The sequence below is a fragment of the Zea mays genome, chromosome 8 (genome assembly GCF_902167145.1).
Source record: "Zea mays cultivar B73 chromosome 8, Zm-B73-REFERENCE-NAM-5.0, whole genome shotgun sequence".
NCBI lineage: Eukaryota > Viridiplantae > Streptophyta > Magnoliopsida > Poales > Poaceae > Zea > Zea mays.
This window is the reverse complement of record NC_050103.1, coordinates 157,515,514-157,659,692: the sequence shown is the minus strand read 5'-3', so window position 1 is coordinate 157,659,692 and position 144,179 is coordinate 157,515,514. Positions and strand designations below refer to the sequence as shown.

At 49.0% G+C, this 144,179-nt stretch overlaps 3 protein-coding genes and 1 long non-coding RNA gene across 7 annotated transcripts; 1 reads left to right on the top strand and 3 right to left on the bottom strand.

Annotated features, from left to right (window-relative positions):
• The first annotated feature begins 38,704 nt into the window (after positions 1 to 38,704).
• On the top strand, positions 38,705 to 41,357 carry LOC103636216 (Anther-specific protein). Of its 3 annotated transcripts, none has more exons than XM_008658571.2 (3): positions 38,751 to 39,027; positions 39,163 to 39,625; positions 39,775 to 41,357. In XM_008658571.2, exons 1-2 carry the CDS (start codon positions 38,839 to 38,841, stop codon positions 39,589 to 39,591), a joined length of 618 nt encoding a protein of 205 aa, XP_008656793.1. In that variant the 5' UTR covers positions 38,751 to 38,838; the 3' UTR covers positions 39,592 to 39,625; positions 39,775 to 41,357. The 3 variants fall into 3 exon arrangements, with proteins under 3 accessions (XP_035817763.1, XP_008656793.1, XP_008656791.1); XM_008658569.2 differs by having other exon boundaries at positions 39,163 to 39,635; XM_035961870.1 differs by having other exon boundaries at positions 38,705 to 39,027; positions 39,163 to 41,357.
• A 15,090-nt stretch (positions 41,358 to 56,447) lies between these two features.
• Positions 56,448 to 61,032, bottom strand: LOC100272707 (AP-1 complex subunit mu-2). Of its 2 annotated transcripts, none has more exons than XR_004851750.1 (11): positions 60,539 to 61,032; positions 60,300 to 60,449; positions 60,153 to 60,215; positions 59,894 to 60,070; positions 59,694 to 59,797; positions 57,903 to 58,010; positions 57,728 to 57,824; positions 57,533 to 57,630; positions 57,304 to 57,445; positions 57,082 to 57,219; positions 56,448 to 56,969 (listed from the first exon to the last, which is right to left on the bottom strand). XR_004851750.1 is itself a non-coding variant. In NM_001147160.1 (11 exons), exons 1-11 carry the CDS (start codon positions 60,665 to 60,667, stop codon positions 56,871 to 56,873), a joined length of 1,290 nt encoding a protein of 429 aa, NP_001140632.1. In that variant the 5' UTR covers positions 60,668 to 60,949; the 3' UTR covers positions 56,545 to 56,870. The 2 variants fall into 2 exon arrangements, 1 of the variants encoding a protein (NP_001140632.1); NM_001147160.1 differs by having other exon boundaries at positions 56,545 to 56,969; positions 57,082 to 57,204; positions 60,539 to 60,949.
• A 31,819-nt stretch (positions 61,033 to 92,851) lies between these two features.
• On the bottom strand, positions 92,852 to 93,995 carry LOC111589947 (uncharacterized). Its single transcript, XR_002749044.2, has 2 exons — positions 93,906 to 93,995; positions 92,852 to 92,986 (listed from the first exon to the last, which is right to left on the bottom strand). It is a non-coding gene; the product is annotated as an uncharacterized lncRNA (long non-coding RNA).
• A 2,337-nt stretch (positions 93,996 to 96,332) lies between these two features.
• LOC100192004 (uncharacterized) lies at positions 96,333 to 100,241 on the bottom strand. The gene is given in 11 exon segments (NM_001137428.1): positions 96,333 to 96,621; positions 96,999 to 97,070; positions 97,154 to 97,243; positions 97,360 to 97,404; positions 97,486 to 97,581; positions 97,675 to 97,726; positions 97,894 to 97,982; positions 98,073 to 98,189; positions 98,512 to 98,598; positions 98,698 to 98,838; positions 99,991 to 100,241. Coding segments are annotated over 11 exon segments (1,068 nt in total). The 5' UTR covers positions 100,141 to 100,241; the 3' UTR covers positions 96,333 to 96,492.
• Between the last annotated feature and the right edge of the window lie 43,938 nt (positions 100,242 to 144,179).

Below are 144,179 nucleotides of genomic sequence, written 5' to 3'. Positions count from 1 at the left end.
GGCTTGTTAAGTTCTTGGCTTCCCTCTTGAAGCCAAGTCCATCCTTAATTGAGGGGTGTCTACCAACCGTGTAGGCATCCCTAGCAAATTTTAGTTTTTCAAAATCACTTTTGCTAGTCTTAAGTTGAGCATTAAGACTAGCCACTTCATCATTTAGTTTTGAAATTGAAACTAAGTGTTCACTACAAGCATTAACATCAAAATCCTTACACCTAGTGCAAATTGTAATATTTTCAACACAAGAGTTACTTGCTACTTCTAGTTTAGCAGTTAAAACATTAATTTCACCTTTTAAAGAGGAAATGGTTTCATTACAAGTAGAAAGTTCACCAGAAAGTATTCCATTTCTTTTAACTTCTAGAGCAAGTGAATTTTGAGCACTAACAAATTTATCATGCTCTTCATATAAAAGGTCTTCTTGTTTCTCTAAGATTCTATCCTTTTCATTTAAGGCATCAATCAGCTCATTAATCTTAGCTATCTTAGTTCTATCCAATCCCTTGAATAAACTAGAGTAATCAATTTCATCCTCACTAGATTCATCATCACTAGAAGAATCATAAGTATTAGCATTACGAGTGATTACCTTCTTTTCCCTTGCCATGAGGCAAGTGTGATGCTCGTTGGGGAAGAGAGCCGATTTGTTGAAGGCAGTGGCGGTGAGTCCCTCATTGTCGGAGTCGGAGGAGGAGCAATCCGAATCCCACTCCTTGCCGAGATGCGCCTCGCCCTTGGCCTTCTTGTAATTCTTCTTCTTTTCCCTCTTGTTTCCCTGTTCCTGGTCACTGTCGTTATCGGGGCAGTTAGCGATAAAATGACCAATCTTACCGCACTTGAAGCATGAGCGCTTCCCCTTTGTCTTGTTCTTGCTTGGCTGCCCCTTGTGACCCTTCAGCACCGTCTTGAACCTTTTAATGATAAGAGCCATCTCTTCATCATTGAGCCCGGCCGCCTCAACTTGCGCCACCTTGCTAGATAGCGACTCCTTGCTCCTTGTTGCCTTTAGAGCAATGGGTTGAGACTCGTGGAGTGGACCGTTCAACGCGTCGTCGACGTATCTTGCCTCCTTGATCATCATCCGCCCGCTCACGAATTTTCCAAGTACTTCTTCGGGCGTCATCATCGTGTACCTGGGATTCTCACGAATATTGTTCACGAGATGAGGATCAAGAACGGTAAATGACCTGAGCATTAGGCGGACGACGTCGTGATCCGTCCAACGCGTGCTTCCGTAGCTCCTTATCTTGTTGATAAGGGTCTTGAGCCGGTTGTAAGTTTGAGTTGGCTCTTCTCCCCTTATCATGGCGAATCGTCCAAGCTCGCCCTCCACCAACTCCATCTTGGTGAGCATGGTGATGTCGTTCCCCTCGTGAGAGATCTTGAGGGTGTCCCATATCTGCTTGGCATTGTCCAAGCCGCTCACCTTATTGTACTCTTCCCTGCACAAGGATGCTAAGAGAACAGTAGTAGCTTGTGCATTTTTATGAATTTGTTCATTGATAAACATAGGGCTATCCGAGCTATCAAATTTCATTCCATTCTCTACAATCTCCCATATGCTTGGATGGAGAGAGAATAAATGACTACGCATTTTGTGACTCCAAAATCCGTAGTCCTCCCCATCAAAGTGTGGAGGTTTACCAAGAGGAATGGAAAGCAAATGCGAATTCGAACTATGTGGAATACGAGAATAATCAAATGAAAAGTTCGAATTGACCGTCTTCCTGTAGTCGTTGTCGTCGTCCTTTTGGGAAGAAGAGGACTCATCGCTGTCGTAGTAGACGATCTCCTTGATGCGTCTTGTCTTCTTCTTCTTCCCATCTTTTCGCTTGTGACCCGAGCCCGAGTTGTTGGACTTGTCATCCCTTGGCTCGTTGACGAAAGACTCCTTCTCCTTGTCGTTGATCACAATTCCCTTCCCCTTAGGATCCATCTCTTCGGGCGGTTAGTCCTTTTCTTGAAGAGAACGGCTCTGATACCAATTGAGAGCACCTAGAGGGGGGGTGAATAGGTGATCCTGTAAAAACTTAAACTTATAGCCACAAAACTTGATTAGGTGTTAGCACAGTTTATGCCAAGTGGCTAGAGAGGAGTCAAAACACAATAACCACAAGAATCCAATCACAGAGATGACACAGTGGTTATCCCGTGGTTCGGCCAAGTACAAAACTTGCCTACTCCACGTTGTGGCGTCCCAACGGACGAGAGTTGCACTCAACTCCTCTCAAGTGATCCAATGATCAACTTGAATACCACGGTGTTCTTGCTTTTCTTTTCTCAATCCCGTTTGCGAGGAATCTCCACAACTTGGAGCCTCTCGCCCTTACAAAAGATGTTCACAGAGAATCACAGAGCAAGGGAGGGATTAGCAACTCACACACGACACAAAGATCACAGCGAATACGCACACACAAGACCCAGACTTGAGCTCAAAAGACTAGCACACTAGAACGGAGCTCAAATCACTAGAATGTCGAACAAGTGCGCGAGATTGATGTGTGAGTGATCAAGAGTGCTCAAGGAATGCTTGGTTGTCTCCTCCATGCGCCTAGGGGCCCCTTTTATAGCCCCAAGGCAGCTAGGAGCCGTTGAGAACAATTCTGGAAGGTCATCATTGCCTTCTGTCGTCGGGCGCACCGGACAGTCCGGTGCACACCGGACACTGTCCGGTGCCCGATTTCTTTCCTTAACAGGCGCAGCCGACCGTTGCCGACCACTGCAGATCTGGCGCACCGGACAGTCCGGTGCACACCGGACAGTCCGGTGCTTCCTTCCGACCGTTGGCTCGGCCACGTGTCGCGCGGCGATCGTGCGGCCGACCGTTGGCCCGGCCGACCGTTGGCTCACCGGACAGTCCGGTGAATTTTAGCCGAAGTCGCCGGAGAAAAAACCCGAGAGCGGCTGGTTTGCTCCGCGCTGGTCTGGCGCACCGGACACTGTCCGGTGCACACCGGACAGTCCGGTGCCCCAGCCCGAAGCAGCCTTTGGCTGCACACAGCCACTCTCCACTTCTTTTCTTCTTCCTGTTTCTAACACTTAGACAAGAATATTAGTACACAAACCAATGTACTAAGGCTTAAAAACATACCTTAACTTGTGATTTGCACTTTGTTCATCCTTGGGCATATTTTCACATTTAAGCACTTGTGTTTGCACTCAATCACCAAAATACTTAGAAATGGCCCAAAGGCACATTTCCCTTTCAGATACCACTTGTAGGATCTAGGACACCGGCTAGAGGGGGGGTGAATAGACGGTTTTGACTAAAATCAACAATACTAAATAAATTTAATCAATACAACAAGAGGAATAAATTATCTAGTGTCAATAAGTAAACAATGTATGAAAAACAACTACGGAGATTGAATACTTGAAGAACAATAAGCAAATCACTAATCAATTGCAAAGCAATAAGTAATGCTAGAAGGAATAGACACCGAAATTTATCCCGTGGTATCGGTGATTTGCCAATCACCCCTAATCCACGTTGAGGTGGACTTCAAGCTCTCACTTGCTCCTCTATCAAGACACAACTTGATCTTTGAGCCAAGTGGACAAGAAATCACTCAATACCTCGATTCCACTAATGTCACCTTTGCCGCTCCGGCGAGGTAGGCGCGAACCCCTCACAATCCACACCGCGGCTTCTCCACAATCTTCTTGGAGAGCTCGACGGAGACAATCACCCGAGCCGTCTAGGAGGCGGCAACCTCCAAGAGTAACAAGCCAACGACGCTTGCTCGATGTACCACCTAGTGCCTCAAGAATCACCAAATTATGCAAATGCACTAGGAACCCTCAATCTCTCACTAGAATGCAATCTCAAGCAAAGAGTGTGAGAGAGTGAGTTGGAGGATCACAAATGAGCTCAATGTGTGCAAGGAATGGCCAAGAGAACTCTCTCACACGAGCTACCATTCTATTTATAGCCCCCCATCTAAAACCAACCGTTATGTGCAAAAGGGGGCAATTCTGCACACACGCGGACCGTCCGCGCCCTAGGCCCGGACGGTCCGCCGTACATCATAACGGCTATAATGACCGTTGAAACATGTCAGAGCTGACTCAAAAGGTGGGTCCGGACAGTCCGCCCTTCAAGGCCGGACCGTCCGCGACCTGGCAAGTTCAAACACCCGAGCCTCGGATCAAACAAAGTTAACACACGCGGACCGTCCGGCTATAAATCCCGGACGGTCCGGGACCTGAGACTGTACTGTCCGGACTGGTCCCCCGGACAGTCCGTAGTACAAATCCATAAAAACACACAGTCCCTGTCCAAAACGATTTTGACACATGCGGACCGTCCGCCCCTCACAGGCGGACCGTCCGCCTATAATTCAGGGACTGGCCCGAAGCCACCCTTCTTTGGACATGACTGCGGACGGTCCGACCCTAAGGCCCGGACGGTCCACAGTGCCATAGAACACAATGTCAATACAGAAGGTCAGACTTCGGACCCCTCTGGAGGATCGCGGACGATCCGCCCCCAAGGGCCGGACAGTCCGCGCGACCAAGACTTCGCACTTTTCAAACATGCTTTTGAATGAACTTTCAACTCACAAAATGAGAAGCGCTGTTAGTCCTCATGCAAATGCAACTACTTGATGCTCTATGAGGCACTAAGTTTTACACAGATCTGAGTCATTGACCCCTCTTAATAGTACGGCTATCTAGCCTACCAATCCGGTCAGGTATCTTCTCTAAACTCCTCAAGACCGGCAAAAGTAAAACCTATATTATACCTTTTCCTTCATCTGATCCACAACCAATGCGTATGACTTTTCAACATTTCCTGTTCTATGTGGTCCAACCCTGCATTTTTATTTCTCCAAGAATCGTTAGTCCACAAGTAGCTGTCATTAATTACCAAAACATTACCAAAGGGGCCTAGATGATTCACACTTTGTGAACATCAAAGTGTAAGGGCGAGAGGCTCCAAGTTGTGGAGATTCCTCGCGAGCGGGATAAAGTAAACAAAGCAAAACACTGTGGTATTCAAGTGGGTCTTTGGACTGATTGAGAGGGGTTGATTGCAACCCTCGTCCGTTGGGACACCACAACGTGGAGTAGGCAAGTGTTGAACTTGGCCGAACCACGGGATAAACCACTGTGTCTATTTGTGATTGATCTTCTTGTGGTTATCGTGTCTTGCAAGAACTCCTCTCTAGCCACTTGGCTTTATTGTGCTAACTCCTAATCAAGTTTTTTGTGGCATTAAGTTTCAAGTTTAACAGGATCACCTATTCACCCCGTCTAGGTGCTCTCAATTGGTATCAGAGCCGTTCTCTTCAAGAAAGGGACTAACCGCCCGAAGAGATGGATCCTAAGGGCAAGGGGATGGTGGTCAATGATAAGGAGAAGGAGTCCTTCATCAATGATCCAAAGGATGACAAGCCTACTGACTCAGGCTCGGGCCACAAAAGAAAAGACGGGAGGAAGAAGAAAACAAGGCGCATCAAGGAGATAGTCTACTACGACAGCGACGAATCTTCCTCTTCCCAAAAGGATGACGACAACGACTACGAGAAAAAGAAGACGGTTAATTCAAACTTTTCCTTTGATTATTCTCGTATTCCGCAAAGTTCCAATGCTCATTTGCTTTCCATTCCCCTCGGTAAACCTCCCCACTTTGATGCAGAGGACTACGGATTTTGGAGTCACAAAATGCGTAGCCACTTGTTCTCTCTCCATCCAAGTATATGGGAGATAGTAGAAAATGGAATGCACTTTGATAGTACGGATAGTCCCATGTTCATTAATGAGCAAATTCATAAAAATGCACAAGCTACTACTGTTCTTCTAGCTTCATTGTGCAGGGATGAATACCACAAGGTGAGCGGCTTGGATAACGCCAAGCAGATTTGGGACACCCTCAAAATCTCACATGAGGGGAACGACGTCACCATGCTCACCAAGATGGAGTTGGTGGAGGGCGAACTTGGGAGATTCGCAATGATCAGGGGCGAGGAGCCAACCCAAACGTACAACCGGCTCAAGACCCTCGTCAACAAAATAAGGAGCTATGGAAGCACGCGATGGACGGACCACGACATCGTCCGCCTAATGCTAAGGTCTTTTACTGTCCTTGATCCACATCTTGTGAACAATATTCATGAGAATCCTAGGTACACCAAGATGACGCCCGAGGAGATACTTGGAAAGTTCGTAAGCGGGCGGATGATGATCAAGGAGGCTAGATACGTTGATGATGCGTTGAATGGCCCAATCCAAGAGCCTCAAACCATTGCTCTCAAAGCAACAAGGAGCAAGGAGGCGCTACCTAGCAAGGTGGCACAAGTTGAGGCGGCCGGGCTTAATGATGAAGAAATGGCCCTCATCATCAAGCGTTTCAAGATGGCGCTAAGGGGTCGCAAGGAGCATCCCAACAAGACCAAGACGAAGGGGAAGCGCTCATGCTTCAAATGTGGTAAGATTGGTCATTTTATCGCTAATTGTCCCGATAATGATAGTGACCAGGAACAAGGGAACAAGAGGGAAAAGAAGAAGACTTACAAGAAGGCTAAGGGCGAGGCACACCTTGGAAAGGAGTGGGACTCGGATTGTTCATCGTCCGACTCCGACAACGAAAGACTCGCCGCCACCGCCTTCAACAAGTCGGTCCTCTTCCCCAACGAGCATCACACCTGCCTCATGGCAAGGGAAAAGAAGGTAAGCACTCGTGATACTAGTACTTACGCTTCCTCAAGTGATGAAGAATCTAGCGATGATGAAATAGACTATTCATGTTTATTCAAGGGCCTAGATAGAACTAAGGTTGATAAGATTAATGAATTAATTGACGCATTGAATGATAAGAATAGGTTATTAGAAAAGCAAGAAGATCTTTTGTATGAAGAACATGATAAGTTTGTAGAGGCACAAAAATCCCTTGCTTTAGAAATTAAAAGGAATGAAATGCTTTCTTGTGAATTGTCTACATGCCATGACTCTATTTCTAACTTAAAGAGCATAAATGATGATTTGAATGCTAAGTTAGAAATAGCTAATAAATCAACATCTTGTGTAGAACATGTTGCAATTTGCAATAGGTGTAAAGATTTTAATGCTTGTAGTGAACACCTAGTTTCAATTTCTAAATTGAATGATGAAGTGGCTAGTCTTAATGCCCAACTTAAGACTAGCAAGAGTGAATTTGAAAAACTAAAATTTGCAAGAGATGCCTACACGATTGGTAGACACCCCTCAATTAAGGATGGTCTTGGCTTCAAAAGGGAAGTCAAGAACTTAACAAGTCATAAGGCTTCCATCTCCGCAAAGGAGAAAGGGAAGACCCCTATGGCTAGTAGTACTCGAAAGAACCATGCTTTCATGTATCATGATAGCAGAAATTCTAGGAATGTTTATAGAAGTTATGATGCTTTTGATTCTCATGCCATAATTGCTTCTAGTTCTTCTATTATGTATGATAGAAATTTGGCTAGGAAAAATGTTGTTCATCATATGCCTAGAAGAAATATTGTTCATGTTCCTTGGAAAGTAATGAATGAACCTTCTACAATTTATTATGCTTGCAATGCTTCCTTTGCTATTTGTAGAAAGGATAAGAAGGTAATTGCTAGGAAATTAGGGGCCAAATGTAAGGGAGACAAGACTTGCATTTGGGTCCCTAAGACTATTGTAACTAACCTTGTAGGACCCAACACGAGTTGGGTACTTAAGACCCAAGCCTAAATTTGCCTTGCAGGTTTATGCATCCGGGGGCTCAAGCTGGATTATCGACAGCGGATGCACAAACCACATGATGGGGGAAAAGAGGATGTTCTCTTCCTACGTCAAGAACAAGGATCCCCAAGATTCAATCATATTCGGTGATGGGAACCAAGGCAAGGTGAAAGGATTAGGAAATATTGCTATTTCATCCGAGCACTCTATTTCTAATGTGTTCTTAGTTGAGTCGCTTGGATATAACTTGTTGTCTGTTAGTCAACTTTGTAATATGGGATATAACTGTCTATTCACAAATGTAGATGTGTCTGTCTTTAGAAGAAGTGATGGTTCATTAGCTTTTAAGGGTGTACTAGATGACAAACTATATTTAGTTGAGTTTGCAAAAGAGGAGGCCGGTCTAGATGCATGCTTAATTGCTAAGACTAGCATGGGCTGCCTGTGGCATCGCCGTTTAGCACATGTGGGGATGAAGAACCTTCACAAGCTTCTAAAGGGAGAACACGTGATAGGTCTAACTAATGTAACTTTCGAAAAAGAGAGACCTTGTGCAGCTTGTCAAGCAGGTAAATAGGTGGGAAGCTCTCATCATGCCAAAAATGTGATGACAACATCAAGACACCTGGAGTTACTTCATATGGACCTCTTTGGACCCATCACCTATCTAAGCATAGGAGGAAGTAAGTATGGTCTTGTTATAGTTGATGATTTTTCCCGCTTCACTTGGGTATTCTTTTTGCAGGATAAATCTGAAACCCAAGGGACCCTCAAGCGCTTCCTAAGGAGAGCCCAAAACGAGTTTGAGCTCAAAGTGAAGAAGATAAGGAGCGACAATGGGTCCGAGTTCAAGAACCTTCAAGTGGAGGAGTATCTTGAGGAGGAAGGAATCAAGCACGAGTTCTCCGCTCCCTACACACCACAACAAAATGGTGTGGTAGAAAGGAAGAACAGAACGCTACTAGACATGGCAAGGACGATGCTTGGTGAATTCAAGACGCCCGAACGGTTTTGGACGGAAGCCGTGAGCACGGCTTGCCACGCCATAAACCGGGTCTACCTTCATCGCCTCCTCAAGAAGACTTCATATGAGCTTCTAACCGGTAACAAACCCAATGTGTCTTACTTTCGTGTATTTGGGAGCAAATGTTACATTCTAGTGAAGAAAGGTAGGAATTCTAAGTTTGCTCCCAAAGCTGTAGAAGGGTTTTTGTTAGGTTATGACTCAAATACAAAGGCGTATAGGGTCTTCAACAAATCATCAGGTTTGGTTGAAGTCTCTAGCGACGTTGTATTTGATGAGACTAATGGCTCTCCAAGAGAGCAAGTTGTTGATCTTGATGATGTAGATGAAGAAGACATTCCAACGGCCGCAATACGCACCATGGCGATTGGAGATGTGCGGCCACAGGAACAAAAGGAGCAAGATCAACCTTCTTCCTCAACAATGGTGCATCCCCCAACTCAAGACGATGAACAGGTTCATCAAGAGGAGACGTGTGATCAAGGGGGAGCACAAGATGATCATTTAATGGAGGAAGAAGCACAACCGACACCTCCAACCCAAGTTCGAGCGACGATTCAAAGGAATCATCCCGTCGACCAAATATTGGGTGACATAAGCAGGGGAGTAACTACTCGTTCTAGATTAGTTAATTTTTGTGAGCATTACTCCTTTGTCTCTTCTATTGAGCCTTTCAGGGTAGAAGAGGCCTTGCTAGATCCGGACTGGGTGTTGGCCATGCAAGAGTGAAAGGGAAATGTGCCCTTGGGCCATTTCTAAGTATTTTGGTGATTGAGTGCCAACACAAGTACTTAAATGTGAATCTATGCCCATGAATGGACAAAGTGCAAATCAAGAGCAAAGGTATGTTTCTAAGTTTTAGTACATTGGTTTTGTGTACTAATATACTTGTCTAAGTATCAGAAACAGGAAGAAGAAGAAAACAGGAGAGTTGGTTGTGTACAGCCAAGAGGCTGTTTCGGTCTGGGGCACCGGACAGTGTCCGGTGGTGCACCGGACAGTGTCCGGTGCGCCAGGTTGCCTCGGGCGAAGTAGCCGTTCTCGGGAATTCGCCGACGGCATACGGCTAAAATTCACCGGACTGTCCGGTGTGCACCGGACTGTCCGGTGAGCCAACGGTCGGCCGGGCCAACGGTCGGCCGCGGAATCTGCGCGCGACACGTGGCCGGGCCAACGGTCGGAAGGGGGCACCGGACTGTCCAGTGTGCACCGGACATGTCCGGTGCGCCAACGGCTCCCAGATCTGCAACGGTCGACTGCGCTGTTTAAGGAAGGAAATCGGGCACCGGACAGTGTCTGGTGTGCACCGGACTGTCCGGTGCGCCCGACGACAGAAGGCAAGGACAGCCTTCCTGGTTTGTTCTCAACGGCTCCTAGCTGCCTTGGGGCTATAAAAGGGACCCCTAGGCGCATGGAGGAGAACACCAAGCATTCCTACAACATTCCTAAGCACCAAGACATCGATCTCGCGCATTCGTTTCATTGTGATAGCATATAGAGCTCTTGTGGAGTTGTGAGCTCTTTGAGTTGTGTTGCGAGCTCTTGTTGCGACTTGTGTGCGTGTTGTTGCTCTGATCTTTTGAAGTCTTGTGTGTGTTGCTCATTCCCCCTTGCTCTGTGTTTCTTGGTGAACTTCAATTGTAAGGGCGAGAGGCTCCAAGTTGTGGAGATTCCTCGCAAACGGGATTGAGAAAAAGCAAGCAAAACACTCTGGTATTCAAGTGGGTCTTTGGACCGCTTGAGAGGGGTTGATTGCAACCCTCGTCCGTTGGGACGCCACAACGTGGAGTAGGCAAGCGTTGGTCTTGGCCGAACCACGGGATAAACCACTGTGTCATCTCTGTATTGTGTTTTGTTGAGACTCCTCTCTAGCCACTTGGAAATTGTTGTGCTAACACTTAACAAGTTTTTGTGGCTATAAGTTTAAGTTTTCACAGGATCACCTATTCACCCCCCCCCCTCTAGGTGCTCTCAATTGGTATCAGAGCCGTTCTCTTCAAGAAGGGACTAATCGCCCGAAGAGATGGATCCTAAGGGGAAAGGAATCGTGATCAACGACAAGGAGAAGGAGTCCTTCGTCAACGAGCCAAGGGATGACAAGTCCAACGACTCGGGCTTGGGCCACAGACGCAAAGATGGGAAGAAGAAGAAGACAAGACGCATCAAGGAAATTGTCTACTACGACAGCGATGAGTCTACTTCCTCCCAAAAGGACGACGACAACGACTACAGGAAGACGGTCAATTCGAACTTTTCATTTGATTATTCTCGTATTCCACATAGTTCGAATTCGCATTTGCTCTCCATTCCTCTTGGCAAACCTCCACACTTCGATGGGGAAGACTACGGATTTTGGAGTCACAAAATGCGTAGTCACTTATTCTCTCTCCATCCAAGCATATGGGAGATTGTAGAGAATGGAATGAAATTTGATAGCTCGGATAGCCCTATGCTTATAAATGAACAAATCCATAGAAATGCACAAGCTACTACTGTTCTATTAGCATCTTTGTGCAGGGAAGAATACAATAAGGTGAGCGGCTTGGACAACGCCAAGCAGATATGGGACACCCTCAAGATCTCTCACGAGGGGAACGACATCACCATGCTCACTAAAATGGAGTTGGTGGAGGGCGAGCTTGGACGGTTCGCGATGATAAGGGGAGAGGAGCCGACGCAAACATACAACCGGCTCAAGACCCTTATCAACAAAATAAGGAGCTACGGGAGCACGCGATGGACGGACCACGACGTCGTCCGCCTAATGCTAAGGTCATTTACCGTTCTTGATCCTCATTTGGTGAACAATATACGTGAAAATTCCAGGTACACCAAGATGTCGCCCGAAGAAGTTCTTGGGAAATTCGTTAGTGGGCGAATGATGATCAAGGAGGCAAAGTACGTGGACGACGCCTTGAATGGTCCGATCAACGAGCCTCAACCCATTGCTCTCAAGGCAACAAGGAGCAAGGAGGCGCTACCCAGCAAGGTGGCACAAATTGAGGCTGCCGGTCTTAATGATGAAGAGATGGCCCTCATCATCAAAAGATTCAAGACGGCGCTAAAAGGTCGAAAGGGACAGCCAAGCAAGACTAAGACCAAGGGAAAGCGATCATGCTTCAAATGCGGTAAGCTTGGTCATTTTATTGCTAACTGTCCCGACAATGATAGTGATCAGGATCAAGGGAACAAGAGGGAGAAGAAGAAGAACTATAAGAAGGCAAAGGGCGAGGCGCATCTAGGCAAGGAGTGGGACTCGGACTACTCCTCTTCCGACTCCGACAATGAAGGACTCGCCGCCACCGCCTTCAACAAGTCATCCCTCTTCCCCAACGAGCGTCACACATGCCTTATGGCAAGGGAGAAGAAGGTGAGTACTCGAGACTCCACTTATGCTTCTTCTAGTGATAATGAGTCTAGTGATGATGATGACATAGACTATTCATGCTTATTCAAGGGTTTAGATAGATCTAAAATAGATAAGATTAATGAGTTGATTGATGCTTTGAATGACAAGAATAGATTACTAGAAAAACAAGAAGATCTTTTATATGAGGAGCATGATAAATTTGTTAGTGCACAAAATTCTCTTGCTCTAGAAATTAAAAGGAATGAAATACTCTCTGGTGAAGTATCTACTTGTCATAAAACCATTTCTACCTTAGAAGGTGTCAACAATGATTTAAATGCTAAATTAGAAGTAGCAAATAAATCTAATTCTTGTGTAGAACATGTTGTAATTTGTACTAGGTGTAAAGATTTTGACATTGATGCTTGTAGTGAACACCTAGTTTCAATTTCCAAGCTTAATGATGAATTGGCTAGTCTTAATGCTCAACTTAAGACTAGCAAGAATGATTTCGATAAGCTAAAATTTGCAAGGGATGCCTACACGATTGGTAGACACCCCTCAATTAAGGATGGACTTGGCTTCAAGAGGGAAGCCAAGAACTTAACAAGCCATAAGGCTCCCATTCCCGCTAAGGAGAAAGGGAAGGCCCCTATGGCTACTAGTGTGCAAAAGAACCATGCCTTTATGTACTATGATAGAAGACAACCTAGAAATGCTTATAGGAGTTGTAATGCATATAATGCCTTTGATTCTCATGCCATGGTTGCTTCTAGCTCTGCTTATGTGCATGATAGAAATGTTGGTAGAAGAAATGCTGTTCTTAATGTTCCTAGGAAAGTAAATGAACCTTCTACAATATATCATGCTTTGAATGCTTCCTTTGAAATTTGTAGAAAGGATAGAAAGGTGATTGCTAGGAAATTAGGGGCAAAATGCAAGGGTGATAAAACTTGCATTTGGGTCCCTAAGACAATTGTGACTAACCTTGTAGGACCCAACAAGAGTTGGGTACCTAAGTCCCAAGCCTAAATTTGCCTTGCAGGTTTATGCATCCGGGGGTTCAAGCTGGATTATCGACAGCGGATGCACAAACCATATGACGGGGGAGAAGAAGATGTTCACCTCCTACGTCAAGAATAAGGATTCCCAAGATTCAATTATATTCGGTGATGGGAATCAAGGCAAGGTAAAAGGGTTAGGTAAAATTGCAATTTCTAATGAGCACTCTATCTCTAATGTGTTTTAGTAGAGTCTCTTGGATATAATTTGCTATCTGTTAGTCAATTATGCAACATGGGGTATAACTGTCTATTTACAAATATAGATGTGTCTGTCTTTAGAAGATGTGATGGTTCACTAGCTTTTAAGGGTGTATTAGACGGCAAACTTTACCTAGTTGATTTTGCAAAAGAAGAGGCTGGTCTAGATGCATGCTTAATGGCTAAGACTTGCATGGGCTGGCTGTGGCATCACCGCTTAGCACATGTGGGGATGAAGAACCTCCACAAGCTTCTAAAGGGAGAACATGTGATAGGTCTAACCAATGTTCATTTCGAAAAAGATAGACCTTGTGCAGCTTGTCAAGCAGGGAAACAGGTGGGAGGAGCGCATCACAGCAAGAATGTGATGACCACTTCAAGACCCCTGGAGCTGCTGCATATGGACCTCTTCGGACCCGTCACCTATCTGAGCATAGGGGGAAGTAAGTATGGTTTAGTTATTGTTGATGACTTTTCCCGCTTCACTTGGGTGTTCTTTTTGCAGGATAAGTCTGAAACCCAAGGGACCCTCAAGCGCTTCCTCAGGAGAGCTCAAAATGAGTTTGAGCTCAAGGTGAAGAAGATAAGGAGCGACAACGGGTCCGAGTTCAAGAACCTTCAAGTGGAGGAATTCCTTGAGGAGGAAGGGATCAAGCACGAGTTCTCCGCTCCCTACACACCACAGCAAAATGGTGTGGTAGAGAGGAAGAACAGGACGCTAATCGATATGGCGAGGACGATGCTTGGAGAATTCAACACCCCTGAGTGTTTCTGGTCGGTAAGCCGTGAACACGGCTTGCCACGCCATCAACAGGGTCTACCTTCATCGTCTCCTCAAGAAAACTTCGTATGAGCTACTAACCGGTAACAAACCCAATGTATCTTACTTTCGTGTATTTGGGAGCAAGTGTTACATTCTAGTGAAGAAGGGTAGAAATTCTAAATTTGCTCCCAAAGCTGTAGAAGGGTTTTTGTTAGGTTATGACTCAAATACAAAGGCGTATAGAGTCTTCAACAAATCATCGGGTTTGGTTGAAGTCTCTAGCGACGTTGTATTTGATGAAACTAATGGCTCTCCAAGAGAGCAAGTTGTTGATTGTGATGATGTAGATGAAGAAGATGTTCCAACGGCCGCTATACGAACCATGGCGATTGGAGAAGTGCGGCCACAGGAACAAGATGAACGAGATCAACCTTCTTCCTCAACAACGGTGCATCCCCCAACTCAAGACGATGAACAGGTTCATCAAAAGGAGACGTGTGATCAAGGGGGAGCACAAGATAATCATGTGATGGAGGAAGAAGCGCAACCGGCACCTCCAACCCAAGTTCGAGCGATGATTCAAAGGGATCATCCCGTCGACCAAATTCTGGGTGATATTAGCAAGGGAGTAACTACTCGATCTCGATTAGTTAATTTTTGTGAGCATTACTCCTTTGTCTCTTCTATTGAGCCTTTCAGGGTAGAGGAGGCCTTGCTAGATCCGGACTGGGTGTTGGCCATGCAGGAGGAGCTCAACAACTTCAAGCGCAATGAAGTTTGGACACTGGTGCCTCGTCCGAAGCAAAATGTTGTGGGAACCAAGTGGGTGTTCCGCAACAAACAGGACGAGCACGGGGTGGTGACGAGGAACAAGGCTCGACTTGTGGCAAAAGGTTATGCCCAAGTCGCAGGTTTGGACTTTGAGGAGACTTTTGCTCCTGTGGCTAGGCTAGAATCAATTCGTATCTTGCTAGCATATGCCGCTCACCATTCTTTCAGGTTGTTCCAAATGGATGTGAAGAGCGCTTTCCTCAACGGGCCAATCAAGGAGGAGGTGTACGTGGAGCAACCCCCTAGCTTCGAGGATGAACGGTACCCCGACCACGTGTGTAAGCTCTCTAAGGCGCTCTATGGACTTAAGCAAGCCCCAAGAGCATGGTATGAATGCCTTAGAGACTTTTTACTTGCTAATGCTTTCAAGGTTGGGAAAGCCGATCCAACTCTGTTCACTAAGACATGTGATGGTGATTTGTTTGTGTGCCAAATTTATGTCGATGACATAATATTTGGTTCTACTAACCAAAAGTCTTGTGAAGAGTTTAGCAGGGTGATGACGCAGAAATTCGAGATGTCGATGATGGGCGAGTTGAACTACTTCCTTGGGTTCCAAGTGAAGCAACTCAAGGACGACACCTTCATCTCCCAAACGAAGTACACGCAAGACTTGCTGAAGCGGTTTGGGATGAAGGACGCCAAGCCCGCAAAGACTCCGATGGGGACCAACGGACACACCGACCTCAACAAAGGAGGAGGATTGAAAGGGAAAAGGTGGACTTGGACCGTGAAAGTCTTCCACTGCACTCCGATGAGAGGGTAACTTATTCCAAGTTCATCTTTAAACTCTTAATGCCTATTTGCTCTTAATTGAAAATTTTGGTGAGGCAATGGGGTTAAAGGGCCAAGATTGATCCCGTTTTGGTGCTTGATGCCAAAGGGGGAGAAAATAAAGGCCAAAGCGATAAATGGATCAGCTACCACTTGAGAGATTTTGAAAATAGTAGGATAGAGCTTTTGGTGTGTCAAAACTCTTGCATTGTCTCTTTTGTCAAAAGTTGGCCTCTTGTGGGGAGAAGTGTTGATTATGAGAAAAAGGGGGAGTTTTTGGAATCTTGAATCAATTTTCTATGGAAAACCTCTCTTTATGTCTCTACAAGTGGATTTGACTTAGAGATAGGATTTTGAGTTTGATTTGCAAAAACAAACCAAGTGGTGGCAAAGGATGATCCATATATGCCAAATTGAATCAAAATGAATTTGAGTTTTTATTTGAAGTGATATTGCACTTGTTCTAGTTGCTTTATGTTGTGTTGGCATAAATCACCAAAAAGGGGGAGATTGAAAGGGAAATGTGCCCTTGGGCCATTTCTAAGTATTTTGGTGATTGAGTGCCAACACAAGTACTTAAATGTGAATCTATGCCCATGAATGGACAAATTGCAAATCAAGAGCAAAGGTATGTTTCTAAGTTTTAGTACATTGGTTTTGTGTACTAATATACTTGTCTAAGTATCAGAAACAGGAAGAAGAAGAAAACAGGAGAGTTGGCTGTGTACAGCCAAGAGGCTGTTTCGGTCTGGGGCACCGGACTGTCCGGTGCGCCAGGTTGCCTCGGGCGAAGTAGCCGTTCTCGGGAATTCGCCAACGGCATACGGCTAAAATTCACTGGACTGTCCGGTGTGCACCGGACTGTCCGGTGAGCCAACGGTCGGCCGGGCCAACGGTCGGAAGGGGGCACCGGACTGTCCGGTGTGCACCGGACATGTCCGGTGCGCCAACGGCTCCCAGATCTGCAACGGTCGACTGCGCTGTTTAAGGAAGGAAATCGGGCACCGGACAGTGTCCGGTGTGCACCGGACTGTCCGGTGCGCCCGACGACAGAAGGCAAGGACAGCCTTCCTGGTTTGTTCTCAACGGCTCCTATCTGCCTTGGGGCTATAAAAGGGACCCCTAGGCGCATGGAGGAGAACACCAAGCATTCCTACAACATTCCTAAGCACCAAGACATCGATCTCGCGCATTCGTTTCATTGTGATAGCATATAGAGCTCTTGTGGAGTTGTGAGCTCTTTGAGTTGTGTTGCGAGCTCTTGTTGCGACTTGTGTGCGTGTTGTTGCTCTGATCTTTTGAAGTCTTGTGTGCGTTGCTCATTCCCCCTTGCTTTGTGTTTCTTGGTGAACTTCAATTGTAAGGGCGAGAGGCTCCAAGTTGTGGAGATTCCTCGCAAACGGGATTGAGAAAAAGCAAGCAAAACACCGTGGTATTCAAGTGGGTCTTTGGACCGCTTGAGAGGGGTTGATTGCAACCCTCGTCCGATGGGACGCCACAACGTGGAGTAGGCAAGCGTTGGTCTTGGCCGAACCACGGGATAAACCACTGTGTCATCTCTGTATTGTGTTTTGTTGAGACTCCTCTCTAGCCACTTGGAAATTGTTGTGCTAACACTTAACAAGTTTTTGTGGCTATAAGTTTAAGTTTTCACAGGATCACCTATTCACCCCCCCCCTCTAGGTGCTCTGAAAGAGGAGCTCAACAACTTCAAGAGAAATGAAGTTTGGACACTGGTGCCTCGTCCCAAGCAAAACATTGTGGTAACCAAGTGGGTGTTCCGAAACAAACAAGATGAGCACGGGGTGGTGACAAGGAACAAGGCACGACTTGTGGCAAAAGGTTATGCCCAAGTCGCAGGTTTGGACTTTGAGGAGACTTTTGCTCCTGTGGCTAGGCTAGAATCAATTCGCATATTGTTAGCCTATGCTACTCACCATTCTTTTAGGTTGTTCCAAATGGATGTGAAGAGCGCTTTCCTCAACGGGCCAATCAAGGAGGAGGTGTACGTGGAGCAACCCCCTGGCTTTGAGGATGAACGGTACCCCAATCACGTGTGTAAGCTCTCTAAGGCGCTCTATGGACTTAAGCAAGCCCCAAGAGCATGGTATGAATGCCTTAGAGACTTTTTAATTGCTAATGCTTTCAAGGTTGGGAAAGCCGATCCAACTCTTTTTACTAAGACTTGTGATGGTGATCTTTTTGTGTGCCAAATTTATGTCGATGACATAATATTTGGTTCTACTAACCAAAAGTCTTGTGAAGAGTTTAGCAGGGTGATGACTCAAAAGTTTGAGATGTCGATGATGGGCGAGTTAAGCTATTTCCTTGGGTTCCAAGTGAAGCAACTCAAGGATGGCACCTTCATCTCCCAAACGAAGTACACGCAAGACTTGATCAAGCGGTTTGGGATGAAGGACGCCAAGCCCGCAAAAACTCCAATGGGAACCGACGGACACACCGACCTCAACAAAGGAGGTAAGTCCGTTGATCAAAAGGCATACCGGTCTATGATAGGGTCCTTACTTTACTTATGTGCTAGTAGACCGGATATTATGCTAAGCGTATGCATGTGTGCTAGATTTCAATCCGATCCAAGGGAGTGTCACTTAGTGGCTGTGAAGCGAATTCTTAGATATTTAGTCGCTACGCCTTGCTTCGGGATCTGGTATCCAAAGGGGTCTACCTTTGACTTAATTGGATATTCAGACTCCGACTATGCTGGACGTAAGGTCGATAGGAAGAGTACATCGGGGATGTGCCAATTCTTAGGAAGGTCCCTGGTGTCGTGGAGCTCTAAGAAACAAACTTCCGTTGCCCTATCCACCGCTGAGGTCGAGTATGTTGCCGTAGGACAGTGCTGCGCGCAACTACTTTGGATGAGGCAAACCCTCAGAGACTTTGGCTACAATCTGAGCAAAGTCCCACTCCTATGTGATAATGAGAGTGCTATCCGCATGGCGGATAATCCTGTTGAGCACAGCCGCACAAAGCACATAGTCATCCGGCATCACTTTTTGAGAGACCACCAGCAAAAGGGAGATATCGAAGTGTTTCATGTTAGCACCGAGAACCAGCTAGCCGATATCTTTACCAAGCCTCTAGATGAGTCGACCTTTTGCAAGCTGCGTAGTGAGCTAAATGTCTTAGATTCGTGGAACCTGGATTGATTTATAGCATACATGTGTTTTATGGCTTGATCATGTTCCTTAATGCATTTTGTTGTCTATTTATGGTGCTCAAGTTGTACAAGCACTCCCCGGACCTCACGAGTCCATTTGCAAGTGATGCACATATTTAGGGGGAGATGTGCTACAACTTGACCCTTTGAGACTAACGGTGTGCTTAAGTTTGCTTAATTTAGTCTAAAAGGAGGTTTGAAAGGGAAAAGGTGGACTTGGACCATGCAAGACTTCCACTGCACTCCGATGAAAGAGTAACTGATTCCAAGTTCATCTCTGTACTCTTATTGCCTTTTTACTCTGAGTTGAAGATTTTGGTGAGGCAATGGGGTTAAGAGGCCAAAATTGATCCCGTTTTGGTGCTTGATGCCAAAGGGGGAGAAAATAAGGCCAAAGCAAGAAATGGATCAGCTACCACTTGAGAATTTTGAAAAAGTAGAGTTAGAGTTTTTGGTTGTCAAAATAATCTTGTTTGTCTCTTATTGTCAATAGTTGGTCTCTTGTGGGGAGAATGGTTGATGATGGGAAAAAGGGGGAATTTTTGAAATCTTTGATCAATTTCTCTTGGAACAACTCTCTTTATGTCTCAACAAGTGTGTTTGACTTAGAGATAGGAAATTGAATTTGATTTGCAAAAACAAACCAAGTGGTGGCAAAGAATGATCCATATATGCCAAATTTGAATCAAAACAATTTTGAGTTCTCATTTGTATTGATGTTGCACTTCCTTTAGTTGCTTTTTATTGTGTTAGCATAAATCACCAAAAAGGGGGAGATTGAAAGGGAAATGTGCCCTTGGGCCATTTCTAAGTATTTTGGTGATTGAGTGCCAACACAAGTGGACTCATGTTAATCTATGCAAAGTGATGGATAAAGTGCAAATCAAGTAAAAAGGTATGTTTCTAAGACTTAGTACATTGTTTTGGAGACTAATGTATTGTGTCTAAGTGCTGGAAACAGGAGAAATCAAGTTGGAAAAGAGATGACTTTGTTCAGCCAAAGACAGCTCGGTCTGGGTGCACCGGACAGTGTCCGGTGCGCCAGGCCGGCGTCTATCAACTGGCTGCTCTCGGGAAGCAATTAACAGCGTACGGCTATAAATCATCGGACTGTCTGGTGGTGCACCGGACTGTCCGGTGAGCCAACAGTCGACCGGGCCAACGGTCGGCCGCATAATCCGCGCGCGACGCGTGGCAAGTGCCAACGGTCAGAAGGGGCACCGGACTGTCCGGTGAGCCAACAGTCGGCCGGGCCAACGGTCGGCCGCATAATCCGCGCGCGACGCGTGGCAAGTGCCAACGGTCAGAAGGGGCACCGGACTGTCTGGTGTGCACCGGACAGTGTCCGGTGTGCCAACGGCTCTGAACCGCCAACGGTCGGCTTCGCCAAAGAAGGAAAGAAATCCGCATCAGACTGTCCGGTGCGCCAGGCGACAGAAGGCAAGAATTGCCTTCCTGGAATGCTCTCAACGGCTCGTAGCTGTCTTAGGGCTATAAAAGGGACCCCTATGCGCATGGAGGAGCACACCAAGCATTCTCTAAGCATTCCTAAGCACCAAGACTTCAATTCCGCGCATTCGATTCTTTGTGATAGCAACTAGAGCTCCATTTGAGTAGAGAACTCTTTGAGTTGTGTTGAGAGCTCGTGTTGTGACTTGTGTGCGTATTGTGCTCTGATTTTGTGTCTTGTGTGCGTTGCTCATCCCTCCCTTACTTCCGTGCTTCTTTGTGAACATCAAAGTGTAAGGGCGAGAGGCTCCAAGTTGTGGAGATTCCTCGCGAGCGGGATAAAGTAAACAAAGCAAAACATCGTGGTATTCAAGTGGGTCTTTGGACCGCTTGAGAGGGGTTGATTGCAACCCTCGTCCGTTGGGACGCCACAACGTGGAGTAGGCAAGTGTTGAACTTGGCCGAACCACGGGTTAAACCACTGTGTCTATCTGTGATTGATCTTCTTGTAGTTATCGTGTCTTGCAAGAACTCCTCTCTAGCCACTTGGCTTTATTGTGCTAACTCCTAATCAAGTTTTTTATGGCATTAAGTTTCAAGTTTGACAGGATCACCTATTCACCCCCCTCTAGGTGCTCTCACTAACCAATGTTCATTTTGAGAAAGACAGGGTTTGTAGCGCATGTCAAGCAGGGAAGCAAGTTGGTACCCACCATCCACACAAGAGCATCATGACGACCGACAGGCCGCTTGAGCTACTCCACATTGATTTATTCAGCCCGGACGCTTACATAAGCATCGGCGGGAGTAAGTATTGTCATGTAATTGTAGATGATTATTCTCGCTACACTTGGGTATTCTTTTTGCAGGAAAAATCTCAAACCCAAGAAACTTTAAAGGGATTCTTGAGACGGGCTCAAAACGAGTTTGGATTGACACGGGCTCACAACGGGACGGAGTTCAAGAACTCTCAAATTGAAGGCTTTCTTGAGGAGGAGGGCATCAAGCATGAGTTCTCTTCTCCCTACACACCTCAGTAAAATGGTGTAGTGGAGAGGAAAAATCGAACTCTTCTGGACATGGCAAGGACCATGCTTGATGAGTACAAGACTCCGGACCGGTTTTGGGCTGAGGCAATTAACACCGCCTGCTACTCCATCAACCGGCTCTACCTTCACCGAATCCTCAAGAAGACATCTTATGAACTCCTCAGCGGTAAAAAGCCCAATGTTTCGTATTTTAGAGTCTTTGGTAGCAAATGCTTTATTCTTGTTAAAAGAGGTAGAAAATCTAAATTTGCTCCTAAGGTTGTAGAAGGCTTTTTACTTGGTTATGACTCAAACACAAGGGCATATAGAGTCTTCAACAAATCCACTGGATTAGTTGAGGTTTCTTGTGACATTGTGTTTGATGAGACTAATGGCTCTCAAGTAGAGCAAGTTGATATTGATGAGCTAGATGATGAAGAGGCTCCATGCGTCGCGCTAAGGAACATGTCCATTGGGGATGTGTGTCCTAAGGAATCCGAAGAGCCTCCACAAGCACAAGATCAACCGTCATCTTCCATGCAAGCATCTCCACCAACCCAAGATGAGGATCAAGCTCAAAGTGATGAAAATGAAGATCAAGAGGATGAGCCACCTCAAGAGGAGGACAATGATCAAGGGGGAGATGACAATAATCAAGACAAGGAAGATGATCAAAAAGAACAGGGTCAAACACCGCCACACCCAAGAGTCCACCAAGCGATACAACGAGATCACCCCGTGAACTCCATCCTCGGTGATATTCATAAGGGGGTAACAACTCGATCTCGTGTCGCTCATTTTTGTGAACATTACTCTTTTGTGTCTTCTATTGAGCCATATAGGGTGGAAGACGCATTAAGAGATTCGGATTGGGTGTTGGCAATGCAAGAGGAACTCAACAACTTCATAAGGAATAAGATATGGCATCTTGTTCCACGTCCTAATCAAAATGTTGTAGGAACCAAGTAGGTATTCTGCAACAAGCAAGACGAGCATGGTGTGGTGACAAGGAACAAAGCCCGACTTGTAGCCAAGGGATATTCACAAGTCAAAGGTTTGGATTTCGGTAAAACCTATGCACCCGTAGCTAGGCTTGAGTCAATTCGCATATTACTTGCCTATGCTACTTACCATGGCTTTAAGCTTTACCAAATGGACGTGAAAAGTGCCTTCCTCAATGGACCAATCAAGGAAGAGGTCTATGTTGAGCAACCTCCCGGCTTTGAAGATAGTGAGTACCCTAACCATGTGTATAAACTCTCTAAGGTGCTTTATGGGCTCAAGCAAGCCCCAAGAGCATGCTATGAATGCCTAAGAGATTTCCTTATCACTAATGGCTTCAAAGTCGGTAAAGCCGATCCTACACTCTTTACTAAAACCATTGCAAATGATTTGTTTGTATGCCAAATTTATGTTGATGATATCATATTTGGGTCTACTAACAAATCTACTTGTGAAGTGTTTAGTAGGATAATGATTCAAAAATTTGAGATGTCTATGATGGGGGAGTTGAAGTATTTCCTAGGATTTCAAGTAAAACAACTCCAAGAGGGCACCTTCATCAGCCAAACGAAGTACACTCAAGACATACTTACTAAGTTTGGAATGAAGGATGCTAAGCCCATCAAGACACCCATGGGAACTAATGGGCATCTCGACCTCGACACGGGAGGTAAATCCGTAGATCAAAAGGTATTCCGGTCGATGATAGGATCTCTACTCTACTTATGTGCATCTCGACCGAATATTATGCTTTCTGTATGCATGTGTGCAAGGTTCCAAGCCGATCCTAAGGAAGTTCACCTTAGGGCCGTGAAAAGAATCTTGAGATATTTAGTTCATACACCTAAGTTTGGTCTTTGGTACTGAAAGGGAATTAGGCTTACACCTAGTCCCTAATTAATTTTGGTGGTTGAATTGCCCAACACAAATATTTTGGACTAACTAGTTTACTCTAGTGCATAAGTTATACAGGTGCTAAAGGTTCACACTTAGCCAATAAAAAGACAAAGTATTGGGTTCAACCAAAGAGCAAAGGGACAACCGAAGGCACCTCTGGTCTGGCGCACCGGACTGTCCGGTGTGCCACCGGACATGTCCGGTGCACCAGAGGGCTCCGACTTCAAACTCGTCACCTTCGGGAAATTCCAGAGGCGACTCCGCTATAATTCACCGGACTGTCCGGTGTACACCGGACATGTCCGGTGCTCCAAGGAAGAGCGGCCTCCGGAACTCGCCAGCCTCGGGAATTCATCTCAGCTGCTCCGCTATAATTCACCGGACTGTCCGGTGTACACCGGACTGTCCGGTGTAACAGCGGGGCAACGGCTATTTCGGCGCCAACGGCTACCTGCGACGCATTAAATGCGCGCGCTGCGCGCGCAGAGGTCAGGCACGCCCATGCTGGCGCACCGGACAATCTACAGTGCATGTCCGGTGCGCCACCAGACATCAAGGCGGGCCCAGAAGTCAGAACTCCAACGGTCGGAACCCAACGGCTTTGGTGACGTGGCTGTCGCACCGGACATGTCCGGTGTGCACCGGACTGTCCGGTGCGCCATCGAACAGACAGCCTCACCAAACGGCTAGTTTGGTGGTTGGGGCTATAAATACCCCCAACCACCCACCATTCATTGCATCCAAGTTTTCCACTTTCCAACTACTTACAAGAGCTCTAGCATTCAATTCTAGACACACCAAAGAGATCAAATCCTCTCCAAATTCCACACAATGCCCTAGTGATTAGAGAGAGAGAGATTTGCTTGTGTTCTTTCGAGCTCTTGCGCTTGGATTGCTTTCTTCTTTCTTGATTCTTTCATTGCGATCAAACTCACTTGTAATTGAGGCAAGAGACACCAATCTTGTGGTGGTCCTTGTGGGAACTTTGTGTTCCAAGTGATTGAGAAGAGAAAGCTCACTCGGTCCGAGGGACCGTTTGAGAGAGGGTAAGGGTTGAAAGAGACCCGACCTTTGTGGCCTCCTCAACGGGGAGTAGGTTTGAGAGAACCGAACCTCGGTAAAACAAATCCGCGTGTCTCACTTCATTACTTGCTTGCGATTTGTTTTGCGCCCTCTCTCGCGGACTCGATTATATTTCTAACGCTAACCCGGCTTGTAGTTGTGATTATTTTTGAGAATTTCAGTTTCGCCCTATCCACCCCCCCCCCCTCTAGGCGACTTTCAATTGGTATCAGAGCCCGGTGCTTCATTAGAGCCTAACCGCTCGAAGTGATGTCGGGAGATCACACCAAGAGGGAGATGGAGACCGGCGACAAGCCCACTACGAGCCAAGGGAGCACTTCATCGGAAGAGTCCCGCACCAAGAGGAAGGAGAAGAAGAAGGACTCCTCCAAATGGAAGGAGAAAAGATCTTCCTCTTCTCACCACAAAGAGAAGAAGGAAAAATCTTCTTCTCACAAGTCGCATCGGAAAGGCGACAAGCACAAGAGGATGAGGAAAGTGGTCTACTACGAGACCGACACTTCATCAATATCGACCTCCGACTCCGATGCGCCGTCCGTAACTTCTAAGCGCCAAGAGCGCAAGAAGTTTAGTAAGATCCCCTTACACTATCCTCGTACATCTAGACCTACTCCATTACTTTCCGTTCCATTAGGCAAACCGCCAACCTTTGATGGCGAAGATTATGCTAGGTGGAGTGATTTAATGAAATTTCATCTAACCTCACTCCACAAAAGTATATGGAATGTTGTTGAGTTTGGAGCACAGGTACCATCCGTAGGGGATGAAGACTACGATACGGACGAAGTGGCCCAAATCGAACACTTCAACTCTCAAGCTACAACCATACTCCTCGCCTCTCTAAGCAAGGAGGAATACAACAAGGTGCAAGGGTTGAAGAATGCAAAGGAGATTTGGGACCTACTCAAGACCGAGCACGAGGGTGATGAACTCACCAAGATCACCAAGCGGGAAACGATCGAGGGGGAGCTCGGTCGTTTTCGTCTTCACCAAGGAGAGGAGCCACAAAATATGTACAACCGGCTCAAAACCTTGGTGAACCAAGTGCGCAACCTCGGGAGCAAGAAATGGGATGACCACGAGGTGGTTAAGGTTATTCTAAGATCTCTCATTTTCCTTAACCCCACTCAAGTTCAATTAATTCGTGGTAATCCTAGATACACACTAATGACCCCCGAGGAAGTAATCGGGAATTTTGTGAGCTTTGAATGTATGATTAAAGGCTCAAAGAAGATCAACGAGCTTGACGAACCCTCCACGTCCGAAGCACAACCGGTGGCATTTAAGGCGACGGAGGAGAAGGAGGAGTCTACACCGAGTAGACAACCAATTGACGCCTCCAAGCTCGACAATGAGGAAATGGCTTTAATCATCAAAAGCTTTCGCCAAATTCTCAAGCAACGGAAGGGGAAGGATTACAAATCCCGTTCCAAGAAAGTTTGCTACAAGTGTGGTAAGCCCGGTCATTTCATTGCAAAATGTCCTATATCTAGTGACAGTGACAGGGGCGACGACAAGAAGGGAAAGAGGAGAGAAAAGAAGAGGTACTACAAGAAGAAGGGCGGCGATGCCCATGTTTGCCGGGAGTGGGACTCGGACGAGAGCTCCACCGACTCCTCCGACGACGACGAGGACGCCGCCAACATCGCCGTCACCAAGGGACTCCTCTTCCCCAACGTCAGCCACAAGTGCCTCATGGCAAAGGACGGCAAAAGGAAGAAGGTTAAATCTAAATCCTCCACTAAATATGAATCCTCTAGTGATGATAATGCTAGTGATGAGGAAAATAATTTGCGTACCCTTTTTGCCGACCTAAACATGCAACAAAAAGAAAAATTAAATGAATTGATTAGTGCTATTCATGAGAAGGATGATCTCTTGGACTCTCAAGAGGACTTCCTTATTAAGGAAAACAAAAAGCATGTTAAGGTCAAAAATGCTTATGCTCTACAAGTTGAAAAATGTGAAAAATTGTCTAGTGAGCTAAGCACCTGCCGTGAGACTATTGACAACCTTAGAAATGAAAATGCTAGATTAATTGCTAAGGTTGATTCTCATGTTTGTGATGCTTCAATTCCCAATCTTAGAAATGATAATGATGATTTGCTTGCTAAGATTAAGGAATTGAATGATTCTCTTGCTAGCCTTAGAATAGAAAATGAAAATTTGATTGCTAAGGCTAAGGATATTGATGTTTGCAATACTACTATTTCCAACCTTAGAACTAAGAATGATGTGTTGCATGCTAAGGTTGTAGAACTAAAATCTTGCAAACCCTCTACATCTAATGTTGAGCATGTTTCTATTTGTACTAGATGTAGAGATGTTGATATCAATGCTATTCATGATCACATGGTATTAATTAAACAACAAAATGATCATATAGCAAAATTAGATGCTAAAATTGCCGAGCATAATTTAGAAAATGAAAAGTTTAAATTTGCTAGAAGTATGATCTATAATGGGAGACGCCCTGGCATCAAGGATGGCATTGGCTTCCAAAGGGGAGACAATGTCAAACTTAATGCCCCTTCTAAGAACTTGTCTAACTTTGTTAAGGGCAAGGCTCCCATGCCTCAGGATAATGAGGGTTACATTTTGTATCCTGCCGGCTATCCTGAGAGCAAAATTAGGAGAACTCATTCTAGGAAGTCTCACTCTGGCCCTAACTATGCTTTTATGTATAAGGGTGAGACATCGAGCTCTAGGCAACCAACCCGTGCCAAGTTGCCTAAGAAGAAAACTCCTAATGCATCAAATGAGCATGACATTTCATTCAAAACTTTTGATGCATCATATGTGCTTACTAACAAATACGACAAGGTAGTTGCCAAGTTTGTTGGGGGCAAACACAGGGGCTCCAAGACTTGTGTTTGGGTACCCAAAGTTCTTGTTTCTAATGCCAAAGGACCCAAAACCATTTGGGTACCTAAAGTCAAGAACTAAAATTGTTTTGTAGGTTTATGCATCCGGGGGCTCAAGTTGGATACTCGACAGCGGATGCACAAACCACATGACAGGGGAGAAGAAGATGTTCTCCTCATATGAGAAAAACCAAGATCCCCAACGAGCTATCACATTCGGGGATGGAAATCAAGGTTTGGTCAAAGGATTGGGTAAAATTGCTATATCACCTGACCATACTATTTCCAATGTTTTTCTTGTAGATTCTTTAGATTACAATTTGCTTTCTGTATCTCAATTATGTCAAATGGGCTACAACTGTCTCTTTACTGATGTAGGTGTCACTGTCTTTAGAAGAAATGATGATTCAATAGCATTTAAGGGTGTGTTAGAGGGTCAGCTATACTTGGTAGATTTTGATAGAGCTGAACTCGACACATGCTTAATTGCTAAGACTAACATGGGTTGGCTCTGGCATCGCCGACTAGCCCACGTTGGGATGAAGAATCTTCATAAGCTTCTAAAGGGAGAGCACATTTTGGGACTAACAAATGTTCATTTTGAGAAAGACAGGATTTGTAGTGCATGCCAAGCAGGAAAGCAAGTTGGATCTCATCATCCACACAAGAACATCATGACTAGTGACAGGCCACTAGAGCTCCTACACATGGACCTATTCGGCCCGATCGCTTACATAAGCATCGGCGGGAGTAAGTATTGTCTAGTTATTGTGGATGATTATTCTCGCTTCACTTGGGTATTCTTTTTGCAGGAAAAATCTCATACCCAAGAAACCTTAAAGGGATTCTTGAGATGGGCTCAAAATGAGTTCGGCTTAAGGATCAAGAAAATTAGAAGCGACAATGGGACGGAGTTCAAGAACTCTCAAATTGAAGGCTTTCTTGAGGAAGAGGGCATCAAGCATGAGTTCTCTTCTCCCTACACCCCACAACAAAATGGTGTAGTGGAGAGGAAGAATCGAACTCTTTTGGACATGGCAAGAACCATGCTTGATGAGTACAAGACACCGGATCGGTTTTGGGCCGAGGCGGTCAACACCGCTTGCTACGCCATCAACCGATTATATCTACACCGAATCCTCAAGAAGACATCCTATGAACTCCTAACCGGTAAAAAGCCCAATATTTCATATTTTAGAGTTTTTGGTAGCAAATGTTTTATTCTTGTCAAAAGAGGTAGAAAATCTAAATTTGCTCCTAAAACTATAGAAGGCTTTTTACTAGGATATGACTCAAACACAAGGGCATATAGAGTCTTTAACAAGTCCTCAGGACTTGTTGAAGTTTCTTGTGACGTTGTGTTTGATGAGACTAACGGCTCTCAAGTAGAGCAAGTTGATCTTGATGAGATAGGTGAAGAACAGGCTCCGTGTATCGCGCTAAGGAACATGTCCATTGGGGATGTGTGTCTTAAGGAATCCGAAGAGCCTCCACATGCACAAGATCAATCATCCTCCTCCACGCAAGCATCTCCACTAACCCAAAATGAGGACGAGGCTCAAGTTGATAAAGAGGTAGAACAAAATGATGAGCCTCCTCAAGATGACGGCAATGATCAAGGGGGAGATGCAAATGATCAAGACAAGGAGGATGAACAACCAAGGCCGCCACACCCAAGAGTCCACCAAGCAATCCAACGAGATCACCCCGTCGACACCATCCTCGGCGACATTCATAAGGGGGTAACCACTCGATCTCGTGTTGCCCATTTTTGTGAGCATTACTCTTTCGTTTCCTCTATTGAGCCACACAGGGTAGAGGAAGCACTCCAAGATTCGGATTGGGTGATGGCGATGCAAGAGGAGCTCAACAATTTCACGAGGAACGAGGTATGGCATTTAGTTCCACGTCCTAACCAAAATGTTGTAGGAACCAAGTGGGTCTTCCGCAACAAGCAAGACGAGCATGGTGTGGTGACAAGGAACAAAGCTCGACTCGTGGCCAAGGGGTATTCACAAGTCGAAGGTTTGGATTTTGGTGAAACCTATGCACCCGTAGCTAGGCTTGAGTCAATTCGTATATTATTGGCCTATGCTACTTACCATGGCTTCAAGCTCTACCAAATGGACGTGAAGAGTGCCTTCCTCAATGGACCAATCAAGGAGGAGGTCTATGTTGAGCAACCTCCCGGCTTTGAAGATAGTGAGTACCCTAACCATGTCTATAGGCTCTCTAAGGCGCTTTATGGGCTCAAGCAAGCCCCAAGAGCATGGTATGAATGCCTTAGAGATTTCCTTATTGCTAATGGATTCAAAGTCGGCAAGGCCGATCCTACTTTATTCACTAAAACTCTTGACAATGATTTGTTTGTATGCCAAATTTATGTTGATGATATCATATTTGGGTCTACTAACGAATCTACATGTGAAGAATTTAGTAGGATCATGACACAAAAATTCGAGATGTCGATGATGGGGGAGTTGAAGTATTTTCTAGGATACCAAGTCAAGCAACTCCAAGAGGGCACCTTCATTTGTCAAACAAAGTATACTCAAGATATTCTAACCAAGTTTGGAATGAAGGATGCCAAGCCCATCAAGACACCCATGGGAACCAATGGGTATCTCGACCTCGACACGGGAGGTAAGTCCGTGGATCAAAAGGTATACCGGTCGATGATTGGTTCATTGCTTTATTTATGTGCATCTCGATCGGACATTATGCTTTCGGTTTGCATGTGTGCAAGATTCCAAGCCAACCCTAAGGAATCACACCTTACGGCCGTAAAACGAATCTTGAGATATTTGGCTTATACTCCGAAGTTTGGGCTTTGGTACCCTCGGGGATCCACATTTGATTTGATTGGTTATTCGGATGCCGATTGGGCGGGGTGTAAGATTAATAGAAAGAGCACATCGGGGACTTGCCAGTTCTTGGGAAGATCCTTGGTGTCTTGGGCTTCAAAGAAGCAAAATTCGGTCGCTCTTTCCACCGCCGAAGCCGAGTATATTGCCGCAGGCCATTGTTGCGCGCAATTGCTTTGGATGAGGCAAACCCTGCGGGACTATGGTTATAAATTGACCAAAGTTCCTCTTCTATGTGATAATGAGAGTGCAATCCGCATGGCGGATAATCCCGTTGAGCATAGCCGCACTAAACACATAGCCATTCGGTATCATTTTCTTAGGGATCACCAACAAAAGGGGGATATCGAGATTTCATACATTAACACTAAAGATCAATTAGCCGATATCTTTACCAAGCCTCTTGATGAACAAACTTTTACCAAACTTAGGCATGAGCTCAATATTCTTGATTCCAGGAATTTCTTTTGCTAATTTGCACACATAGCACACAAGTATACCTTTGATCATGTCTCTTTTATATATGCTATGACTAATGTGTTTTCAAGTGTATTTCAAACCAAGTCATAGGTATATTGAAAGGGAATTGGAGTCTTCGGCGAAGACAAAGGCTTCCACTCCACTCTACTACTCATCCTTCGCCGTCACTCCGAGCATCTCTCCAACTTTGGTATAATCTTCACTCATTTATTTTATGACCAAAGGAGGAGAAAGTACCTCGTTGGGCTCTAATGATTCCGTTTTTGGCGATTCATGCCAAAGGGGGAGAAAATATGAGCCCAAAGCAAAAGGACCGCACCACCACCTAATTTTTAAAATTTGGAGATTTTCAATTGGTCAATTTCAAATTGGTATCTTATTATGTTCTAAAGGGGGAGGAAGTAGTATTTCAAAAATGATAAATCAAAACCCTCTTGAACACTAAGAGGAGGATCTCATTTAGGGGGAGTTTTATTTAGTCAAAGGAAAAGCATTTGAAACAAGGGGAGAAAATTTTTAAACTTGAAAATGCTTTGCAAAAATCTTATTCATCTACCTTTGAATATGTTGCAAAAGGACTTTGAAAAGGATTTACAAAAAGAATTTGCAAAAACAAAACATGTGGTGCAAGCGTGGTCCAAAATGTTAAAAATAAAGAAACAATCCATGCACATCTAGTAAGTAACATTTATTGGCTCAATTCCAAGCAACCTTTGCACTTACATTATGCAAACTAATTCAATTATGCACTTTTATATTTGCTTTGGTTTGTGTTGGCATCAATCACCAAAAATGGGGAGATTGAAAGGGAATTAGGCTTACACCTAGTCCCTAATTAATTTTGGTGGTTGAATTGCCCAACACAAATATTTGGACTAACTAGTTTACTCTAGTGCATAAGTTATACAGGTGCTAAAGGTTCACACTTAGCCAATAAAAAGACAAAGTATTGGGTTCAACCAAAGAGCAAAGGGACAACCGAAGGCACCTCTGGTCTGGCGCACCGGACTGTCCGGTGTGCCACCGGACATGTCCGGTGCACCAGAGGACTCCGACTTCAAACTCGTCACCTTCGGGAAATTCCAGAGGCGACTCCGCTATAATTCACCGGACTGTTCGGTGTACACCGGACATGTCCGGTGCTCCAAGGAAGAGCGGCCTCCGGAACTCGCCAGCCTCGGGAATTCATCTCAGCTGCTCCGCTATAATTCACCGGACTGTCCGGTGTACACCGGACTGTCCGGTGTACACCGGACTGTCCGGTGTAACAGCGGGGCAACGGCTATTTCGGCGCAAACGGCTACCTGCGACGCATTAAATGCGCGCGCTGCGCGCGCAGAGGTCAGGCACGCCCATGCTGGCGCACCGGACAATCTACAGTGCATGTCCGGTGCGCCACCGGACATCAAGGCAGGCCCAGAAGTCAGAACTCCAACGGTCGGAACCCAACGGCTTTGGTGACGTGGCTGTCGCACCGGACATGTCCGGTGCGCCATCGAACAGACAGCCTCACCAAACGGCTAGTTTGGTGGTTGGGGCTATAAATACCCCCAACCACCCACCATTCATTGCATCCAAGTTTTGCACTTCCCAACTACTTACAAGAGCTCTAGCATTCAATTCTAGACACATCAAAGAGATCAAATCCTCTCCAAATTCCACACAACGCCCTAGTGATTAGAGAGAGATTCGCTTGTGTTCTTTCGAGCTCTTGCGCTTGGATTGCTTTCTTCTTTCTTGATTCTTTCATTACGATCAAACTCACTTGTAATTAAGGCAAGAGACACCAATCTTGTGGTGGTCCTTGTGGAAACTTTGTGTTCCAAGTGATTGAGAAGAGAAAGCTCACTCGATCCGAGGGACCGTTTGAGAGAGGGTAAGGGTTGAAAGAGACCCGGCCTTTGTGGCCTCCTCAACGGGGAGTAGGTTTGAGAGAACCAAACCTCGGTAAAACAAATCCGCGTGTCTCACTTCATTACTTGCTTGCGATTTGTTTTGCGCCCTCTCTCGCGGACTCGATTATATTTCTAACGCTAACCCGGCTTGTAGTTGTGATTATTTTTGAGAATTTCAGTTTCGCCCTATTCACCCCCCCCCCCTCTAGGCGACTTTCAGGTACCCCAAGGGATCCACTTTTGATTTAGTAGGTTATTCAGATGCTGATTGGGCAGGGTGTAAAATTAATAGAAAGAGCACATCAGGGACTTGTCAGTTTCTAGAGAGATCCCTGGTGTCTTGGGCTTCAAAGAAACAAAACTCAGTAGCTCTTTCTACCGCCGAAGCCGAGTATATTGTTGTAGGTCATTGTTGCGCGCAATTGCTTTGGATGAGGCAAACCCTCAGGGACTATGGCTACAAATTAAGCAAAGTCCATGTCTTATGTGACAATGAGAGTGCAATCCGCATGGCGGATAATCCTGTTGAACACAGCCGCACTAAGCACATAGCCATTCGGTATCACTTTTTGAGGGATCACCAACAAAGGGGGGATATAGAGATTGCCTATGTTAGCACAAAAGAACAATTAACCGACATATTTACCAAACCTTTAGATTAGAAAACCTTTACCAAACTTAGGAATGAGCTAAACATTCTTGATTCTCGGAACTTTGATTGACACTTTGCACACATAGCTCATTCATTAACCTTTGATCATATCTCTTTCATTTTCTATGACTATTGTGTTTTCAAGTGTATTTTTATGCTAAGTCATAGATTGAAAGGGAAATGGAGTCTTCGGCGAAGACAAGGCTTCCACTCCACTCTATCGGTATTATTACCCTTCACCGTCACTCCGCACCGTTCTCCACTTTGGTATAATCTTCACTCATATTTACTTGTACCAATGGGAGAGAAAGTCAAAGGGCTCTCAAATGACTCTGTTTTTGGCGATTAATGCCAAAGGGAGAGAAATATAGCCCAAAGCAAAATGACCGCACCACCACCAATTTCAAAAGTTTTTTAAAAGAAGTTTTCAATTGGCATCTTATGATGAAATTTTTTAATAGAAATATTTCAAATTGATATATTTAGAGGAGAATTTTGCAATTGGTATCTAAAATAATTGATCCTCTTTCAATTGATAAAACCCTCTTGAACACTAAGAGGAGAATTTCATTCAGGGGGAGTTTTTGGTTAAGTCAAAGGAAAAAGCATTTGAAATAGGGGGAGAAAATTTCAAATCTTGAAAATGCTTCTCGAAATCTTATTCATATACCTTTGACTGTTTGCAAAAGACTTTGAAAAAGAATTTCGAAAAAGATTTGCAAAAATAAGACAAGTGGTGCAAATGTGGTCCAAAATGATAAATAAAAGAAAACAATCCACGCATATCTAGTGAAAGTAAAAATTGGTTTAATTCCAAGCAACCTTTGCACTTACCTTATGCAAACTAGTTCAATTCTGCACTTATATATTTACTTTGGTTTGTGTTGGCATCAATCACCAAAAAGGGGGAGATTGAAAGGGAAATTGGGTCAAACCTTTTCCTAAATGATTTTGGTGGTTGAAATGCCCAACACAAATAATTGAACTAACTAGTTTGCTCTAGATTATATATTATACAGGTGCCAAAGGTTCAACACAAACTAATAAAAAGATCTAAGTTAGGGTTCAAAAGAAAGGAGTGAAAGAAACCGAAGAGAACCCTGGTCTGGCGCACCAGACTGTCCGATGCCCCTGGGACCGTACAGACTGAACTCTTCACCTTCGGGTTTCTCAGGCGCCGCTCCGCTATAATTCACCGGACTGTCCGGTGCACCAAGCGGAGCAATGGCTCCCAGCGCAATGGTCGACTTCAACAGTCACTGCCAAACGCTACAGTGTGCAACAGTGCGCAACAGTGCGCGACAGAGTCAGAGCGCACCAGACACTGAATAGTAGTTGTCCGGTGCGGCACTAGACTGTCCGGTGCCCCAAGATGTCAGAGCTCCAACGGTCGAAACCGTCAGAACCCTAACGGTTGGGTGACATGGCTGGCGCACCGAACAATGTCTGGTGGCACACCGGACTGTCCGATGCGCCCATCGACAGACAGCCTCCCCAACGGTTGGTTTGGTGGTTGGGGCTATAAATACCCCCCAACCACCACCACTTCAAGCATCCAAGTTTCCAGCATATTGCATTCAATACAAGAGCTCTAGACTTTACTCCAAGACACAAACAAGAGATCAAATCCTCTCCAAGGTCCAAAACCACTCCAAACACTTAGTGACTTGTGTGAGAGAGATTTTCGCGTTCATTTGAGTTCTTGTCGCTTGGATCGCTTTTCTTCTTCCTCTTTCTTGTTCCCAAGACACTTGTAATCAAAGCAAGAGACACCAAGTTGTGCTGGTCCTTGTGAGGGGTCTAAGTGACCCGTTTGATTAAGGAGAAAGCTCACTCGGTCTAGGTGATAGTTTGAGAGAGGGAAAGGGTTGAAAGAGACCCGGTCTTTGTGACCACCTCAACGGGGACTAGGTTTACAAGAACCGAACCTCGGTAAAACAAATCACCATGTCACTCGCTTTATTTCTTAGTTGATTTGTTTTTGCCTCTCTTTTGGACTCGGTTTTATTTCTAACGCTAACCCCGGCTTGTAGTTGTGCTTAAAGTTTCTAAATTTCAGTTTCTACCTATTCACCCCCCTCTAGGCGACTTTGAGTTATTCTAAAAGATGTCCTTGGTCATATTTTATAACTAGCACATATATTAGTTGATGACTATGTTTCACAAGTCATGGACATGGAGATGTAAAACTAATAATGTGGTCGTATGTATGACATGAGGCTGGACCGACCCAACGTGAGCTTTGTAATATAGTTCTATTTTTACAACATGTATGCTATGTCCTTGGACCTGAGATTATCGCATGTTCTCAAGATGTGAATTGGACTACTTAGGGACTATCAAATGCTACTCCGTAACTAGGTAGTTATAAAGGTAGTTTTGGGTTTATTAGGAAGCATGTTGTGAGGCATGGTCAGTGAAGATGGAAATTGTCCCTATCGACTTGAGAGAGATATCTCTAGGCCCCTCAAGTGATTGGATCAAGAAATGCATGGTCGTGATAGGGTTAAGTGTTAACCTATGAAAGGATTTGATACCACAGTATCAAGAAAGAGAGGCCAGCTTAGAACTAGATCAGATATCGTGAGACAAAAGGAACAACATGTATGTAATGTTGTGATGGTTCGTCTAATATGATCTTTATGTATGCATTGGAGTTAACATGTCTTGTTAGAGACCGATACCAATTATTGGGCAAAGTAAGAGTACTCGGGCCATGTCTATGTATACATGAACCTATAGGGTCACAGATCTAGACTAGATTTAGGGTTGCTGATGGGCCTCGGAGTCAGAAGCCCATCAGGACACCTATATAATGAGGGGTGGAGGCACGGTTAGGGTTAATCTAATTCGCCCACTAGAACACCAGCAATCGCCCTCCTCTTGCCCTCGCCACGTTGTCGTCACGGACCTAACAGTCCAGTACGCGACGCTTGCTCCCTACACGTGTGGATTCCTCGGAGGTGTTGCATCTAGAGCACTAGGACGAATCGTACAAGTACATGAAGGACGTTGATGACTAACGACACTGCTCGGCGCGTTCATCTACATCGAGACAGTTTATGCTGCACTACGTGTCTAGTCATAATATCGTGACCTATAATAACAATTGATCTTGGTTTTGTGGTGTCGATTTTTTTTGCGCTAGTGTAGCCTCCACATAATCCTAGACTCAGGGGCTACATGAATGAGCTAGGGACTTAGCCATGGACAGATCGACACAGACATGATAATTCAAGACATTCTAGAACGTATACAAGAAGAGTCTCGTTTGCTTGAATCAATGACTTGGCAAAATGGGACTTAGTGGCTACTATGAATAATATGTACCATGAGTACCTAAATCAAGCTTCATGAAGAAGAAGAACCCATGGGCTCGGCTACTAGTCTAAGGACTCAACAATAAGACCAAGAGGGAATCCATGGTCAGGAGGATTGTAGAAGAGTATATATGACAAAGATCTCAACAAATAAATAGATAAGCTTATAAACATAGAGTTGGAATTATATACAACTCAGTACTGACTCAATTCCATCACAAACTTGGCAACCGACTTGATGCCTACCATGTAACTGTCGTCCCTCCTTAGGATATAAAAGGGGGGTGGGGAACCCCTTGATCATTAGAACATACAATAATAGATCCACAACATATAATGTGTAGGGTATTATCTTACATTAAGAGGTTGAACCTATATAAATCTTCATGTCTCTCGCGTCTTTACCTTCATCTTTCGATCTTGTGACCTACCCTATATAAACTACTGTTTAAATAACGAGATAAGAGGATTATCCCCCACACTTCTCAAAATTGTAGGATATATCAAGATATATCGAGCTAAATAGCATAACTTTTTACTGCTAAAAAGGTTATTTCGGGATATTTTGACAGCTATAACCGGATATTAAAAACCTTGATATAAACACAATCAAACAATCTTCGACAAGTAGATTGGAAAATAGAGGTCCCCGCTCCTTGGGCATTGGTGAAGTCGCCACATTAAAAAGAGAAGGGGGGCTGATGGTGGAGGGGCGAAAGGATCTTAGGGCAATGTATAGGAGGAGATACAATGGATGCTCTATGCTTTCCTCTTCTCCAATCATTTAGAATTGTTTTCACACTTTTTAAAGTATGGTTCTATATTGCCAAATTCTTTACACCCATGAACATCTCATAATATGATCTTTTGAATGTTTATGTCATTCCATTATTAAAAAGAAATTTTGTATGTCATGTTATTCAAGTATCTGAATTTATGCATAAAGCAAATTTCAAAGAAAATGTGCATACGAATGCCTTTGTTATTTGCTAGAATGCATTTATCTAGAATTTATTCTGATCCAAAAATGCAGAGTTTTGTAGTTTGCATGTGCCCAACAGTTATCCTTTTACTAAAGTTTTTCGTCAGACCACATCTATCTTATTTCTATAACAATCAATTAGATATGATGTTCTATAAAGAAATTCTATACCATGTAAATCCCAAGACAACAAGCATCAAACCACTTATTGGAATGTGCTATAATATACATTTACAATGGAAGTCAATGGATCTAATCTATTTGTAAGTTGTCACCTTTGCCATCATAAAAAAACAACAAAAGTATTCCACTACTTCAAAATTGTTCACCTATGATACTAAAAATAATAACTGAAAGTGACCATATATTATACCTCCTTCTAAATACTCTATATTCAACAACAAACCCAAAGAACTCAAATATGTCCCTTTGGATGATTCATTATTTCCATTATAACAAGAACAAGAGTTACTTAAAATATGGATGTCTTGCATATTCCATATTATATGTGTTTTCATCTTTTATTCCTTCCACTTTTTGTAACATGTAATATTACCTTTGTATCAAATCCAACATTTCTATGATCAAGGATTTCTAAAATATATTATATAGATTTATGACATGACATTATGTTTTTAGATTCACTATAAGAAATATTTTAGTAATATATAATTTATATGGTGTGAAATTATAAGAATTATTTTGAAATAGATGATCAAATATAGTAATATTTAACTTAGAATAAAGCTAACGTGCTATACATAAAAAGGAAGGAAGGGAAAGGGAATAGTTTAGGTCCTCTTGGTGCCCAAGCTAAGAAAGGAAATTACCACCATTTCTGATTGAACTAATATAGTAATATCATACTTGTGAAGGGAAGTCGATAAAAATAATTTTGTATCAGGCGGTTTTGACTCGGTAGAAAACATTACATGAGCAACCTCAAGAGTCTCTTTATTATATCCTTCCTAATTAATAGAAATAGATAATTTAGTGAAAAAAATATCCGCCAACAAAACTTTTGATTACGAGATATAGAAAAAATAACTTAAGTATGAAAACATATAAAGATCGATTTTTATCCAAATGACTCTTCGAATGACAACTTAAAGATTCAGTTTAAGAAAGATTTTTGGAGGCATTCAAACGTGGTTAACATTATTTCTGATTTTTTGTTTTTACGAACACAAAGTTTTGTTATCTATATGTTTTCTTAATTTTTGGTCGCTCATCATAACAAAATTGCAACGGTACAGGGGTATGCGGCCTACAATGAAGGCAAACCAACCAAAGCAACTAGAAAAACTTATGGCCAATTTTCACTTGCAGTCAATAGCCGACCTCTTTCGCAACAACACAATTTTTGGGACATGAATGACATCCATTTATAGTCTTTTCATGCCATTGTCTCTCTTGTTTATCTCAAGGTCATTCCAAATTTGAAAGGACCAAGCAATGTTCCAATACATTATTGCTCTGATTCTTGTCGCCATTTTGGTGGTGTCTATGAACAAGTCTGTTGATGCCCGCATGGTCCACCCCATTGTCACCCCTGAGGCCATCAGCCCCTCTCTCGCCTCCAACGATGGTCGTCGCCTGATCGGCACCACCGGCCACGATGAACTCGTAGCGTTATGCCAACAGGTAGCACATGTAGGCACAAATTTGATTTGTTTCGTAGTGCAGACGAATTGCAGCACGGTACGTAGGAGGGGCTGGATTTTTTCTTGAAGACTTACAGATGTGCATGCATGCACACGCAATGTATGACATGTGTAGATGCACTACAAGACATTATGCACCACGATGACGACGCTGCCCGGGGTGATGACACCAGAGCAGTTATTGGACGCATCTCTGCGGATTACAGCGGTGAAGGCGGCGATGACGGAGATGAAGCTAGACCAGGCAATAAAGTCAAGCAGTGCCCAGGGTAACGCGATGATGTCATCACTTGAGACGTGTAAGGAGAGCTATGCGTCGCTGGTGGACTCCATCAATACCACGCGGAACACGCTCAAGAGCGGCGGTAGCAATGCAGACATCATGTCGGAGCTATCCGCGGCGGCCACCTTCTCCACTGACTGCGAGGACACCTTCGATGAGCGGCCAGAGCTCAAATCGCCCATACCTGGGGCGCAGCGCCACGTTAGCCGCCTCGTCAGCAACTGCCTCGACCTAGCAGCCACCATCATGGACCAGCCCTAGACGCCTATGCGTGCATTGACGCGGTGCAAACATGGTACATACATGTATGTTTAATTAATTTATGTTTATCTTTGCTGTGTTCATTGCTCTATTGTACATTTGCCATGGGGATCTACAATGCGTTTATAATAGGCTTATATTTATGTTTACTATAATCACTTTCAACATGTTTGGTGTTTTTAGGTCTAAAATGCAATTGTAGCTGAAGATCATCTAGGTATGTATAGTTAACCCAGAGAGAATAGGATTTTTATAAGAATTAAAGTATCTTCAAGATTATTTCTTACTTCATTCTCTAAATTATTATTTAAATAGTCATTTAAATAAAAATTGATCTCTATATTTTTGCTTTTGAATAGATTTTATATGGCTCCTCTTTGGTTGGACTTTTCAACATGCTTTGGTTTCTAAAAAGTCAAAAGCCAATAAAAGGAATTTGTTCTCACTCAAAGCCAGAGCCAAAATCCATTTTTGAGTGGTTCAAATTTCATAACAGCCTCCTCCTGCTTTCACATGATGTGGAGTTAGGAAAGTCTACAAAATCAGTCACCTATCACTAGTTATGAAAGATACCAATTCATTTTTTCCACCGAGCGACTCAACTTCATCCTCCATCTTATGAATGAGAACATCACTAGCGGGAGGTCCATGCATGGACCTGCCCCAGCATGGGCATAACCCCAATGCATAGCCCTGCCCTGGTATAGGTGTGGCTCAGGTAGTGGCCCTGGTGCGGTCGTGGCACATGGCCCTTACCTAACCTCACAACCCTATGCAACCCCTCGGGCGAGTAGCTTTGACACAAGTGATAGAATCCAGATCTACAGAGGATACAAATAGACCATAAACATTCATTTCAATGTCATGAAATAACTAGAGCAATGTTAATTAGTATAAGAGGTGATGTAGAATCAGATACCTTCTCTAGCTCTATTTCACAACAAGCAATCCCCTTAAATAATTCTAGTAACTCTCAAGCACACAATTTAGCAACTATTAAATTTTACTAGACATATATTAAGAGGTCTAAATACAACTAGTAACAAAAAAACTCCTCGCAAACACAAGGTTGACTTGTCCCTTGTGGTTGGGGTTGATGATGAGTGATTGTCAACGGATAGCACTCTGGTTAGTCAGTGGACTGACCAGAGTGTGAGATTATGCTTGTGGAACCATGTTGGTCTGCTTGTGGTGTGCAGGGTGGAGCACCGAGACAATGGTCGACGGCTGAGGACAGAGGTGAAGGTCATACAGGCTCGTGTTGATCGACCAGGAGCGGTGAAGGGTGATTTTTTGGGTCTTGACTGATGGACCAGAGCAATCGGGTGACCAGTCATGGTGGGTGACACTTGAGACACGCACTCGTGCGAGGACATGGTGGAGTGGACTGTGTTGCCGGCATGGTCGAGGACTAGCGAGACACACGTCTTGTCGTGGTGGACGCACACGTGGTGCGGGACTCACAATGGGTTTGGTGGTTTGGGCCTCAAAACTACCTAGGGTATGGATGGCAGGTGTTGCTGAGTTTGGGCCTCAAAACTTGGTTGTAGCGATTCTGGAGGTAACCGGTGGTGGCACATGGCATCACAGTGAAAGGTGCGTCCAGGCGAAGCAACTTCGTGTGGAGAGCGTGGTCATCGGATCAAAAACCTAGGAGTTGTTTCATTTCGCCCCCGGTGGAGTGGGTAGGCTCTATGTAAATAGGGTGAGTTTAGGAAGTGTAAATAACCATCTATAAATAGAGAGGCATGTTGTTTAGTTCAGTATCACTTGGTTGTCATTTGTTTTGGTTTAGGGTTTTAGTACACATATTTCCTATCTCTAGACATCTCTAGCTTTTAGACAAGAATCCACAACAATTTTGTACTTCGACTGTGTTTGTGCTCTTCAAGTTTAATCCGAGGAAGGGTCGTCGGTACGGCCCACAGGTTTTGGTCACTTCTCAATCTCAGTTTTTGCACCCTTGCTGAAATTCTGAAGTTTTGTGTTCTTGGTTGCTCCCTTCCCCTTCTCTTGTGGTTTTGTGGAGAACATTTGAGTTCTTTTGATATGGGTGTTGTTGTGGATTGATTTGTGTGGAGATAGACTCTTTGGATCACTTCATATGCCCTCACGGTGCAGTTCTTGGTCGTGATCCGAGTTGAGTTCTCTTTGAGTTAGTTTTGAGAAAACCCCAACAAAACCCCATCACTCTCGGGATTTCTAATCTGCGATTTGATTTCTTGTTTGTTCTGGTTCATAATTCACTAGAGAACTTTTAGCCCACACAAACTGTCTGCAAAATTTGAGGAGATTCTGTGAAGTTTATCCAGTGTGGCACTGCCGCTCCCAAGCCTGGCACTGCCAGACTAGAAGTTTTCATCCTTTTCTGCTCAAACTTCACGGTTTACCTTTCTCCATCATATCTTGCTGCCTGCAAAATGTGAGAGCATTATGGAAAAAATTTGTAGTCTGGCACTGGCGCTCATACGCGCGGCCCTTCCGCTCGGTGTTTTTCTCGAATTTTGGCCCAGAGTTTTTACTAGAGCTTTGGGGTCTTCTTTGAATTTTTTTGTTAAAGTTTGGGTTCAAACCAAGTTTTTAGATCCCGTTGAGCTTAATCTCTTCTTTGAAATTTAGTAGGAGCAGTCAATCGATCCATGATGGATTTGTTCTTCTGCATATTGTTTTGCAGTCCCTGGAGGTTGGATTGGGTCAGGGAATCAAGTTACAAGTGTTGTTCTCCCAAGTTGAAGAATTTTTTAGTGGCTCCCATTCACCCTCCCTCTGGTTGCCTCACTGGACCTACACTTCTACAATGTTACTCGGACAACTATCACATGAGACAACAATATGAATGTAACTTTAAGTGTGATAATGATCAAACTGAATAGGACATGCGAATGAACACCATGACTTATCTCTAAAGTTTGGTTGTTCGGCAACAACCTACGTCATCGTTGTGGCAAGTCCAAGATAGGTGGTTCATGCGCTAATTGGTATCACATGCTAAATCCAATACTTGAGCACCATAAGAACCACACTAGAGAGGCACTCTAACTAACCATGATTCCGCTAGAGTTTCTCTTTACAAATCCCTCATGGGGAATAAGCACAAGAGCTCCTAACAATCAACAACCAGAGCCGACAATAATCAATAAGTCGCTTAACGATCCCCCAAAGGTCCAGGGCATCTAGGTGACGACAATCAACAAGAGCAGCAAGAAAAATAGCCCAAGCCACTCAACTAGTGCCACAAGATGTAAGAACTATATGTGATGTCATATGAGCTCTCCAATCTCACCCAAAATACGATCTAAAAAATGCAAGTAAGTGGAGTGTGTTTCTTAGCCCTCAAGAGGTGTACATAAGTGTATAGGATGCCAAGTGGCTGGTCTAAACCAGTGACAAGGTCTATTTATAGACCCCCAACAAAACCCAATTCTTACCCTTTTAAAGTGTAGATTTTAGGGGCACCAGACACGTCTAGTTTTTCCAATGGCTCTAAATGCGCCATTAATGTGTGTCAAGTATCCGGTGCACACATCAGACACAGGATCAAACATGTCTAGTGAACATTAGAGTTGATGAGCCAAAATACATGCTCTCTAAATTCCATGTCAGGTGTGGCTCTTAGTGAGTGTTATAGTTAGTTGACCATTTTACAAAGCTCTTTGAGTGTTTTGTCTGGTACACGTCTGATGCCAGCACCGGACATGTCCAATGGCCTATTGTGACTAGGAACTTGTTTATGGTGAGACTTGTATGATGCACACTAGACTACTTAGTGTTCAACTTAAAAACTATGTAGACTGTGTGAATTAGCCTCATGTCGGGTGCACCACCGGGCACGTTTGGTGCATGCAGAATTGCTACACCGAGAGCTTTTCTCGTCTTTTCTCAAGTGTGCTAACTCTAAAATGTTTTACCAAATATATTAGCATAGAGTTACCATTTTCAAAGTGTTTTCCATAAACATTTTCACTTGCTTCTTTGAATGTGTCACTTAGGCCTATATGTAATGCATATATCTCTAACACCTAGTGGCACTAGATGACTGAGTTGTCCAATTTATCATAAATCTAATCACGCACTCTGTTGTGTCTTGACCGATAAAATAAAATTCCTTGCTATACCTTTTTCTTGGACCCTTGCATTTTGTTTTTATCCTTCCTCTTCTCGTGGTGAGCACTTGATTATCATTTGCGTCCACCACCATCATTTCCATGGTTGCCACTATTGCTCAACCTTGGATGTTTACTTAGCTAACTCATCCACAACACTAGAGTAAAGGTTAGTCCAGTAGTTTTATCAATTAGCAAAGTCAAATGTGAGGTTTCAATCTCTCCAACATGGGACTCTCAATCTTCCCTACATAGAGCTTTCAGCCTTCCCATTTTTAGTAATTGATGGCAACCATACAAAGATAGCAATATTGTTTAAATCCCAAGCTAGTATTTCACACAAGTATGAGTGACTAACTTGGTATAGACTTGTATTGCTTGCCCAAACATTTTGCACACTAGAAAGGATTTGGACATGTTTCATAAACCTTATTTGGTAGTATTAGTTCCCCTATATATGTGCTAGTATGTTTGGATTAAAGCTTGCACATATGCTAGATATGAAGTTGTGAGAGACACAATGCTACCAAATGATGTTAAGGTATATTGATTATACCTTTCTAGCATGTGTGCTTCTTGGAATACCACATGGAAATATTAATTCATCACTTGATATCCAGCCTTAGCACTTGGGTAGCTATAATAGAATACATTGGAAACCTTTGTAAGATCAACATTATAGGATAGTGTTGGGGACTTGTTCTCAAATGCTATGAATTAAGAACAAGGCAACATAAAATGTTAAATATTAATGTCCTTCGTCCGCTGAAACATTATTTCCCCAAGGATTTAATGAACTTCGGACGAAGGTTATAATGACACAATTACGAAGGTTATATCTTCGTAATTGAACTCTCAAAGATAATATAAAATAACACGAGACATAAAGCATTAAAGACAAGTAAATTAGAAGTAAACAACATCATTTACATATTATATAAACTTAAGATATTCAAATATAATGTTTAGGTACATTTACACCTCTGCCTTGGCAAAGAATAATTTCCGAGTGATGTGATTGCAATTACAGGAATGCGTGAACAGTAAAGGAATACTGTTCACTATTTATAGGCACAGGACACAGCCTGTGAGCAATTACAATCATACCCCTCATAAAAGTTTACAACAACAACTCAAACTCTTATGGACTAAAAGGTCATTCTATCTTTAAGTCGGTTTGTAATTCCGAAGCTTCATGAACGGCACCCTTCGGCATCACGTATAGACAGCTTCAGCCGAAGCTGTTTCTTCCTGCAGGACCTTCGGCGACGAAGCATGGTCCCAACAGTAGCCCCTTCGCGGTGCTAGATCGTTTTTCGTAACGAGCTTGATCCGTGAAAAAAGTCTCTTAGGCTTCAGGAAGCCGAAGGTCCGAAAAACACCTTCCCTGAGCTCGTTGTCGAGAAACGATACAGTTTCCGAGCGCGTAGCGGTCCCACCATGCAGGTTCACTATTTTGGTCTTTGCGGCCCACCGCGCAGCGGGTGCGAGCAGCTGTTTGCCTGGTGTAAAAATCCTGACGATTCACCTTCTTACCTGCAGCACTATATAAACAGACAGGTAGGTGTGAAGTTACCACAGCATTCATTGCTATTGCACTGTTTTGCTGCCAAAAATTTTAACCATAGCCGAAGCTTAATTCTCGCATTCAGACGAAGCTCCAGTTTGGTGCCTACTTCGTCAGAAGAAAAGCTTCGAGAGAAAAGGTTATTTAATTCCCAAGAAATATTTCAAGAAATTCAAAATTAAATGGCCAGAGTGCGCTCTACTGCTAGAGTTGAGCGTGAGGGAGACGAAGCCGAAGGAGCGGAGACTATTCCTATCTCCGAAGCAATGCAGCGATCCAGACTGGTGACCTCGGAAAGAATCCCCACTGCCGAAACAGAACAAGCTGCTGCCGAAGCGGAACAAGGAGATATTGAGGAAGCTGATTCTGACGGTGATTACCATATCGCAGTACCGAGCAAGCCTAGCCATTTGGACTTCGGAAAGTCGACTATCTCCAAGGCTGATTTTTCCAAACTGGTGAAGTCGGGCTATTTCAGTGAAGATGAGAAGAAGCTGATTCGCTTCGGGGGAGAGGAAACTACCCCGAAGCCAGAAAAGGATGAAATAGTTATTTTCAAGAGTTTTCTAAAAGCTGGGTTGAGATTTCCTTTAAATAGAATGATTTATGATGTGCTGCAAAAGTTTGGGATCTATTTTCACCAACTGACTCCTAACGCCATTGTCAGGCTTAGCGTTTATATCTGGGCTCTCCGAAGCCAGGCGGTGGAGCTGTTTGCCGACAGCTTCTGTCGAGTACATGAGCTGCATTAACAGACTAAGGCCAGAAAGGATGGGTTGCATGAAAATTTTGGTTGTTATAATTTTGCCTATCGGAAAACCACAAAATTTCCTGTGATTAGCTACCGAAGCAAATGGCCGGCAGGCTGGAAGTCAGAATGGTTTTATGTCAAAGTTGACGATGACAAAGAGAAGCTGGTACAAAGCCCTCTTGAACTGATCTTCGGAGAAACCAGACCCCGATGCAATATGACAGCAGAAGGTCCAACTTGGACCGCACTGGCTGAATTCAAAATTATTGCAGAACACATTGGCACTAGAGATTTAGTGCAGGAATTTCTGGCCTTCAGAGTATTTCCAACTATGAAGGAGTGGACTATGCCGAAGCTTAAAGGAGAAAAGAAAGAGGGGGAGCTTGTCCGACTACCCTATTATTATAAGTTTAAGAAATATTTTAAAGCACCCTGCCAAGAATGGCTCGATACAATCAAAGTAATGAGTAATGAAATTCTTGGAAATTACTCCAAAAAAGAGGACCAGCTGATGACAGCAGCCTTCGGCACTCGGCCGAAGCGAAGGCTGAACAGGGTGCTTGATGCTATAGGATTTGAATATGCTGATTATGGTCGACTGGGCGGAGATGCTGGAGGCCCGAAGCGAAAAAGAATTGCCAGCGCTGCTGATGAAGAGGTCGCCAAGGTAGTCAAAAAGAAAAGGAAGATTCTGAAAAACTTAGCCCTGAAGAGTTAAACCCTGAGCCGAAGGTGGCTACTGCAAGAAAGAGGAAAACTACATCTCCAGAACCAAAAACGTTGGTTCGAGAAGAAGGTACTCCTGCAACGCCTTCTGCTGTTGAAGTAGAAGAGATTATGAAGGTAATGACTGAACCCTTGCCTATCAAGCTAAGTCCGCTGGCGCTGGAACTGACGAAGTTTTTTCAGAAGGACAAGGCAACTTCGGCAGAAGAAGGTCCTGCACTGCCGAAAAAACGAAGGATTATTCAAATAGCAGATGTAATTCATGGGACACCGTCACCGACACTGGCATCAAGAATTGCTATTGACCAGACTGCCGAAACCGCCGAAGCTAAAGGCGCCGCAGCCGAAGCCACCAGAGCGGAAACCTTCGAAGCTGAAACTGACGCAGCCGAAGCTGCCGGGGCTGAAACCGGGGCCACAGAAGATCCGAACCTGGAAGACACACTTGAAGTTATTGATAACATACTCCTAAAAATGACTGAGGAAGAATCTGTTGTGGCCGCGGCGAGCACAACTACTGAAAAGGGGAAAAAGCAAGCTGAAGACATTTTGGAGGAAGAAGATTTTGAATTTCAAGATTTACTTGGGCAAGAACTGACAGACGCTGAAAAAGCAGAGCTTAAAAAATGTGCCATAGCCTGCGGATATAAGCCAGGGGCTACACTGTTCGGTGGGGTTAACGAAGGAAAGCTGAGGTGCCTTCGAAACCGCAGCGAAGCTAAAATTGTTAGAAATCTCTGCAAAAACATTGGCTTACCGAAGCTAGAAGCGGACCTCTGCCGTTACCAACGACATCATATCGCCGGAAGCTTGCTTTATGCTAACTTCAAGGTAACAAATATTTTTGTTATTTTATTATTATTATTATTATCTTTTAGGTCGTTTTCTAACGAAGATCGTTTCGACAGAGCATATTATTAAGTAAGGTTCTAAAAATGCAACAAGATCTCGAGGAAGAGAAGAACAAAGCCGTCATCCAAGATTTGGCTGAAAAAGTTGAAAATTACGAAGCTAATCTGAAAAAGAAAGACTTCACCATCCAGGACCTTGAAATCATGGTTAAAGAGCACGAGGGTGCATTAGAAAAGAAAGATTTTGTTATTCAGACTATGGAGGGTTCTTTGGCTGAAGTCCAAACTGAGAATAACAGTTTAAAGAATGAATTGCTCCAACAGTCAGAAAAATTTGAGCAAGAAAAGAAATATCTTGAAGCAAGCCTGAAAACTGAGGTGGATAAAAATTCAAATTTGCAGAAATCCTTTAAAGAACTTCAAGAGAAATGCCTAAGCTTCGGCAGCCGATGCGTGCAGCGGCTGAAGGATGTGTTTCATTCTATCGGAGCTAGCTCTGAAAAGTTTACACCTTCAGCTGACAACCTGCCCAGTACATTAGAATATATTGAAGGCGAAGTTGATGCTCTTGACGAAGTTATTGGTGGGCACGCCGACTTCTGCTCCCTGGTAGCTTCTCGGGGCACAGCTACTACTTTTCTGAAGGCTGGCTGCACGCATGGAAATATTGTGAATAGACCAAACTTCAGCTTGTCAGCATCAAATCTGATAGACGTCCCAAGCCTGGCCCGAAGCATTGGAAATAGATTCATGACTCAAATCTGGGTAAATGGCGGGCGAAAAATGGCGGGTGACGAAGCTCGAAGTCATCTTAAACCGGTAAGAAGCTTATATTTGTTACTTTCACCTTCCCCTTGAAATTTGTACTTTTCTTATTCTGCTCTTTGATATTCGTAGGATGACGAAGCTGAAGAATGATGAAGCTGAAGTTTGACGAAGCCTAGCCTGAAGCTTGACAGTTGCTGTAATATAATTTCCTGCAAAAATTCTGAAGAAACTTTTGTAGTATAGTTATGGAACAACTCATGTAAATTTGTACATACCTTGTAATATATTTTGTTTCTGCTATACGTGCACAATCTGCTTTGTTGTGGACGAAACTTCTCTTCTGAGCCGGAGGCGAAAAACACCTTCCCTTCTTTTCGTTCATAACGAAGCATAAAAAAATTTTCCTTCGAGTTTTTCCTCATTGTCGAAGCATCTGTGTTTTTTGTGCGGTATAATGATGATTCTATATATGTCTAAATGCATGTTTATGAATGCAAATGACATGATGAAATGTATTGTGCAAATGAATATCAAAACACATATTCAAAAAACCATAATCATAGCCCTTCAGCGTTGACTTTTCGCTGTAAGCCTCCCTTAGGAGCTTCTTCGCCTTTTACTTTCAGCGGAATCAGCGCTTATTTTTTGCTGTAAGCCTCCCTTAGGAGCTTCTTCGCCTTTTACTTTCAGCGGAATCAGCGCTTATTTTTCGCTGTAAGCCTCCCTTAGGAGCTTCTTCGCCTTTTACTTTCAGCGGAATCAGCGCTTATTTTTCGCTGTAAGCCTCCCTTAGGAGCTTCTTCGCCTTTTACTTTCAGCGGAATCAGCGCTTATTTTTCGCTGTAAGCTCGCATTCCCTTAGGAATGACTTTTGAGCTTCTTCCTGTTTTCTTTTCTTTTTTTCCCTTAGCATTTACATTTACATTTTTGGGGGATATCACTCTCATAGGATTGAAATAAAGAAAATTACATGTTATGACCCCATTAAAAACCTTTCTCCCCCTTTGGAAAGGAAAAGGGTGCCACAAAAAAGAATAGAAAAAATTACATCAAGCTAAACATAATATCGCCGAAGCTCATCTGCATTCCATGATCTTGGAATGTCGTTGCCGTCCATATCCTTCAATCTGTAGGAACCGGGTCTTGACGAAGATACTACCAAAACGGGGCCTTCCCACTTCAGCTGTAATTTGCCTACTGTCTCAGGGTTGGCTACTCTTTGAAGCACCAAATGTCCTGGTTCAATGTTTTCAGCTTAACTTTTATGTCACGCCATTTTATTGTTTCGGCTTGATACTTATTAATGTTTTCCACGGCTTGAAGTCTGAACCCTTCAATAGCATCTTTTTCTACAGAGCAATCAGCTTCGTCTTCGCCTTCTGCCGAAGCTACTGTCCTTATTGATCCTGCTTTGGCCTCTTCCGGGGTTATTGCTTCGTCACCGAACAATAGTTTAAAGGGCGTAAAGCCTGTTGACCTTGACATGGTTGTGTTATGGCTCCACACCACTTTGATTAACTCGTCTGTCCACTTTCCCCTGGGCTGATTGAAGATTGACTTCATTATTCCTGTCATTATGATCCCATTAGCTCTTTCGACAAGTCCATTTGACTCTGGGTGTCGGACTGATGCAAAATGGATCTTCGTGCCAATTTGATCACAAAATTCTCTGAAGGCTTCAGAATCAAACTGTGTCCCATTGTCCACAGTAATAGCCTTCGGCACTCCGAAGCGACAAACAATGTTTTGCCAGAAAAACTTTTGAATAGTAAATGAAGTTATTGTGGCTAAGGGCTTTGCCTCAATCCACTTGGAAAAATATTCCACTGCCACTACTACATATCTTAGGTTCCCCTGTGCTGGTGGTAATGGGCCTAATAAATCGAGGCCCCACCTTTGCAACGGCCAAGTGGGTTGTATTAACTGGGTTAAAGACGAAGGTTGTTTTTTATCTTTTGCACATTTCTGACAACCTTCGCACTTTTGGACCAGATCCGCTGCATCCGAAGCTGCCTTTGGCCAATAAAACCCTTGGCGAAAAACTTTCCCAAGCAAGGGCCTAGATCCAATATGAGATCCACACAGGCCTGTATGTATTTCCTTCATTAATTCTATACCTTTGGATCTGGATAAATACTTGAGCAATGGGGAACAGACCCCACGCTTGTATAACTCCCCTTCTATTATGACATATGGTCGAGCTCTTGCTTCTATTCTCCTGTTATAAGCTTCGTCGTCTGAAAGAAAATTACCCTGAAGGAAAGAGATGATCTCAGTTCTCCAATCTTCGATATAAACAGGGGATATATTAAGGATTGCTCTTTCAAGAAGCTCGACCGAAGGTGCTTTTATTGTTTCGAAAAATACTTCCGAAGGTATAGGCAGCCCCTGGGCTGCTGACTTGGCCAATAGATCAGCATATCCATTTTCTCCACGAGGAATATTTTTGACAGAGAAACCTTCGAAGGAAGCCTCAATCCTTCGGACTGTATCTAGATATTTTTCAAGCTTCGGGTCTCTTGCTTTATAGCTCTTGTCAACATGACCAGAAATAACTTGGGAATCAGTTTTAAGAATGGCCCTTCTGATTCCCATTGCCTTTAACTTCCGAAGACCCAAGAGCAGAGCTTCGTACTCAGCAATATTATTTGTGCAACTGAAATTGAGTCTTGCCGCATAACAGGTTTTAACTTTAGAAGGTGAAACCAACACAGCAGCTGCTCCTGCTCTGAAGGTTCCCCAAGACCCATCGCAAAACACTGTCCATGTTTCGGCATCTTTATTCGTTTCTTCCTCCTGAGCCCCTGGCGTCCAGTCAGCAATGAAGTCTGCCAACGCTTGAGACTGAATCGAAGATCTATGAACATAATCAATACAAAATTCATTGAGCTCTGCAGCCCATTTTCCAATCCTTTCAGTAGCTTCTCGATTTCTCATAATATCCTTCAAAGGTTGTGAAGAAGGAACAATTATGTTATAAGCTTGAAAATAATGCTGAAGCTTCCTGGAGGCCATCAAAACAGCATACAGTACTTTCTCCAATTCTGTATAATTTTTCTTTGATAAACTAAGAACTTTGGATACGAAATATATTGGAGCCTGTTTCTTGACTTGGCCTTCAAGCTTCTCCTGGACAAGTGCTGCACTTACCGCTGAGTGCGAAGCTGCCACATATAATAACAAAGGAGCCCCTGGCGTTGGTGGACTTAATGTTGTTAGATCTATCAAATATTGCTTCAGCTCTTCGAAGGCTTTCTGCTGGATTGGTCCCCATTGAAAGACTTCGGCTGACTTCAGCACTTCGAAGAATGGTAAGTTTCTCTCTGCTGATCTGGATATGAATCTGTTGAGAGATGCCAGCCTTCCTGTCAATCTTTGAGCCCCCTTTTTTGTACTTGGTGGTTCCATTCGAAGTATAGCTTCGATTTTGCTTGGATTAGCCTCAATTCCCTTTGTTGAAACTAGGCAACCAAGAAATTTCCCCTTCTTTACACCGAAGATACATTTTTCTGGATTCAGCTTTAAACCAGCCTGTCTAAAATTAGCGAAGGTCTCCTGTAAATCAGCAATGTGATTATCTTGCTTCGTGCTTTTTACAATGATATCATCAACATAAGTTAGCACATTCCTGCCTATCTGAGAATGGAGGACCTTCGCTGTCATTCTGCTGAAACTTCCTCCATCATTCTTAAGCCCCTCAGGCATCCGGAGGTAACAATATGTTCCACTGGGGGTTATGAAGCTGGTTTTTGGTTCATCCTCCTTCTTCATCTAGATTTGATGGTAGCCTGAATAACAATCCAGCAGACTCATAAGCTCTGATGAAGCTGCTGCATCGACTAAGGAATCTATCCTTGGCAATGGAAACTCGTCCTTCGGACAGGCCTTGTTGAGATCAGTAAAATCGATACACATTCTCCATTTACCATTGGCCTTCTTTACCATAACAGTGTTAGCCAGCCATTCTGGATATTTTACCTCTCTGATAACTCCAGCACTGAGAAGTCTTTTCACTTCGTTGCGAGCCCCTTCGGCCTTGTCGTCAGACATCTTCCGAAGCCTTTGCTTTCTTGGTCTGAAGGATGGATCAACATTGAGCGAGTGCTCAATGACATCCCTGTTTACTCCGCAAAGATCATTAGCTGACCAAGCAAAAACATCTTTGTTGTTGAACAAAAACCTTATCAAGGTTTTCTCCTGCTCTTCGGACAGTTGAGATCCCAGTAGCACCTTCTGTTCTGCTATATCTTCACATAAGAGCATGGGCTTCGGCTGATCAGCCGAAGCAGCTTTTTCCCTTCTGAACTTGTATTGCTCACAAGCTTTAGCTCCATCTATGTTATGGATTGCTTTCGAGTCTGTCCAATTTCCTTCGGCCCTTCTGGCAGCTTCCTGACTTCCATGAATAGCAATGGGCCCTTGGTCCGAAGGTATCTTCATGCAAAGATAAGCTGGATGAAGAATTGCTTCGAAGGCATTGAGAGTACCACGACCAATGATTGCATTGTAAGGGTATTCCATATCAACAATATCAAATACAACTTGTTCAGTCCTTGTGTTGTTAATGAATCCGAAGGTTATTGGCATTGTGATTTTTCCAAGTGCTACGATCTGCCTTCCACCGAAGCCACAAAGGGGATGTGTGGCATCATGAATTTTGTCTTTGGGCTCTTGCATCTGCCTGAAGGCCTTAGCAAATATGATATCAGCTGCGCTGCCTGTATCAACCAAAACATTGTGGACCAGAAATCCTTTGATCACACAAGAGATAACCATAGCATCATTGTGTGGGTAATCCTTGAGTTGGAGATCCTCTTGAGAGAAGGTGATTGGAATGTGAGACCATCTTGACTTGATGAAGGGTCCTTGCACCCCGACATGTTGTACCCTTCTCTGTGCTTCCTTCTTCTGCCTCTTATTGGCTGGTTCTGAGCTTGAACCGCCTGTTATCGGGAGTACCAGCTTCGGAGCCGAAGCAGCTCCAGCTTGATCGTTGAACGAAGCCATCAGCTCAAAAAAGTGGAAGTGAGTTCACCGGAGGTGGGCGCCAATGTTGGGGACTTGTTCTCAAATGCTATGAATTAAGAACAAGGCAACATAAAATATTAAATATTAATGTCCTTCGTCCGCTGAAACATTATTTCCCCAAGGATTTAATGAACTTCGGACGAAGGTTATAATGACACAATTACGAAGGTTATATCTTCGTAATTGAACTCTCAAAGATAATATAAAATAACACGAGACATAAAGCATTAAAGACAAGTAAATTAGAAGTAAACAACATCATTTACATATTATATAAACTTAAGATATTCAAATATAATGTTTAGGTACATTTATACCTCTGCCTTGGCAAAGAATAATTTCCGAGTGATGTGATTGCAATTACAGGAATGCGTGAACAGTAAAGGAATACTATTCACTATTTATAGGCACAGGACACAGCCTGTGAGCAATTACAATCATACCCCTCATAAAAGTTTACAACAACGACTCAAACTCTTATGGACTAAAAGGTCATTCTATCTTTAAGTCGGTTTGTAATTCCGAAGCTTCATGAACGGCACCCTTCGGCATCACGTACAGACAGCTTCAGCCGAAGCTATTTCTTCCTGCAGGACCTTCGGCGACGAAGCATGGTCCCAACAGATAGTTTTCTAGATACCAATTGCTAATGATGGTTGTACATTAAAGACATTAGAAACCTTTATGAGATCAACAAAATAGGCAAGGTTCTAGATACCAATTGAGAATAATTCTAGATTTCACTTGAAGAGATACAATGATGAGCCTAGATACCACTTAGCATATTCATGCTAGTTTACAGATCATCAACCAAAATAACACTCAAGTAAGGAGAAATTTCATATTGACATTCGAAAAACTTTTCATTAGTTTCCTTTTATTTGTTTGATCTATACTATGTGCCTAAACATATAACTCATTTCATCATTCTTTAGGATTTTTCACACATTTTATAATGGTTATCTTGTTGAATTTAAGTTATACACTAGAAGTTCATTTTCTTGATCAAACTGTTAGGCTCACTTACTCATGAAAAAGTCATATATAACTACTAGTAACAATTTAGCATAGAAACAATAATGGAAGGAAATAAAATTCAAGCTATTTTTTGCAATGGATGACTTAACTTTACTACTTAAATATGTTTATATACACTAATCAAATGCTAGTAAGGGATGTATGCATACAAACAATCAATTTTATCTTGATTTTAGTTGATGTAGAGGCATGCCATTCATGTAACCTACAATCAACTCATGTTCGAGAAGTCAAGGATGTTCAAGTTAATTCTAAGTTTGTAACATCTAGCTTCATCAAGAGGCTTGGTGAATATGTCCGCTAGTTGATATTTAGTACCAACATTTTTAATTGTGATCCTCTTTAGCTTAATGATCTATTATGAAATGGTGACAGATATCAACATGTTTTGTTCTTGAATGTTGAACTAGGTTAGTGGCTATTGAAAGCAACTAGGCCTTTAGTGGTTTTAGTGATTAATGACTACCTAAGATTATTGTGACTAACATATGTTTTGCAAAGGCATATTGACTTATTTCACAACAATGGTGATTGATTGGGATATGGTTTTCATGACACTAAGTATGAAATTCATTTTGGTTTTCAAAGGATGGATGACAAGGTTAAGTATGGACCAATCCTAAGTGCCAAATGAAGTTGAAAGACACTTAGAGTAGTTTAGAACCTTATTTCCTTTGACCATACTATAAGGGGGTATGAACTAATAGCTTGACATAGATAAGTCTAATAAATTAAGTGTGATGCACACTAGTTTTCTTTAGTTATAGGTAGCTCATGAGTCATTTGGAACAAACCTCATTCACAAAGTTTTGAGTTGGAAGTGGTTTCAAAGATTTTGGAGGCGTGGGACCTTGAGAAATAGGGTTGTCGGTCCATTGAGTATAGTCCAACACCTATGCGTGGATTGCCAATGAAGACATGATCATTGAGCCCTTGGAACATCATCATCGAACCATTTCACCCAAGTCTGACAGCGTACAAAATCAGACCAGAGAAGTTCTGGTTGCATCAGCTAGTCCAAATGGACCAATCCTAAGTGCCAAATGCAACTGTAGCAACTAGGGTTCTTCCTATAGGAGCATCAGATCTTCTGAACAAGGTAGTCGTCGAACTATTGAGTCCTGGTCCAACACCCTCTTGAATTTGACCAAAGAGGTTTCATGAGCATTGAACTAAATTGACAAAGGGTCATCAAACCATATTGTCGGGTACCTGAGAACCGAGTGCCCGAAGAAGGCCCAAAAGGCCTCCCAAAGACGGTCCACTAACCAACCAACCCGCCCGTCGAGCAACCCGGTAGGGCGGGACTGTCGACCAACCCGCTCGCCGAACAACATTGTCGAGCGACCCGGCGAGGCGGGGCTGCCGATCAACCCGCCAAACAACATTGTCGAGCAACTCGACCAGGTAGGGTTGCCGATCAAACTGCCCATCGAGCAACCTAGCAAGACGACAACCGAATCTCTGGCAAACACCTCTACAAGAGAGGAGACAACCTAGTACTATCAAGCCATGATGGCACGATGATCTTCTAGTTGCTCATCGACCATCGATCTTTTAGTTGATTGTGGGGTACAATGTTGAGAAGCCTATATAGCGGAGTTGTAGGTGTTGGCTATTTGACCCAAAAAGTCGATATCTTCTTACTATTGCCATCAATAGATTCCACCTAGTGCAATGACCATATGTGGACCTGAGAAAATATAAATTTAAAACTATTGTGAACCTAAAAATATGCACACTTCGAATTTTTTTATTTGTGCTTATCAATATTTCATCCTTCACCTTCATCCAGTTTCTTTGCTATTGAAATTGATAGTGCTGGAGAGAAGGTCTTTGACTGAAGTTTATATTAACCAAAACCATTGTTTAAACATGTTTTAGGAAAAGAGTCTAAGTCAAACTCAAAGTCTAGAGGTAAACAACTTTGGACCAAGGAATAAAGCCAGAGCTTCGGGCTAACTGACAAAGCTGGCTATTAGAGAGTCAAAGAAAGAAAAGAGCAATTTTGAACGTGATGGAACTGAAAGGGAATTGTTCACGACATTTACAGTAAAAAAAAGGGCAAATTTGTTTCAACCCGCACCCCAGAATCATCGCCAGATGTGGCAATGTTTTGTTGAACTCAAATCAGCCCATGTTTTCCGTGTAATACAGAACGAAACAAATCTAGTTTGGTACCCACAAAATAAATCAATAACAATACAAGTGAACTGAAAACTGAATATCCTTTCCTCCAAAACTGTACTTGATTGGTAACTTACAATAACCAGGGTAAGGTGAGCCTAACAAGATGAACAGCAAGCCCCACCACGGGGAGGGGTATGGTCGGCAGAAGACTTCCAGGCCAACATCCAAATGAAAACTGTTCGCTGTGTCGATAGCAAATATGTATCTTTAGTGTCCTGCAGCTTCAAAAGTCGTCCGGCAGCCAGAGAAGAGAGAACTCATATAAGTCTCAGCTCATATTCACCAGCCATTGTGATATATCTAACCCAGGGGAGTGCCTGATAACCACTCTTTTCAATTATCTTCAGATAACGGACCTGAACGATAGACAATATAGCAAAGCATTCAGAGGCTGAAGACTCCAAATAAGATACAGTAGATAGAATGCTAGAACCATTGACAAGTATCGGCAAACAGCAAACATATTACCTGAATACCTGATACGGTGAAATATGGTATCTCAAATTTCACCCGTATCGGCGCCTTCTTTTCTGGGGCCCCTTCTTCCGCTGTTATGCTAGGAAGACTAAATTCTGCTCTGCACATGTATTCCTATAGGATAGGTTGCTTCATCACATTAGCAGTTTAGTGCACCTCAAAATAGCAACGAACAGAAAACAAAGAATTAATTTAGAATTGGATAGTAATTACCTTGCCACCAGGGAATGATTTTATTTTCCAAACCATTGCATCTCTCTCAGGAGCATATGCAGCAGACCCCATTGAAGTTCTTATATTTGGGTTTGTGGCATCTGAAGGAACAGGCACTTCAATTTCAACATTCGTTGCTGTGCTGTAAATGGAAAAAAAAACGAAACCTGTTCTTTAAAAAAGCCCAGTCCTGTTACACAAGCAAATCTTGCTTTTGTAAACAGCTCACCTTCTTTCTTTAAACTGACTCCTTGCCTTCACCATGAGTTCTATACGGCTTCTAGAATGTTTCTCAATCTGTGCTTCGACCCAGATAAGAGGTTTTACCTTAAGGACATCAAATAAAGACAGGCATGTGAAAACAATGAAGTGAAAACATTCCATATCTTCTATAAAGCATTCCACAGTTGATCAGGAAGAGAACCTGAGTGCTAAGCCTGTATGTCATTAGATCAAAAGATCCATCAGGAGGTATGAACGATATAGTTCTATCATTCTCAAATCTAGCCAAACGTACACACCTAAAAAGAAGGGAGAATGGTCACACTGAATTAGTGATGCAACAGATTTAGTGCCAAAAAGAGCAGTATTTTGCTTACTGATGAAATTTGATATCATCGAGGTCTATCGCTTTGCCTTTAGTTGCTCTGCCTTGAGCCTCCAAAAGAACCCTATCATTCAAGCCAAGTTTGCACTCCGGCATTCCACTGTTTCAAAATGTCTCACTGTTAGGGCTACATATGTGTATATCTGAATGCAAGAAGAATATCAAGTGTGACTGCATAAAATGAGTAGTTCAAAAACCCTAGTTGGCAAGTTCTCATTTAATATCATGAAGAAAGAAGAATGTATCAAATGAAAATCATTCCGTACATCTTGTTATTATAAAGTAGGCCATGAGTCTCCAGTCCAGCAATTCTCAACATATTAAAACAGAAAGACAACCGACATCTATTAACCAAATGGCACACAAATATGCCTTAGGTGCGGTACAAACTTTACAAGCACAAGCTGTGGTTGGCAAATTTCAAGTTTATTCATTTCATGGTTCGACAAGTAAACATCTATCTGAATACTGGATATCAAAAATCATAAATAGTTTTAGGACAGAAGACAAATAATTATTTACCTCACAACTAGTAAACTTCCTTTAGTATACTCACCGTTAGATAATGATTGCTGATTGAGAGTACGACCTTTGTTAACTTTCTTTACGAATATACAGTGTTCCCAGTTATCAAAACGAATTTTATAGAAGAGAATACAATTTATAGCTACTAAACACTATATATATATATATATATATATATATATATATATATATATATATATATATATATATATATATATATATATATATATATATATATATATATATATATATATATATATATATATATATATATATAGAAGATAACAGTGAAAGACAGACATTTTCTGCGTAAATAAACTTTGAAGTTCACAAAAGCAATTGCTAGCTCATGAAACATTATCCAAAATAGTTATAGCATTAATAAAATTCCATCCCTACAATATGCATAACTCGAAATCCTAGGGTATTCATTGTGTAATATGTGACTTATTTCAAGACTTATATGGTTATACGCTTATACCCCATAAGCATTATAAATTTATCAATATCTTGTAAGGAAAATAAAGATGGTATATACAAGCTTCCAAAAGAAACAAAAATGAAGCAATTAAGCCATGTATGATAGAAGTTACAGCAAGTTGACAGGTTCCATCAAAAAGGAACACACAATAACCAGCAGAAGTGAAATAGAATTACAAAATAAATACCCTGAACAAAGATTTGAGCATATAACCTAGCAAGAGAAAAAACTGGAATCAGAACTAGCAACACTGGACAAGTAATATCCTCGAGTTTCAATTTAAAAATTTTCATACCATTTGATCACTAATCTACATCACAACAAAGAGAGGTCATGGTAATAAAAGCCTAGGTGTGCTATCCCAATCCAGCATAAAATCAGTAGATCTTGGGAACAAATTCACCCATAGCAATGCAAGCTGTTTTCTATAAAGGGCGAACCCACTGCCGTAGGCTTCCCGCACTGTGTGGGGTCTAAGGAAGGGTATCTTTAAGCGCCAAGACTTACCCGCATAATATACAGAGGCTGGGGCTCGAACTCGGGACCTTCCGGTTACAGACGGTAGGCTCTACCGCTGCACCAGGCCCGCCCTTCAAAGCTGTTTTCTATAAATATTTTATATCAACAAACAATTGATCGCTTGTTTAAATAACAGTATTCTATAAGCGCTTAATTATAGACCACAACTGCTTAGTTGTGTGATCACATGATAAGATGCTTTTAATCTTTAATAATGTTTAGGAAGATGATGTCATAATATTGACAATGCAAACCCACCTCAAATATGTTCGCATCTTCAGTGCCCCAACCACATCTGATCTCACAATCTGGCCATTGCTGTTAACTAGAATGTTAACACTCTCCACTACATCCAAGAAGACCTGCACATACAAAGTGTGGTGGTTTGTCAAGTACCATCACAGAGCTGATTGCCTGCATTAAAAATAGAGGTCTTAGTAAATAGTAAATCAACATACTTCATTCTTCTTGTACCGGATCCCCTCGCTCCTCCATGACACAGCATTTGTCACGGCCATGGGTGGACGCTGTGTGACCTCCATCCTGTATGCATCTGTCTTGATGAACTCACTCAATATCTTCGCCTCCGTGTATTGTGGGTACCCAAAATCCATCATCTCATCGAGCAACTCATACTGTCCACACGAAATGAGCCCCATTCTCTCAAATCCCAACAGTCGTACATCAAACAGAAGAAGTACTTGAAAATTTGCTTACCACAACGACGAAGTTATCTCTGAGCGACTCTTCCTCCAGCTCCTCGAAGTAGTGCTTAAACACCTGTACTCACGCACAAGTCGCATGAACACCAGGCAATACAATGCCATCAACGATTCTCTGCAAACAGGGGGCGAGGGCACGTACATCTATTACACGGTGGAGGAAGAGGAGGATGCTGGCCGCGTTACAGTTCTGGCGAGCGGCGGTGAGGAGGAAGACATTGTTGTGCTGGATGAACATGTAAGTGACGCCAGCGTCGTCGTAGACCACAGGCGAGTGCACTTCCGAATCGCCCTACCCATTGCACGAGAACTCAGCACCAGGGCCGCACAGATCTCAGGACTAGAGAGCAGGCGAGGCGCGAGGACTGATTGGCCACTTACCTCCTTGTCGAGGAGCTTGGTGAAGAAGCGCTCGGCCTGGAGCGCGGAGACATCGCCGCGGTAGTCGCGCCAGACGAGAACGCGGCCCTTCATGTCCAGCAGGAAGAGCGCCGACACCGCGCCGGCCATGGTGGTGGGGGCGATCAAGTCCTTCCCGCCCACCGGATCTGGATCTGCACGCCCTCGCCTGCGCCTCTCTCTATCTGCGGCTAGCTGCGGCCATGGGCGGTGCGGCGTAGCGGGGGAGGAGTGCTCTCGGATTTCGCCTGCCGCACCGGCGCCGGACGTGCTCGCGCGGCGCGGTACAGATGCTGGGTTGGATCGGAGCTGGAAACGGGATCCGGAAACGGAAGTGGAGAGGGTAAGGAGAGCGCAGGATCCGGGTGTCTTTCTTACGTCCACTGAACGGTGGGACCTGGATGCTGTCCGATGTGGAGCTCCTCTTTTTGCTGGTTTATAGGTTGAGCCCTAGCCAAGTATTTCACATTTCATAAATCAACACAGATGATTTCAGGTTTTTGGTAAGGCTCTAGCTCTTAACAGAGTAGTTTTTCTGCTAAGTTAAATTTTTTTATTAAAAATATTTAATAAAAGAGTGATTTTTTAATACGCAAAAGATTTTTCCCCCATTTTGCGTCATTATTTTATTGAAGCAGTCATTATTTTATTAAAGCGGAAGAGTTTAATCATACAAATGATGTGCTTCTAGTGACCCCACTAGAAGATTTATATTATTACAACTAGTTATGTGTCTGTGTGTTGCAATGCGAATATTAGAAAAAACAAAGTCTGAGTACAATGCACGTACCATTGAGTTCGAACATCCTAGTTTACATTGAAGAGGAAAGCTATTTAGAGTGTGCATAAGAAAAAATTATGTGTCCGTGTGTTGCAATGCGAATATTAGAAAAAATAAAGTCTGAGTACAATGCACGTACCATTGAGATCGAACATCCTAGTCTCTACTATTCCTTAAGAGGCTATCGTAGCTGTCCACACCACTGCGTGGTGCAAGGTTCTGCCGCGCGTCCGTGCCCTTCCGCCTCGCTCCGAAATCTCGCATCGATGTCGATGGAAGGTCGTGCGTTGCGCCGCCTCCCCCGCCCCTTCCATACTCCTCCCGCGCCCCTTCCATCTCCACCGTGCTCCATGCCCCGGCCTCCACCATCCCCGCCCCACGAGTCGTCCCTGGCCTCGGAAATCTCGTCGCGCCCCCGAAATTCTCGCCCCGCCACCGCCCCAAAACCTCGCCTACCTCCCACCCAGAGAAGATCCCATCCACTACCGCCGGGTCGCCGCCCTCCCTTCCGCCGCGCCCCTCCTGTTCCACCCGCTCCGCTTGCTCACCGCAGGTGACAAGCTCGTCGCTCGGTCGCTTCCATTTGGGCGGCCCCGTCCCTTGCTTAGATCCGGGCGCGGGCCTCCTTCCTCCTCGCTCGCGGCGCCTACCCTAGGTACCTGGACCGCTGCCACCTCAACGCGTCGGTGACCGAGGACGGCCAGGTGATGCCGGCGTGCGTGCTGGGCCTCGTCCCCGTCGTCGTCCTCGCTAACTACACCAAGTCGCAGTACAACCGGTTCCTCAACGACAGCCAGTTCTCCGGCGCCGGGATCGCGAGCGAGGGCGACTGGGTCGTGGTCGTGCTCAGCACCAGCACGGGATCCGGCGACTACTCGCCCGCTCTGTCGGGCTCCAACTGGGCGGATTAACATCTTTACGGGCGCCATTTGTTGGTGTTCGGGTTCACGTATGCTTGCCACATCTGCAGTCGGATGGTTGCTAGATTAAGTAGAGTGTCATCCAGTTCTGTTGGTGATATTTGCAGCTGCGTCTGCAGACAACTTCTGTGGGGGTTTTACTGTATTTGTTTCTGATTTTGGGGCTCTTTGATGCCTACTGATTAGGCTGCAAATAGGTTTTGTCTATGATTTATAATGGTATGTTCTTCAGGTTGGGAGTACTCTACTGATGGGAAATGTGAAAAAAATGTCATCAACAAAGATGCTCAACGTGCGCATCCAGTCATTGCCATGCTTTTGAGCAGGAAGGAATGGTCTGGATTTGGCCTGGGGATGACCCACCAAAGGCTACAATCCCTTCTCTTCTGCCTCCTTCAGGATTTACAGTTCATGCAGAGGTAAAAGGAAATCCTGCTATGATGCAGTGGCACAAGTTTATTGTATTGTATTTTTTTTGTAACAGTGTGTTCTTCTGATCATCCAACAGATAGTGATGGAACTGCCAGTTGAACATGTACTACTCCTAGATAACCTCTTGGACCTTGCTCATGCTCCTTTTACACACACATCCACCTTTGCCAAGGGCTAGAGTGTTCCAAGGTAGAGAGAGAGAGACGATGATGTTGCCCATCAACCTTCGCCTTCTAGATAGACGCAGCGGCATCAGGGAGCAGAGCACAGAGACGCACGCCAGCCCTTGGCAAGTTTACTGATTATTCCTTCACAAGACATGATTTTCTCAATTATAGATACATTCATATTTAAACTTAGTTTACTGATTACATTTTTGTTATGCAGTTGTTTGAAGCCCCTCTTGACGAAAAAGAAATATTGTTACGATATAGCTCTGCTCTTGTTCAAGGTGCTACAAATGTATTTTGGTATGGTTGAAAATATAAAAAAACCCATCATTATTTATTGTTAATTATTTTGAAACCTCAACTGTTTTCTGCTAATAGTTGAGAACAGATCGTGGTTCTGCTTCATTCTTTTTTTCACTTTGAAACTGCCACTGTCTAAATAATTGACACTAACTATCAATGGAGTCCTGATCTGGACCCCGTCGTGGTATGTGCATGGGATAAATCACATTTGGTTGGGATAGAACCGGGGAATGCAAGTTGGGATTGCTTGGCTGGTCATACGAGGTAATGCGCTCTCAGTTCAGAACTTGAAATATTGTTAGCTACACAAATTTCATCACATATTGGTTTTGCAGGTTTGATTTGTTCTTGGTTTCATGTAGGAATCAAGGAACTAGCTGAGGTCTCCTTCCCTCGAGATGACAAACAAACAGAAAAAACTACCCTCAAGGTGACCTAAACACAAAGGGAGATACATAATACCCTACAAGACTAGACCAGGTTAGACACTAATTGTGATTACTAATATGTGTGTTTGTCCCGCTAACCGTAATTGACTGCTCACATTGATGGTTGTGCTCATTGGTTCAAAACATATTAGACGAGCAAGTATGGATGGTGGATTGAAGTGTTTTGGTTGACTCATGGATGCTACAAGGTTGAAAGAATAGAACAGTATATGGTATAATACAATTGTTTTTTTGTGGTGAACAGCACGGTGCACCGCCGTTCTGTTTGTCGCTGGCTATGCTAATTGTGCAGCCGACCCCCTTCCATCCTCAGTGCCCTCCTACCATCGGCGGCACGAGATCTCGGTGATGGAAGGGCAGGGGCAGCACAGGATCTACTGCATTTTTGACGACGCAGTGGCGGACATTGGAGACGGGTTCGTGTGGGATGCCGACTCCCGGCTCTACTACCATGCCAGGTAGCTGCTTCCTTTCTCTCTACGTGATGTAGCGTTCCGCAGATTGGGCACCGCAGACGGTCTGTGGTTGTGGATGGGATTATCGTTTTGGCAGAAAGCTGGTTGAAGCTCGTGATGAACTAATGAAAGGAAGGTTTGTCGCTTGCGTGCGACCCGTCCCCCCTTTCTGTTAAATTGATTGATGGTTGCTTTTCTCACGTAGTTGTTATTTTCACGTGAATATATGCCTCTACCTACCCATCTAAGGTTCACTTATCTCAGTTGTGGATATCATAGGCTGTTGTTGGCTCGAAAATCATTGACTCCTATGTCAGAGAGTGCTGTCTACAAAGAACATGGTGACACTTTTTGGTTGCACTATATGTTAGCCTTGAACACATGTACATGCTTACTGGAGAAATCTGTGAGATATAGTGGATGTTGGGCTCTCTGTATCGAGCGGTTTGACAATCATATGTGTTACACTTTAAGATATCATCATAACCTCATGCATGTCTATTTAAGATGCAATTATCCTTCACTCTGTTCCTCGAGGTATCTAGATGTTTGATGAAATTGATGTGAAGTGATGCTCACTTTGTTCTTACTTGTGTGGCTGTTGAGTTTATGCAGAATACTGTTCAACCCAACGTATTTAAAATACTATAATTAAGGATATGGTTAGGCTCTCATTGCAGCATATTTTCCTCCTAACTAATCCTATACATTTGGTTTTAGTTTTGGCATGTACCATTAATTGTTCCGTTTCAAATACACTTATGATATTAAATGTGTGAAGGAAACGGGTGACGCCTAAGAGGGGGTGAATTAGGAGTTCTAAAACTTTTACTAAACTAGGCCACAATTAAATCCCTACAGCAAAACCTATGCTAATAATCAAACTAGAATGTGCAAACTAGATTTTGTCTAAGTGTTGCTATCTCTACTGCAATGGCTAAGTTTCAATCTATACTAGATAAGTATGAATACAAGATTGAAACTTAAATGCTTAATATAAATGCGGAAACTTAAAGAGCAAAGTAGAGAAGCAAACTCTCGTGGATGACGCTGGTATTTATACCGAGGTATCCGGAACCGCGCAAGGTCCCGACTAATCCTCGTTGGTGCCCCTACGCAAAGGGAAGCCCACGCGAGGGCCAAGCACCTCGGTCGAATAACTCCGTAGAGAGCCGCGTGCCTTCTCCACACGCAAGTGGTGCTCCGCTTTGGGCTCCTCTCGGACGCTCCCCGCTGTTGGATACCTGAATCAGGTTGTCCACATATCATTCTGAAAAGGCATTTCGAGTAAGGATGGCAAAAAGGTGCCCATGAAGTTGCTGCTCGATCGGATGGTGCTCGATCTAATTGTGTTGCTGAAGTTCTTATTGAGGTTATTAAGGTTTGCCAACTTTTTAGGTAGGTGTTCTAGAGCACGGAAGGCCCTTGAGCTAAGCCAACTTTTAGGAGTCAATATTTCTCCAACAGGTACTTTTGCAGTAGTCATGAGTCATTGCTTATATGAAGGAGAGAAAATTATTGCTTCTCTTTTCTGATGCGTGAAGTTGTACATGGACATTCTACAGAGAGCTGGTGAAGCAGTGTGCCTTTCAAGTACTACATCAATGACTTCTTATTTCTTTATGGACTTGTAGCACCTGAATGGAACCCGTTTTTGAACTCTGCATTTTTTAAAGATGACATTATTGTCGTATTGTAATATAATTTGATCTGTATCAATTTAGTTATGTATTGATTGTTGCCAAAGAATTTATGAGATATTGAGATCGATAATATATGTGTATTTTTTATGTAATTGTTGTGCAATAACATTTTGCTGAATATTTTGTATACCATTGCAACGCACGGGCACTCAACTAGTTTACATTGAAGAGGAAAGCTATTTAGAGTGTCATAAGAAAAAAATACTGGAATGGTGTACTATAAGGTACCTGAACTGACTAACAAAAGGAAAACAAAAAATGTGATATTTCACTAAGTAGTTTGTCTTTGACACTTCTTTAAAATCTGAACTATAAACAAGTAGGCACTTCATTACGCCTCCCTCTCAAATTTGCTTACAATATTACAATGAGATCAGAACTTGAAATGTGAATCAGTCACAACAAAAAATCAACTACTCTATACTACACATGGCTGTCTACATCTATCCTCAACCAACGATTCTAAAGTTGCTGCCGAATGGAGAAAGGCAAGAACCAAGGTTCTTTAGTATCTGATCCCTTTTGCAACCTCAAAGAAGTGAGCAACATTTTTCTCTAGAGATCCAACCTTGATGCCATGGTAAGTTTGTGCCTAGATTCAGAAAGATATCAGAGATTCATAAGCAATTGTAACAAGCTGAGATCGGTAACACGTAACAAGACATAAAAAAGGCACTCACATTTGGAAAGCTTCTCAACAACCGCTTGTATGTAGTAATTTCGGGAAAGAGTGAAATAATGAAAATCTGCTGCAAATAGAAAATTATCACCTTACCTTGTTCAGTCTGCAATTTCCCAGTAACATCCTACATTTGTCTTCAATCCACAATAGAACAACTCTTTTGCATCAACACATGCTTTTATAGGGTTGTGCGAAATTGAAACATAGGGCACGACAAAGACATGAATACTCATCAGTATCAAGCATGTATCGCCTTGAGCGCTTCCTGGCAGTTGCCTGGATATGAAAGCATTAGTTATAACTAAAGAACATATAAGAGACCATTTATTTACTGAACAGTAGGAAAATGACCTGGAAGTAACCACAGTCTTAGTTTAGCTTATGGGGTAGTACATCATGTAGAAGACTACAACTTGATAGCTAGATCCATCGCAGCAACAACAGCCAATCCAGTTGGAGACCTAAAATCTTTTGTCAAACCCAACAGTATAGAGTCATCTAGTGACTTGTCATTCTCAAAAACCTTAGCTAGAGTTTGCTCAATTTGCTCCTCAACTTCCCCTAGTATTCAGTTCTGTTTGAAGAAATTTCAGTCAAGCAATACTGGTGAGATGTTTGTCAAAAAAATTGTTTAGTGAATTATAATTTAATTTGGACAGCCAATAAAGTGTTGACATGAATTTAGAAAAGTGTTGCAATAGCTGAAAACACATTGACCAGAAAACAATACATGTCTAGTGGAAGAGAAATATACCTCTTGGTGGCTCAAAGTTGAGCTTTAAGGGACTGGAGGAACATCTGCCTCAACTCCAATGTAGTTGGCTAGCCATGCACAGAAGTACACCATCCGCCTCAACTCCGACGTCAAGGACAAGCGCCACTCCAGCATCCACGGCATCACCACCGTCAACCTCACCAATAACGACATCAGCGACAACCCCTCGGCCTTGTCGTCCCCTCTGCACAAATGACATAAGTAGTGCAACCCAAAAATTTGGAGTTTTGGCCACTAGGCAGGTGAGTGCTAGCAAAAATTATATAGAATACTTAACTATTAAATACTTCAAGATTTGCATTGACTGAAATGTTACAAATTTATCCATACCCTTTTTCATGAAAAATACATCTATTTCCCATCTTCTGGCAACAACTACCTCTCACTTTTGAGATCTGTGCCTGACGATCACAATGTTGGCAACAATGACTTCTCGCCTTCTTGCATTGACCGAAATGCTGCAACCCAACGCTAATCTCTTGACATATGTTAGGGACAGATATAACCAAAAACGACTTTAATTTAGGTGGCACCATATGTGTCTTGTTTACCATAGCAGCCCCTCCGTCTATATTCCAAATAAATAGGAAGCAAACCTGATTTTTCTCTATTTACGTGAGGAACATACCAAGATCAATCAGAGGAAACTCCCCACAGTTGTCTTCCCATATTTCTAACACAAAAAGTTGTCGTGTATCTGAAAAAATCAAAGGAAGATTAAGCTTAACAATTAGGTGCCGTTTGTTTCAAATATTGATAACGTAATGGGTAACCGATAACCTTAAATCATGCCTGTTTAAGTCTAACCTTAATTGATACCACACTATAAATAAATATCGTCTTATTCAAATTTGTTACCACCGGTATTCGAGTGTAAACCGTTACCATTACTATTTACATTACATTTCACGAACCAAACGGCACCTAAGTTTTTTTGTTAGTGACATCTTTTAATTCAGTATATCAGTATAGAACAACAACACCGTACGTAAAGTTGTAGAGTAAAAAAAGAGTTTTATGAGCTAGAGAGCGGGACATAGATGGGTGGTATGTCTTACACCTAAAGTAACTACAAAGAAAGAAAATTAATACGTAGAATATGTGAACAAACCTGGAAAATAGCTAGATTATACTGATGGCTGCAAATCTCCTAAATTGTCGCATAAACAATTGGCATCAATAAGCGACATGAAAGCAAGTAGTATTATATATTGATAGACACATACATGCATGCAAGACTAAATAATGTAACTTGAATGAAAAAACTATTAAATTAAATTTGTTGAACATGAACTATCGGGTACCTGAGAATAGGGTACCCAAAGAAGGCCCAAAGCCTCCCAAAAACAGGCTACTAACCAGCCGGCCCACCTGCTAAGCAGCTCAGCATGAAGGTCCAAAAGGCCTCCCGATGACGGCTCGCCAATCCGATCAGCCCGCCCGTTGAACAAATACTGTCAAGCAATTCAGCAAGGCAGGGCTGCCGACCAACCTGCCCGCCGATCAACCCAGCAAGGCGACAACCGGCTCTCAGGTGAACACCTCTACTAAAAGGAAGAGCCAACCTAGTACTATCAAACCACGTTGGCACGATGGGACATCACCGAGCCATGGCTAGACCATGGAAGCGGTACTGAAGGGTCTCTATCAAGCACGATGATAGATATGTATCCCCGCTGACCAGTGGGACTGGACAACCCCATCCGTAGGGTCCTCAGCATCGGGGTCTCTATAGTGACCTATACGGCTATACGCGGGAAGGGACGGGGCAATACGCTGTAACAGGCATAGCCTACGCGTGATGAAAGGTGACGCTAAGGGGACGACGGAAGATGAAGTTGTACTAGAGACATCCCTAAACCTCACCTTGAGCTGACTCGTCAGGACCCACCAAGCACCGCCACATCTAGATCGGAGTAGCTACAGGAACCTATTGGAAAGCGGACGAGATGCGACACTATATGTCGGCGTTTCGAAACCCGGGGGTCCCTGGACTGACGAGTAAATTGTCGCCGCGTGCCCCAGGCCAGATGGGTCGGCGCGAGACGGAGCGCGAAGGGGGAGGCAACCAGAGGGAGACGGGCGTGAGAGGTGGAAATCCCGCGGCCTTCGTGTTTGTCCCGCGCCCAGGTCGGGTGCGCTTGCAGTAGGGGGTTACAAGCGTCCACGTGGGAGGGGGCGAGCGGCCTCACGCGAGCGCCGTCCCGTCCTTCCCCGCGCGGCCAACCTTCCGTAAGAGGGCCCTGGTCCTTCCTTTTATAGGAGCAAGGAGAGGATCCAGGTGTACAATGGGGGGTGTAGCAGCGTGCTAACGTGTCTAGCGGAGGAGAGCTAGCGCCCTAAGTACATGCCATCGTGGCAGCCGGAGAGGTTTTGGCACCCGGTTCGTGTGGTGTCGTGGCCGTCGGAGGAGCGCTGGAGCCTGGCGGAAGGACAGCTGTCGGGGCTGTCGAGTCCTTGCTGACGTCCTCTTGCTTCCGTAAGGGGGCTGAGAGCCGCCGTCGTCATAGAGCGTGCGGGGCGCCATCATTACTTGTCTGGCGGAGCGAGCCAGATGGGACGCCGGTCTTGTTCCCCGTAGCCTGAGTCAGCTTGGGGTAGGGTAATGATGGCGCCTCCTGTTGACGTGGTCGGTCCGTGCCCTGGGTTGGGCGACGTGGAGGCTCCTCCGAGGTCGAGGTCGAGTCTGTCTTCCGAGGCCGAGGTCGAGTCCGAGCCCCCGGGTCGGGCGAGGCGGAGACCGTCGGCTAAAGCCAGGGCTGAGTCCGAGCCCTGGGGTCGGGCGAAGCGGAGTTCGTTGTCTTCCGGGGCTGAGCCCGAGTCCGAGCCCTGGGGTCGGGCGAAGCGGAGTTCGTCGTCTTCCGAGGCTGAGCCCGAGTCCGAGCCCTGGGGTCGGGCGAAGCGGAGTTCGTCGTCTTCCGGGGCTGAGCCCGAGTCCGAGCCCTGGGGTCGGGCGAAGCGGAGTTCGTCGTCTTCCAGGGCTGAGCCCGAGTCCGAGCCCTGGGGTCGGGCGAAGCGGAGTTTCCTATGGCGCCTGAGGCCGGGCCTGGCTGCTGTCAGCCTCACTCTGTCGAGTGGCACAGCAGTCGGAGCGGCGCAGGCGGCGTTGTCCTCTTGTCAGACCGGTCAGTGGAGCGGCGAAGTGACTACGGTCACTTCGGCTCTATCGACTGGAGGGCGTGCGTTAGGATAAAGGTGTCAGGCCACCTTTGCATTAAATGCCCCTGCGATTTGGTCGGTTGGCATGGTGATTTGGCCAAGGTTGCTTCTTGGTGAAGACTGGGCCTCGGGCGAGCCGAAAGTATGTCCGTTGCTGGAGAGGGCCTCGGGCGAGACGTAGATCCTCCGAGGTCGGCTGCCCTTGCCCGAGGCTGGGCTCGGACGAGGCGTGATCGAGTCCCTTGAATGGACCGATCTTTGACTTAGTCGCACCCATCAGGCCTTTGCAGCTTTGTGCTGATGGGGGTTACCAGCTGAGAATTAGGAGTCTTGAGGGTACCCCTAATTATGGTCCCCGACAGTAGCCCCCGAGCCTCGAAGGGAGTGTTAATACTCGCTTGGAGGCTTTTGTCGCACTTTTTTGCAAGGGGACCAGCCTTTCTCGGTTGCATTTTGTTCCGGTGGGTGCGCGCGAGCGCACCCACCGGGTGTAGCCCCCGAGGCCTCGGAGGAGTGGTTTGACTCCTCCGAGGTCTTAATGCCTCGCGCAATGCTTCGGCTGGTCTGGTCGTTCCCTCATGCGAGCTGGTCGTAGCCCGGGTGCACGGTCGGGTCCCAAGTTCTCGGGCTGGTATGTTGACGCTGTCAACGGTCTGGCCGGAGCCGGGTTCGCGAGAGCAGCCCCCGAGCCTCTGCACAGGGCGAGAGGACGATCAAGGACAGACTCGACTTTTTTACATACGCCCCTGCGTCGCCTTTCCGCAAGGAGGAGGGAGGGAAAGCGACATGTTGCCCTCGGAGGGCGCCGAACATGGTGTCTCCGGTGAGCTGCTAGCGGGTAATCCAAGTGGACGCCCGTGCCCCATTTGTTAGGGGTTGGCTAGAGGCCCGAAGGCGCGCTCAAAAGTACATGCGGGTGATCTGCCGGACCCGGTCCCCTTTCGACGGGGTCCGAGGGCTCGATGCCTCCCTCTGATGGGATTCCGTTACAAGATCGTTCCCGCTGGTCTCGGAAATGTCCTAGGGTACCTCAGGAGCGTAGCCCGAGCCTTGGTTATGTATCGAACGTACCCAGGGTCATCCCTCGCTCTGTGTCTGAGGCGACTGTGAACCCTTCGAGGGCCAGCCTACGAACCCCTGATCAGTAGTGGGCGCGGAGCCCGAGTGGCCTGAGGCGGCCGTTGAACCCTTCCGAGGGGCCGGCCTTCGAACCTCTGACCAGTAGTGGGCGTGGAACCCAAGCGCTCTGAGGCGGCTGTTGAACCCCTCCGAGGGGCCAGCCTTTGAACCTCTGATCAATAGGGAGGCTCGGGGCCTGTTTCCTTCACGGAGAAGGATCCTTTTCGGGGTATCCCCCTTTCCCGGTCCCTGTTGTAAGAGAGAGAAAGAGGAAAAGGAAAGGGATACGGAATCGAATGACGTGGCGTACCTTTTTTGACGTGATCATTATGGCGAAGGCGAAGCGTCGCTCGCTTCTCCTGCCTTAGGCGCCGCCTGTCCCGCCGCGGAGTTAATGCGACGGGGCGAGTGGTTCGCGAGGCGGCCATTGCGCGTGCGCGAGCCGTTCGAGGAACGGGACACGGGTGCGCCGTCTTCACGCCGTTAGAGAGGGTTTTCTCACTGCCCCTGGATGGGACGTAAGCTTGGCTGACGACGTGACCGCTGCTCCTGCCCGCCTGCCACCGCCATTACTGCCGGCCCATTTTTGGCCGTATTGACCGTCGTGCCTGGCTGGCACTGCTGGGTCGTACGCAGGGTTGCCTCGAGTCGTGGTACTGGTTCCGCAGTCGAGGAGGCGTGGTAGTGGTGCGAGTGGCGGTGCAGTTGCTCGCACATAGCAACCGACGCGCTGGTTGCATGACGAGTGGGCCTGGGCTTCCATGCTGGGTGCGTTGAAAGTCGGAGGGGCGCGCCCACTTGGCGTAGTTGCATGCTGCCTGCACGGCTGTCCGCCCTTTCACCCGCTGGTCTGGGCGAAAGTGGAGGAATGCTTGTAACCGCTGGGCGGTTTGGCTTCTTCTGCCCTGGGCCAGTTTGCATGACGCGTGGGACCCAGCCCCCGCGCCGTAGGGGGAGGACCTTGGAGCGTGTTGGAGAAGACTCAGCCCGCGACGGCTGGGGACGCAAGTAGGGAGAGTCGCCTTTAAAAGGAGGGTGACCCCCTTGGAAAGCGACCATGTCCTCGCGCTCCCTCATGTGTCGTGTCTTTCCACCTTCCGAGCCCCCGGATGGGGAACACCCGCGATCCTTCCGCCTCGTCGTTGGAGGAACGCAACTTCGTGGAAGTTGGTACCTTTTAGCCATCGTTCGGCTTCAAGGATTTTCATCAGGCAGCCCGGCTGCACCCCCTCGCCGGCGGTCACCCAAGACGGTGACCTCCAGTTCGATGGCGGGGAAAAGCAGACCGGGCTGCGGCCTCTACCCCTCCCTCAGCTTCAAGGATTTTCATCATCAGTGCTGGGGAGGGGAGTGTGCCGAGTTGGGGTCGGTCCCTGCGTGGGCGGCGACCCGCTCCTTCCCTCAGTGATCGGGGGGAACGGCGTTCGCCGTTCGTGGCGCTGGTAGCTACCGCGTGCCTGGCTCTCTGACCCGAGTGGCTTCGGAGCCGCTCCCGGCGTCGCCTTCCGCCACGGCAGCTGGAAGAGGTTCTTCCGCCGATGAGATAGCCGGTGCCGTCCACGGACTGACCTCCAACTCTATGGCCTTCTGCCCGTCCTTGCCTCTCGAGTGAGGGCATGGGCGAGGGCCTCATGGCAGCAGCATCCGCCCTGAGGTCATCGCTGCTGCTGTTCGGCCCCCGGAGCAGAAGTCGTCGTCATCGCCGCTGCTGGAGCGGGTGACGGTGAGCCGTTCATTGGTCTTCTGTTGCTCCGCAGGCCCCCCAATCGTGTGGGGTTGTTCGTACCTGCGGAGGCGGAACCGGGGTTCCGTTTGTAATGGCACCTTGAATGCCGGTCTTTTTGTTCATTGTGGCTGTCGAGGCCTGAACATGTGTGTATTTTCGGCACGGAGCCATGTTTTTTCCTCATTTCGAGCACCAAGACTCGTCTGTCGGCTAACAGAACCGCTTCACCAAGCGTGAGTCGCCCCGTGCAAAGGTGACGAGTGAGGTATCCGTATCCCGGAGGCGTAGGAGTCCCTCGGCTCGGTCGGCCTTGCCGTCCGAGGCTTCTCTTGCTTAGTTAAAGGAACCCCTCGGTCGCTCTTCGATGAGCCGAAGCCGGGGGTAGCGGTGTCAGCACGGACAGAGGCAGAGTTGGCTCGAAAAGAAGACTTGGTCGGCCAGAGCCTGGCTGGGTCGTCCACTGGCGGGACCGACGCCGGAATTGAGTTGCCGAGGCCTCGGGCCGGGCTGATGTCTTCGGGGGACAGCTGGCCGAGGCCTCGGGGTGACCGGCCGAGCCGTCTGCTCGAGCCGGATTCCTGGAGAAGACCCTGGCGGCGATGGCCCGGGCGTGGTGCTGATGTCGTCCTTCGGGGTGGAGATCCTCCGACCGCGTCGCCGTCCGAGGCTAGGTCGGACCTCGCCGAAGGTGTAGTTGACGCCGAGGGTGCTGCTGCTCCCTTCAACTGTCAAGATCCGAGCCTGCAGGATCGGATTATCTTGTAGTGTGTGTTTTCTGCGGCCGCCGAGGCCCAAACACACCATCGTCGTGTTGTAAAGCTGCGTTTCTTTTCCCCTTGTTTCGAGCATCTGGACTTGTTTGTCGGTAATAGAATTGTTTGTGCGAGCGAGAGTTGCTTTTCACGGAGGGCGATGAGTGAGGTATCCGTATCCCGGAGGCGTAGGAATCCCTCGGCTCGGTCGGCCTTGCCGCTGACGCGCACTCTTACCCGTCCATAGGGGTCTGTCACCGACGCAGTCGAGAAGGCCCGAAAAATCGTTTCGGCAGAGGGGCTTTCGAGCGTGAAGACTTGTTCGGTCCGCGGAATCACTTATCCGAGCGCGAGTTACTTATCGCAGAAGGTGATGAGTGAGGTATCCGTATCCCGGAGGCATAGGAGTCCCTCGGCTCGGTCAGCCTTGGCTGCTTACGTGTACTCCATCGTTTTCAGGATCCACTTTCGAAGTAGTCGAAAAGCACGAAAGGCATTCTGGTAGAAAAGATCTTTTTCGAGGAAAATTTCGACGCAGAGGGGGTTCCCCCCTTTTAGCCCCTGAGGGAGGGTCGGGCTTTGCCGAGGCAAGGCTGACCCTTCCTTGACGACTAAACTTTGCGTGGGAATGAGGCATATGAACAACTTGAAAGCATCTTAAGGGTAGAAGCGACGTAGCTGTTGGATGTTCCAAGCGTTGCTGTAGACCTCGCCTTGACTGTTGGCCAGCTTGTATGTTCCGGGCTTCAGAACTTTGGTGATGACGAACGACCCTTCCCAAGTAGGCGTGAGCTTGTGCCGCCCTCGGGCGTCTTGTCGCAGCCGAAGCACCAGGTCGCCCACCTGGAGGTCTTGGGACCGAACCCCCCGGGCGTGGTAGCGTCGCAGGGACTGCTAGTACCGCGCCGAGTGTAGTAAGGCCATGTCCCGAGCCTCCTCCAGCTGGTCCAGTGAGTCTTCTCGATTAGCTTGATTGCTTTGGTCGGCGTAGGCCCTCGTCCTCGGGGAACCATATTCTAAGTCTGTGGGCAAGATGACCTCGGCCCCATAGACTAGAAAGAACGGCGTGAAGCCCGTGGCTCGGCTCGGCGTTGTCCTCAGACTCCAGACCACCGAGGGGAGTTCCTTCATCCATCGCTTGCCGAACTTGTTGAGGTCGTTGTAGATCCGAGGCTTGAGTCCTTGTAGAATCATGCCGTTGGCACGCTCTACTTGCCCATTCGTCATGGGGTGAGCCACGGCGGCCCAGTCCACCCGGATGTGGTGATCCTCGCAGAAGTCCAGGAACTTTCTGCCGGTGAACTGGGTGCCGTTGTCGATGATGATGGAGTTTGGGACCCCAAAGTGATGGATGATGTTGGTGAAGAACGCCACCGCCTGTTCGGACCTGATGCTGTTTAGGGGTCGGACTTCGATCCACTTGGAGAATTTGTCGATGGCGACCAACAGGTGCGTATAGCCCCCGGGTGCCTTCTGCAAGGGGCCGACGAGGTCCAGACCCCACACAGCAAAAGGCCAGGTGATGGGTATCGTCTGTAGGGCCTGAGCGGGCAGGTGGGTCTGCCTTGCGTAGAACTGACACCCTTCGCAGGTGCGGACAATTCTAGTGGCGTCAGCCACCGCCGTCGGCCAGTAGAAACCTTGTCGGAAGGCGTTTCCAACAAGGGCTCGAGGTGCTGCGTGATGGCCGCAAGCCCCCGAGTGTATCTCTTGTAGAAGCTCCTGGCCTTCAGCGATGGAAATGCATCGCTGGAGGACGCATGAGGGGCTACGGTGGTAGAGTTCCTTCCCGTCCCCCAGCAAGACAAACGAATTGGCACGCCGCGCCAACCGCCGAGCTTCGGCTCGGTCGAGGGGTAGCTCTCCTCGGTGGAGATATTGCAGGTACGGGGTCTGCCAGTTTCGATTAGGCGTGACCCCGCTCCGCCCCTCCTCGATGCGCAGTGCCTCACCCTCGGGGGCCGAGGGTACCTCGGGCCGAACCGAGGGTGCCTCGGGCTGAGCCGAGGGCGCCTCGGGTTGGGCCGAGGGTGCCTCGGGCCGAGCCGAGGGTACCTCGGACTGAGACGAGGGTACCTCGGACTGAGCCGAGGGTGCCTCAGGCTCGACCAAGGCCTTCTCGGGCTCAGGCGTGTCGTCGGTCTTGACGGAGGGTTGATGCAGGTCTCGGGAGAAGACGTCTTGGGGAACCGTTGTTCGCCCCGAGGCTATTTTAGCCAGCTCGTCCGCAGTCTCCTTGTAGCGTCGGGCGATGTGGTTGAGCTCGAGCCCGTAGAACTTGTCTTCCAGGCGCCGAACCTCATCGCAGTAGGCTTCCATCTTCGGGTCACGGCAGTGGGAGTTCTTCATGACTTGGTCGATGATGAGCTGCGAGTCACCGCGAGCGTCGAGGCGTCGGACCCCTAGCTCGATGGCGATGCGCAAACCATTGACCAGAGCCTCATACTCAGCCACATTGTTGGACGCTGGGAAATGGAGGCGTAGCACGTAGAATAGGTGCTTTCCGAGGGGCGAGATGAAGAGCAGGCCTATGCCTGCTCCTGTCTTCATCAGCGACCCATCGAAGAACATGGTCCAGAGTTCCGGTTGGATCGGAGCTGTTGGGGGCTGGGTGTCGACCCATTCAGCCACGAAGTCCGCCAAGACCTGGGACTTGATGGCCTTTCGAGGGGCGAACGAGATCATTTCGCCCATGATTTCCACCGCCCACTTTGCAATTCTACCCGAGGCCTCTCGGCACTGGATGATCTCCCCGAGGGGGAAGGATGACACCACAGTTACCGGATGAGACTCGAAGTAGTGTCGCAACTTCCGCCGCGTCAGGATCACCGCGTAAAGCAGCTTCTGAACTTGTGGGTAGCGGATCTTGGTCTCGGACAGTACCTCGCTGATGAAGTAGACTGGCCTCTGGACGGGCAATGCATGCCCCTCTTCTCGTCTCTCAACCACAATCGCGGCGCTAACCACCTGAGTGGTCACGACGACGTAGATCAAGAGGGCTTCTCCGGCAGCAGGGGGCACCAAGATGGGCGCGTTTGTAAGGAGCGCCTTCAGGTTCCCGAGGGCTTCCTCGGCCTCAGGGGTCCAAGTGAAGCACTCGGCCTTCCTTAAGAGGCGGTACAGAGGCAGGCCTCTTTCGCCGAGGCGCGAGATGAAGCGGCTCAGAGCCGCAAGGCATCCCGTGACTCTCTGTACGTCTTTCAAGTCCTTGATGGGCCCCATGCTGGTGATGGCTGCGATCTTCTCCGGGTTGGCCTCGATGCCCCGCTCGGAGACGATGAACCCCAAGAGCATGCCTCAGGGAACCCCGAAGACACACTTTTCGGGATTGAGCTTCACGCCTTTCGCCTTGAGACATCGGAATGTCACTTCAAGGTCGGAAAGGAGGTCGGAGGCTTTCCTCGTCTTGACTACGATGTCATCGACGTAGGCCTCGACCGTTCGGCCAATGTGTTCGCCGAACACATGGTTCATGCACCGTTGGTACGTTGCACCCGCATTCCTCAAGCTGAACGGCATGGTGACATAGCAGTACATGCCGAAGGGTGTGATGAAAGAAGTCGCGAGCTGGTCGGACTCTTTTATCCTGATTTGGTGATACCCTGAGTAGGCATCGAGGAAAGACAGGGTCTCGCACCCAGCAGTGGAGTCCACAATTTGGTCGATGCGAGGCAGAGGGTAGGGAACCTTCGGACATGCTTTGTTTAGACCAGTGTAGTCTACACACATCCGCCATTTCCCTCCTTTCTTTCTCACAAGCACAGGGTTGGCAAGCCATTCGGGATGGAATACCTCTTTGATGAACCCTGCCGCCATTAGCTTGTGGATCTCCTCGCCTATGGCTCTGCGCTTTTCTTCGTCGAATCAGCGCAGAGGCTGCTTCACGGGTCGGGCTCCAGCTCGGATATCTAGCGAGTGCTCGGCGACATCCCTCGGTATGCCGGGCATGTCCGAGGGACTCCACGCGAAAACGTCGGCGTTTGCACGGAGAAAGTCGACGAGCACTGCTTCCTATTTGGGATCGAGCTCAGAGCCGATCCGGATCTGCTTGGAGGCGTCGCTGCTGGGGTCGAGGGGGACGGATTTAACCGTCTCCGCTGGCTCGAAGTTGCCGGCGTGGCGCTTCACATCTGGCACCTCCTTAGAGAGGCTCTCCAGGTCGGCAATGAGGGCCTCGGATTCGGCGAGGGCCTCGGCGTACTCCACGCACTCCACGTCGCATTCGAATGCGTGTCGGTACGTGGGGCCGACGGTGATGACCCCGTTGGGGCCCGACATCTTGAGCTTGAGGTAGGTGTAGTTGGGGACGGCCATGAACTTCGCGTAGCATGGCCTCCCCAGTACTGCGTGGTAGGTTCCTCGGAACCCGACCACCTCGAACGTGAGGGTCTCCCTTCAGAAGTTGGAGGGCGACCCAAAGCAGACGGGAAGATCGGGTTGTCCGAGGGGTTGGACGCGCTTCCCGGAGATGATCCCGTGGAAAGGCGCAGCGCCTGCCCGGACCGAGGACAGATCAACACGCAGGACCCCAGAGTCTCGGCGTAGATGATGTTGAGGCTGCTGCCTCCGTCCATGAGGACCTTAGTGAGCCTGACGTCGCCGATGACGGGGTCGACAACGAGCGGGTATTTCCCCGGGCTCGGCACGCGGTCGGGGTGGTCGGCTTGGTCGAAGGTGATGGGCTTGTCGGACCAGTCTAGGTAGACTGGCGCCGCCACCTTTACCGAACAGACCTCTCGACGCTCTTGCTTGCGGTGCCGAGCCGAGGCGTTCGCCGCCTGCCCACCATAGATCATGAAGCAGTCGCGGACCTCGGGGAACTCTCCCGCCTGGTGATCTTCCTTCTTATCGTCGTCGCGGGCCCTACCACCCTCCGCGGGTGGCCCGGCCTTGTGAAAATGGCGCCGAAGCATGGCGCACTCCTCAAGGGTGTGCTTGACGGGCCCCTGATGATAGAGGCACGGCTCCTTGAGCATTTTGTCGAAGAGGTTGGTACCTCCGGGGGGTTTCCGAGGGTTCTTGTACTCGGCGGCGGCGACAAGGTCCGCGTCGGCGGCGTCGCGTTTCGCTTGCGACTTCTTCTTGCCTTTCTTCTTGGCGCCGCACTGAGTTGACGCCTCGGGGGCATCTTCCGGTGGGCGGCCCTGGGGCTGCTTGTCCTTCCAGAAGATAGCCTCAACCGCCTCCTGGCTAGAGGCGAACTTGGTGGCGATGTCCATCAGCTCGCTCGCCCTGGTGGGGGTCTTGTGACCTAGCTTGCTCACCAGGTCGCGGCAGGTGGTGCCGGCGAGGAACGCGCCGATGACATCTGAATCGGTGATGTTGGGCAGCTCGGTGCGCTGCTTCGAGAATCGCCGGATGTAGTCCCGGAGAGACTCTCCCGGCTGCTGTCGGCAGCTTCGGAGGTCCCAGGAGTTTCCAGGGTGCACGTACGTGCCCTGGAAATTGCCGGCGAAGGCTTGGACACTACCGGAATCCGAGCCTTTGCCGAGTGCCGGCCGCTTTGCCGAGTGCCTTTTCTCGGGCACTCGGCAAAGACGACTTTGCCGAGAGCCGCACTCGGCAAAGCTCGGCTCTCGGTAACGAGCGTCGTTACCGAGCGTAGGACACTCGGTACAGGTCCACACTCGGCAAATCCATGTTTGCCGAGTGTCAAACACTCGGCAAATGGGGCTCTCGGCAAAGGGCCGTCAGCGGCCGTCCCAAAGCTGACGGCCGTCAGTCTTTGCCGAGCGCCAACGGTTGGCACTCGGCAAAGATTCTTCTTTGCCGAGTGTCGCCCAGTTGACGCTCGGCAAAGAACTCTTTGCCGAGTGCCATCCCTAGACACTCGACAAAGTATATTTTTATTTCTTTTATTTTGTCTCCCAAACTTTTTGTGGTATGTTCCTACACTATGTAGACCTACATGTATCATTTGTGGACAATTTTAACAGAGTTTCAATCGTTAGTAGATTTAGTTCGTTTATTTGAATTTCTTCGGAAAATTTAGATTTGAACTGCAGGTCACTCGAAACTTGGAAAACCGTGCATGAAAAAATGATATTCATGTTACTTAGCATAAGTTACGACCGATTCCAGGAGCGGACCAAAAACTTCGAGCAACATGCTCACTAAACATGGTCGTGAACTTGTCATCAACATGTTTAAAACTTGTATAAAACACAAACAAAGTCAGAAAATCTTGAAACTTGTCCACGTGTCATGATATCATATGTACAGGCTGCGATAAAAAATTGAAAAATTTTCGAGAAAACTATGAGGCGCTATGTGTACAAACCTAATAGATCCACATTGAAACTCTATGATTTCATGTGTAGTTCTCTTAGGTTTCTACACATAGTGTCTCACAACTTTGTCCAAACATTCTCAATTTTTTATCACAACCTGTACATATGATATCATGACACGTGGACAAGTTTCATGATTTTCTGACTTTGTTTGTGTTTTATACAATTTTTAAACATGTGGATGGCAAGTTCACGGCCATGTTTAGTGAGCATGTTGCTCGAAGTTTTCGGTCCGCTCATGGAATCGGTCTAAACTTATGCTAAGTAACATGAATATCATTTTTTTCATGCACGGTTTTCCAAGTTTCGAGTGACCTGCAGTTCAAATTTGAATTTTCCGAAGAAATTCAAATAAACAAACTAAATCTACTAGCTATTTCAAACTCTGTTAAAATTGTCCACAAATGATACATGTAGATCTACATAGTGTAGGAACATACCACAAAAAGTTTGGGAGACAAAATAAAAAAATACAAATATACTTTGCCGAGTGTCTAGGGATGGCACTCGGCAAAGCCGCCTTTGCCGAGTGCTAGATGTGTGGCACTCGGCAAAGAGGTAGTAAAGAACCTTTGCCGAGTGCCGCAACGGGGGACACTCGGCAAAGAACTCTTTGCCGAGTGCTGCTGATCTGGCACTCGGCAAAGAAACTAACTTTAACCGGCCGCGCGGCCGGCTTTCTTCTTCCTTCTGCTTTGCTTCTTCTTTCTTCTTCCTTCCCGCGCCTCACCGCCGCCCGCCTTCCCACGCCTCACCGCCGCCCGCCTCACCGCCGCCGGCCTCCCCACGCCTCACCGCCGGCCGCGCCCGGCCGCCCGCGCCCCACCGCCGCGCCCCACCGCCGCCGTTCGCCCGCCTCACCGCCGCCCGCGCCCCACCGCCGCGCCCCACCGCCGCCGTTCGCCCGCCTCACCGCCGCCCGCGCCCCACCGTCCGCCCGCCCACGCGCCGTCGTCCGCCCGCTCGCCGTCGTCCGCCCGCTCGCCTCCGGTACGTAAGTTTATCACATGTTTATTAGACTTGTAATGCCACACATTACATGTTTCCTAAGTCATTGTGACAATGCATTTGTTAGACTTGTAATGCCACACATCACATGTTTAATGTGTTGTACCTAAGTTTATCCAATACGCTATCGCTACAAACCCACTCATGAACTCTAGACATGGAGTCCCTGATTTAGGGTACTAATGCCCTAGTGGGTCTAGGAAAATAATTCTGTCTTGTGGATAGAATTACACTTAGTAGCAATAAGTCTATTGTTTATAGGAGAGAGCTTGGGCCCCAAGGGTTTGAGGCCCGATGTTTCATATTAGGCGATGCCAGGGACCTTAGGCACCAGGAGCCAACAGAGGGCCCCAAGCGACTAAGTGTTGTCGAGTGCCTTGTGGGTCAGAGGGACCCGAACACCTAGTTCCATTAGCACTCTAGGGAACGAAGGGCCATGGGTACTTAGGTTATGAGTGGATCGAGGTGGCTCGACGCATGAGGGGCCTCGAGGGCATGATGCGAGGGACTTATGCTAGTAGGGAAGAACCTATGGCATTAAGGGTCTCGTGCCTGAATCTATTCTTGCGAACTACACCATAGATGTGAGGGTGCCCCAAGCCAGAAGTGCCTTAGACTTGTGTTTCTTTTTTATAGAGAAGATACTTGTCTTCCTAGCCGCTGCGGGTCTGCCTGCACCGCGTCGCGTCGCCACTTCACCGACCCGCCACAGCCCCACTAGCCTGACTCCACCGCCACCCTAGGTATAACCTCTATTTCCGCATCATGGTCGTAGATCACGTAACCCAGTTAGGCGTCTCCCGTTCGAAAGTGATACGGTGTAGATATGCAGATCTTTGCATATCTACAAATGTATCAGTTTCGAATTGTCCACGTTTTTTGGACAGCCCGCGGTTGCGTAGATGGTGTTAGTTTCCATGCTCTACTCCGGTCCGAGAAAGAGTTTCGGCGTCACCTCCCTGTTGTTCTCCGGACAGTACACTCTCCCTGCCAGGACGTGTATCCGGAGAACAGCGGGGAGGTGCTGCCGAAATTCTATCTCGGATCGGAGTAGAGCATGGAAACTAACTCCATCTACGCAACCGCGGGTGGGATTAGGACCTATCCTCACCTATTAGAAGGTAGGAACGTAGTGTACATGCATTACATGTCTATATTAAACTATACTCGGTTATATATGTTAGAGGATGGAGGACCGTGAGTGGATGTACACGGGCCGCGTTCGACGTAATGATGTCACCACAGAATGGATTAGGAAGACCGATGCTTTCGTGGAACGGGCATATGGCGAAGCTGCTAAAGGAGCTAGCCTAGTCCCTTGTCCGTGCAGCAAATGTGACAACCGGAAAAGAAAACCAAAGAAGGCCATGGTAGAACATATTTGGAAGAATGGATTTACGCCGGACTATACTCGGTGGATCTTCCATGGTGAAGCGCATCGCACGAGAGAGGAGGTGGTGAGACAACGCGTCGAGGATTACGATGCTGATGCCGGGGTAGCAGACATGTTGAACGACTATCACGAGGCACAGTTCGCCGAAGGACGTACGGAGGACGAGCCAGAGGCGACCGCAAAGGCATTCTACGACATGTTTGACGCGGCACAGAAACCCCTTCACGGCAAGACAAAGGTTTCTCAACTGGATGCCATTGGGCGTATAATGGCGTTGAAGTCGCAGTATAGCATGAGTCGAGACGCCTTCGATGGTTTGTTGACAGTTATTGGCAGCCTGCTTCCGGAGGATCACGTTCTGCCAAAGAGCATGTACGAGGCACAGAAACTCCTTCGTGCACTCAAGATGACGTATGAGCAGATACATGCTTGTCCGAAGGGCTGCGTCCTATTTAGGAAAGAACACACTGAGGCAAAGTACTGTCCGAAGTGTAAATCGTCTAGGTTCATGGAGGTAGACTCTGGTGATGGACAGAAGAAGCAGCTCGACATCCCCGTGACAATCCTACGCCACCTTCCGTTCATACCGAGGATCCAGCGTCTATACATGACAGAGGAATCCGCGAAACAGATGACATGGCACAAAAAAGGCAAACGATACAATCCTGACAAGATGGTTCACGCATCCGATGGTGAAGCATGGACCCACTTTGATGCCATTCACCATGAGAAAGCCAAAGAGGCTCGACATGTTCGTGTTGCGCTGGCCACAGATGGGTTCAATCCCTATGGAATGACCGCTGCCCCATACACATGTTGGCCCGTGTTCGTTATCCCCATCAATCTCCCCCCCGGCGTATGCTTTCAAAGACAGAACATATTCGTGTCGTTGATAATTCCTGGACACCCGGGGAATAAAATGGGCGTGTATATGGAGCCTTTGATTGATGAATTGGTCCGTGCTTGGGAGGAAGGGGTATGGACGTACGACCGAGCTACGAAGACAAACTTCAAAATGCATGTTTGGTACCAGTACTCCATGCATGACTTTCCGGCGTATGGGCTATTTTGCGCCTGGTGTGTTCACGGTAAGTTCCCATGCCCAGTTTGCAAGGAAGCTCTTAGGTTCATTTGGTTGAAGAAGGGTGGCAAATATTCGTCATTCGATAAACATCGACAATTTCTCCCTCCTGACCATGCATTCCGACAAGACATCAAGAACTTTACGAAAGGTGTCGTGGTGACAGACCGCCCACCTGCAATGATGACTGGTGCCGAAGTTCGCGAACAGATAGATGGTCTCGTGGCCAACCCAGAAGGTGGTTTTGTGGGATATGGTGAGCAACATATGTGGACACATAAGTCGGGCTTGACTCGGCTCCCCTATTATGATGACCTGCTCCTTCCACACAACATTGACGTGATGCACACTGAAAAGAATGTCGCCGAGGCACTTTGGGCGACAATTATGGAGATTCCTGATAAGTCAAAGGATAACGTAAAGGCAAGAGTGGATCTGGCAGAGTTATGTGATAGACCAAACCAAGAGATGAAGCCGCCTAGTGGTGGTAAGACATGGAGAAGGCCTAAGGCCGATTTCGTCCTGAGCAGGGCCCAGAGGAAGGAAGTACTACAGTGGATCAAGATGTTAATGTTCCCTGATGGGTATGCAGCTAACCTTAGTAGGGGGGTGAACTTATCTACTCTGCGAGTCTTAGGGATGAAGAGTCATGACTTCCACATATGGATTGAACGAATTCTTCCAGCGATGGTTCCAGGCTATGTCCCTGAGCATGTCTGGCTAGCGCTTGCAGAGTTGAGCTATTTCTTCCGCCAGCTTTGTGCAAAAGAGTTAGCTCGGACCATGATTGCAGACTTGGAAAGGATGGCACCCGTGTTACTGTGTAAGCTGGAGAAGATCTTTCCACCCGGCTTCTTCAATCCGATGCAGCATTTGATTATTCATCTCCCATATGAGGCACGAATGGGGGGGCCCGTGCAGGGACGTTGGTGCTATCCAATCGAGAGATGTCTAAAGAGTATCCGAAAGAAATGTAGAAATAAATGCAAAATCGAGGCTTCCATTGCAGAGGCATACATACTGGAGGAGGTGTCAAACTTCACAACAACTTACTATGGTGACAAACTGCCGAGCGTGCATAATCCACCCCCTCGTTACAATGATGGCGGCAATGAATCGAACCTCAGCATTTTTCGAGGGCAACTCGGAAGCGCGAGTGGTTCGACCACCAAGACCCTGAGACATGAAGAGTGGCGACATATCATGCTATATGTATTGACCAACCTTGAAGAGGTGACGCCATACATGGAGCAATTTCTTCATGAATTCTGGCGTCGATCAAGGGACCCAACTCCACAGGAATATGATACCCTTCTTAGAAAGGGTGCGGGAAATGGATTGCCCGATTTCATTTCATGGTTTAAACATAAGGTACGTGCTTAGTTTGTTATTCCAAGTTGCTCTTACGTGCGAATAATATAACAATCTAGCATGTTTGAACTTGCAGGGCCAAAGAGAGCCGTCTATGAGTGCCGAGTTGAGACAAGTAGCCAATGGCTTTGCCTATAGGGTCAGGAAATTTTCTGGGTATGACATCAATGGATACCGTTTTCGCACAACAAGCTACGACCAAAGTCGGCCCAATCGAAAAACCACATGTTCTGGAGTCTTTACGCCCGGGCTTGACGAGGTCGAGTATTATGGAAGAATTGAAGAAATATATGAACTCAATTTTTATGGTTCCAAACCTCTTACTCCAGTGATATTCAAATGTCATTGGTTTGACCCTAAAGTTACGAGACGGACACATTCTAATCTTGGGATAGTCGAAATTCGACAGGATTCCACCTTAACAGGAGACGATGTCTACATTGTGGCCCAACAGGCCACACAAGTGTATTATCTTCCATATGCGTGCCAAACGAAACAACATCTTAAGGGTTGGGATGTTGTGTATAAGGTATCACCGCACGCTAAATTACCTGTTCCAAACGATGAAGATTATAACTTAGACCCGGACACATATGACGGAGAGTTCTTCCAAGAAGATGGGCTCGAAGGGCAATTTGAGATAGACTTAACCGAAGCGATCGGAATGGAAGTAGATATTGAAATGGTTGTTGATGACGAGGATGATGAGGTGCAAAATGAGAATGACTTAGAAATACTTGAAGGCAATGCCAATGACGAAGTTGCGCCTTCAGATGATGTTGACTATGAAATGGTTGATAGTGATGATGACACTTATGATCCGGCTAACCCGGACACATATGAAGATTATTTTTAATCGATGTAATGCTATATTTCATTTATTTTGCATATGTTTCTAAATACATATTTTTTTATCTGTGCTTAATTGTTTACTCTTAATTGCAGGTTGTTGGACAAAGATGGTGGGCGGTGGGACGAGGACGAGGAGGGGGAGGGGGAGGGGGAGGAGGAGCACCCGTAGGACGGAGGAGAAGGCGCAGCAGGACGACGCCGTACAACAGCAGGTGGAGCAGCAAGCCACTGTCGATGCGGCACAGCAGGACGACGACGATGCGGCGCAGCAGGACGACGACGACGACGACGCCGCTCAGCAGGACGTCTCAGGTTCTGGCTCCTCAGGTTCGAGGAGTATCTACCTGCGAGGTCCCGCGAGCCTACCTAAGCGACCCATACTTCGTGACAGACGTCCGCTCATACGACCCGATGGAGAGAGGTAGGTAACTTTAGATGTTGTTGCTGCTTTTTCATATTATATGTTCAAATTAATAATAGAAACTAATACTTCATCTGAATCACTTCGACAGGTCTTGGATGGTTTTGGAGACTGCAGGGGGTCACGGCCGCAACCCCAATGGCATCCTCGGCCTTCTATGCCGGGAACACTTCCCTGGGCTTGTCGAGTACGCCGGAGTGACGAGCCCAGCGTACACCTTCGACCACTACGTCGTCGCCCCCGATGCAGTAGATCGGGACGACAGACAATTCAACAACAAGGCGGAGCGGGTCAAGCAAGAGCTGTGGGTAAGTCTTCCTCGCACTATATTGTTTAATAAGTCGCATTTGTTGCATATTCTTTAAATAATGTATGGATACATTGTCTTTGTATGTAGGATTTCTTCAGGTGCGATGCTGGATACGAGGCCAGGGCGGATGTGGTGTCTACGACGTGCTGTAAGAAGCTCGTCGTGGACATGCACTACGAGGCGCGCATCCAGGCCATCGTCACTTACCACGGCTCCGTCCTTGGGGAGAAGGTGAACAAGAAGGACGCCCGAACCATGTCATTGACTGCGGACCAGTACTTGCAGGTAAATACAAAACTTTATTATTGGTACTAAATATGCTTATTCTTATCTTCTGATATGCGGTGTACTTATATTTTTTTAGATGATTCCTCATTGGTGCGCCGCGCATCCTGAGTGCTGGGAGAAGATGGTGCAGAGGTGGTGCTCGGCTGAGTGGGACGAGGCGCACAACGCTGGCCGGGAACGGCGTTTGCTGATGCAAGGTCCCTCCCACCATCAAGGCAGCCGCAGCCTGGGCAAATACGCGGAAGCGTGGGTACGCGCTCTTTTTTATTTAGGTATATAACTTTCGATTAGACATGATTTCTAACCATATCGTTGGTTTTCTCGCAGTCGGCGGCACATGGTGGCGCGCCTTGCTCCACGTTCTCGGCATATGCCATGGCCCACAAGGGGAAGGCGACGTCCGACGTCACCTACAACCCGGATGACGGGCCCGAGGCGTACACCAACCCCGCCATCCACAGCCGACTCAGTGAGTACACCGCAATGGCCAAGGAGGTCCATGGGCCAGATTACGATCCGAGGACCGAGGACATCGACGGAGATGTCCTCATGAGGGTCGGAGGAGGCAAGAGGCATGGGCGGTACTGGATTGCCGACGGGGCAATCGACTCGTCCTCCACTCCCACTCTCTCTCAGGTGCGAGCAAGGAGCACGAGCGTGAGCCCAGCCATACGACCTCGGCAGGACACCTCACAGCATCGTATCCAACAACTCCAGGTTATTCCTTATCTATTCATCGTTCATTAATTTTTATATATCTTCTCTTTGCATTATCGTAACATTAGGGCGAAATATTACAGACTCAGCTAGATGATGAGAGGAGGCAAGGTGAGGAGCTGGAGAAGAGGATGGCGGAGATGTTCGCGTACGTGTAGAGCCTTGGCGCCGCACAGGGTCATGCTCCACCACCTCCGTTGTTCCCTGCAACTGACCCTGCTGAGTTCACTACTCCTGTGAGTATCAAAATTTTAGTACTGCATGATATATATTCATATGTTCTCACACATACAATCTATTCTCTATGCAGGGTCAATCGGCGGCGTCGAACAACCCTCATGCTTCGTCCAGCCCTTCGCCGAACCAGTCCAGATGCCCACCTCGTTGATGATCCAGACTTGGTCTTGTGAGTGTTGGTGATGTTTGGCTAGTGACACTTTGTGATATATATGTGACGGTTGGTGATGTTTGGCTAGTGATCCAGACTTGGTAAATACACATACTTATATTTGTGAGACTTATATTAGTGACACTTTGTGATATATATGGTGTTGATGATAAATGTGTTCATTCTATGATGCGATTGATATATAATGTGATGTGAATGATATATATCTTTTGTTTGTTTGGATAGAACAGCAAAAACAAATAAAAAAGGGACATCCTGGTCACTTTGCCGAGTGTAACACTCGGCAAAGGGTTCTTTGCCGAGTGCTATGACCATGGCACTCGGCAAAGAAGGCAACCTGGGAACCGGTAAAGCCATCTTTGCCGAGTGCTGACCATGGCACTCGGCAAAGAAGGCAACCTGGGAACCGGTAAAGCCATCTTTGCCGAGTGCTGACCATGGCACTCGGCAAAGAAGGCAACCTGGGAACCGGTAAAGCCGTCTTTGCTGAGTGCTGAAAATGGCACTCGGCAAAGAAGGAAACCTGGGAACCGGCAAAGATGTCTTTGCCGAGTGCCACTGCCAAGGCACTCGGCAAAGGGACTGGCAAAGGGGCCCACTGGAGGGTTCTTTGCCGAGTGCCGGTCCACCTGACACTCGGCAAATAAACCTCCTTTGCCGAGTGTCGCCGTGGGCACTCGGCGAATGATCCGTCACCGTCACTTGGCGCCGTGACGGTGACTTTTCTTTGCCGAGTGCCAAATGGCACTCGGCAAAGTCTTTGCCGAGTGCCCGACAAAAAGTACTCGGCAAAGATGTTGTTGCCGATGAACAGTTCGCCGAGCGTTCTTTGCCGAGTGTTACACTCGGCAAAGCATTTGCCGAGTGTAAAATAGCCTTTGCCGTGTGTCTCAGACACACGGCAAAGAAGCTGATTCCGGTAGTGGGACCAGGTCGTCCCAGTTGGAGATCTGCCCCGGAGGCAGGTGCTCCAACCAGGCGCGAGCGGTGTCGGAGAGGAACAGGGGGAGGTTGCGGATGATGAGGTTGTCATCGTCTGTTCCACCCAGTTGGCAGGCCAGCCGGTAGTCCGCGAGCCACAGTTCCGGTCTCGTCTCCCCCGAGTACTTTGTGATAGTAGTCAGGGTTCGGAACCGGGTCGGGAACGGCGCCCGTCGTATGGCGCGGCTGAAAGCCTGTGGACCGGGTGGTTCGGGCGAGGGACTCCGATCCTCCCCGCTGTCGTAGCGTTCCCCACGCCTGGGGTGGTAGCCTCGGCGCACCCTCTCGTCGAGGTGGGCCCGACGGTTGCGGTGATGGTGCTCGTTGCCGAGGCGACCCGGGGCCGCGGGCGCTGTGTTGCGCGTGCGCCCGGTGTGGACCGAGGCTTCCCGCATGAATCGGGAAGTCGCGACGCGATGTTCCGAGGGGTACCCCTGCCTTCGGGAGGCGGAGCTTTCGGCCCGTCAGACCGCGGCGTCCTCCAGGATATTCTTGAGCTCTCCCTGGATACGCCGCCCCTCGGTGGTTGATGGCTTCGGCATCGCGCGGAGAAGCATTGCCGCTGCAGCCAGGTTCTGGCCGACTCCACTGGAAGTGGGTGGCGGCCTCACCCTGACATCGTCGGCGATGCGGTGCTGGATACCCTGGGGTAGATGACGCACTTCTCCGGCCGGAGGTTGGCCCACCCATTCCTGCCCGACGTCCCGGCGGATCGGCTCAAGTGTTCCTGCTCCCTCGTCGAGCCTGGCCTGCACCCCGCGGATTTGCTCGAGCTGTGGGTCATGACCCCCCGCCGGAACGGGGACCACAGCTAGCTCCCGTAGGATGTCAACGCGAGGCACAGGCCTAGGGAGATCACCGTTCTCCGGCATACCAAGATGGTTGCCTTCGGAGGGACCCCCTAGATCGACGTGGAAACATTCACGACTTGGCCCGCAGTCCTCGTCGCCGAGGCTGCGGCTACCGTCGGAACAGTCGGAAAGGCAGTAGTCACACGCGGTCATAAAGTCCCGCATGGCACTGGGGTTACCAAGTCCGGAGAAATCCCAACAGAAGTCGGGCTCGTCATCTTCCTCGGACCCCGAGGGCCCGTAGGTCGAGACGTTCGTCAGCCGGTCCCAGGGTGACCGCATACGATACCCCAGAGGGTTTGGACTCGCCTCTACGAGAGCGCCCACCAAAGCGAAGTCGCTTGGCGGGTCGAGGCTGAATCCAAAAGGCGTGAGATGGGAATCGGTTGGTACCTCTTGGTCGACGGGCGGTGACGAAGTCACGTCAGGGACTGACTGCACCGTCATCTCAGGTACGAGGGTGACGCCCAACAAGTCCTTCGCGAGCGTGCTGGCGTCGTCCATTTGCTTGGGATTGGCGTGTTGCGGGGAGACGACGCTCGTCTTCGTCTCAGACGCGAGGTCGATGCCCGACGTGCCCCCCGTTGGGGCGCCGGCGCCGTCGACTCGCTCGACAACCGACGAGGTGCCGCCTCCTGCTTGGCCTTGGTTGCACCGCCTCCTCCTCCGTCGGCGGGGGAGGGGACGGGGTGAGCTCGAATGTTGTTCTTCCACTACGCGGGGAAGACGTCGTCGATTCCGCCGCCGGCGGGCGGGCTGTCGGCCGCCATTGTCGCTGCCGCACGGCGGGGGAAGGAGTATCATGTCGTAGCTGCCGTCGATGGACATGAACTCAAGACTCCCGAAACGGAGCACCGTCCCGGGCTGGAAAATGTTGCTGGAGACTGCCCATCTAGAGCTTGACGGGAAGCTGTTCGTCAACACGCAGCAGGCCCCTACCTGGCGCGCCAACTGTCGGCGTTTCGAAACCCGGGGGTCCCTGGAAAGACGAGTAAATTGTCGCCGTGTGCCCCAGCCCAGATGGGTCGGCGCGAGACGGAGCGCGAAGTGGGGAGGCAGCCAAAGGGAGACGAGCGTGAGAGGTGGAAATCCCGCGGCCTTCGTGTTTGTCCCGCGCCCAGGTCGGGTGCGCTTGCAGTAGGGGGTTACAAGCGTCCACGCGGGAGGGGGCGAGCAAGCTCACGCGAGCACCGTCCCGTCCTTCCCCGCGCGGCCAACCTTCCGTAAGAGGGCCCTGGTCCTTCCTTTTATAGGCGCAAGGAGAGGATCCAGATGTACAATGGGGGTGTAGCAGCGTGCTAACGTGTCTAGCGGAGGAGAGCTAGCGCCCTAAGTACATGCCATCGTGGCAGCCGAAGAGGTTTTGGCACCCGGTTCGTGTGGTGTCGTGGCCGTCGGAGGAGCGCTGGAGCCTGGCGGAAGGACAGCTGTCGGGGCTGTCGAGTCCTTGCTGACGTCCTCTTGCTTCCGTAAGGGGGCTGAGAGCCGCCGTCGTCATAGAGCGTGCGGGGCGCCATCATTACTTGTCTGGCGGAGCGAGCCAGATGGGACGCCGGTCTTGTTCCCCGTAGCCTGAGTCAGCTTGGGGTAGGGTAATGATGGCGCCTCCTATTGACGTGGTCGGTCCGTGCCCTGGGTTGGGCGACGTGGAGGCTCCTCCGAGGTTGAGGTCGAGTCTGTCTTCCGAGGCCGAGGTCGAGTCCGAGCCCCCGGGTCGGGCGAGGCGGAGACCGTCGGCTAAAGCCAGGGCTGAGTCCGAGCCCTGGGGTCGGGCGAAGCGGAGTTCGTCGTCTTCCGGGGCTGAGCCCGAGTCCGAGCCCTGGGGTCGGGCGAAGCGGAGTTCGTCGTCTTCCGGGGCTGAGCCCGAGTCCGAGCCCTGGGGTCGGGCGAAGCGGAGTTCATCGTCTTCCGGGGCTGAGCCCGAGTCCGAGCCCTGGGGTCGGGCGAAGCGGAGTTTCCTATGGCGCCTGAGGCCGGGCCTGGCTGCTGTCAGCCTCACTCTGTCGAGTGGCACAACAGTCGGAGCGGCGCAGGCGGCGCTGTCCTCTTGTCAGACCGGTCAGTGGAGCGGCGAAGTGACTACGGTCACTTCGGCTCTGTCGACTGGAGGGCGTGCGTCAGGATAAAGGTGTCAGGCCACCTTTGCATTAAATGCCCCTGCGATTTGGTCGGTTGGCGTGGCGATTTGGCCAAGGTTGCTTCTTGGTGAAGACTGGGCCTCGGGCGAGCCGAAAGTATGTCCGTTGCTAGAGGGGGGGCCTCGGGCGAGACGTAGATCCTCCGGGGTCGGCTGCCCTTGCCCGAGGCTGGGCTCGGACGAGGCGTGATCGAGTCCCTCGAATGGACCGATCCTTGACTTAGTCGCACCCATCAGGCCTTTGCAGCTTTGTGCTGATGGGGGTTACCAGCTGAGAATTAGGAGTCTTGAGGGTACCCCTAATTATGATCCCCGACACTATACTAGAGGTACGGTGGCGCATGACCCAGCAGACGACTCCATAGGGGCTATGAGGCCTAGAAGCACGACCTAACAAACGACACCATAGGGGCTACGAGGCCCAGAAGCAGGAGGCCGAACTCCACCCTAGTAGAATACAAGTTCTTATTGTAACGTCTACCCTTGAGCTATAAAAGGGCAAGACAACCCCCATCATCCAGGACACATCTCATAGCTTCACACAAGCACTCAATTGTAACATGCTCCAAGCAATACTACTATCAGCATTACACTGGACTAAGGCTCCAGCCTGAACCAGTATAACCCACTCGTCTCAGATCCACCTTCGAGTCCCTCGCAGCTCACCATTCGGAGTGAGTCCGCACTAGCACCCCTGCCGAACACAAATCTTATTGTCCCCCGGTTCTAGAAACCACGACAGGAACATTGGTATAGTATATAATGAAGTGCATCTATAATTTTTTAAGAAGTTTTAACAACCTTTAGTAGTTTGATTGCACATCTCGAAGAGCTTGATTGCACAACAGTTTGATCCATATCAGGGCTATCACCTTGCAATTTCATCCGCAGTTACCTGGTATTATAGGTGAAAATCAGTAAGACTGCAAAGATATGATGAAATTATTAATTGATCCTTTGCATCAAAGTAAATGACAATTTAGTAAGAATCGAAGTGTTAATTTTTACATGAGAGGGATACGTGAAGGCAAAGGGATGTAATCAAAGCTTGTGAACATGTGCCTTGCTAATGCAAATCAATGTGTCCATGAAGGATGCATATTATATATCTTGCATGCTAATAATTCTGCTAATGCAGATCTACGACATGAAACAATTGTCTGCGACGACATGAAACATTTGTCTGATGAGCAATGTATGTAGGAGTTTTTTTGTATGCAAGCCTTCCTAAAAGTCGAAAACTACAAAACATATAAATTTTCCACATTGTCATTTTGCCAAACACATCGCAGCCTAGCGGCGTGCGCCTGGGGCCTAGTTACCTGACCAGAACGCTTCAATTCAGCATTCCAGCCAACAACTAATCGAGATGCATTGGTGCGTGAGAATAGCAGATGACTTGCAGTGGAGGACGAAGAGTAGGTTGTTGTTCAGTTGTTGGGCATGTACTCGTAGACCAACAGCTTCTCATCGTGGAGGACAAAGGACTTTTTGGTGCTTAGTGATGGTTTCATGTCATGGAACGTGAGAGCATATCCTGTACGCAAAGGACGTCAGTGCTCCCATGCGTAAAATGCATTCAACCCATCCGTTCAATATTCAACGGTGTACCGGGTTTTTTAATGAACAACACTAACGTGAGGAGCGTGAGAAGACTTATTTACAAAAATGTTATAATACCGTTGGATACAAAACGGATCGGCTGGATGCATTTTGCGCATGGGAGCACCTGTTATCTTTGCGTACAGGATATGCTGCCATGGAACATTAGCTCGGTGAGAGCCAGAGAACTTGAGCGCACCAGAATTTCTTACCACAAATTGACAGGCATGCCTATATGAAGTCAGTAGCACAAAGGCAGGCCGAACTGGTTGAGCTCGACGCCGACGTAGAAGAAGCCGAGAATCTACAACAGCGTTTGGGGTGGGAGGTAAGAACAGGAAGAGCAAGGAGCAGTAGGGTGAGGGGAGGGATACTTCATTGGGCTGGCCTTGACGACGCGGAAAGGAGGACGACGAGGACAGTGACGCCAAGGTAGGTGACGATGAGTGTGTCGAAGCCTAGGTCGTTGATTACCTCGACGACGACGCTAGCCAAGTCCAGGTCCATCCTCGCGCCGTCGCGCGCGGCTCCTAGAAGCGCCTCCTCCACTTCCTCGCGGTCGTCCCGTATCGGGGGCATCCTACCCCTACCCACACTCCAAGATGGGCGCGGCGGAGGGAGGACGTCGAGGTGGGGATCCGAGGAGGCGACACGGATGCCGGCGGGCTCGACGTGGCCATCTAGATCTGGAGCCCCTTGCCGTAGCAGGCGATGGAGTCGTCCATGCGGCCGAGCATGGCATGCGTGTCACCGAGCTGCATCCATCCAGAGAAGGCGGCGAGGGACCACTCCTCGTCCCTCTTGTCGTCTGGCTCAGCAACTTGCCCCTCTTGCCTCGGCCTCGACAGAGGGGAGACACCTCTGGCAGCGTGACGACGGCGATGGCGCGCTGGAGCCCGGGATGGCGTCGGCGTGGCAGCTGAGGCTGCAGTGGATGGTGTCGACGACGTGGAGGCTCATGGCGAGCTCGAGCTCGGCGCCCTTGCCGTGGCGCTCGTTTGGCGGGCATCGCGCGGCGGGGGTCGACGGTCGTCCGCGGTGGGAGCATGGGATGGATGACGACGGGGAGGCAGGGTGACAATGGCTCTAAATTTTACACTAGATTTAATGATCGAATCAGATTAAGATTGGACCATATTTCTATTTATTTTTCAACTACAAATTATTTAGGGTCCTATAATTTTGTGAAGAAGTATTTGGATCGCGATCTATTACCACCCCTAGACATAGATGGATGACGATAGGGGGCAAGGGCATCGTGTGGCGGGGTTATGGCGAGCATCACGCGACGCGGGTGCAAGGCAAGGCGGGGGCAAAGGGAGAAGGGCATCGTCTCGAGCGGTCAATCGGACATCACGCGGTGTGGAGGGGCGGGCGCTTGCATCGTGCGGATGGAGGAAGAGGTGCAGTCGCAGAGGACGGTGGCATGTTAACATACCCGGGTAAAAAAATCATCATATAACCACCTTCATATCAAGTAAAACTCGTCGATATTCGATTTTCGGGTACCCATTGTCATCTCTGCATACATTTCAAGTATTCATCGAACGAGAGTAGTTAGAGCAAAAGCAAGCCACAAGGCAAAATGTATATGATAGAAATTTGCTTTTGCGAACCAAGATGCAATAGTGTATTAATGTGTTTAATATATATAGTCATACTATAAAGAGAACGTCTTTATTTGCAACACTTATCTAGTGCCATTAAGTATGAGTTTATTTGCATATGCATTATTCTTATTGAATGTGAATAAGGCTATCTCCGAGAGCGTTCTCTATATTCATCCTCTATATTCATCATTTACCGTCTCCTCTAAAAGATTATCTTCTATGTATCTCCTTCATCTCTAATAATGTTCTCGATATCTCGTCCTTTATACGTAAATACCAATATTAGAGATATATTTTCATTTTGATTTTTATACATACGCATTTGTCATAATACCAAATGTACTGTACAAATCTTGATTTTGCTAAAGTTGTTGTTTAAAGTATTATAGCAAAGTCCCATAGAGGCGGTAGCTATAGAGATTTTTGCAAGAAACATATGGAGGTCTAATGCTAGATTACAGGGTGTTTGATTTGTTGATGTGTTCTTTTTAGGACACTTTCTTTTACTTTATGGTGGTGTTTTGTTTTGTTTATCTGTAAGGCTGTATGCAGGTCACGATAAAAGGCTAAAACATTTTATTTCCATTATCTAAAAAAGTATATAATATAAAACATAAAAAACATGTGTGTTATGTTGGCTAAGTGTTGAATGAGTTTAGAACCAACATTCATGGTTTGAATCCTCATTTGTAAATAATTTTAATATTTTTATAATTTAAATATGGGAGGCTAAAACTAGCTTTAATATAGTAGAGAAGAGACCATGGATAGATGAGAGGAGAGAGAAATTTAAGATATAGAAGATCTAGCAGCGTCTTTTATATTTAGAGTACCGTTTAGAGGGGAGGAATAAAAGATAGAAATTTCCTCTAAATATAGGATGCAGAACCTTTTGGAGTTCATTGCTGGAGAGCCTTGCATCAATGCATGAGAAAACCCTTAAAATCCTTTATGATATAGCGCTGAAGTTGCTCTAACAACACTCAGCAGTCAGCACTGTCGTTTGTAGAGCATTCGCACAAGCTGGTTACGTAACCCTAATAGCACTCTGTTTTATTATAATTCAGGAGTACACGCAACAGGAGAATGAAAACATGAAACAACATAGTACAAATTACTCATCTGCATCAATCAAGTCTACTAATTTGATGCAAGCGTCGACGGAGCAGCTTCTTCACGATCTGGGTTTTTACTTGTCCCTCTTGTAGATCTTGTGAAGGAAGGACTTCAAAACACTCTGGACTGCCTTGCTGGGCTGGGCCTCGATGTCGGCAATCAGCTTGTTGTAACTCTCCCTCTCGTACGCCTGGAAAACCTCCTGGATTCATATCAATCAGGAAAAGGACGTCAGCAAAACAGAACTTGGGGTACAGCCACTTGCCCACATTATGAGCATTGTTTCAGTGCCATTAACCAGATCACTGATCATGGCCATCATACGTTGGATTTAGGGGATGTTTGGTTTATAGGGACTAATTTTTAGTCCCTCCATTTTATTATATTTTATTCTCTACATCGATAAATACGGAAACTAAAATAGTATTTTGCAATTTAGAAACTAAAAGGAATAAAATAGAGAGGAACTAAAAATTAGTCCCTAAAAATAAAACACCTCCTTAATTGTTTTCAGATAATAACAACGAACCGTGATGCTTACAAACAGAATCATAAGAACATGGAACGGTCAGGACAAACCTCCAGTTTAAGCTCTTTGTACAAGTCCTTCACCTTTGCAACACACGCTGGATCAGACTTTCCATAACTTTCCTGTTTGAACAGACATCAAGGATTTTTTTTTCTTACTTTGTCGTTCATGTTGTGAAAAAATCGGCCAATTTAATAGTGCTTACAAACAGAATGTTCTTTTGCTTCTCATCAGCGTGTTCAAGAGCTTGCACGACTAGCCAGGAACACTTGTAGTCTTCAATGTCAGTTCCGATCTGTGATAAGAATAAATACTGATGAGATGAAGCTCAAGAAAACAGGGCCTTGATTGCAATCGACCCAACAGTAACACTTATTCTATGCAGTAGAAAGACAGTTGCAAACACCTAACCTTGCCAATGAATTCAGGATCACCGAAACAATCTAAATAATCATCCTGCAGAAAAATAATAGTAATCAGAGGTAGTCCAATACAGCAAATCCATATCATTTAGCCTTCAGAAAACAAAAGCATTACCTGAACTTGAAAGTATGTTCCCATTTCGACAAGAATGTTCTTTACATCGCCAAAGTTATCCAAGTTCTCACCAGCCAGCAGCAATGCACATGCAACCTTGAGAGGAGTAGGAACTTGTTACCACACTCATCAAATTAGAATGGTAACATCCAAATGACTGAGAGGAATATATAGAGTGGTAACTCTTACAGGAAGGTAAAATGAATAATAAGCTGTCTTGTACTGAACGATGTGGCGGCGACTGTGCAAAATGAAAATCGTTGAGAGGAATTAACACGAATAAAGATTATGTCCCAAATTTGAGGTGCTAAACGCATGATAATGTCTCATTCTGGAAACTAAACAATAAATCATGTAAGGAAACAAAGCGTGTGAATTATGTTACTGATACAGTGAACATGATCTTACACTGTCAAGTTATATTTAGTTAGATCCTTTTCACCCTCGTGGGTAGTGATAAGATCCAACATTTGCCCTGAAGCTGTCTTGAACTCAACCTGAAAACATAAAAAAGTGGATCGGTCGTATGCAAGAAGCATTCAGTACATGTAGCATGAATAAATTATTATGTCAGAAGATATGATTACCTCATTGAATAGGTCAATTACATCAACATAATATGGCTTCCCCTTGAAGTGGCGTTGAAGGATTCGTGAAATATGATTGCGAAGGATAATCCCATCATTTACAGCAATGAGGCCAACCTATTGCAAAACAAAAGGTGAGGAATAGGTTTCATACATTAGAAGCTAAAAGACAAACAATCTGCAAAAGCTAAACAATACACTAGTATAAACAACCTCCCTGTGAGGAAATGAAACAGAATCATGGAACATGAATAAGTTAGTTAAGAGAAGATACGACAAAAACATGGCTTAACAGGAAACTGATGGACGGATTCTTCTATAACTCGGGTTTGGCACCAAACTTATCAAGTAAGAGTGTAAGACCTTAGTACAACCATCAAAACAAGAATTGATAGAAATAATTTGGTAAGTAAAAAAGGATAGATGCTTCTGATCTAACCTGTGGCACTCTAAACCAGCAAGGTTGGCCACGCCGTGTCTGGGAGTTGTCCATAATATCATCAAGCACAAGAAAATAAGCTTGAAGCTGCAAGATAAGAAATAGTGATTTAAAATTTCATATTAGCAGAAAATTCATTCTGTTAACATAAAAAATGCTTGAAAGCAACACAGAAGTAAGTAGTACCCATTCAATGCACCAGCCAAGGGTGCAAGCAAGAAATGTCTCCTCCTTGCTCAGAACATCAACACCCTTCAATATCCTGTAGCTATCAATGACAGAGAGCCCGCGATTGCACTTTCCTCCGAGCACATTGTAGTCCAACATCTGCTCCAGAAGAAATAAACAGGTCACAAAGTTACCCGAGCTAGTGATACATTATTCTCTGATCTTAACCAAAGAAACTATAAGTGAAAGACATCATCAGAAACAATGGGATCCATTATGTACATTTCCAGTTTCTGCTAATTTCCTTCTCCGCAGTCACAAATTAAAAATCAAAATGGGAATTAGTGAACAATCATTATAAGAGTTGTCTGGTCAATTCCATCAGTTATATATATATATATATATTTTCATGACCAGAACTTTCATTATTTTTTATGTTTCCCCCTTTATACAGTGGATACTCACATGTAACTCAAATACTCAATTTTCAAAGAAGTTGGTCATCTCAGCTTAATAATGTTCAGGGAGTATTTTTTCTAAAAAAGCCCATAAGTTTGCCCGCGAGCCCTAGATCAATACAGAAGGTAAGGTCCAATGGAAACATATTAAATACCCATTATACTTGGGTCATAAATCAGATGAGCTTTTGAACACTAGAAGTAACTAAACACCAACCTAATTTGCTACCCAAAACATCATCTAATTGTGACCGGAGGTAGTGTCAACTATAAGGAACAACAACTAAAGCCAGAGACTAAACTGTAGTGAGCAAATTATTAGCAAGGGAAGTTACTTCTAGTAACAGGTAACAGCAAACTGCAAACTTGTTAGGCCTTTCGCGACAAATTGATCGATCCCTGGCAGGCAAGTACTTCTAACATATTTGAACTAATCTAAACAGAATCCTTCATGTTTATTTTCTCCTCAGCATCAATTCACAGAGTTTTTCTTTTAAAGTCGAACTTTTCTAAGTCAGACCGAATTTTTAAAAAAAAGGCATCAAGATTTATGAACCGCATCATTAGGTATATCATAAAATATATTTTTATAACATGATCATTTGGTCTCATAAAATTTTGACATAAAAAAGTTTGACTCAAAATAAAACTATAGGAATTGACCGAGGGAGTATTCTGGCTCTGGTACTCATATCCCTCACACCTGAAGAATTCAATGGCCAGCCAGATCCTCGGAATCACCGAAAGCCCAGAAAACTCGGTAGAAATCGAAAGAGCTGACGGGACCGCCAGAGAGATCACAGTAAACTAAACTGAGTGGAGGGCTGGAGCCTGGAGGCGAAGAGAGCATTACGCGGTCGATCCACTGTAGCGACTCGTCGGTGAACTCGAAGGCGGGGTCGTCTAGCATCTCCTCCTTGAGCTTGCTGTATGTTTCCTTAAACACGGTCTTGGTGTCGGCGCCACCCAAGCCGTTGGCCACCACCACCTCCACCGTCGCCATTGCGGCCTCGGGGTGGGAACTCCACCTCACGATGCGCGGGCGCGGGAGGAGGACACGGGGAGGGAGCGGAATTCTGTTTCTGTGGACACTGGAGAGAGTACTGTGGTGCGGTTGTGTGAGCAGATGTGTGGGCACACGTTTATTTATGGGTATGGACGGGAGGTGCACGAAGACCGTGACGGCGACAACTGAACTGGGGTGATGAGCTGGGCCGCTGCCCGCTGGGGGCACATGCATGGCATATTGGCAGTTTGGAAGCACGAATATTTTAATCTTTCAATCCTCTCTTTTAGACCGATTTTTTTGAGCCACGTCATCTTAGGCTCAGTTCGTTTTTTGTCCCATGGGGATTGAGGGGGAACAAATCCTCTATAAGTCAAAATCATCCTCAATCTCTTCCAATCCCGCTCAATCCCTATGGTTTGGGGATGAAACAAACATGGCCTTAAGGGGTACCCCAAGGAATATAATTACACTATAAAGTCTAACTTAAAAACTCAAACCCCCTTCTAAATTGAAGGAGATAGAGAAAAAAGATGGTTTAAACTTTCAAACTAGTCTTAAGAGTAACTAAAGCATGGGTTGGCTTGCGCTCTAGGGCTACTTTGGAAACTTAAATCTCCTCCGTGATTAGAGGGGGTTGGAGGAGAAATGAATTATTTTTCCCTCAATCTCCTCTAACCTTGAAAAGGATTTGAGTTCCCAAACTAATCCTAAGAGACCTATGGTCCACTGGATCCACAATCACTCCAAGGACGAAGGCTCTATGACATCTCTGGCTAGAATAATCTAGGTCCTTGTGGCCCCTCATGTCTCTAGATACTTATAAGAAATCTAAGGGGTGTTTGAGACTGCCCCACTCCAAGAAATTCAACTCTACTCTACAAACTCCATTATAGAGCAGCTCTACCTTGAAGTTGGAATAGAAAAAACTATTTGGCCAAGCATTTGACTCTAGCTCCATGAATGATAGTTTTTTCTAAAACACGAGGGGCATCGAGGACTAAAACTGTGATATCCTGGCCCCTGGGACGGTGATGTTCTGACCCAAGGCTTAATAGAATTAATAGAGTATCCATACCAACAAGGTGCATCTTCTTTTTTGGAAGCCTATCTCAAAAGAACCTTCAAGTTAAGCGTGCTTGACTTGGAGCAATTTGGGATGGGTGACCGATTGATAAGTTTTTGGGGTGCGCATGAGTGAGGACAAAGTGTGCACAAAAGACCTGTGTTGGTCTGGGGGGACAATATATGATCCTAGAAAGCTGCCAGGAGTAAGTACCGCGGGTCCAGGGATTGGACGGGGTGTTACAAAAACTTATAGGCACACCAAAACACGAGGAGCCTCGAGGACTTATGCTTCTTAGTGCCCCAGGACACGAAATGCGTTGAGGATTCTTATAAGTGCCCTATGACATGAGGGTCCCTAATAACTTATAAGTTGCTTCAGGGCATAGGAAGCACGTGGACTTAATCTCTGGTTCGTGTCCCCACGACATAAGTTGCTTTAAGGACTTAAATATTTTACCCTTGGAGGTTCTCGATGCGTTAGGGGCTATGAGCTTCATAGCGCCTAAGGGCGGAATGCCTTTGTACCCTCTAGCAGCGGAGTCATCATTCCATTTGGACACTTCTATAATATGTTTTATAATGTCGAGCCTCTCCTTTTGGTCGAGGCCATGGAAGATTTATAGGACCTAGAGCCCTACGAACGATGGTTCCATTATGGCGAGGTCTAAACTTAATCTTGCGAATCGAGATTCTTGAGTGTGTCTTAGTGGCAGACAAAGGTATGATTTCCCCAAACATTAATAATATAATCTATTTCAGGTGTAAGCATAACCAGGGACGAATCCAGCGGGTGGGGCTCTGTCAACAACCTGGAAGATGGCTTCTAAAGAAGGAGAAGAGGAAGGATGGCATGGGAAGGAAGAAGAAGAACAAGAGAGATAGGAGCAACAATGTTTTCCTTCATGCCTGTTTCCGGTACCCAGTATTTCCTTTTCTATTCATTACAAGGCCTTGGCCCACTCAATACCAGACCAACGCACTCGTACTTGAGGAACAGTACTGGCACCGCAAGAGATGGAACGTCGAGCGAGTACCTAAATGGGAACTTGCATATCGATGTTAGCATCAGGAAGTGAGGCACCAACCGGGACTGTAGGCGGCACACGGGCTTTAAGCTGGGAAACATGAAAATGGGATGAATAGAGGCCAAGGGGCAACTCCAACATATAAGCCACACTGTCGATCTTTGTCGTGATGCGATAAGGACTAAAATACTTGTAGGACAATTTGTGGTTAGCACGAACAACCACATAGCTTTGAATGTATGGTTGCAACTTCAAACAGACTAGATCACCAACTGTGAACTGTCTGTCCATATGGTTCTTAGCGGCTTGGTGCTTCATCCTTTGTTGGGCGCGAAGAAGATGTTGTTGAATGGATTGGGTCATCAACTCACGTTGAGACAACAAAGAATGGATATCCACATGGAGACAACAGTAGCGGGGGAGATACCCAACATCCGAGGCTGACGTCCATACAACACCTCAAATGGAGAAACACTCAGTGAAGAATGAAATGATGTGTTGAACCAAAATTCACCAAGGGTAGCCACTTAGCCCACTAGGAGGGGTGAGAGTGAACAAAACACAGAATAAACGTTTTAAGGCATTGATTGATTTGCTCAGTCTATCTGCCTGTCACTTTGCGAATGATAGGAAGAGCTCATACGTAAGTTAGTACCTGACAGGCGGAATAGTTCTTGCCAAAAAGTGTTGGTGAAAATGCGATCACAGTCATAAATGATAGCTTATGGTAAACCATGCTACCGATAGACAAAATCTAGAAACAGATGGGCTACTCACAATGCAGTAAATGGGTGAGACAATGCCAGGAAGTAAGCAAACTTGGAGAATTTATCCACAACAACCAAGATGAAATTGTATTTCCTGGACCTAGATGCAATTGTATTTCTAGTGTCTTTTCGAAGCGTAGTGGTCGTACCTCCAAAAGATCAGCAGACAGTCGATTTTGGCGGGAAAAACGGGGCCTCTTCTCCTTGACTCTTCATCCTTCTGGGGCTCGGGCCCCTTCTCGGGCGGTGTCTCCTTGCTTAGGAACTTCCTAAGCAACACATAAACCTTGTAGGCATGTCAGACTGGGTGCAAATGGTTCGGACATGGGGTTTCGACGAGTTTCTTGAAAGGGTTGGTGGCCTCCTTGGTTCGGGGCCTCCTCCCCCTTTAGCCCGACACAGCCACCAGCATATCGTCTTGCCGCCATTAGTATCCCTTCCTTCTTTCTTTTAGCTGGCTACCAGAACCCCTATCAGACTACATGTCGTGTTTGGCCTTCTGTTTGCGGTGGTCTAAGATCACCCCACCGCGTCTTCTCCTAATGCATGGCTGATTGTGATGTCAAGAAGTTCTTTTGTTGTTCGCGGGCTTTTTCGCCCTAGCTTGTGCACCAAGGTCTCGTTGTTAGTCCCTGAAATGAAGGCACTGATAAAGTCGGCGTCAACGAGGTTGGTTAGCCAGTTACATTGTCGCGAAAAGCGTCGGATGTAATTGAAAGGGAAATTGGCTTAATCATTTCCTATAATCGATTTTGGTGGTTGACGTCCATCACAAACCATGTGGACTAACTAGTTTGCTTAGATGTCATTTATCTCAGGTGCATAAGGTTCAACACAAATCAATAAAAAGATTAAGTTGGGGACTCAAACAAGTTTGGAGCAAAGAACTAGAAAAGGTGTTGTCAGTGGCGCACCGGACAGTGTCCAGTGCCCTAGGCCGAGCACCAAGCAAACCGCTCACTCTTGGGTTTTTCCAAGGGACGCTCCGCTATAATTCACCGGACTGTCCGGTGTGCACCGGACATGTCCGGTGAGCCAACAGAGCAACGATAACCTAGCGGTAATGGTCGACTGTAAAAGGTGAACAGTGCAAGACAGAAGTCAGAGCAGAAAGTCAGAACACACCAAACATGTCTTGTGTGCCACCGGACTGTCCAGTGCAGCTACAGGACAAAGGGCTTCAACGATCAACCGCTCCAAACCCCAACGACGTGCTGACGTGGCACGCACCGGACAGTTAACAGTGCCCTGTCCGGTACACCATCGGACTGTTCGGTGTGTCCATCGACAGCAAACTCAGCCAACAGCTAGGAAGTGGTTGTAGGCTATAAGTACCCCCAACCACCTCCATTCAATCCATCCAAGTTTTCTGAAGTTCACATTCAATACAAGAGCAATATCATTCACTCCAAGACACATTTCAAAGATCAAATCCCCTCCAAGCCTCAAATTCAACTCAATTGCTTAGTGACTTGAGAGAGGGTGTTTTGTGTTCTTTTGTTGCTCTTGTTGCTTGGATTGCTTTCTCCTTCTTATTATTATTTCTCTAAGTGCTTTGTAAAGCTAGCAAGAGACACCTAAGTGTGTGGTGATCCTTGAGGGGTCTTAGTGACCCAAGTGATTAAGGAGAAGCCTCGATTGATCTGTGTGACCGATTGAGAGAGGGAAAGTGTTGAAATAGACCCGACCTTTGTGGCCTCCTCAACGGGGACTAGGTTCTTTAGAACCGAACCTCGGTAAACAAATCACTGTGTTCACTTGTTTATCTTCACTTGATTTGTTTCCCCTCTTTCCTCTCTCTAAAAGGTTCCCTTGCTAATATTATTTGAGTTTGCTCCCAAATGTTATCCACATTAATTGAGCAACTCTAAGCAAGGAGAACTATCTTCCGTACTTTGATTTAATTCTAACGCTAACCCCGGTCTTAGTGCGTGTTTAAAGTTTATAAATTTCAGGTTTCGCTTATTCATCCCCCCTCTAGGCAACTTTCAGTAATCCCTCAAGGTTTTGTTCGATCTCTGTCGGCAATTTTTAAGGTCCCATGGGTTGCCTGGCGCGTACATATGTGCTCTGGAAATTTCCAACGAAGACTTCCTCGAGGTCATTCCAATTCTAGATGCTCCCTAGCCTGAGGTTTTTTTATCCATGCTTGTGTCGAATCCGCCAGATACAGGGGGAGGTTCTGGATTATGAAGTCATCATAATCTGCCCCTCCCGCTTGGCATGCTAGCCGCTAGTCCCCCAACCAAAGGTGGGGATCCGATCTCCAGAGTACCTCATGATGTTGGTGGGGGCCTATAGCGTTGCGGCATGGGTGCCCGAAGGATGTGATGGATGGAGGCCCGAGGTCCCGGCGGTGGGGGCTTAGGCTTCAGTCCTCATCGGGGTTGAAGCGGCTCTCGCGAGGTCGGTTGGACTGATGGGTACTATCTGGCCCCTCCGTACTGTGTTTCTATTCCCTGGATCAGGCAGGCTCCACGCCCTTCCGTTTGGCCCCAAGCATTGGCAGGGCGAGGCCCGTTCTGTGCCTTGCTCGAGCCCGGGTGACTATCCCATCGAGTCATCGTTCCTCGCCGTGTAGATGTGGTGCTCCGGTCAGCCCTCGGCTCCCGATGTCGTGACATGAAACCTCAGCCTGCTGCTGTATGACGAGTTTGGGGAGGCCCCGAATTTCTTGCTTGGTCCTTCATTTGCTCGGAGTTTCTGCCTAGGGGAGTTTGTCCAAAATCATCGTGGCGGCCGCAACGTTCTGGCTTGCCTGGGGAAATCACGGTGAGCCAGCCCCGCTGTAGGTCAGGCAGTGGCACGCGCCAGCTGCTACGACACATGTTGGCCAAACGCTCCATCATAGCCACCCCATTCGACATTGCAGCAGCCCCGCCTTTGGACTATGGAGCTTCGACCGACCTAGGTTGGGGCCTCGCCCCAGCTAGCAGTTCCTGGGATGGCAGGTCGAATCGAGACGGGGCAGATGTCGCAGCGTATACTGCGACACTAGCGAGGGCCCCATCTAGGTTCTCCACGTGCGCAGAGGATCCCCCTGTCGTGGTGACCATGAGGCACTCCTGGGCCCACTCGTGGTTGATCCCACTTGATGGGAGAAGGCCACAGAATGGGCCTCGGACAGGGCCTACAGTCCCCACGACCTCGACAAAAGCGGGTTGCGGCGCGCGCCGCCGTTGGTCACCACCTCTTAGGGAACCAAGGCGGAGGTGGCCAAGGCTCTCGATGAAGTCAAGTGAATTGCTCGCCAGGGGAACCAGGGCTTTCGGGGCCTTGTCTAGTGTTTCCTTGCTGCTAGCGATGAAGTCAAGACTCCAAAAATGAATGGTTGTTCTAGGGGGCCTAACCATGTCAACATCTTTGCCAACCATCCAGAGCTTGACGAACTTCGTCGTGAAACGCACAAAGCTCCTACCTGGCACCCCAATTGTCGGTGTTTCGAATCTCGCTCCGACAAGTAAATTTATTGTGCATGTTTCGGGCTCCGTACGATGTGCGCGGTGGGTGCAAGATTTATACTAGTTCAAGTAGAACACTCCTACTTCCAATCATCGTTGGCTTGCGCTACGAGCACCATTCATGATCAAAGCTCGTAGTAGGGGTTACAAGCGGACGAGAGAGGTAGGAGAGGCTCTCAAATCTCTTATTCATGGTGAAGGTGGTTATACAGTGGAGTCCTAGCTAAGTCTCGGCTTGGCGGCGGGCTCCAGTCTCCGAGTCCTCCTCCTGTTCATTGGTTCTTCTGGACCTCTTCTCCTCTGGGATCCGTCCCTGTGGGTGTGTTCGTCTGTCCGTTCGGGACCTGATCCCTCTATCCGAGGATCAACCTCTTTTTATAATAATTATAAGTATTAAATATAGTCTACTTATAAAATCAATTAAATAGATGAAGACTAAAAAATAAGAAAAAATATTAAATTTAATTAAGTGTGTATTTAATATCTATAATTAATATTCAAATATTTAACGTGGCATTCTACGGAGGTGGCCATTACTGTGGTCATCAGCGACACGCTGACGTGCTTGACGTGTACGATTGTTGTTGGCTGGTAGATGGCACACACAGGTCTATATTAAATTGATTGATGGATACACTGCATGGTCATCAGAGATGAGAGGAGCTTTTCTAACAATCTAACTAGGAGAGAATCTAAATACCATTATATGCAGAGAAAGATGAAATATTCTGTATAGTTTATAATGTACAAAGTGACAGTTTTCTACTATCGCAACAACTTAACCGATTTTGTGTTTACTAAAGTGATTATCATAGAAACGGACTAAAAAATGGACGTTTGGCAGTATACAACAACTTCTGGTGACCAGAAGCTGAAAAAAGCTGAAACAAACCGACCCGAGGTATCCATGTGCGTAGAGATGGCAATGAGTACCTGAAACCCTAAACTTGATGGGTTTTTACCCCATTAGGGTATGAGTTTCAGTCAATTTTCACACTCATGAGTTTGTTGATGGGCATAAATCTATACCCGACGGGTTCATATGTACGAATTTGTTTCTATAGTACCCAAACCCGTGAACCTGTGGGTTTTTTAAACCCGACCAAACCTAGTGCATATTGTCATTTTATTTTATAAATGAAGAACAAACCTGTTGTCTCCCTATTTACTTCCTAATTTTTATCAAATGATGAATGTATAAGTAGTTGGCGAGAGTGTTGCTTGCTTGCTATTATAGTTTTTACTAGCATTATATATGTGGTGGATAGATAACTTAGTGCAAGGTCACTTGATTATACAACTTATTATTTGTATTTCATTATCTCAACTAATAATTTTTATACTAGATCATGAACTCGTTGTTAATCACATAAATTGGAGATGAAACCCACTAGTAACCCATGGTTACCCGCTAACCCGATGAGTACGGGTTAGGACAAAATTTCAAACCTGTCATGGGTATGGATTTTTTATTGGGTATAGATATTTTTCATAGATTTGGAATAACAAAATCTAGCGAGTTTGTACCCGTTGTTATCTCTACGTATGTGGTGTGTATAGTAATTCTTGATGCGGAGATGATCCTCCTCGCGCATAACCGAGGGACCAGGCAGTGCAGCCACGTACACTCTCCATGTGCTCGTTGCTATCCTCTCGGGTCGATGTAGATACACACATGCAGGGGCAGACACATGATAAAATGAGAGTAGGGAATACTTGCAAAGATAGACACCAAAATACTAGAGCAGGAGTATCTAAATGACCCTGAGCAGGGGATTTCATGGTAAAAATTTAGACTCTATTATTTAGAAAGGAGAAATAAGCGGGACCTAGACCCTCACCCAGACCTATGTAGGTCCGCCTCTGCAACATGGCCTGTGCAAGGCGCTGTGCATGGACGTTTCGATGCTGACGAACTCCACATCCACCGTTTGGTCTCCCTTCTAAATTTTAGTGACCGCGCCAGAAGTTGGAATACCGATTAAAGATATTAAATAAAGTTTAATTATAAACTAATTAGATAGGAACTAAATGACAAGACAAATTTATTAGGTCTAATTAGTCCATGATTTTAGTCATACGGTGATACAATAAATATTTGCTAATCATAAATTAATTATGCTTAAAAATTTTGTCTTATCATTTAGTCTTCATCTATATAATTAGTTTTCTAATTAGATTATACTTAATTAATACTCATACTAAGCATTTATACATTTGATTTGACATAGGCTAAACTTTAGTCCACGAAACCAAGACCACCCCGCTGCCGACTCCGGTGCCGCCTCCACCTTGGGCGCCCGAGGCGCCAAAGGAGCGGCCCACCCAGGCGTCGTCACGGTGGCCGAAGGACCAACTTCCTGTGCAGCCGGCACGGGCGACTGCTCTTGGGGGACGGGCGGATCGGCCTGACTCCCTGGAGTCTCCTCAACTACCTCGGCCAAGGAGTCAAGTACCCCCTCGGCCTGTCCCCGCTCCTCGGACCGGGACCTTGATGTCTCGGCCCCAGATACTGATGGCGCCAGCCCACTTGGAGGTTGGCTTGACGACCCCTAGCCCAGCCTAAGATCCGGGCTGAGGCCAAGACGGGCCGCCATGTCGTCGTCCTCGTCATCATCGTCATCATCGTCATCGTAAGGCGTCTCCAGCGACGGCTCCCTCGGGAGCCCGTCCCTCTCCTGCCTCCGACGATGCCTCTCCAAGGCATCCCGAGCCCGCATCCGCTCGCGGGCCCGGGCCTTTTCCGCGTCCTTCTTCTCCTTTTTCTTCTCTGCGGCGACCCTCCATGCGGCTCGGTCCACCGCGTCCTCCAGGACCGGTGGCAGGGAGGGCTTGTAAAACCCCAACCCCTGGAGACGAACGGAAATCCCGACGATAAGAATCAAAGGCAACTCGGCGCAGAATAGGAGAAGGGGCGGACACTCACCAGGGACACGTACCCACGCTCGGGACGCATCATGGGCTGGGTAAGGGCGCCGGCATCCAGCCTCCCTACCGTGCCCGCTACCCGCCTACGGAGGTCGTCGATGGAGAGGGAAGCCGAGGACATCTGCGAACCCTCCAAATCAATCCCCGGCTTCATCTTCGAAAGCGGCAACTGCCGCTCCGCCAAAGGGAGCACCCTCCGGCGATGGATGGCGGCAACCACCCCAGCAGCGGTGAGCCCCCCATCTCGTAACCTCTGCAAGGCCTCCAGAAGAGACTGGAGCTTCTCCTGTTTCTCGTGTGTGGCCCCCCAACGCTAGTTGCTGCCGGCGACGGTCACCACTCATTGAGAAAACGACGGGAGCCTTCCGTCGTCATTCCGGAGGTAAAACCACCGGCGCTGCCACCCCTTGTTCGAAGACACAAGGATGGCAGGGATGTACAGCTGCGCGTGCCCCGGCCTCAGCTAGAGGGTGCAGCCACCGGCCCGCACCGCCATACGGACCTTCTTCGCCTCCGTCGTTGAGGCAAAGAGCTCCACGGAGAAGAGATGGGTCCATAGATCCCAGTGGGGGTCAATCCCCAGAAAACCCTCGCAAACCGCCGCGAAGATGGCCGCTTGTGCGATGGAGTTGGGGTTGAAGTTGTGCAGCTCCACCCCGTAGTAGTGCAGGAGCGCTCGCATGAAACGACTCGCTGGCACTCTGAACCCCCGCTCGTGGAAGGAGACGAAACTAACCACATACCCCGGCGGCGGAGTCGGGTCGGCCTCGCTCGCAGGGGCCATCCACTCCGGCTGCGGGTCACCGGAGAGGGGACGGAGCAAACCATCGGTGACAAGGGCCTCCAGATCGTCCACTGTGACGGTGGAGAAAGGCCACGGATAGCGCGACGGAACGACGGTCACCTTATCAGCCATCGCTGAACGAAGGGGGTGGAGGCAGAGCGGACAAGAGTAAAGAACCACCGCCGGCCCCTCTTCCGGGTATATGAAGGCCCGGGCGAGATCCCTTCAAAACTTCGCCCGAACCCGCCGCGAAATTCAAACTCGAAGGCGAACGCTCGTTCCTCGAACGGCTCGCGCAGGCGCAACGGCCGCCCCGCGAATCGCCCGTCCCGTCGCATTAACTCCTCGATAGGGCAAGCGACACCTTTGGCAGGCGAAGCGGGCGTCGTTTCACCTCCGCCATGATGACCGTGTCAAAAAAGGTGCGCCACACCGTTTAAATTCATATTCTTTTCCTCTTCCCCTTTCTCTCTCTTGCTACAGGGACCGGGAAAGGGGATATTTTGAAAGGGATCCTTCTCCACGAAGGAAGCGAGCCCCGAGCCCTCCTACTAATCAGGGGTTCGAAGGCTGGCCCTTCGGAAGGGTTCGACAGCCGCCCCAGAGCACTCGGGCTTCAAGCTCACTACTAATCAGGGGTTCGAAGGTTGGCCCCTCGGAAGGGTTCGACAGCCGCCCTAGAGCACTCGGGCTCCGCGTTCACTACTGATCAGGGGTTCGAAGGCTGGCCCCTCGGAAGGGTTCGACAGCCGCCCCAGAGCACGCAGAGCGAGGGATGACTCTAGGTACGTCCGTTACATGGCCGAGGCTGGGGCTACGCTCCCGAGGTACCCTAAGACATTTCCGAGACCAGCAGGAGCAATTTTGTAACGGAATCCCATCAGAGGGAGGCATCGAGCCCTCGGACCCTATCGAACGGGTCCGGGTCTGGCAAATCACCTGAAGGTACTTTTGGAGCGCGCCTCTGGGCCACTAGCCGACCCTTATCGAATGGGGCATGGGCGTCCACTTGGATCACCCGTTAGCAACTCACTGGAGACACCATGTTCGGCGCCCTCCGAGGGCAACATGGCGCTTTCCCCCTTCCTCCTTGCGGAAAGGCGACGAAGGGGCGTATAATAAAAGTCGAGACTGTCCTTGATCGTCCTCTCGCTCCGTGCAGAGGCTCGGGGGCTGCTCTTGCAACCCGGCTATGGCCAAACCGTTGACAGCGTCAACAAACCAGCCTGAAAACTCGGAACCTGACCATGCACCCGAGCTACAATCAGGTCGCATGAGGGAACAACCAGGTCGGCCGAGGCATCATCAAAGGCATTAAGACCTCAGAGGAGTCAAACCACTCCTCCGAGGCCTCGGGGGCTACACCCGGTGGGTGCGCTCGCGCGCACCCACCGGAACAAAGTGTAACCGAGAAAGGCCGGTCCCCTTGCAAAAAAGTGCGGCAAAGCCTCCAAGCGAGTAACAACACTCCCTTTGAGGCTCGGGGGCTACTGTTGGGTACCGTAATTAGGGGTACCCCCAACACTCCTAAACACGGCTGGTAACCACCATCAGCACAAACCGCAAAGGCTGATGGGCACGATTCAAATCAAGGCTTCGTCTACTCAAGGGACGTGATCTCGCCTCGCCCGAGCCCAGCCTCGGGCGGGAACAGTAGTCCCAGACGAATTCTCGCCTCACCCGAGGGCCTCCTCAAGCAACGGGCGCACCCTCGACTCGCCCGAACCCCAGCTCGGGCAGGCTTCGTCGAGAAGCAACCTTGGCCAAATCGCCCCAACCGACCATATCGCAGGCGCATTCAATGCGAGGATCGCCTGACACCTTATCCTGACACACGTGCCTCAGTCGGCAGGGTTGAAGTGACCGCAGTCACTTCGCCCTTCCACTGACCGACCTGACAGGAAAACAGCGCCGTCTGCCCTGCTCCGACTGTTGTGCCACCCGCCAGGGTGAGGCTGACAACAGCCAAGTTCAGCCTCAGGCGCAACAGGAAGCTCCGCCTCGCCCGACCTTGGGCCTCGACCTCGGAAGGTGGTCTCTGCCTCGCCCGACCCCAGGGCTCGGCCTCAACCTTGACCTCGGAGGAATCGCGTCCTCACCCGACCCCGGCCTCGGCCTTAGGAGGAGTCTCCGCCTCGCCCGACCTTGGGCTCGGACCGACCGCGCCATGGGGATACATCATTACCCTACCCCTAGCTAGCTCAGGCTACGGGGAACAAGACCGACGTCCCATCTGGCTCGCCCCGGTAAACGAGTAATGATGGCTCCCCATGTGCGTCCATGACGACGGCGGTTCTCAGCCCCGTACGGAAGCAGGGAGACGTCAGCAAGATCCCAGCAACCCTGACAGCTGTGCTTCTACAGGACTCAAGCGCTCCTCCGACGACCACGTTACCGCGTACACAGGGCTCTAGCACCCCTCCGACAGCCACGTTGACATGTACACAGGGCTCAGGCACCTCTCTGCCGGGCACGTTAGCGCATAGCTACACCCCCATTGTACACCTGGACTCTCTCCTTGCATCTATAAAAGGAGGGTCTAGGGCCTCCATGCGGGAGGGTCGCGCGGGAGAACGGGCTGACGAGCAGGCTCACTCTCTCTCCCTCGCGAACGCTTGTAACCCCTACTACGAGCGCATCCCCCTGGCGCAGGATAACACGAGCCGCGTTTTCCCCCCTTGTGTTCCATGTCGCGCCAACCCATCTGGGCTGGGACACGCAGCGACAAATTTACTCGTCGGTCCAGGGACCCCCGGGGTTGAAACGCCGACAAATAGGTTACCCTAGTTTGGTTTATTATACACCTTGCTAACCAGTGAACTTTTAGGTCGTATCTGCTATTTCTCTATGTGGCATTGGGTGTTAAGATACATATTATTCATGGTTATGCTTTACTATTGCTATTGGAATATTTAATGTTCATGATAAGATTATGGTGTTAACTAGAACATGGAGCTTAACTTGAGATAACCGTGCTACCACAAGGGTGGAATGGGACGCCCTTGACTGACTAATTAGGAAAGCTAGTGTGAGTTAATCCTTTCCTGAAAGGGGCAAGCGGGGTGGAGTGCTGGTGTAAGGAGGTCCTCGGGTCGGACTGTCTTTTTAGCTTTTTGGACAAGGTATTCCTATACCGCCTTCGGCCCAAAAATCGTAGAGGGTTCTCTCCTCTAGTGAAACTTTGTAAAGGCCTCGTAGTGTACCCTCGCCTACTCACCTCAGCAGTGTTTAAGGGTCCGATCAACCTGAGGCGACAAAGCGAACACATATTGTGGGTAAAGATGTGCAACCTCTGCAGAGTGTAAAACTGGTATATCAGATGTGCTCACGTTTAAGAGCAGCTGAGGACTCTCGCATGTTTAACTTATGGAATTAAACTTAATCGGTCATATGCATTGCATTGTGGGTTTTACCATTAATTGTGATTTCTTATTTTATTGGGATGGTTTTTACTTATACTTAGTAACTGCTTATAAAATTTGACCAACTTATTAAAAACAATGCTCTACCTTAACCATTATTTGTTGATCAGCCTTACACTATACATGAGCCCCACCATAAGTGAGCTCATGCACATTATTCCCCACACTTGCTGAGCGATGAACATCTGTGAGCTCACTCTTGCAATAAACTCCTCCCACATGTGAAGAGCAGGTGCCACCAGAGGAGGAATATTACGACAAGTTCGACGAGGTCTAGGTGTTGTCTCCCAATCAGCTTGATGGCGCCAAGGGATAATAATGATAGTAGTTCGTTATATTTATTATCAGTTATTTTGTAAGACATTTCATTATGTAATAAAGATTGTGACATTCGTCTCTATACACTGGTCATTATATGTGTTGATCTTGTTTGGCGCACATATGAGACGCACCCGGGTTTGCCCCTTTAAATCCGGGTGTGACAGGAGACACAATCATGACTTGCCCGAGGCCAAGCCTAGGCGGGAGACGCAGTCACGACTCGTTTGAGGCCATCCTCGGGTGGGATAGGCAGTCAGGACTCGCCCGAGGCCAACCCCGGGCGGGAGACACAGTCACGACTGCCCGGTCATGACTCGCCCGAGGCCAACGCCGAGCGGGAGACGTAGTCACGACTCGCTCGAGGCAATCCTCGGGCATGACACGTAGTCACGACTCGCCCGAGGCCAACCCCGGGCGGGAGACGCAGTCACGACTCACCCGAGGCCATCTTAGGGCGGGAGAAGCATTCACGACTTGCCTGAGGCCAACCCCAGGCGGGAGACACAGTCCTGACTTGCACGATGCAAAGCCCGGGCGGACACAGTCACGACTCGCTTGACGCCAACCTCGGGTAGGAGACGTAGTTAGGACTCGCCCGAGGCCATCCCTGGGCAGGAGAGGTAGTCACAACTCGCCCGAGGCCATTCCCGGGTAGGAGAGGCAGTCACGACTCGCCCGAGGCCAACCTCGGGCGGGAGATGAAGTCAGGACTCGCCTGAGGCCAAGCCCGGGCGGGAGATGCAGTCAGGACTCGCCCGAGGCCAACCTAGGGTGGAAGACGCAGTCACGACTCACCTGTGGCCATCCTCGGGCGGGAGACGCTGTCACGACTCGCCCGAGGCCAACCTAGGGTGGAAGACGCAGTCACGACTCACCTGTGGCCATCCTCGGGCGGGAGGCCAATCATAGTGATGTTTTTCATTCCTTATTTATGTTTCATACAATTTTTTTACCTCTGCCGCAACGTACGAGCACATTCCAAGTATATATATATATCAGTATATTAGGAGCCCATGGCTTCCAATCTTACAAGAAGCCCCACCCGCACCCTGGTCCGCACCAGCCACCCCCTGGTCAGCACCCTACAACCAGGCACTAGGCCAAACCTCCCCCCACACGCCTTAGTCAAACCTCCGGTCCAACACCCAACCCCCACGTGAAACGCACGCACATAATTTGTGGTTTTTTTGCGTAAATAGCGCAAATAGTTCACATAAATAGTGTAAATATTTCATAGTGATAGCATAAAACCCCACCTAGCCACTAACCATGTCCACACGCGCAAGCACATACATGAAGATCCTATTTTATGGTAGATTCAATAATTATTGCATATCGTGGGAGTTTCCATTGCATGTACGCAAATTTTGGATGACACTTTCGTTTAAACTTCATTCGCGCAAAAATTAGATGGCTCTATAAATATTGGATCGCTACAATAGTCATGCAGCTAGGCTCGTTAGAACAAGTTTGTTATATATACTGATACTAATTATGATACACAATGTAGGTATTTATGCAATTCAGTACACCGCGTAAAAATCTATTTTCAGCTTCATGCGCAAAAATTTAGGATGGCAGGAATGTGCTATGAAGCAAAATGGATTGGCATGCATGGAAACAGAAAATCTTTTTTAAATGCTTTATTTCCTCTAGAAATATAGGATCACTCCAACAGCTATGCAGCTAGGCTCGTTAGAACCAGTTTATTATAATATATACTGATACCAATTATGCTACACGGTGTCGGTATTTTTGTAATACGGTACAATATGTAAAATGTGGTTCACTGGTGGACGTATCTCCATGTTCGAGCATAAAAACCCGCAGTTATGAGCGTAAATATCGAGCTAAAGTGAGAGAGGTTGATAACTCTGGTACGTTTTTATGGTAGTTTTCCAAAAATTATGGTAGTGGCATACATGCGACTTTTATATTTATGTAGATCCAAAAATTATGGTAGATCGTGGGAGTTTCCATTGCATGCGAGCAATTTTTTAATGATATTTTTGTTTCCACTACACGCGCACAAAAAATTGGATGACATGAATCACGCACAACATAAATTCTTATAGAAAGTCTCATAAATACTTACATCGTGTAGCATAATTGATAAAAACCTAATATCGGTCCAACTAACAGTCCTGCGGGAATTATGGACAGTTTTATTGCAGACGTAAAAATCTGACAGTTACGAACATAAATGATTCTATTTTATTTTTATTGTAATTACGAACAATATAAATCAAGGATTTTTTTCAATCTGCATGCAGTAAACTGAACTCCATGATCTAGCATAAAATCATTTAGTTTTTAGCGTAAATAGTGCATGTGGTAGACATAAAACACAATAATTGAAGACATAACACAGATTGAAGGAGGTAGTCGCCAGAGGACGCCGTTGAGTACACAAGATTAGAGGGAGGTCGTCACTTGGGGCGTCCAAACTGCCCCGGATTGGAGGATGTCACGCGCGCATCTCTCGCCTTCCGTGGACGCCGCTCGATCCTCGAGCCTTGTTCGGCGTCGTTGCTGCTCGCACATCGACGGGTGCCACCGTCGTTCGTGGGTTAGTTTGTGTCGCCGCTGCTCGAGTCTGGGGGCGCGTTGTCATTGCTCGCCCACCTCGGGAGCGCTATCACGGCATGCCCGTCCGCCTTGGGAGTGTCACCGCCTCTCGCCCGCCTCGAGGCCCTGGGGTCACCGCCGCTCGCCCACCCCGTGGACCCATCCTTGCTCGCCTCCGGATCGGGGAGTCGCTACCACCGCGCCTCTGAATCTAGGAACCGACGCCGAGACTCCGAATCAAGGAACTGCCTCCACCGCTGCAACCACTGCCCCAAGGTCCACTGTCGCCGCGCGTTATCAGGCAACCGCCACTGGTGCACGTGTCTAGGTGGGCGTCATCGCTCTTCCATCGGAGTGGGGCATCAAAAACTGAACCCTACCGCTCTAGGGCTTATTTTATAGACGTCTGGACCTAGTGCGGCTGAACCGGAAGGCGCCGTTAGGCTAGAGCTTCCTCTAATATATATATATATATATATATATCATGTATGGTAATTATCAAAGAATAAAGTCGACCAAAATAATAATATATTTTTTACCTTGGAACTAATATGATTAACTTAATGAAGAATAGAACTCCATCACATCCATTGTGTTTCATAGAAAGATACTTGTCGGGACCATAATTAGGGGTACCCCCAAGACTCCTAATCTCACCTGGTAACCCCCATCAGCACAAAGCTGCAAAGGCCTAATGGGCGCGATTCCAGTCAAGGCTCCGTCCACTCAAGGGACATGATCTCGCCTCGCCCGAGCCCAGCCTCGGGCAGGAACAGCCGACCCAGGCAGATTCACGCCTCGCCCGAGGGTCCCCTCAAGCGACGGGCACGCCTTCGCCTCGCCCAAGGCCCAGCTCAGGCAGGCTTCACGGAGAAGCAACCTTGGCTGGATCGCCACGCCAACCGACCGTATCGCAGGAGCATTCAATGCAAGGATCGCCTGACACCTTATCCTGATGCACGCTCCTCAGCTGACAAAGCCGAAGTGACCGCAGTCACTTCGCCCCTCCACTGGCAGACCTAACCGGAAAACAGCGCCGCCTACGCTACTCCGACTGTTGTGCCACTCGCCAGAGTGAGGCCGATAGCAGCTAAGTCTAGCCCCAGGGCTCGGCCCCCGTCTCGGCCTCAAAAGACGGACTCCGTCTTGCCCGACCCCAGGGCTCGGACTCAACCTCGACACCGGAAGACGGTCTCCGCCTCGCACGACCCCAGGGCTCGGACTCAACCTCGACTTCGGAAGACGGTCTCCGCCTCACCCGACCCTAGGGCTCGGACTCAACCTCGACACCGGAAGACGGTCTCCGCCTCGCCCGACCCCAGGGCTCGGACTCCACCTCGACCTCGAACGACGGTCTCCGCCTCGCCCGACCCCAGGGCTCGGACTCGGCCTCGACCTCGGAGGAGCCTCCGCCTCGCCCGACCTCGGGCTCGAACCGACCACGTCACAGGGGGGCCATCATTACCCTACCCCTAGCTAGCTCAGACTACGGGGAACAAGACCGGCGTCCCATCTGGCTCGCCCCGGTAAAACAGGTAATGATGGCACCCCGCGTGCTCCATGACGACGGCGGTTCTCAGCCCCTTACGGAAGCAAGGAGACGTCAGCAAGGATCCGACAGCCCCGATAACTGTGCTTCCACAAGGCTCAAGTACTCCTCCGACGGCCACGACATCACATGAACAGGGCGCCAAAACCTCTCCGACAGCCACGACGGCATGTACATAGGACTCTGGCTTCCCTCTGCTAGACACGTTAGCACATTGCTACACACCCCATTATACACCTGGGCCCTCTCCTTACATCTATAAAAGGAAGGTCCAGGGCTCTCATACGAAAGGGTGGCCGCGCGGGAGGACGGGCTGGCGCACAAGGCCCTCGCTCTCTCTCTCTCCCACGCGAACGCTTGTAACCCCCTACTGCAAGCGCATCCGCCCTGGGCGCAGGACAACACGAGGCCACGATTTCCCCTTACTGTTTTCCCCCCTTGTGTCCCGTCTCACGCCGACCCATCTGGGCTGTGACACGCAGCGATAATTTACTCGTCGGTCCAGGGACCCCCCGGGGTCGAAACGCCGACAGTTGGCGCGCCAGGTAGGGGCCTACTGCGTGTTGACAAACAGCTTCCCGTCAAGCTCCAGATGGGTAGTCTCCAGCAACCTCTCCAGCCCGGGACGGTGCTCCGTTTTGGGAGCCTTGAGTTCATGTCCCTCGATGGCAGCTACGACATTATACTCCTTCCTCCGTCGCGCGACAACGACAATGGCGGTCGTCAGCCCGCCCGCCGACGGCGGAATCGACGACGTCTTCCCCACGTGGCGAAAGAGCAACATCCGGGTCTGTCCTGTCACCTTCCCCGCCGACGGAGGAGGAGGCGGGGCAACCATGGCCAAGCAGGAGGCGACACCTCGTCGGCTGTCGAGCGAGTCAACGGCGCCGGCGCCCCAGCGGGGGACACATCGGGCGTTGACCTCGCGTCTGAGACGAAGACGAGCGTCGTTTCCCAGCAACACGCCAACCCCAAGCAGACGGATGACGCCAGCACGTTCGCGAAGGACTTGCTGGGCGTTAGCCTCGTACCTGAGATAACGGTGCAGTCCATCCCCGACGCGACTTTGTCACCATCCGTCGATTAGGAGGTACCGTCCGTTTCCCATCCTATGCCTTTTAGATTCAGCTTCGACCCACCAAGCGACCCCGCTTCGGTGGATGCTTTCATAAAGGCATATCCGAACCTTTCGGTGTATCATATGCGGTCAGCCTGGGACCGACTGACGGTCGTCTCGACCTACGGGCCTCCGGGTTCCGAGGAAGATGACGAGCCCGACTCTGGTTGGGATTTCTCCGGGCTCGATAACCCCAGTGCCATGCGGGACTTCATGACCGCATGTGACTACTGCCTCTTCGATTGCTCCGATAGTAGCCACAGCCTCGGCGACGAGGACTGTGGCCCAAGTCGCGAATGTTTCCACGTCGATCTAGGGGGTCTCGACGAAGGCAACCACCTTGGTATGTCGGAGGACGGTGATCCCCCTAGGCCTGCGCCTCGCGTTGACATCCTTCGGGAGCTAGCTGTGGTCCCAGTCCCAGCGGGGGGTCAGGACGCACAGCTCGAGCAAATCCGCGAGATGCAGGCCAGGCTCGACGAGGAAGTAGGACAACTTGTGTAGCTTCGGCAAAATATCGGGCAGGAGTGGGCAGGCCGAGCACCGGCCGGAGAAGCGCGTCATCTGGCCTAGGACGTCCAGCACCGCATCGCCGACGATGCCAGGGCAAGACTGCCCCCAGCTTCCAGTGGGGTCGGCCAGAACCTGGCTGCAGCAGCAATACTACTCCGAGCGATGCCGGAACCATCCACCACCGAGGGGCGGCGTATCCAGGGAGAGCTCAAGAATCTCCTGGAAGATGTCGCGGTCCGACGGGCCGAAAGCTCTGCCTCCCGAAGGCAGGGGTACCCCCCGGAGCATCGTGCCGCGACTTCCCGATTCATGCGGGAAGCCTCGGTCCACACCGGGCGCACGCGGGACACAGCGCCTGCGGCCCCGGGATGCCTCGGCAACAAGCACCACCACCGCGACCGTCGAGCCCACCTCGACGATAAGGTGCGCCGAGGCTACCACCCTAGGCGTGGGGGACGCTACGATAGTGGGGAGGATCGGAGCCCCTCGCCCGAACCACCCGGTCCGCAAGCTTTAAGCCGGGCCATACGACGGGCGCCGTTCCCGACCCGGTTCTGAACCCCGACTACCATCACCAAGTACTCGGGGGAGACTAGGCCGGAACTATGGCTCGTGGACTACCAGGTGGCCTGTCAGCTGGGTGGAACGGACGATGACAACCACATCATCTGCAACCTTCCCCTGTTCCTCTCCGACGCCGCCCGAGCCTGGCTGGAGCATCTGCCCCCTGCGCAGATCTCCAACTGGGACGACCTGGTCAAAGCTTTCACCGGCAACTTCCAGGGTACATACGTGCGCCCTGGGAACTCCTGGGATCTCCGAAGCTGCCGCTAGCTGCCGGGAGAGTCCCTTCGGGATTACATCCGGTGATTTTCGAAGCAGCGCACCGAGCTGCCCAACATCACCGACTCGAATGTCATCGACACGTTCCTCGCCGGCACCACTTGCTGCGACCTGGTGAGCAAGCTGGGTCGCAAGACTCCCACCAGGGCGAGCGAGCTGATGGACATCGCCACCAAGTTCGCCTCTGGCCAGGAGGCGGTCGAGGCCATCTTCCGGAAGGACAAGCAGCCTCAGGGGCACCAGCCGGAAGACGTCCCCAAGGAGTTCGCTCAGCACGGCACCAAGAAGAAGGGCAAGAAGAAGTCGCAAGCGAAACATGACGCCACCGACGCAGACCTTGTCGCCGCCGCCGAGCAGAGGAATCCTTGGAAGCCTCCTAGAGGCGCCAACCTGTTCGACAAGATGCTCAAGGAGTCGTGCCCCTATCATTAGGGTCCCGTCAAGCACACCCTTGAGGAGTGCGTCATGCTTCGGCGCTACTTCCACAAGGCCGGGCCACCGGCGGAAGGTGGCAGAGCCCACAACAACGACAAGGAGGATCACAAGTCAGAGGAGTTCCCCGAGGTCCACGACTGCTTCATGATCTATGGTGGGCAAGTGGCGAACGCCTCGGCTCTGCACCGCAAGCAAGAGCGCCGGGAGGTCTGCTCGGTGAAGGTGGCGGCGCCAGTCTACCTAGACTGGTCCGACAAGCCCATCACCTTCGACCAGGGCGACCACCCCGACCGCGTGCCGAGCCCGAGGAAGTACCCGCTCGTTGTCGATCCCGTCATCGGCAACGTCAGGCTTACCAAGGTCCTCATGGACGGAGGCAGCAGCCTCAACATCATCTACGCCGAGACCCTCGGGCTCCTGCAGATCGGTCTGTCCTCGATCCGGGTCGGCGCGGCGCCTTTTCACGGGATCATCCCCGAGAAGCACGTCCAGCCCCTTGGGTAGCTCGATCTGCCCGTCTGCTTCAGGACTCCCTCCAACTTCCGGAAGGAAACCCTCACGTTCGAGGTGGTCGGGTTCCGAGGAACCTACCACGCAGTGCTGGGGAGACCATGCTACGCCAAGTTCATGGCCGTCCCCAACTACACCAACCTCAAGCTCAAGATGTCGGGCCCCAACGGGGTCATCACCGTCGGCTCCACGTACCGACACGCGTACGAATGCGACGTGGACTGCGTGGAGTACGCCGAGGCCCTCGCCGAATCCGAGGCCCTCATCGCCGACCTGGAAAGCCTCTCCAAGGAGGCGCCTGATGTGAAACGCCACGCCGGCTACTTCGAGCCAGCTGAGACAGGTAAGTCCGTCCCTCTCGACCCCAGCAATGACAGCTCCAAGCAAGTCCGGATTGGCTCCAAGCTCGACCCCAAATAGGAAGCAGTGCTCGTCGACTTTCTCCACGCGAACGCCGAGGTTTTTGCGTGGAGTCCCTCGGACATGCCGGGCATACCGAGGGATGTCGCCGAGCACTCGCTGGATATCCGAGCTGGAGCCCGACCCGTGAAGCAGCCTCTGCGCCAATTCGACGAAGAAAAGCGCAGAGCCATAGGCGAGGAGATCCACAAGCTGATGGCTACAGGGTTCATCAAAGAGGTATTCCATCCCGAATGGCTAGCCAACCCTGTGCTTGTGAGAAAGAAAGGTGGGAAATGGCGGATGTGTGTAGACTACACTGGTCTAAACAAAGCATGTCCGAAAGTTCCCTACCCTTTGCCTCGCATCAATCAAATCGTGGATTCCACCGCTGGGTGCGAAACCCTGTCGTTCCTCGATGCCTACTCAGGGTATCACCAAATCAGGATGAAAGAGTCCGACCAGCTCACGATTTCTTTCATCACACCTTTTGGCATGTACTGCTACGTTACTATGCCATTCGGTTTGAGGAATGCAGGTGCGACATACCAAAGGTGCATGAACCACGTGTTCGGAGAGCACATTGGTCGTACGGTCGAGGCTTACGTCGATGACATCGTAGTCAAGACAAGGAAAGCCTCCGATCTCCTCTCTGACCTTGAAACGACATTCAAGTGTCTCAAGGCGAAAGGCATAAAACTCAATCCCGAGAAGTGTGTCTTCGAAGTCCCCCGAGGCATGCTCCTAGGGTTCATCGTCTCCGAGCGGGGCATCGAGGCCAACCCGGAGAAAATCGCAGCCATCACCAACATGGGCCCCATCAAGGACTTGAAAGTCGTACAGAGGGTCATGGGATGCCTTGCGGCTCTGAGCCGTTTCATCTCGCGCCTCGGCGAAAGAGGCCTACCTCTGTACCGCCTCTTAAGGAAGACCGAGCGCTTCACTTGGACCCCCGAGGCCGAGGAAGCCCTCGGGAACCTAAAGGCGCTCCTCACAAGCGTGCCATCTTGGTGCCCCCCGCTGCCGGAGAAGCCCTCTTGATCTACGTCGCCGCTACCACTCAGGTGGTCAGTGTCGCGATCGTGGTCGAGAGACGAGAAGAGGGGCATGCATTGCCCGTCCAGAGGCCGGTCTACTTCATCAGTGAGGTACTGTCCGAAACAAAAATCCGCTACCCGCAAATTCAGAAGCTACTGTACGCGGTAATTCTGACGCGGCGAAAATTGCAACACTACTTCGAGTCTCATCCAGTGACTGTGGTGTCATCCTTCCCCCTGGGAGAGATCATCCAGTGCCGAGAGGCCTCGGGTAGGATTGCAAAGTGGACGGTGGAGATCATGGGCGAGACAATCTCGTTCGCCCCTCGGAAAGCCATCAAGTCCCAAGTGTTGGAGGACTTTGTGGCTGAATGGGTCGATACCCAGCTTCCAGCAGCTCCGATCCAACCGGAACTCTGGACCATGTTTTTCGACGGGTCGCTGATGAAGACAGGAGCGGGCGCAGGCCTGCTCTTCATCTCACCCCTCGGGAAGCACCTCCGCTACGTGCTGCGCCTCAATTTCCCGGCGTCCAACAACGTGGCCGAGTACGAGGCTCTGGTTAACGGGTTGCGCATCACCATCGAGCTAGGGGTTCGGCGCCTCGACGCTCGGGGCGATTCACAGCTTGTCATCGACCAAGTTATGAAGAACTCCCATTGCCGCGACCCGAAGATGGAAGCCTACTGCGATGAGGTTCGGCGCCTGGAGGACAAGTTCTACGAGCTCGAGCTCAACCACATCGCCCGACGATACAACGAGACTGCAGACGAGCTGGCTAAGATAGCCTCGGGGCGGACAACGGTTCCTTCGGACGTCTTCTCCCGAGACCTACATCAACCCTCAGTCAAGACCGACAACACGCCCGAGCCCGAAAAGGTCTCGGCCCTGCCCGAGGCACCCTCGGCTCAGCCCGAGGCACCCTCGGCCCCCGAGGTTGAGGCACTGCGTGTTGAGGAAGAGCGGAATGGGGTCCCGCCTAATCGAAACTGGCAGACCCCATACCTGCAATATCTCCACCGAGGAGAGCTACCCCTCGACAGAGCCAAAGCTCGGCGACTGGCGCGGCGCGTTAAGTCGTTTGTCTTGCTGGGTGACAGAAAGGAGCTCTACCACCGCAGCCCCTCAGGCATCCTCCAGTGATGCATATCCATCACCGAAGGTTAGGAATTATTGCAAGAAATACACTCGGGGGCTTGCGGTCACCACGCAGCACCTCGGGCCCTCGTTGGAAACGCCTTCCGACAGGGTTTCTACTGGCCAACCACGGTGGCTGACGCCACTAGGATTGTACGCACCTGCCAAGGGTGTCAATTCTACGCAAGGCAGACACACCTGCCCGCTCAAGCCCTGCAAACAATACCCATCACCTGGTCGTTTGCTGTGTGGGATTCTGGACCTCGTCGGTACCTTGCAGAAGGCACCCGGGGGCTACATGCACCTGCTGGTCGCCATCGACAAATTCTCCAAGTGGATCGAGGTCCGACCCCTAAACAGCATCGGGTCTGAACAGGCGGTGGCATTCTTCACCAACATCATCCATCGCTTTGGGGTCCCGAACTCCATCATCACCGACAACGGCACCCAGTTCACTGGCAGAAAGTTTCTGGACTTCTGCGAGGACCACCACATCCGGGTGGACTGGGCCGTCGTAGCTCACCCCATGACGAATGGGCAGGTAGAGTGTGCCAACAACATGATTCTGCAAGGACTCAAGCCAAGGATCTACAACAACCTCAACAAGTTCGGCAGACGATGGATGAAGGAACTCCCCTCGGTGGTCTGGAGTCTGAGAACGACGCCAAGCCGAGCCACGGGCTTCACGCCGTTCTTTCTAGTCTATGGGGCCGAGGCTATCTTGCCCACAGACTTAGAATACGGATCCCCTAGGACGAGGGCGTACGATGATCGAAGCAACCGGACCAGCCGAGAAGACTCACTGGACCAGCTGGAAGAGGCTTGGGATATGGCCTTACTACACTCGGCGCGGTATCAGCAGTCCCTGCGACGCTACCACGCCCGAGGGGTTCGGTCCCGAGACCTCCAGGTGGGCGACTTGGTGCTTCGGCTACGACAAGACGCCCGAGGGCGCTACAAGCTCACGCCTCCCTGGGAAGGGTCGTTCATCATCGCCAAGATTTTGAAGCTCAGAACGTACAAGCTGGCCAACAGTCAAGGCGAGGTCTACAGCAACGCTTGGAACATCCGACAGCTACATCGCTTCTACCCTTAAGATGTTTTCAAGTCGTTCATATACCTCGTTTACATACACAAATAAAGTCTAACCATCAAGGAAGGGTCAGCCTTGCCTCGGCAAAGCCCGACCCTCCCTCGGGGGCTAGAAGGGGGGAACCCCCTCTGCGTCAAAATTTTCCTCGGAAAAAGTCTTTCTGCCAGAACATCTTTCGTGCTTTTCGACTACTTCGATAGTGGGATCCTGAAAACGACGGAGTACACGTAAGCGGCAAGGTCGACCGAGCCGAGGGACTCCTACGCCTCCGGGATACGGATACCTCACTCATCACCTTCTGCGATAAGTAACTCACGCTCGGATAAGCGATTCCGCTAGCCGAACAAGTCTTAACGCTCGAAAACTCTTCTACCGAAACGATTTTTCGTGCCTTCTCAACTATATCGATAACAGAATCTAACGGACGAGTAAGAGTACACGTAAGCGGCAAGGCCGACCGAGCCGAGGGACTCCTACACCTCCGGGATACGGATACCTCACTCATCACCTTCCGTGAAAAGTAACTCTCGCTCAAGAAAACAATTCTGTTACCGACGACGGTATGTTTGGGCCTTGGCGGCCGCAAAAAACACGACGACGATGGTATGTTTGGGCCTCAGCGGCCGCAAAAAACATACACGCACTACAGATAAACTGTTCCTGCGGGATCAGACATCGGTAGGGGGAGCAGCAGCACCCTCGGCGTCGACTCCACCTTCGGTGGAATCCGACCCGGCCTCGGACGGCAACACGGTCGAAGGATCTCCACCTTGAAGGAAGACGTCGGCACCGCACCTAGGCCATCGCCGCCAGGGCCTCCTCTAGGAACACGGCCCGAGCAGACGGCCGGATCAGCCGCTTCGTAGCCTCAGCCAGCTGTCCCCCGAGGACATCAGCCCGGCTCATGGCCTCGGCAACCCGACTCCGGCGTTAGTCCCTCCAGTGGACGGCCCCGCCAGGCTCCGCCCGACGAAGCTTCTTTTCGAGCCAACTCTGCCTCCGTCCACGCTGACACCGCTGCCTCCGGCTCCGGCTCCGGCTCGTCGCAGAGCGGCCGAGTGTTTCTTTAACTGGGCAAGAGAAGCCTCGGGCGGCAAGGCCGACCGAGCCGAGGGACTCCTACGCCTCTGGGACACGGATACCTCACTCGTCACCTTCCGCACGGGGCAACTCACGCTTGGTTAAGTGGTTCAGCCAGCCGACAGGCGAGTCCTAGTGCTCAAAATGAGGAAAAAACATGGCTTTACGCCAAAATACCAATATGTTTAGGCCCCGACAGCCGCAATGAACAGACACCGGCACTCAAGATGCCATTACAAATGGAACTCCGGTTCCACTCCCGCAGGTACGAACAACCCCCCACATTGGAGGGCCTGCGGGACGACAACCTCCAGGTGACTCGCCGCCACCCACTCCGACAGCAGCGACAACGACCTCCGCTCCGGGCGGTGAAACAGCAGCAGCGATGACCTCAGGGCAGACGCTGCTACGATAAGGCCCTCGCCCACATCCCCACTCGAGGGGCGAGGACAAGCTATCAAAGCCAAAGAGCCGGAGGCCCGGAGCGCGGGTGGTGGCGGCGATCTCGTCGGCAACGAGGACTTCTTCAGCCGCCACCACCTCAGCACCGACGACGGTAGCCGTCTGCCCGCCGGCAGATCCCCACTCAAGTCCTCCTGGACGGGCGAGCACTGACCTCCGCGCGAAGGCATCGTGCCGGAGCGAAGGCAGGACAACCCAAGAACACGAACGCTGCCCTAGCAGCGCGCGACGTCTTGGGCGGTCCCCTGGTGCGCGCAGCGCAACAGCCGCCCGTACGGCGGGCAGATAGCCACATTCCGCCCGACAGCGGGAGGGGGCACCGGGAGCCGAGCCAGAGCCAGCTGAGCCAGCGAACCAGGCATGCTGGAGCTGACGACGCTTGCAGCCGCTCGGCCCGCGTTGTCGAAGTCTGCCCCTTCCGCTAGGCCGGTGAGCGCCTTCTCCCCTGAATGCTGAAGGAGAAGGTGGCCCACGAACCCGTGCGGGAGGTAGAGCTCCGGCTCAGCTCGCCCTCCGCCCCAGCAAGGATGATGAAGATCCTTGAAGCTGAGGGCAGGGCAGAGGCCGCAGCCCGGCTTGCTTCTCCCCACCATCAAACTGGTGGTCGCCGTCTTGGGTGACCATCGGCAAGGGGATGCAGCCGGGCTGCCTGATGAAAATCCTTGAAGCCGAGCGATGGCTGAAAGGTACCAACTTCCGCGAAGTTGTGTTCCTCCAACGACAGCAAGACGAAAGCAACGCGGGCGCTCCCCATCCGGGGGCTCGGAAGGTGGGAGGATGCAATGCATAAGGGGAGTGCGAAGGCATGACTGCCATCCAAGGGGGTCGCCCTCTTTTTAAAGGCGACTCTCCCCACTTGCGTCCTCAGCCGTCACGGACTGAGTCTTCACCAACACGCTCCAAGGTCCTCCCCTTGCAACACGGGGGCTGGGTCCCACGCGTCATGTAAGCTGGCCCAGGGCAGAAGAAGCCAAACCGCCGCGTGCGGAGCGCGTAACTGCCCAGCGGTTACAAGCACTCCTCCACTTTCGCCCGGACCAGCGGTTGAAAAGGCGGACCGCCATGCAGGCGGCATGCAACCACACCAAGGGGGTGCACTCCTTCGACTTCGACGCGTCCAGCATGGAGGCCCAGGCCCACACGTCATGTAACCGGCGCGCCGGTTACTACGTGCGAGAAACTGCACCGCCACTTGCGCCAGTACCGCGCCTTCTCGACTGCGGAACCGGTGCCGCGATTCAAGGCAACCCCGTGCATGGCCCAACAGTGCCAACCAGGCGCGTCGGTCACGGGTCAGTCAGCCGCGGGAGAAGGCGCGACGGTCGATATGGCCAAAAGTGGGCCGACAGTAATGGTGAAGGCAGGCGGGCGGAAGCAGCAGTCAAATCGTCTGCAGGCTCACGTCCCCTCCTGGGACAGCGGGAGAGCCCTTTCCCACGGCGTGGAGACAACGCGCCCGTGTTCCGTTCCTCAAACGGCCCGCGCACGCACAACGGCTGCCCCGCCAACCACTCGTCCCGTCGCATTAACTCTGCGGCAGGGCAGGCGACACCTTTCGCAGGCGAAGCGGGCGACGCTCACCTCCGCCATAATGACCGCGTCAAAAAAGGTGTGCCACGTCGTTCAATTTCGTATCCTTTTCCTCTTCCCCTTTCTCTCTCTTGCTACAAGGACCAGGAAAGGGGATACTCCGAAAGGGATCCTTCTCCGCGAAGGAAGCGGGCCCCGAGCCCTCCTACTGATCAGAGGTTCGAAGGCTGACCCCTCGGAAGGGTTCGACAGCTACCTCAGAGCACTCGGGCTCCGCGTCCACTACTGGTCAGAGGTTCGAAGGCTAGCCCCTCGGAAGGGTTTGACAGCAGCCTCAGGCCACTCGAGCTCCGCGCCCACTACTGATCAGGGGTTCGTAGGCTAGCCCCCAAAGGGTTCGACAGCCGCCTCAGAGCACGCAGAGCGAGGGATGACTCTGGGTACGTCCGATACATGGCCGAGGCTCGGGCTATGCTCCCGAGGTACCCTAAGACATTTTTGAGACCGACAGGAGCGATTTTGTAACGGAATCCCATCAGAGGGAGGCATCGAGCCCTCGAACCCTATCAAACGGGACCGGGTCCGGCAAATCACCTGCAGGTACTTTTGGAGCGCGCCTCTGGGCCACGCCGACCCTTATCGAACGGGGCACGGGCGTCCACTCGGATCACCCATTAGCAACTCACTGGAGACACCATGTTCGGCGCCCTCCGAGGGCAACATGGCGCTTTCCCCCCTCCTCCTTGCGGAAAGGCGACGAAGGGGCGTATGAAAAAAGCCGAGTTAGTCCTTGACCGTCCTCTCGCTCTGTGCGGAGGCTCGGGGGCTGCTCTCGCAAACCCGGCTCCGGCCAAACCGTTGACAGTGTCAACGTACCAGCCCGAGAACTTGGAACCTGACTATGCACCCGGGCAACGACCAGTTCGCATGAGGGAACAACCAGACCGACCAAGGCATCACGAAAGGCATTAAGACCTCGAAGGAGTCAAACCACTCCTCCGAGGCCTCGGGGGCTACACCCGGCGGGTGCACTCGCGCGCACCCACCGGAACGAAATGCAACCGAGAAGGGCCGGTCCCCTTGCAAAAAAGTGCGACAAAAGCCTCCAAGCGAGTACTAACACTCCCTTCGAGGCTCGGGGGCTACTGTCGGGGACCATAATTAGGGGTACCCCCAAGACTCCTAATCTCAGCTGGTAACCCCCATCAGCACAAAGCTGCAAAGGCCTGATGGGCGCGATTCCGGTCAAGGCTCCATCCACTCAAGGGACACGATCTCGCCTCGCCCGAGCCCGGCCTCGGGCAGGAACAGCCGACCCAGGCAGATTCACGCCTCGCCCGACGGTCCCCTCAAGCGACGGGCACGCCTTCGCCTCGCCCGAGGCCCAGCTCAGGCAGGCTTCACGGAGAAGCAACCTTGGCCGGATCGCCACGCCAACCGACCGTATCGCAGGAGCATTCAATGCAAGGATCACCTGACACCTTATCCTAACGCACGCTCCTCAGTCGACAAAGCCGAAGTGACCGCAGTCACTTCGCCCCTCCACTGGCTGACCTGACAGGAAAACAGCGCCGCCTGCGCTGCTCCGACTGTTGTGCCACTCGCCAGAGTGAGGCCGATAGCAGCTAAGTCCAGCCTCGGGCGCCATAGGAAGCTCCGCCTCGCCCGACCCCAGGACTCGGCCCCCGTCTCAGCCTCGGAAGACGGACTCCGTCTCGCCCGACCTTAGGGCTCGGACTCAACCTCGACACCGGGAGACGGTCTCCGCCTCGCCCGACCCTAGGGCTCGGACTCAACCTTGACTTCGGAAGACGGTCTCCGCCTCGCCCGACCCCAGGGCTCGGACTCAACCTCGACACCGGAAGACGATCTTCGCCTCGCCCGACCCCAGTGCTCGGACTCCACCTCGACCTCGGACGACGGTCTCCGCCTCGCCCGACCCTAGGGCTCGGACTCAGCCTCGACCTTGGAGGAGCCTCCGCCTCGCCCGACCTCGGGCTCGGACCGACCACGTCACAGGGGGGGGGCATCATTACCCTACCCCTAGCTAGCTCAGGCTACGGGGAACAAGACCGGCGTCCCATCTGGCTCGTCCGGTAAAACAGGTAATGATGACACCCCGCGTGCTCCATGACGACGACGGTTCTCAGCCCCTTACGGAAGCAAGGAGACGTCAGCAAGGATCCGACAGCCTCGACAGCTGTGCTTCCACAAGGCTCAAGTACTCCTCCGACGGCCACGACATCACATGAACAGGGCGCCAAAACCTCTCCGACAGCCACGATGGCATGTACATAGGACTCTGGCTTCCCTTTGCTGGGACACGCAGCGACAATTTACTCGTCGGTCCAGGGACCCCCCGGGGTCGAAACGCCGACAATACTTCTTCGACAACATCTAAGACATAATCAGAAAAGTAAGTAATTGTTTCACTGGAGTTAAAAGTTTACAACTAAATATCTAAGACGCTAGATAAATAAAGAAATGAACTACTAAAGATGTTGGACCTCTCTCCTTCCTGGGCTCCTGGTGGTCGCCTCTGTTACATGGCCCTAGGGATGGCCCTGCTCGTGGTCTCCACCATGTCATCACGTGAGAGTGGAGGAAGTGGGATAAATGTGAGTGCGCCAAACCGCAGGTCAGCTGTCGCATAAGAATAGTGTTGCAAATCGGGTTGTTTCGGTCCGGCACGATATGGGTCCATTGTAATTCGGGTCAAATAGGTTTAGATCGAGAAGGTCCAAAGAACTTTTAGAATGTGACGTAGCAGCTCAAAGAGTAGAAACAGTGATCTAATCCGATCCTAAAACACGCCAGATCTTCATTGAGCCGTGGGCCTAAGCACGACCCACAAATTTGAAATATTAATCTCAAACATTCCTACTGTTAATCGCAAATCGAGTTAGGATTAGCTTCATCAAAGTTCTCAAATTCATGGCTTGGGCGCCAGTCCTTGATAGCTTAGGAAGAGGGGGCGATTTTATAGAACTGAGAATAAAAGCAACACAAATAAAGAAAGAACCGTGTGTGAATAGAAGCAACATACACTTCATGTCGTCCCGGTCCAAGCACAACCTATATGTGCGGCCCGTGCCAGAGACCATGTTAGCCTCGAATCTTAACATTACATGTATGTTATTTTTTAAGAAACATGTACTGAAGAAACTTTAATACTATCATTTTATACAACCGATCTTATAGTCGGCTCGCCATCGTTGGAGCACCGTTTTCACAAGGGCGTTCGTTCCATCTTAATATCGGACTAGGTGAGTGCCCGTGCGTTGCAACGGGAACATATAATACCATGATAACTTATATACAAAATGTGTGTTATATTGTTATGAGAAAAGGTTTCATAATCCATTTGTGATCCTGGCCATACATAATTTTTTTTATTTTAATCTAGTTGTTTCACCACTACATTGCAACCATCAGTATCATGCAGACTTCGTTATATGCCATGATATGCATGGTCTCATCATTGGAGAGCACGTCCCATACCTGCCGGAAGAAGTTCCCTCGTACATCATCAGTCATCAGGCAAGCACCACCATACACGCTTGCTTAAACAAAAAGGCAAGTGTGTGTTTGCGAAGAGAATTAAAGGCAGATCGACACAAAAGCTACCCTGACGGTGGCGAGGATGACGAACTAGTTATTGCTGTCGGTCCTTCTCTGTGTCACCTCCGGTGCCCGAGATGATGCTACAATCCTTGATATAGTAGTCATCGAACGCGCGCGGCATGACGAGTACCGATGATTCTTGGCTGGGCTGCCAGACGAAGTGCACCTAGGCTCATCAGCGAGGTAGTACATTTGGACATTGCACCACCGGATGTGCTACTCCTCTACATACATCATGTTCAAGGACACTCACACAATGTCAACAACGGTCGTCGTCCCAGCGCACAAGAATTCATGGCTAGTCAGTAGCGACTTACGTGGCAGGTTGGGCTTCAGGTGGACGATGAGCTGGACGGTGTGATGGCGCCGTCGTCGGATGCGGTGCCCAGAACAACCCGAGAGTCGTCGACGTTAGCGACGACCATGAGGTCCCCCTGTTTGACGATGGACAGCGCGGTGTAGCCGCTCTGGACCACGTCCAAGTGTCGGCTGCGTCGGAGCTTGTCGTACACAATGGCACATGCGGCCATGTAGGACTGCTTTTAGAGGTCGAACTAGTAGTCGTCAAGCTTCTTCTCGTCGTCAATGAGCGACGCCAACGCGAGCGTCTCCTGCTAGTGGTGTTTGTTCGGATTTTCTAAGTAATAAACATTGATTCATCCTTGACGTTGGTTTATGAAAATGACTCACAAGTCAGATCCATGGAAAAATATTACGGAGCATAAATGTCACGCATGCAAAAAAGGAATTTAAGCTGAAAACATTATTCAAACAAAAGAAATTGCATGCAAGGCTCTTCTTTAAATACTACTCCCTCCATCCAAAAATATAATTCAATAATCTCGATGATATTTATCTACTACTACACATTGTGCAAGGGTAGCAGGTGGGCTTTGAAAGAGATGTAGTAGATGTTTTTCTTGTCATAGATGTAGACATAAACACACATGTGGTGTAGCTTTAGCTACTGCTCGCATTTGCCTGAGGGGTCGCGAGTTCGAATCCTTTTAGAGCCATTTGTGTTTTTTTAATTTTAGCTAGACGTGGGTTGTACGGGGGAATGAGAATGAGAATGGGAATGGGCTTTGCGGGAAGGAGGGAATGGGAAAGGTAGAACAAGGAATGGGAATGACAGAAGAGGGAATGATGGCAGAACATGAGAATGAGCTATGCGAGAAGGGGGAAAGGGAATGGGAATGGAAGAATAGGGAATGGTGACAGAACACGGAATGACAGGCTACCCTTGCAGCCTTAATAAGTAGTAGAGATTATTGTCGGGGACCATAATTAGGGGTACCCCCAAGACTCCTAATCTCAGATGGCAACCCCCATCAGCACAAAACTGCAAAGGCCTGATGGGCGCGATTCCGGTCAAAGCTCCGTCCACTCAAGGGACGCGATCTCGTCTCGCCCGAGCCCAGCCTTGGGCAGGAATAGTAGACCAAGGCAGATTCACGCCTCGCCCGAGGGTCTCCTCAAGCAACGGGCGCACCTTCGACTCGCCCGAGGCCCAGCTCGGGCAGGCTTCACGGAGAAGCAACCTTGGCCAGATTGCCACGCCAACCGATCGTATCGCAGGAGCAATCAATGCAAGGATCGCCTGACACCTTATCCTGACGCACGCTCCTCAATCGACAAGGCCGCAGTGATCACAGTCACTTCGCTGCTCCACTGACTGACCTGATAGGAAAACAGCGTCGCCTGCCCTGCTCCGATTGATGTGCCACTCGCCAGAGTGAGGCTGACAGCAGCTAAGTCCAGCCTCGGGCACCATAGGAAGCTCCGCCTCGCCCGACCCCAGGGCTCGGCCCTCGTCTCGGACTCGGAAGACGGTCTCCGCCTCGCACGACCCCAGGGCTCGGACTCAACCTCGACCTCGGACGACGAACTCCGCCTCGCCCAATCCCAGGGCTCGGACTCCACCTCGACCTCGGAAGACGGTCTCCGCCTCGCCCCACCCCAGGGCTCAGACTCAGCCTCGACCTCGGAAGACGGACTCCGCCTCGCCCGACCCCAGGGCTCGGACTCGACCTCGACCTCGGAAGACGGTCTCCGCCTCGCCCGACCCCAGGGCTCGGACTCAGCCTCGACTCTGGAAGACGGTCTCCGCCTCGCCCGACCCCAGGGCTCGGACTCAGCCTCGACCTCGGAGGAGTCACCGCCTCGCCCGACCTCGGGCTCGGACCGACCACGTCACAGGGGGGTCCATCATTACCCTACCCCTAGCTAGCTCAGGCTACGGGGAACAAGACCGGCGTCTCATCTGGCTCGTCCCGGTAAAAAAGGTAATGATGGCACCCCGCGTGCTCCACGACGACGGCGGTTCTCATCCCCTTACGGAAGCAAGGAGACGTCAGCAAGGATCCGACAGCCCCAACAGTTGTACTTCCATAGGGCTCAAGCGCTCCTCCGACGGCCACGACATCACATGAATAGGGCAGCAACACCTCTCCGACAGCCACGACGTCATGTGCATAGGGCTCTGGCTCCCCTTTGCTAGACATGTTAGCACATTGCTACACCCCCCATTGTACACCTGGGCCCTCTCCTTATATCTATAAAAGGAAGGTCCAGGGCTCTCGTACGAGATGGTGGCCACGTGGGAGAACGGGCCGACGCACAAGGCTCTCGCTCACTCTCTCTCTCTCCCTCGCGAACGCTTGTAACCCCCTACTGCAAGCGCATCCGCCCTGGGCGTAGGACAACGCGAGGCCGTGGTTTCCCCTTACTGTTTCCCCCCTTGTGTTCTGTCTCGCGCCGACCCATCTGGGCTGGGACACGCAGCGACAATTTACTCGTCGGTCCAGGGACCCCCGGGGTCGAAACGCCGACAGTTGGCGCGCCAGGTAGGGGCCTGCTGCGTGTTGACGAACAGCTTCCTGTCAAGCTCCAGATGGGTAGTCTCCATCAACCTCTCCAGCCAGGCTCGATGCTCCGTTTCGGGAGTCTTGAGTTCATGTCCCTCGACGGCAGCTACGACATGATACTCCTTCCTCCGCCGCGCGACAACGACAATGGCGGCCGTCAGCCCACCCGCCTGCGGCAGAATCGACGACGTCTTCCCCACGTGGCGGAAGAACAACATCCGAGTCTGTCCCGTCACCTTCCCCGCTGACGGAGGAGGAGGCAGGGCAGGCATGGCCAAGCAGGAGGCGACACCTCGTCGGCTGTCGAGCGAGTCGACGGCGCAGGCGCCCCAGCGGGGGACACGTCGGGCGTTGACCTCGCGTCTGAGACGAAGACGAGCGTCGTTTACCCGCAACACGCCAACCCCAAGCAGACGGACGACGCTAGCACGCTCGCGAAGGACTTGATGGGCGTTAGCCTCGTACCTGAGATAACGGTGCAGTCCGTCCCCGACGCGACTTCATCACCATCTGTCGATCAAGAGGTACCGTCCGTTTCCCATCCTGTGCCTTTTAGATTCAGCTTTGACCCACCGAGCGATCCCACTTCGATGGACGCTTTCATAAAGGCATATCCAAACCTTCTGGGGTATCATATGCGGTCAACCTGGGACCGACTGACGGCCGTCTCGACCTACGGGCCCCCGGGTTCCGAGGAAGATGACGAGCCCGACTATGGTTGGGATTTCTCTGGGCTTGGTAACCCAAGTGCCAAGCGGGACTTCATGACCGCATGTGACTACTGCCTCTCCGATTGCTCCGATAGTAGTCACAGCCTCGGCGACGAGGACTGTGGCCCAAGTCGTGAATGTTTCCACGTCGATCTAGGGGGTCTCGACGAAGGCAACCATCTTGGTATGCCGGAGGACGGCGATCCCCCTAGGCCTGCGCCTCGCGTTGACATCCTTTGGGAGCTAGCTGTGGTCCCAGTCCCTGCGGGGGGTCAGGACGCACAGCTCGAGCAAATCCGCGAGATGCAGGCCAGGCTCAACGAGGAAGCAGGACAACTTGTGCCGCTCCGGCAGAATATCGGGCAAGAGGGGGCAGGCCGAGCACCGGCCGGAGAAGCGCGTCATCTGGCCCAGGACGTCCAGCACTGCATCGCCGACCATGCCAGGGCAAGGCTGCCCCCAGCTTCCAGTGGGGTCGGCCAGAACCTGGCTGCAGTAGCAATACTACTCCGAGCGATGCCGGAACCATCCACCACCGAGGGGCGGCGTATCTAGGGAGAGCTCAAGAATCTCCTGGAGGATGCCGCGGTCCGACGGGCCGAAAGCTCTGCCTCCCGAAGGCAAGGGTACCCCCCGGAGCATCGCGTCGCGACTTCCCGTTTCATGCGAGAAGCCTCGGTCCACACCGGGCGCACACGGAACACAGCGCCTGTGGCCCCGGGTCGCCTCGGCAACGAGCACCGCCACCGCGACCGTCGAGCCCACCTCGACGATAAGGTGCGCCGAGGCTACCACCCCAGGCGTGGGGGACGCTACGACAGTGGGGAGGATCGGAGCCCCTCGCCCGAACCACCCGGTCCGCAAGCTTTCAGCCGGGCCATACGACGGGCGCCGTTCCCGACCCGGTTCCGAACCCCAACTACCATCACCAAGTACTCGGGGGAGACAAGGCCGGAATTATGGCTCGTGGACTACCGGCTGGCCTGCCAGCTGGGTGGAATGGACGATGACAACCTCATCATCCGCAACCTCCCCCTGTTCCTCTCCGACGCCGCCTGAGCCTGGCTGGAGCATCTGCCCCCTGCGCAGATCTCCAACTGGGACGACCTGGTCAAAGCTTTCGCCGGCAACTTCCAGGGCACATACGTGTGCCCTGGGAACTCTTGGGATCTCCGAAGCTGCCGCCAGTAGCCGGGAGAATCCCTGTGGGACTACATCCGGCGATTTTCGAAGCAGCGCACCGAGCTGCCTAACATCACTGACTCGGATGTCATCGGCGCGTTCCTCGCCGGCACCACTTGCCGCGACCTGGTGAGCAAGTTGGGTCCCAAGACTCCCACCAGGGCGAGCAAGTTGATGGACATCGCCACCAAGTTCGCCTCTGGTCAGGAGGCGGTCGAGGCCATCTTCCGGAAGGACAAGCAGCCTCAGGGGCGCCAGCCGGAAGATGTCCCCGAGGCGTCCGCTCAGCGCGGTGCGAGGAAGAAGGGCAAGAAGAAGTCGCAAGCGAAACGCGACGCCGCCGACGCAGACCTTGTCGCCGCCGCCAAGCACAGGAACCCTCGGAAGCCTCCTGGAGGTGCCAACCTGTTCGACAAGATGCTCAAGGTGTCGTGCCCCTATCATCAGGGTCCCGTCAAGCACACCCTTGAGGAGTGCGTCATGCTTTGGCGCTACTTCCACAAGGCTAGGCCACCTGCGGAAGGTGGCAGAGCCCACAACAACGACAAGAAGGAGGATCACAAGGCAGAGGAGTTCCCCGAGGTCCACGACTGCTTCATGATCTATGGTGGGCAAGTGGCGAACGCCTCGGCTCGGCACCGCAAGCAAGAGCGTAGGGAGGTCTACTCAGTGATGGTGGCGGCGCCAGTCTAACTAGACTGGTCCGACAAGCCCATCACCTTCGACCAGGGCGACCACCCCGACCGCGTGCCGAGCCCGGGGAGGTACCTGCTCGTTGTCGACCCCGTCATCGGCAACGTCAGGCTTACCAAGGTCCTCATGGACGGAGGCAGCAACCTCAACATCATCTACGCCGAGACCCTCGAGCTCCTGAAGATTGATCTGTCCACGATACGGGCCGTCGCGACGCCTTTTCACGGGATCATCCCCGGGAAACGCGTCCAACCCCTTGGGCAACTCGATCTGCCCGTCTGTTCGGGACTCCCTACAACTTCCGAAAGGAAACCCTCACGTTCGAGGTGGTCGGGTTCCGAGGAACTGTAACACCCTGAATTTGGGGGTATAAAATTTCTTTGCTCATATTCACAAATTCAGGTGTTACTTCCCTTTTCTCATCCTTCCTCATTCTTTTCTTTCTTACTTCTATAGGAGAAAAGTGCTTATCTTATTTGTAATTATAGTTTATTATGTTAAACCCTAAGGGAGTATGAATTGTTGCATCATGTTGAACCCTAGATTTCACTTTTGCTTGGTGCATAATTCTTTGGAAGTTTGATTTGAATTTGTGGCTCATTTGGATTTGAATCAATTGGAGAAAAATAAAAAGAAAAAGAGAAAACAATTCCAGAATAAAAAGAAAAAGGAAAGAAGCCCACTCCCCCGCCCTCCTCGGCCTTTCGGCCCAGTCGGCCCAATCCCGCGCGCGCGCCCTCTTCCCCCGCTCTCTCTGCCCTGGCGGGCCCGCCCGTCAGCGCAGCCGCCGCTCGCGCGCCCGCCCCCGCTCTCCCCTCTCTCTCTGCTCGCGGGCCCGGGCTGTCAGCCCCGTCGTCCCCGCGTAACCGCCGCCGAGCTGCGCGCGCCCGCCTTCCCCGCGCCCACGTCGCGCGTGGAGCTCGCAACTGACCCGCCCCTGGCCACTTGAGCCCCGAGCCCCACTCACCCTCGCCCCCTCCCCCATTTGCGCTCCAGTAGACCCTCTTCCCTCCTCGCTGCGCGCACGCAGAGCGCCGCCGCCATAACCCCCGCCGTCCCGAGCTCGGTTCCCCGTCGCCGTTGGAGCTCCGCCGCGCCCTTTGCCCCGGTGAGCTCCGCCCCGACGTCCGCAACCCGGGACGCGCCCCAATTCCCTCTCCCCCTCCCTATTTCTCTCTGCCCGCGCTCACCCGCCGTTCCCCGTGCAGCCGTGGAGGTCCCCCACCGTCGCCCCGGGCCACCGTCGCGCCATTCCCGCCGCCGAGGAGTCCCCGGAGCCCGCCTTGAGGTAAGGGACCCCTCCCGCCCCTATCGACCTTTGTTTTGCTCTCTGCCGCGTGTAATTCCTCGCCGGAGTAGAGTAATCCCGCCGCCGAGCCGCTCCGCCGTGAACCGCCCCCCTCCGGTGCCCCTGCCCCGACCCAGACCCCACCAGAGGATTCCCCGTGCCCTCCCCAACCTTCCCGGCCACTCAGGTCGCCCTAGAGGCCCGCCAAACGTCCGCGCCCCTCGTCTCCGGCGAGCCCTCCGCCGCGGGGACGAGCGCCGCCGCCCCAGCTAGCCGTAGGAAAGACCCAGGCCGCCCACCCGATCCCCGTCGTTCATCCCAGATCGGGCGGCCCTGATTCAACTCGCCCGGACCCAATCCTGGTCGTCCGCCGGAGATCCAGCGGCCCAGGCCCGCTTCCCCCTCACCCCGTCTCCCTGCCGTTTGGGCCCCGCCTGTCAGCCCGCCCGCGCGCTCGCTCTGCCCGCCGGCCCCGCCTGTCAGCCCGCCCGCGCGCTCGCTCTGCCCGCCGGCCCCGCCTGTCAGCCCGCCCGCGCGCTCGCTCTGCCCGCCGGCCCCGCCTGTCAGCCTGCCTGCGCCCCGCGCTGCCCGCCCGGCCCCGCCTGTCAGTCGCCCAGGCCGCCGCGCGCTCGCGCGCCCGCCCGCAGGATCTAATCCTGGCCGTTCGCTTTAGATCTGACGGCCGTAGTAGCCCGATACCCCTTCGCCCGCGCGTTTTCTTAAAGAGACCCCCGGTTTTCTGGAATTTGAGCCCGCCGTCCCTGGTTTCTCGCAGATAAGTCCCTGGACCTTTTATTTAATTCAAAATAGGTATTTAGGGTATAATTTTAATCCCCAAACTTGTAAAATTCATAACTTTGTCATATGAACTCCAAATGAGGTGCTTCAAATTGCAAAATGCTCATGATGTTTTTGTCTATCTATTCAAACAATGTTTCTCTGCTGTTTCTATGTACCAATTAATAGTTAGTCACCAGGATAGGATTAAGGCCATTGGAACCCTATTTGAGATAATTAGAAATTGGTAGACTTTAATAAAAGTTGGATTACTTAAGTTTATGGACTTAAACACTTAAGTTTAGTAACTTAAAACCATGTAATAATTTAATCCCACCATTGACTTAAACCTGATTAGTGGATAGTGAATCACTTTGTATAGTCCTGTACCCCAGACCTAGGGAACACCAGAGTGCCTATCCTTTTTCTACTACGAACTTGTGATCTCTCTCTGCTGCATATGTTTGGTATGTTGCTTTTTGTTTGTTATTTTCCCAAGTGCATAGTGTGAATGATTACTTTACGTAGACAACGAGCAGTCTGTGTTTCCCGAGGAGGTTGCAGAGGAAGTCCCTGATCAGCAGTTTGGTGAAGGCAAGTGTCCTCTGTCCCATTATGTCCTATTCATTTATAACTTACTACCCCGCACTACTTACTTGAAACCTAAGGATGACTATCTTTACATTTTACTTTATCCTTGATGACCTTATGGGCTGTTATGGTTAGCACTTTGCTATTGCTTTAACATAATCAATGAACATGATGTGACTATTTATGATACTGTTATCCTGATGATGTTGATGATCTTGTGATACTCTAGGGGGCTCAGGCTGTTTCCTGAGTACCTCTCCGTAAGGACTGGTTCGTTGAGAGACCACCCGGGATAACAGTGCAACCATGAGGGTGAAATGGGATGCCCTTAGCTGATTAATTAGATGAACTAGAGGTGTAGTTGCTTAGCCGTCGTGCCGTCAATGGGGTCCAGGCACAGTACTTGCTCTGCCGAGGCTGAGTGCCGAGGTTCTTTCGTTTTGCACTTTGTTAGTCACTCTCCTGCGGGGAGGGGTACTGTGTTTATCAAACTGGAGAAACCTAACGGGCAGCTATGATCTTTAGGGAATCTTTGTAAAAGCTACGTAGTGATGCCCTGCCGGACCACCTAGGTAGTGGTCAATGGGGATTAGCTCTCCCCGGGTAGAAAGGGAATCATGACTCATGGGTAAAGTGTGCAACCTCTGCAGAGGGTAGTGAAACTGGTATATCAGCCGTGCTCACGGTTAAGAGCAGCCTTGGGATCCTCTTTGATTAGAGATACAGATGGTTCGAGATGCAAGGATTATGTTATGGTTTTGGTTCGAATATGATGATGTTGTTCCTCGATGAGGAAATGGTTTACGGGTTGGTTAATGCTAAAATCTGGCTTCTACTAATGATAAATACCTGACCAACTAAAAGCAACTACTTGAGCCTAACCCCACATAAAGCTAGTCCACTTCAGCCAAACGGGACATTTGCTGAGTACGTTGATGTGTAATCATCCTTGCTTTACCACCAAACACCAGGTTGTCCGCATTGTAACCACTGCTCAGGGGAAGGTGAAGCCGTGGAAGGAGACTTCCAGGAGTTCCAAGACTACGATGAATTCTAGGTGTGGGTTGGCGGCAACCCCCAGTCAGCTGCCTGTGGAGGCCTTATCTTTACTGCGTTTCGCTAGTACTTTGATTTACCTGTTAAGACAATGACTATGTGGATGTCTATGACTCTATGATGTAATAAGTACTCCTTTATGTTATTATTCGAGCATTGTGTGATGATGTTCATTTATGTAATCGCTGTGTACGTGAGTTCTGATCCTGGCACGTACATAGTTCGCATTCGGTTTGCCTTCCAAAACCGGGTGTGACATAAGTGGTATCAAAGGCAGGCTGACTGTAGGACCGCTGACCTAGAGTAGCACTGGTCGTACTAAGGACTATTGACCCTCCCCCTCACCTTGACATCTGATGTTACTTCAAAAGTCGGTCACCTCGACCAACCCTATGTTTTACTATCTATATATACTATACCTTGTTAAAAATTTTTATCTCATTCTGTTTATGGTTTACTCATTTGTCATATTAGTTCTGCTCTTACTCTTGTGCTTACGGTGTCTTTTGTAGATGGCTCGTCTTAGACACACTGCACGTAAGTCGGTGATTCCTTTCCTGCCGTCTCGACTTGCGGAGCGTCCTCTGCACCGCACCGTGTCCGGTCAGTCGAGTCACCTGGAGAGGCTGCACCACCGCCTGCGTGAGGAGCAGGAACGCCGGCGCCAGCACAGAGAGCAGCAGGGCTCTTCCTCCCCACCCCAGCGAGAGGTGGAGTCTGTGAGGCCCCGTTCCTCTGTGGCCCAGCTGGAGGCGCCCCCTGCACCACCGCGGGACGTCCCGGCTGTTGGAGGAGCTACTGGAGGAGACCCCGACGACGACGACTCAGACCACAGCATGGAGTCTTCTGAGCCGCAGGAGGCGGAAGGATGGGTCGCCCGACCCATCACCCGTGACGCCGCTCGCGGTTGTCACTTCCACGACGCACTCGACACCTTGTTGCGCCAGGCTTTCGACCGGCACACCTGGTCGATCGAGTATCGTTGTGTAGTCTACCAGCACAGTCACGGGAGGTACCCGGACCGCTGGGAGGCTACCTGCCTAGTTCGCCGTCCGGAGGATGACCTCCGGGGTGCGGAGGCCGTTTCGGAGCACTATTCCATCTCCGAGAGGGACACTGCAGAGGCGGCTATGCAGGATGCAGCACGACGTGCACTCTCCCAGTACTGTTCTTTGTTCGGTGGCGTGGCCGACGGTCTTAACCTTCGGTACTACCCCCGCCGTCCTACTGGCAGCACAGAGAGTGTGGTTGTCTCACCTGTTGGTGAGGGTAACCCTAGGTTGAGCAGCACAGTCAACCTAGTCGCAGTGCTTAACACTGAGCTGGATCACTCTCTGGACGAGCTAAGCAGGGCTCGAACGGAGATTGCGGAGTTGCGTGCTGAGTTGGCAGAGCGCCATCACCAGGAGGGTGGTTCTCCCGCTCCTGTTGGGACTCAGCACCCATACCGCTCACCGCCACGTGGTCATCACACTTATGGTTCCCCTGTCTGTAAGACCAGGATAGATCTGGATCCTTAGATCGTTAGCGTCGGAGTTTGTAATAATTCTTAAGTCAGATGTCTCAGTCTTAGGTAGTCAGTTTAGTTTGCTTATCAGTTGCTTCCATTTAGTTTAGTTTGCTTATCAATTGCTTGCATGTTTGTCATGATGAACTTGTGCTTGATTTGAATCTTTGTAATGATGGTAGCCAACATGTGGGTTTCCCCTGCAGTTTGGCTTAGCTAGTAATGTTAATGAAGTCAGTTGTTTAGTTGGGAAACCATTTACTTCTACTCTCCTCCTTATCTGAGAAGCTGTGTTGAATCATAATGAGGATCAGTGAAGCTCTTTATTCACTCAGTGTCATGAAGAATTCTGTATTCCCTTTTCTTATGCTGAAGGATTGTAAGATCAATGCTGATGTATGAATGTCTTCCACAGATGTCTGACAACAGGCGCCGATGCAACAGGCGTGCTCAGCTAGAGCAGCATGACCAGCAAGAGGAGCAACAGAGGCAGCCTCCCCCACCACCCCCGATGTGAGTGGAGCAGATGTTCTTGATGCAGACCCAGGCAGTGCAGGCCATTGGGCAGACTCTGGCAGCCATGCAGCAGGCTCAACAGCAACCCCAACCCCAATTGCAAGTGCAGATGCCCCAGATGCCACGAGATAAGCGTGGTGAGTTCATGAGAGGGCACCCTCCTACCTTCGCCCATTCTGCCGACCCCATGGATGCAGAAGACTGGCTGCGCGCAGTGGAAAGGGAGCTGCGCACCGCCCAATGTGACGACAGGGAGAAGGTTCTGTATGGTCCCCGCCAGCTAAGGGGAGCAGCGCAGTCCTGGTGGGAGTCCTACCTCGCCACCCATGCTGACCCTGAAGCCATCACTTGGGAGGAATTCAGCGAGAGTTTCCGTCGGTATCATGTTCCAGAGGGACTGATGATCGTGAAGAAGGAGGAGTTTCTGGCTCTGAAACAGGGACCCCTATCTGTTAGTGAATACAGAGACAAGTTTCTGCAGCTATCTCGTTATGCACCTGAAGATGTCAACACTGATGCTAAAAGGCAGTACAGGTTCATGAGAGGTTTGGTGGATCCCCTGCATTACCAGCTGATGAATCACACCTTCCCAACCTTCCAGCACCTGATCGATAGGGCAGTGATGACTGAGAAGAAGCGTAAGGATATGGAAGATCGGAAGCGCAAGATGAGTGGACCCCAGACCGGAGGCATCAGCCGTCCACGTTTCTCAGGCAGTTCGTCTCAACAAGGCAGGCCTGGTCACCCACAGGGATATCAGAATCAGAATCAGCGTCCGCATCAGCAGCAGTTTTAGAGGCAGTACCCACAGCAGCAGCAGCAGTATCGTCAGCACAGCCAGTAGGGAGGTAATCAGTATCAGAAGCAGAACAACCAGGCACCTCGCCTTCCTGCCCCAGCAGCAAATCAGAGCAACCAAGCAGCCCCAGCACAAGGAGGAGGCAGAGGATGTTTCCACTATGGAGAACAAGGCCACTGGGCGATGCAGTGCCCAAAGAAGATGGCTCAGCAGCAGACCAACCCCAATGCTCCAACAAGGCAAGGTGTACTGCAGCCGGCAGCAGGCAATCGTAACCAAGCGTACAACCGTGGAAAGGTGAACCACTTGGAGGCCGAAGCGATCCAGGATGCACCAGATGTGGCAGTAGGTATGTTCTCAGTCGAATCTCATCCCGC

Bases quoted from the DNA above. Each gene is read 5' to 3' on its own strand.
- LOC103636216 (XM_035961870.1), top strand. From the start codon at position 38,839: ATGTTCCAATACATTATTGCTCTGATTCTTGTCGCCATTTTGGTGGTG. The intron at 39,028-39,162 runs GTAGCACATGTA...TGACATGTGTAG, and splicing joins TCGTAGCGTTATGCCAACAG to ATGCACTACAAGACATTATG.
- LOC100272707 (NM_001147160.1), bottom strand. From the start codon at position 60,667: ATGGCCGGCGCGGTGTCGGCGCTCTTCCTGCTGGACATGAAGGGCCGC. The intron at 58,011-59,693 runs GTGGGTTTGCAT...ATTTTGAAACAG, and splicing joins AAGATGCGAACATATTTGAG to TGGAATGCCGGAGTGCAAAC. The intron at 57,446-57,532 runs GTGAGCTGTTTA...TTCCATTTACAG, and splicing joins AGTCAGTTTAAAGAAAGAAG to CACAGCAACGAATGTTGAAA.